General features: G+C 36.0%; 1 long non-coding RNA gene across 1 annotated transcript; it reads left to right on the plus strand.

Moving 5' to 3' along the window:
- The first annotated feature begins 25,012 nt into the window (after nt 1–25,012).
- On the plus strand, nt 25,013–74,134 carry LOC105370213 (uncharacterized). Its single transcript, XR_941975.3, has 3 exons — nt 25,013–32,303; nt 32,699–32,859; nt 73,962–74,134. It is a non-coding gene; the product is annotated as an uncharacterized LOC105370213 (long non-coding RNA).
- The last annotated feature ends 70,045 nt before the right edge of the window (nt 74,135–144,179 follow it).

Below are 144,179 nucleotides of genomic sequence, written 5' to 3' on the forward strand. Positions count from 1 at the left end.
TGACTGAGCATTTACAGAAGCAAAGTGGACAGTGCTGATATCTTTGGGCAATATTAGATTTTGAAAAGATCTTCCCCAGAACAAAGTCAATCGGCTACAGGCACTGAGTATAGATGTTCAATTTTGTTTTTCTTAGAGTAAAGGGCACATTTCTATCTTTCAAACAAATTGGTGCAATTACTGGAACCAGATAGAATTACACTGCTTGCTATTGTATGTGCTCGGTTTCCCAGAATATGGGATATACCTTCAGGGATTTATTAACAACTTTCTACAGTCAGATGATTTTAATGTTATGAATGCCCTGGACACTAAATCCTCAAGTTATAAAAAGTTTTATTTCCAGAAGTTTTTGCATAGCACGCTTATAATTGTGTTAGGAATAATACAAAATTTAACTCATAAATGTTCATTGGTCTCTTTTCCTTTTCTCAAAGCCTCTGTAGAATATGCTGACATTGTCTGATTTGCCTTAGAATCCTTATCCTGGTTTAGCAGGCTAATAATACCTTATGGGAAAGGGGTTGGGGACAAAGTTGTGCTACAGAAGTGGAGATATAGAAGGATTTTATATTTTTATAGGCGGATCATAACTGGTAGGAGAGAGAAAAATAGTGAAGAAAATAGAGTGGTAGAAGTAGAGGGTGAATACAGAGAGAATACAGATGGAGGTGCTGAGTTGGGAGGGGAATTACTAAGAGACTGCATTATCTACACATACTCTAAAGACAGAGTGAATTCATAGGAAAGATGATAAAAATAATAGAACAATGAATGTGTTTCTCTTTTGGGGATTTCAGAATACACATGTCAGCAATGTCAATTGTGTGATTACTGCAAACATTGAAGAATGCATAGTCACCCCCAAATCTTAGAATCTTATGAGATAATCTTATGAAACACACCTTTACCTACCTATCTTCCCTCCTTCCTCCCTTCCCTTCCCTTGCTTTGTTTTCTCCCACTCTCCCTCCTTATTCCTTCCCTCCCTCCCTCCTTCATTCCTTCCTTCTTCCCACTCTTTTGTCTTTCTTTCTTAAATGAATGAACATAATGTTATTAGAACAAGATCTGACATGTAATAAGCATTCAATAAATTGCACACATCATTACATTATTAAGTCTTTAAAATACAATGTAAAGAATCTTTCACTATCCCGATGGAAGCAGAATAAAGAAACACGTCGACAGTTTGATATTTAAAGATCTTTGGTAATGGTCCACACCGTGGTAAGCATCGTGCCAAATGTTAAAATAAACCTAAACCAGTCACCTGAAGAAATTTACTTTTTTAACCTATGTGGTTATAAAATTTAAGAATTTAAATATTCAGAAATGAAATATGTACTATGTATTATGTAATAGGATATGTTATATGAAATATATAATAGAATAGAAATATATACAAATTATTCTAGTTAATACATTTGTGTGCATGCTTATATATGTTAACAAGAAAAATAATTTTTTATCTGTATAAACTATTTAAAAGAAATAACTCATGGATTAAAAAATGGTCAATCTCTGACAAATACAAGTTTTCAAACTGGGGCTTTTGTGGGGGTTCTTTTCTTCTTTAAGTCTGAACTGAACATAACTGGGCTTTCTAAATGGCTAAAATTAACCACTAATCATATGGCTAGTTTATCTTTTCCGTCTGTTTTCTATCTAAATTTGATTCATCATTTTATGATTGGCTAAGGAGAATATTCTTTATGAAGTCCCCTCCTGTAATAAGATGGCTTTCTCTCCTGAAAGCTGATAGCCATTACAGACTGTTCTTCACTTATAATTAAACAAATATTACCTGTATATACACACACATATACCCATACACATGTATACACACATAGAAACATATACAAAAAATAAAATGTTCTTGTCTTCTAAGCAAAGTTATACATTTCTTTAATGGGGCTTTTTCGTTTCTTTACTCACAGCAAATAACCAAGTTCCTAGCATATCACAGGCATTAACTGAAAAATTTAGGACTTATCTAAGACTTACTCCATTTCTCTATTTTCATATTTAATTAGTTTAAGGTGTGTGGTCACTTTTACTTCTCAAACATCTGTCAAAGCAGATTCACCATCTTTATTGCTATTGCCATTGTGTTACATTTTTATGCCATCTCTTTTTACAAGGACTATTTCTACACATCTAATTGGACCCTCGATCTCTTTCTAGTCTGTCATGCAGGCCACAGATAACATTCTAGAATAATAAGGGTATAATTCTAAATTGTAAATCTGCTCATATTTATTCTCTCATATATTAGTAAGAAGATAAAAGATAAAAATTCATTTCTTTTTCCAACAATAGGGAAGATAGGTTTTTCTGCTCCAGGGCAATCTAGCAACTTTGGTCCTAAGTACTTTGCTGTTCACTGTTCATTAGGGTGCCTCTTCATTCATATCACCATGCCTTTATTCCTGACAACAGGAAGACAGAAAAAGAGAATGGAGATTAGGCAGCTCCCTATTAAGACCTGACCTATAATTTGCACACATATCTGCTCCTTACTTTTGATCAGAACTTAATCACACAGCAAAACTCGAATGCTAGCAAAAAGTTAAGGAATACTGTCTCTAGCTGATGGCCATTCCATTTTCATAAGAAAAAATCATGAAAAGATGAGTATCCTTTTTCTCATGCACAAAACATATCCCCCAAAATACTGACACGCTCTAGGAAAATAGCTCAAAATCCTATTCTGTACCCAGCTCAAAGTCAGTCCCGGATCTCTGAATGAGCGTCTTTCCAGTACATCAAATGTGGCTCCTTGTGTTACAGCAACCTGTACGTAAACACATGGATTTATTTGCTCGCCTATATGCTCAATATATCACAGTAGAGTAGGAGCAGAATAATGACATTATTCATTCAGAAAAAGAGGAATGAAGAATACATAATAATCATTCTTCTATAGTAGTTATCAAATTGTACTTGGCAAAAATCGTGAAGATCATTCTTTGGCAACTCCTAAGTCCATCTGCCACTTTAATTTTTGCATGCTGGACATAACTTTCTCTGCTTTGGATTCATGGTCCTGGGCTCTGCCCTTTGGAAGGATCTCCTCATTTATTATTTTCTATGGCCATTACTAATGTTGGTATTGGAAGGTATGCCCTACTAAGGCCTGCCCAGCTTTGTGCTGGCACAGAATTTATAGTACTAATTTTTCTTTGGGGCTTGAAAGGACATAGACGTTTTCTAGCCAGGATGTGGTTTCTTTGACCACATGCTTCAACTTTGTAGGATTTTTTTTTTATGCTTCCAGTTAGTTTCTTGTACCAGTACCTATAGACAAATACTTCTAGACATGGTTTTTACATGGTTTGCATCTCTATGTTCCAGAATATCCTTCTCCTTCAGGCTATTTGTGATTACCTTAATGTGATCTCTACCAATATATTCTTAAAAATGGAACAACATGAATCTAATACTTGCCACTAGGCTAATTCCCGTTAGCACTAGGTAACAAGGGACATTTAAATGGAAACTCTGAAACAAGCTTGAGGCCTCAATTGTCATGCTGTTGGAGGTTAAGCAGTGGTGGTCATTACAACACTGAAAAACCCCACATAATTTAATCCTTGGTCAGTTTATATTGATATGATCAGAAAGAAGTCTCTACAGTAGGACAATATTCCTTGCTCTTTCTGCTTGAAATTAATTCCTTTCTGAGCTCATATTTATCATGTTACCTTGTTAAGAGCTACAGAATTAAAAGCAACAAACAGAGATATTCTAATATATATTTTTTCCCTTTAAGTGTCAGGATACATGTGCAGAATGTGCAGGTTTGTTACATAGGTATACATGTGCCATGGTGGTTTGCCGCACCTATCAACCTGTCATCTAGGTTTTAAGCTCTGCTTGCATTAGGTATTTGTCCTAATGCTCTCCCTCCCCTTGCCCTCCACCCCCTGGCAGGCCCCAGTGTGTGTTGTTCCTCTCCCTGTGTCCATGTGTTCTCATTGTTAATGCCCACTTATGAGTGAGAACATGAGTGTTTGGTTTTCTGTTCCTGTGTTAGTTTGCTTAGAATGATGGCTTCTAGCTTCATCCATGTCCCTGGAAAGGACATAATCTCATTCTGTTTTATGGCTGCATAATATTCCATGGTGTATATGTGCCACATTTTCTTTATCCAGTCTATCATTGATGGGCATTTGCGTTGGTTCCAGGTCTTTGCTATTGTAAATAGTGCCGCAATAAACATACATGTGCATGTGTCTCTATAGTAGAATGATTTATAATCCTTTGGATATGTACCCAGTAATGGGATTGCTGGGTCAAATGGTATTTCTGGTTCTAGATCCTTGAGAAATCGCCACACTGTCTTCCACAATGGTTGAACTAATTTACACTCTCACCAACAGTGTAAGAGCTTCTGCACAGCAAAAGAAACTATCATTAGAGTGAACAGGTAACCTACAGAATGGGAGAAAAGTTTTGCAATCTACTCATATGACAAAGGTCTAATATCCAGAATCTACAAGGAACTGAAACAAATTTACAAGAAAAAAACAAACAATGCCATCAAAAAGTAGGCAAAGGATATGAACAGACACTTCTCAAAAGAAGACATTTATGTGGCCAACAAACATATGAAAAAAAGCTCATCATCACTGGTCATTAGAGAAATGTAAATCGAAACCACAATGAGATACCATCTCATGCCAGTCAGAATGGGAATTATTAAAAAGTCAGGAAACAATAGATGCTGGTGAGGCTGTGGAAAAATAAGAATGATGGTCTAATATATTTCTAGCCATTTCTAGAGCTACAGATTCTGTATAAATGTGACCTGCATTCCAATTGTCATAGGAGGTTATTTTACTTAATGCTCCCCACAACGTGAACAGGATCAGAAGAGTTCCATTCTGTGCTATTTCTTTTATTGCTTCCCAGTCCCTGGTTATGAAGCCAGTGTCACATAGGTTAGGATTTTATTCCCCATGCATCTTATTGCTAGTTTTGTTTTTTTTTTATGCACAGGGTATGCACTAAGTTTCTGTAACCAATAGCCTACCCCTCCAAATATAGAGGTTTAAGAAAGTAGATATTAATATCTTTCTTACACAACAATTCGGGAGTTGGTGAATAGTCCAGAAAAAGTCAGGCTTTTCCTTCCAGAATTAACCAAGGGACATAAATTCCTTGTCTTCTTGCTCTGCATTCTTCTCAGGAATGGGATTCATATACATGATTATAGTTGATTCACTATGACCAGCATAACATTACAGTCTTTAGGAAGGGGGAAAGGGAGTGGAGGTGAGCAACTGCTTTTTAAGGCCATCGTTTGAAACTTATACATGTCAATTTTTGCTCATATCCCATTGTCACAAATCTAATTTCATAAATATATCTGGGTAAAGAGAGGCAAAGAAGTAGTCTTCTGACTTTTCAGCCAATAACCCACTTTAAAAGGCTAGGGTGTGGGCAGGGGTTTTCTGTTACTGAAGGAAAAAAGAGGGAATAGATATTTCAGAGAAAATTAGTGATATATGAACTCAAATCCTAGTCCTTTCTATTCTATTAGCTCCTGACAAAAATAACAGGATAAAATACAAACTACATAGAATGGTATACCAACATCTCCATAGCCATTATTTTTTTTTAACAATAATGCTAGAAGGGTGAAATAGTTTGTCATATGTGTTATTATATCAAATCATTAATTTGTATTTTTCTTCTGCTATAACAATCAAAAGGCAATAACAATAACAACTTAAGTTTCTCTAAAGTTCACAAACAATTTCTTAGTACAAAGTGGTTTGATGGGTTACAATGGATAATTAAATGGATATTTCTCCAGCTTAGTTTGTAGAAGTAATGGTGGAGGGAAAAAAGTTGCCCAAGGTAAGGTGACTTCTATGACATCTGTTTCTATGAGCCATTTATTAAAGCAATTCACCACCCAAAATTATTCTTTGTCTCTGTCACACACATAAGGAAATAAGCCATTATTATTTGTGGTAGTGTTGTGATATAAGTAGCCCTCACTGTAATCAAAATATTTCACCCTGTGTGGAACCTAAAATCAGCAGTTGGAGGGTTGAAGTGGGAGACAGTTGATTCAACTTGTTCTTTGATAAAAGACATTAATGCAATGGAGGAAGTATAAGTTTCCTTTGGTTTGAATAAATTTGCCTCAAGATATTGCACTTTGTTACATTCCACTTTCAGGCAATGAACCCTGAAATATATGTGGCACAGTCTTTTATAGAATGCTTCTTTGCTGTGAAAAGTGGAATTATTCTGTCTTGTTATTAAGAATATTATAAATGTCCCTCTAGGAGCAGAAGAGCATGTGGCTTAAAATTTACCTTGGTTTAGAAAACATGCATTACTGGTGTTCCTGATTTACACTGCTGTTTACATTTTTAAATTACTAAATTCTCTCCATTATACTCTCCTTTAGATGTGTGTGTATATATATAATTTATATACATACATACATATATATGTGTGTGTATATATAAATATATATAATGACAAGTTTAGAATTTTAACTATGTTGAATTATGTAGAAATGAGATTTTTAAATATAAGCCTGTCTCAAGTTGTCACGGGATCCTTAGGATGTTGCTTTACCAGCTGGAAATGTCTGTCACCAGTGGCCCCTTTGCCCAAGTTTTGCTTGGGCCCGCTGGGCTTGTTCTGCCCACATGGGCTGGCAGACTGTGCTTGGCTTTCACTACCAACCTAGATCCCATGCCTGCCAAAGGTAAGCCAGGCACAGAATGAGGGGGTATGTGAGTAAGCAAGTGTGGGGTCTGGCCACTGTGCACAGCCAGGCACGCTGGCTGTGGTGGGTCAGGCAGCTACAGGCACCAGCACTGGTGCCAGCACCAGGGAATGCAGTGGTGCCCAGAAACTTGGAGATACAAGGAACTGCAGAGCCCCAAAGACAGCGTCACTGCCCTGGCTTAGGGAGCTCCTAAGTCTGGGCTCCCTGAAGGGCTGCAGCTCTTCTCTCCTCCTCTCTTATTTTTCTCATTGCCTGTAATGTGATGAGGCAGGGAGGTGTTTCAGCCCTGTTTGTGTTACAGCTCTTTCAGTCTGGCAGGTCCCAATTTCTTGTCCCACATCCAGGAAGAGTGAGGTACATGAACAATTGGAGGGTGAGCAAGGCAAAGAGGTGCTTTATTAAGCAACAGTACAGCTCTCAGGAGACCCAAAGTAGTTCTCTCTTTCTTCAGGAAGATTGTCCTGATGAGTGCAGCTCTCAGCAGAGAGGAGATTGCATCAAGTGTGTAGCCCTCCCTAGAGAGGAGTCTGAGACTGGATAGCTCCTTTCTGCAGGCAGGTCCTCCTGATGAGTGTACAGCTCTCAGCAGAGAGGAGGCCCACAGTAGGTAGCTCTTCTCCACAGGCAGGATGTTCCATCATCTACCTGAATCTGGCTGAGTCCAGGGTTATTATGGGCTTTAAATGGGAGGAAGTACATGCTGATTTGTCTATGGGAGGCTATGGGTGGGCCCTGAAAAAGCACCATATCTTCTCACTTTGGTTCATGGAACTGGCAGCCTAGCTCCCAGCTCCAGGTCTTCTCAAGCCTGAAGTTGGGGCTTCACCAGTGACCTGTGCTTTTCTGTCCAGGAGCCTGTCTGCCTCCCGCCACCATCAGCCTGCCATCCCCAGTGCCCAGGCCATTCCCCGTGGAGGGGAACCTGCAGGCCTATGCTGAGCTGCCCTCAGGCCACTTCAGCCTCTCTCCCATGCTCATTGCTGCCCAAAATCCAGAGGCAGCCGAGGCAACAGGAGGGTGGTGTGTCAGCACCACCCCAAGTGTGTGCACACCTGGACAGCACCCAAGGTTGGCCACAACTTTGCTCCAGAATCGAAGTGGGTTCTGGGAGCTGGGAGAGGCCAGGCAGTGGGAGCAGGCACTTTCAAGCCTGCAGGGCAGAGGGGCTTCCCAGGCCCCCAAGAGCACAGGGATGCCTGGATCCGCAGCCATGGCTGGGTGGCTGCAACTGTGACTGGGAGCATGGACCCGGCTCCTACCCTGCCAACTCTGAAAGGGGCGGGGCTCCCGCCTGTTCCCAGCTCCCACGGACTCCACAGAACGTACAGCCATGGCCGCGGCTCCCCCCACTGCAGCTGGAATCTTTGCAGCAGCCGCTCCAGACAGTCCACTGCTGCATCAAAGTCATTGAAGTTAATGTTGAAAATGTTAGGTTTTTATGCACAATTAACAGATAAAATTCAAGATTACTTTTGCTATATTCAAAATCCATTCAATATATAGTTTTAAATATTAATTGAATTTACAGTTTTCTCAGGAGTTAATGGAATTCTTATATCAAAAGTAAAATACCTGAGTCAAAGGAATTTTATTAATATATTCAACAAAAGAAGTCGTGTAAGCTTTATTAATCAACAACTACATCACAGAAAACAACATTCTGGAAATTTTAACTTTTACTATTTGTTAACATGCTGCATTTTTTTTTCTTTTTTTAGAAATGGGCTCTTGCTATATTTGGCCTGACTGGTCTTGAACTCCTGGACTCAAGTGGAGCTCCTGCCTCGACCTTCTGAAGTACTGGGACTACAAGCATAAGCCACTGTGCCTAGCTACTTGCTGTGTTTTAAAGGTATGGAGTACTGGGACTGTAATTACTTGCATGGATTTTGAGGTTTTCTTTAGAAACCATCATGTCTTTATATTATTTCTGACTCTTTTGAATACTAAAGGAAAAATGACAAGAATGATTTTATTTGTAATTAATTTTTATTTTTATATTAACAAGTATATATTTTAAATGCAAACTTTTGTTTAAAAGCTTATAACAGAGCATTATTTCGGTTCTCCATTCCCCTCTTTCACACAAGGAAATTGGATTCTGCTTTTCAGTCCACTGCTTTCAACCCTTTTAAAAAATTGTTCAAGAGAGGGGCTGGCTTTTACTTTTCTATTTATTTATAATTTCAATGTTCCTATAGTCAATCATTAATATTATTTTGATATTATCTATTGATTCTTTGTTATTATTACAGTTGTATAGTCCCACATATTATTTTCGAGAACCCCTAGATTTATTTCTATTCATTTAATCTCACTTTTTGTCAAGCCATCTTTTAAGAGTTTTTCAAGAAGGGTACTAGGGAATAAATTTTTGATAATTCATTTTTCTGAAATTAGCTTTATTTCTTTCTTTTCCTAGGTTTAAGGTTTCTGTAGTTTTAAGGTTTTAAGATTAAAATAATTTCACCTCAGACTTATGAAGGCAGCGCTCCAGTCAAACCTGATTCCCATACTGCAGTTTCAGAGTGAGAGAGAAGGAAGAAGGAGGAAGGCAGGAAAGAAGGAAGGGAGGGAGGGAGGGAGGGGGGAGGGATCAAACTTGATTCTCAATGTTGTTGAGGAATTTAACACTGTACTTGATTCTTTTATCATGATCTTGTTTTTACCCTGGAAAATTCTGGAATTGGCTGCTTATTCTTGGATATCTAAACTTTAAAAATTATATTAAATCCTGCATTTGTTTTTATTTTGTAATATTTGAACTTGGAAGCCTTTTTCTATCTTGAGTTTTATGTCCTCGAGTTCCAGTAAATATTTTTGTAATATTTTATTGGAAATTTCCTCTAACTTTGTGAATGCTTCCTTAATTTTCTAAAATTTCTATCTTCTCAACTCTTCACTTTATTATACTCTTTGGGAGATAAACTTCAACTTGCAACCTGTCGCTAATTTTATCAAATTTCAGCTTTCATGATTTTAAGTGCTGATTAATATTTCTTATTTTCTATCATTTCTTTTTGTAGAAGCTCATTCTTTTTCACAATGCAATATATTATATTATCCCTCTGATAATTAAACTTTCTTTGAAATGCTCTCTGCTTAATGTTTCTCACAGTTTGCACTAACTTCTCCCTTTATTTAGAGTCTTTCACTTCAAAATGTCTGATGACTTTTTAAAATTAAGTATCTAGAAAGTTGACAATTTCTTAAGGGTGAGCAAACCAACCCCAAAGGTAGCAGAAGACAAGAAATAATCAAAATCAGAGCCAAACTAAAAAAAAAAAAAGAGACTCAAAAAACCATCCAAAAGATCAAGGAATCCAGGAGTTCGATTTTTGAAAAAATAAATAAGATAGGCCACTAGCTACACTAATAAAGAAGAGAGAATATTGAAATAAAAAATTAGAAATGACAAAGGAGATGTTACCACTGACCCTACAGAAATACAAATAATCCTCAAAGACTACTACAAATACCTCTGTGCACACAAACTAGAAAACCTAGAAGAGATGAATAAATTCTTAGACATATATACCCTCCCAAGACTGAGCCAGGAAAAAATTGATTCCCTGAACATACCAATAATGAGCTTCAAAATTAAATCAGTAAAAAATAGCCTACCAGCCAAAAAAAGCCTGGGACCAGATGAATTTACAGCTGAATTCTACTGGATGTACAAAGAAGAGCTCGTGCCATTCTTATTGAAACTATTTCAAAACATTCAGGTGGAGGGATTCATCCCCAACTCATTCTGTGAGGCCAAAATCATTTGTATACCAAAACCTGACAGAGACACAATAGAAAAAGAAAACTTTGGGCCAATAACTTTGATGAACACTGATGCAAAATATCTTCAACAAAATACTGGCAAACTGAATACAGCAGCACATCAAAAAGCTATCTACCACGATCACTGGGATGCAAGGTTGGTTCAACATATGCAAATCAATAAATGTGATTTATCACATAAACAGACCTAAAGACAAAAACCACGATTATTTCAATAGATGTTGAAAAGGCTTTTGATAACATTCAACATCACTTCATGTTAAAACTCTAAAAAAAAAACCTAGGTATTGAAGGAAAATGCCTAAAAATAATGAGTCTTCTTAGTATGACAAACCCACAGCCAATATCATACTGAATAAGCAAAAGCTAGAAGCATTCCCCTTGAAAACTGGCATAAGATGAGCATGCCCTCTCTCACCACTCCTATTCAACATGGTATTGGAAATCCTGGAAATCCAAATAGGAAAAGAGGATGTCAAACTATCCCTGTTGGTAGATGACATGATTCTATATCAAAAAGACCCCATAGTTTCAGCCCAAAAGATCCTTCTGCTAATAAACAACAACTTCAGCTGCTAATAAATAACTTCAGGATACAAAATCAATGTACAAAATATCACTAACATTCCTATAAACCAACAACTGTCAAGCCAAGGGCCAAATCAGGAGCACAATTCCATTCACAATTTCCACAAAAAAGAATAAAATACCTAGGAATACAGCTAACCAGGGAGGTAAAATATCACTACAATAATTACAAAACATTGCTCTAAGAAATCAGAGATGACATAAACCAATGGAAAAACATTCCATGTTCATAGTTTAGAAGAATCAGTATCATTAAAATGATGATATGGCCCAAAACAGTTTACAGATTCAATATCATTCCTATCAAACTACCATTGACATTCTTCACAGAGTTTAAAAAGTCTATTTTAAAATTTATATGGAACCAAAAAAAGAGCCTGAATATTGAAGGAAATCTGAAGCAAAAAGAACAAAGCTGGAAGCAGCATGTTACCCAACTTCAAACTATACTACAGGGCTACAGCAATGAAAATAGCATGGTACTGCTATAGAACCAGACAGATAAACCAATGGAACAGAATAGAGAGCCCAGAAATAGGGCTGCACACCTACAACAATCTGATTTTTGACAAAGTTGACAAAAACGAGCAATACAGAAAGAACTTCCTACTCAATAAATACTGAAGTAACTGGCTAGCCATATGCAGAAGATTGAAAATGGACCTCTTCCTTACACCATATACAAAAATCAACTCAAGATGAATTAAAGCCTCAAATGTAAAACCCAAAACTATAAATATCTTGAAAGACAACCTAAGCAATACCTTTCTGGACATAGGAACTGGAAAATATTTCATGATGAAGATGCCAAAATTAATCATAAGAAAAGCATAATTGACTAATGGGATCTAATTAAACTAAAGAGCTTCTGCACAGCAAAAGAAAGTTCAACAGAGTAAACAGACAACCACACAGAATGGGAGAAAATATTTGCAAACTATGCATCTGACAAAGGTGTAATATCCAGCATCTATAGCAATTAACACATTTGTAAGACAAAAAAAACAACCTAATTACAATTGGGCAAAGGACATGAACACTTTTCAAAAGAAGACTTACATGTATCCAGCAAGCATATGGAAAAAAGTTTAATATCACTAATCATTAGAAAAATGCAAATCAAAACCACAATGAGATACCATCTCACACCAGTCAGAATGGCTATTATTAAAAAGTCAAATAATAACTAATCCTAGCAAAGCAAGGCAGTGGAGAAAAGAGAATGTTTACACTCTCTTGGTGGAAGTGTAAATTAGTTCAACCATTGTGGAAAGTAGTGCAGTGATTCCTCAAAGAGCTGAAAACAGAACTACCATTTGACCCAGTAATCCCTTTAATGGGTATATACCTAAAGGAAATACATTGTTTTACCATAAAGACACAGCAGGCAAATGTTCATTGCAACACTATTCACAATAGCCAAGACATGAAATCAACCTAAATGCCCATCAAAGACAGATTGGGTAAAGAAAATGTGGTACATACACACCATGGAATACTATGCAGCCATAAAAAAGAATGAGATCTTATTCTTTGCAAGAACATGGATGGAGGCCATCAAACTTAGCAAACTAATGCAGGAACAGCAAATCAAATGCCACATATTCTCATCTATGAGTAGGAGCTAAATGATGAAGTCACGGACACAAAGAGGGAAACAGTAGACACTGGGGCCTACCTGAGGGAGAAGGGCATGAGAAGGGAGAGGATCAGAAAAAATAATTACTGGGTACTGGGATTAGCACATGGGTGATGAAATAATCTGTACAACAAACTGTGACACAAATTTATCTATGTAACAAACCTGCACATGTTCCCCTGAACCTAAAATAAAAGTTTAAAAGATAATAATAATAATAAATTTTTTTAATTACTAAAAAAGTTTTTTAAAAAGGAGAAACATTTCTTAAGGGTGGATGGACCTGGTTTGTCAAGTGGCAAGATAATTTGTACTTTCTGTTTTGTAGTTGGTGCTCTTCTTCACAAATTGTTAGTTTCTGGCAGTTATTCTCTAAACCCATTCTATTACCACAACAGGAAATCCCCTCCTCTATTGTGAGAAGACAGAAAGAGTGGAAAAAATTGGGAGTAAGAACAGCAGGAAATAATCTCACCCACCTTGTGGGTCTTTAGTGAGGGAACCTGACTCTTTCCACACAATGTATTCTGTTGAGTTTTATTCATTCTTATTATATATTGCCCCATTCTTTATCTCTACTCCCCTATGAAGCCTCCAAGGTTCATCTTCGTAAACACAGTTGCCTAGGAAAGTTGGTGGTGAGGGGACAGGTGTTGTCGGGGATCTGGCCCCAATTGTAATCCATTAAAGGCATTCAAAAACAATCCCTTCTTTTCTGAACCTCTCTCCATCACAACCGTGTATTCCACAGAAGTTTTTACCTCTAATTTCTGAAATTTTCTTAATTTTTGTAACGTGAAACAATTTTATTCTTTGTGTGATCATGGGCAACTTCATTTATCCACTTTTGTTCTTCACATAAAGGTAACAAATATAGTCCAGATTTGTTGAATTTGAACGCCATGCTATTTTACTGTTTCTGGCTTGCTTTATTACTTGTAAATGATTTTGGAGCCCAGGAATTATTTAATATCAACAAAGACAGCTGAGTTTTTTTTTAAGTATAATCAATAAAGTGTTATTTTTGTGGCTTCTTCACTCCTGTAGTTTGGCAAGTGGGAGAGAGCGTTACCACTCTTGCAGTTTGTTGAGTTCCGAGTTCTTGTTTCATGACCAAGAGAAATGAGGTACGCAGACACTGGAGAATAAGTCAGAGCTGAATTTTATTGAGCAACATAAAGAAAGCTCATAGCATCAAGTGGGTACTCAAAAGAGGGTTGCTGGCTGCAAGGCTGAGTCCAAGGTTTTTATGATCTTAGAATGGGGAAATGTGTGCTGATGGGTAGGCTTGGGGAAAAAACACCATTCAGAAAGAGGTACAACAGTGTAAAGAACTAATCAAGGGCTGAAGTGAAGTCTTGGCCCAGGACCTTCGTCCAGGACCAATCAGCACACCAAACAGGAATGGAAGTTCTCACTCCAGTTTACAGACTCTATCCAGAACTGGTAGTTTGGTGTTCAGACTTCAGACTGTCTTTGGCTTGAAGGTCAGGTTTCTCTGGGGACCCATGCTTGTCTGCCTAGGAATTTATCTGCCTCCCATTGCTATCAATATTTAGCTGCTTTTACATTGTTTTGTAGAAGTAACAATAAAAATAAAAAATACATTCCATTTAAAAGTTTTCTTGTCCCTCCAAAATAAGTAAACCAAAAGCCCCTTCATGAGTTCATTCATTCAATGGCTATTTTTTTACTAATGTGCCAGGCATTATGCTGTTGACTTGAGAGTCAAGGGTGAATAAAATTTTTTACTGTGTGGTAAGAGGTGCAGATAATTAAACAGACAATTACACAGTAGTGTAAACAGTGTTTTGTGGGAGCTTTTAAGAACAACATCTGTTTCAGAATTATGGGGTCAAGCAAGGGTTAGCACCTAGTGCAGAAAATGATGTCTAAGATGACATCTGAATGTAGCCAGGTTAATTTGAGAAGGGAAGAATGTCACAGCAGAAGCATGGGAAGACTTGAGGCAGAGAGAAAGCACAGTGCATACAAAGAAATAAAGTAAGTTTAGTATACGGCTTATGGGAACTGGGATTCAGATACAAGTTAGGTGAGAAGCATGAAGAGGTAAGCAGAGGTCAGACACTCAGTGCCTTAAAATTAATGTGAAGGTACTTTAATAGTTATTATGGGAAGTGGGGCATTCCTCTAAGCTGAAGTGCATTGGGGTCAGGTGGAAAAAGTCATTAATAAAGGTAAGAGATATTAGAAGGTAATGATGTAATCTAGGCTAAATATTTTGGAGGCACCTAATAGAATTGTAGCACTGAGGACAGAAAAAATTAGACCTATCAGCACTATCATTTTAATAATGCATAATTAGACAATTGGGTAAAATAAGGATACTTTCTATTGTTTCCCATTTTCACTTATCTTCATGCTTAAAATCAAATCAACTTTCTATCTCTTACATATTGCCAGCAGCAATTGAAGAATAAGTTTATCTGATTACTAAAATTCTCAGTGATTCATAGTTTAATCTGTTTAGTCTCTTAATCTGATTGTTGGAAGAACAACTTTGAATGAATCATGATAGGATGTCAAGAACACTTTCTGGTGGTCACAATTTTCTTAGCGTGTTTCTAGGTGATGATGCTTCAGTCATTAAGCATAGATCTACAATGTAAGCAGCAGTAAAGAATCTACAATTGCCACAGGTTGTGAAACTACAAATTAACAATTTTAATGACTTTACTTGTCAAAATTACCTCATTCTCTAAACTGTCATATGCAACTTCAAAACTTCATGAAAATGTCATTTCTCTTAAAAATGATACGGCAGGGTGTGGTGGCTCACACTTGTAATCCCAACACGTTGGGAGGACTGCTTGAGGCCAGGAATTTAAGATCAACCTGGCCAATGTAGTGAGACTCCATCTCTATAAAAAAGTTGAAAAAATAATAATAGTTGATTTAAAAATGTAGAAAGTAGAAATGTTTCTGACAATAAACAATTCAAAAATATTGTATCACTTAAAATATAATCTTGATAAGGAAAATATGAATTAAGATGAATATAGTAAATAGATTTAGTTAATAGTCTACTATGTAATTGAACAAATTAATAGAGAAACTTACATTTTTAGTAGGTCCTAAAGCTCTGTATAACCATCATGTCCATCTATCATGCCATCCCCATAATGAGGAGTTATAGAGCAATTGATAAATTAGTAGTAAAAAGACTTACCTTTATTTAACATCTACTATATGTTCATACATAAACAATAGTTTTTGAGAGAGAAATTTAAAGTACCTTAATGTTATCAAATTCCCATTGGAGAAAAATGAGATCTATGCTAGTCTACACATCATACCAATGAGAGAATTGACAACACCAAAGAATTAATAATTACCCTAGTATCACAAAATCAGCAAGTGGCAGAGCCAGTGTTTGGAGTGAGGTCTGATAACCTTCATTATTCGTGTGTTTTCCACTGTTCCCTGCACCTCATGTTCTTTAACATAATACCTCAATAAGGCAAATGTTGGAAAAACAGTATTAATTGGACTTTTGGCTTTTTGTTAACTTTTCTATTTTTTGTGTATTTACCTCCGCATTATTTGCATATTTACTATCCAGGTATTCATTCCTTCATCAAAAGTATTTATTGAATGAATTGGTATTATTCACTGCTCCTGCCTCAAGAAAACTGACTTGTAAAGCTAATTAACACTGTGAGACAAGAATAAAGTGCTATCACAAGAAAGTATATTATTAACAACTATGACATTGTACACATAGGAATGCTTTTGAAAAGGAAAGAGCAAGATAACTGCCTATTCAGGCATTAGAAAATAATTTTAAAAGCAGAAATTTTACAATAATAAATATTCGCCGCCCTTTCCAGGGATACTCTTGTAGAATTAGTGTGCTTAATAATTCTGAAAGACTTTTCCCTTTCATAATGTATCTGTCTTTGGAATTTAATTCATATTGCCTGTGCTACAAGTTGGATTCTGACATTGCTGGCATCATTGAAAAGGCACCACAAACTAACTGATATCTCAAAATGTTGATACTTCAGTTATTCTCATTTTAACATGTCCACTTCCACAAATTCACCAAGACCTCTAGTACAAGTTTGCTGAATCATATGCTTCCATAAGACACAGCCTTTCCTACACGATTAGACAACGTAAAACAAAATGGAATGCACCAGAACAGAACAGCATAAGAGATTACACATTCTTTTGCTGTTGTTATGGTTGTTGTTAGACGGGATCTTACTCTGTCGCCCAGTTTGGAGTTCAGGCATGATCTTGGCTTACTGCAACCTCTGCCTCCCAAGCTGAAGAAATCCTCCTGCTTCAGCCTCCTGAAGAGCTGGGACCACAGGCATGCACCACCATGCCTGGCTAATTTTTAGTATTTTTTGATATAGTCAGTCAGGGTTTTACTATGTTTCCCAGGCTGGTCTCAAACTCCTGAACTCAGGCAATCCACCCGCCTCAGCCTCCCAAAGTGCTGGGATTACAGGCATGTGCTACCGTGCCTAGCCACATTCTTCTATAGACACATTATAAAGCAAATCATGTACATGAAAGCCCAGTTTGTCCAAGACATTTGCATTCATTTCGCTCAAATTTTATGATGTCATCGTGAACCACTAATCCTTTCTTTTGCTAATCTATAACTTGCAAAGCTAATTCAGTATAAATGCTGAATTTTTCAAATCAGATTTTACAAACACACATAAAAAGTATTGAGCAAGTAAGATTTCCATGAAATAAACCATAACATGGTTAGGAAGAGCCAACTACTTCAAATAAGATAATAACAGAAGAGTGACCAAGATGACTTCTGGATGAGAATTTTTATTTCTATCCTCCCAATTTTTGTTTGACAGACTTTCTGTTTTATAGGTTTCCTCATATTAAACAACAGTGTTTCAGAAAAGATAAGTGGTAAAACCAGCGTGAAGAGACAGACAAAAAAATAGGTTTTTAAACTTCGAAAAGTTGCAAAAAGTTGCAATAAGAAGTTTGTTTAAGACTAAAGATAGACTTCATAAAACATATCAAGAGATTTTGGTGGGGCTTGGCTGCAGGCATGGAAGTTGAGCTCATTAGGAAAAAAAAAATGCTCCTTGTTGGGATATATAGAAGAGGGACTGAAGAAGCTTTAAGATTATATTGGAGTGAAGTTGGTGTTTTGCTTTCAGAAAATGATGATGATTATAATTTGCATTTTGAATAATTACTCCATATAGGCAGAACTCCTGTGCCAGGAAAGGCAGTCTTATGTATCTTTTCATCCCCAATCGGCCATAGAAGAATGGGTCTTGGTCCTGGTACACTTCATTATCAAGTGATACATAGTCTGTGATGAACTTATCACCTTGAGCAGGAATGTCTTTCCCTGTTTCAAGCTCAATGTGCACTCCCTTGTTCTGCTTAAGCACGTGCCTCAGGGCTTCTGACTTACCCCTAGCTTTCAGTATTTTATATTCCACAGAGTGGGAGAGATTTCTTCCACTGCAGCACTAGAGGTGTGCTTGTAAGCAAATCGCCCTGCTTGGGCTCCCAGGGAACCCACTAGCCCTGATGGACCAGTGCAGACTATTGGAGCAGATGTTGTTCTGCCTCTACATGTAAGTAAAGCCTTGGTCCAACCAGTGATTAATCATGTAGTGTTTTCCTTGGGAACTCTGATACCAAGAGTCCGTTCCTGGAACTGACAACTGAGTCCACAGTGGACTGCTCAACAACTAGATTGTTATATTTGCTATATAATTTAATGCAGTCTTCAAAATACCCCTATTGTTAGGCATCTTATCAACATTTTAGAAACAGGAAAACATGTTTCGAAGAAACGAAGTAACTTTGCAAACTTTATTACAGAGTAAATGATAAAATTGTAATCAGCTCTGTCTTAACACAAATCATGGATTTTCTTTACTATGCTGTCAAGGTTAATCATCATTAGAATGTTGGCCCAGGCTTTCTTTTCTAGTCCATAGAAATTCCTCATATAATATTAAGACATAAACATATTTTAAAAATATATAATACTGGTTTTCCCCTGGGTCAAATTGTGTCTGGAATTGTGTCTGGTTCTTGGTCTTGCTGACTTCAAGAATGAAGCCGCAGACCCTCACGGTGTTACAGTTCTTAAAGATGGTGTGTCTGGAGTTTGTTCCTTCAGATGTGTCCAGAGTTTTTTCCTTCTGGTGGGTTCCTGGTCTCGCTGACTTCAGGAGTGAAGCTGCAGACCTTCACGGTGGGTGTTACAGCTCTTAAAGGCGACGCATCTGGAGTTGTTCCTTCCTTCTGGTGGGTTCGTGGTCTCGCTGACCTCAGGAGCGAAGCTGCAGACCTTCGTGGTGAGTGTTACAGTTCATAAAGGTGGCGCGTCCGGAGTTGTTTGTTTCTCCTGTCCGGAGTTGTTCGTCCCTCCCGGTGGGTTTGGGGTCTCGCTGGCTTCAGGAGTGAAGCTGCAGACCTTCACAGTGAGTGTTACAGTTCATAAAGGTGGTGTGGACCCAAACAGTGAGCAGCAGCAAGATTTATTGCAAAGAGTGAAAGAACAAAGCTTCCACACTGTGGAAGGTGACCCAAGCAGGTTGCCGCTGCTGTCCCAGGTGGCCTGCTTTTATTCTCTTATCTGGCCCCTCCCACATCCTGCTGATTGTTCCATTTTACAGAGAGCTGATTGTTCCATTTTACAGAGAGCTGATTGGTCCGTTTCACAGAGAGCTGATTGGTCCATTTTGACAGAGTGCTGATTGGTGCATTTACAATCTTTTAGCAAGACACAGAGTGCTGATTGGTACGTTTACAATCCTTTAGCCAGACACAAAAGTTCTCCAAGTCCCTACCAGATTAGCTAGACACAGAGCACTGATTGGTGCACTTACAAACCTTTAGCTACACACAGAGTGCTGATTGGTGCGTTTACAATCCTTTAGCTAGACACAAAAGTTCTCCAAGTCCCCACCAGATTAGCTAGACACAGAGTGCTGATTGGTGTGTTTACAATCCTTTAGCTAGACACAGAGTGCTGATTGGTGCATTTACAATGCATTAACTAGACAGAAAAGTTATCCAAGTCCCCACCTGACCCAGAAGCCCAGCCGGCTTCACCTCTCGATGGCACTTGCCATGGGACTTTGTGGCACCTAGCCCAGGCACTCCAGCAGCCCAGAGGGAGCTCATCCCCCAGTCAAGCCCAGCAGGCACCAGCTGGCCATGCTGAGTGCGGGGTCCGCCAAGCCCGTGCCCACCTGGCACCTGCACCGGCCCACGAGCGCCATGCACAGCCCCAACTCCTGCCTGCACCTCTCCCTCCACACCTCCCGGTGAGCAGAGGAAGCTGGCTATGGCCTCGGCCAACCCCAGAGAGGGGCCCCCACAGCTCAGCTGAGGCTGAGCCGCCAAGAGTGAGCGAGGGCTGCTAGCACATTGTCATCTCTCAAAATTAACAACTTTTAGTAGATATATTTTTGGATTTTTCTTTTGGAAATACATGTTATTACTCATTTTGATTCTTCACTTAAAAATCAGATAGAACATTGTAGAAATAGCACAACTCTGAAATTTTTTATTTTTCTATTAAGCTTATATTTTTAATTGTTCTATATTTCAAGGAGATGTTTTTAAGGAAACATGTATTTTGCTGATTAAAGGTCTCTTGTATTAATGGCAAAATAAATTACATTGGTTCATAGTTCTATATTGGGTGAACTCATAAGCCCTTTCTTACTTGACCCAAATTAATGAATTTCTATAATTAAAATTTTATTGTTAATTATTTCTTTTCATTCTCACTTTGCTTTTGCTGAAGAGATGTTGGCACTTTGGCATAAGCTTAACTACCTCAGGCATGAATATTATTTGTTTCCATTAATTTGAATTTATGCCAGAGACTTGGTTGAAATTGTTATTACTATGCTAAACATCTCCAGTTCCTGGTTTACTCACAACCTCTTCAGTCAGCATAAGGATTAATTATAACTCAAAATAGATTGCCAATTATCCTCATTTACTATAACCTGCTATCTCATCTACTTATGATTGGAAAACCTCATTGATATCAGGGGGTTTACTGGATTGCAAAACATTCACCCACTAGAACTTAGAAATTACTGAGATTACTGAGCAACTGCTGACAACTATTCCCCAAACTAACATATTAATCAAAGCTGTTTTTTGTAATGTATTAAAAACTAGCATCTTCATTTGTCCATGTTCTATACTTTATGTAAATAGCTAGAGCTTTTTTTCACTCTCTTCTACTTCAATAGAGTATCTTTTAAATTCTATACTAATTTGTTGTTTCCATTGTTTTTCACTTGGCATCCTTCTTTGCCTTCTTGTTGTATTTTTACCCTTTAATTTGCTTCCCTTTCTTTTACAAAATCTCTTTTCCCACATTTCCTATGACAAATCCATGTATCCATGAATAACTTATTATGAAATCTTTAAGATCAAGGTAATACAATTTTTCTTCTTTTTTTAGACATTTTTCATGGATATATTAATCATTTATAAGTGTAAGCTGTACCTGCTCTTGGCCTTATTTTTCTGGCAAGAACATGTTAACGAAACACCAGGGGCTTGGTGTAGGTCCTGCTGCTCACCACACAGAAAGCCAATCCCTGAGATGACACGTATTGCCAAGGAAGAAGGCTTTCTTTAATCAGGTGCTGCAGCTGAGGAGACGGCCGCTCAGTCTCAAATCCATCTTCCTAACTGACTAAAACTAGGAGTTTATACAGCAGGGAAGTAATGTAACCATGTTTAAGAAAACAACAATTAGGGAGGGGCAAAGAGGCATCTGGTGCCGCAACCTGGTGAGTTTCAGTTGTTTGACACTTTTTTTGAGAGGCCTGAAGGTCCTTTCCTGAGGAAGGAACACAGGTAAAACAAATGCAAGTTTCAAGCTTTAACAGCAGAAGGGTCATTTTCTATGTTTATCAAAAAGAACAGCCTATGGGATTATTGGGCCAGTTTCAGTCCCTCGTTTCTATTTATCAGTTCCTCAATCATTAGGAATCCAGTTGTGGCTCATTCTGGCTGCTTCACACTGAGGAGGGGTGTTGTTGGCAGCTCCATACCATGAATGACCATGTGGCCACTGAGGAATCAAAGGTTAATCTAATAAAAAGTTTTCTTCTGAAACACATTTCTCCCTATGGTCTCCCACTTGCACCAAAGACAAATCACACCATCACCAAATTACCTGCAAAATAAGCTTCAGTCCCATATACTTGGCCTGATTACTCACATAAAGTGCAGTAAGAATCATTGTCCACAAAAGCTCTCCTAAATTGGACTTGATGAACCTCTCACAAGGCTATTCCAGTCAAAGCCCTGGGAAAATAACCAGTTCTTCCAACTGTGCCCCTATTACAAAAGAAAACAGGTTCTTATTAAATGTATGTAAGAGAAAACAACTATCAGAATTTTACTCTATACATTCAATAATTTTCAATGTACGTTGCACATATGTGTATACTCTACATATTGTAGTTTATAATCTGTTTTATAGAATAAAAATAAAACCTATTGGCTTTTTTTCTTGTTAGTATCTCTACAAATAATTTATAAGCTTTTCTTTCAATAGCTCTCTTATATATTATTTAACTACTCCCATGTTTAACCAATCCCATATTGGTTTAGTTTTATTTTTAACCTTTCCAGTTTTTTGAATAGTGTATTGCTTAGTGTCATGTAACACAAGCTTTGACCACACCCTTATTTTCTTGTAATAAATAGCTCTAAATATATTGTTGGATAATTTAAAATATTTAATTGTTAAATATATAAACATGCTATCAAATTTTTAAATTTCAAACAGTAGTTATGAGTATGTCTCTTGCTTCATGACTTTTCCTACCATAATACCCTCAATCCACAGAACCAATGTATGGAGTCTGCCGTATGGAGTATACTCGTTTCTGAGTATACATATTCCAATTATACATTATAGAACTGGAAAAATAACCATATAATGGGTTTGGGGATCCACTAGACCACTATGGGATGGATCTGAGCTAAAACTCCATTAATCATCTGACTTGCATACGCCTCTTTTCAGAATAATAGACCACAGTGTCATTTGGATCTCCTAAAATTAATGTCAATGACCAAAGTCTTAGTCCATTTATTTTTCTATAAAGGAATACCTGAGGCTGGGTAATTTATAACAAAAATAGGATTATATGGCTCATGTTTCTGCAGGATGTACAAGAAGCATGACACCAACATCTATTTCTGGCGAGGGCTTCAAGTTTCTTCCACTTATAGCGGAAGTTGAAGGGGAGCAACTTGTAGAGATCACATGGTGAGAAGAAGAAATAGAGGGGAGGGAGGTGCCTGATTCTTTTTAACAATCAGGCCTTGCAGAAACTAATATAATGGGAACTCACTCATTACCACAAGGATGGTATCAAGCCATTCATGAGGAATCTGCTCCCATGCACAACTACCTCCCTTTAGGTCCCTCCTCCAGCATTAGGGATCAAATTTCAACATGAGGTTTAGAGGGGTCAAACAAACCAAACTACAGCATTCTGCCCCTAGCCAATGCCACCACCCAAATCTCATGTCCTTCTCACATACAAAATACAATGATTCTATCTCAGTAGTTCCTAAGAGTCTTAACTTGTTCAGGCATCAACTTACTACTTTGAAATCCAATGTTTCATCTGAGACTCAAGGCAAGTTCCCTCCAGCTATAAGCCTATAAAATCAAAAACAAGTTATTTATTTCCAAGATACAATGGTGGTACAGGCATTGGGTAAACATTCCCATTCCAAAAGGAAGAAATCTGCCAAACGAAAGGGCTAGCAGGCCCCACACAAATCTGAAACCCAGCAGAGCAGACATTAAATCTTAAAGCTCCCCACTGACTCCATGTCCTGCATCCTGGGGACACTGGTGCAAGGGGTAGACTCTCAGGGCTTCAGGCAGTCCCATTCCCATGTCTTTACTTCTCTCATGGGTTGAAGTCCAATGCCTGCAGCTTGTCCAGGTTTCAAGCTGCTGGTGGCTCTATAATTCTAGGATCAGGAGGCTTTGGCCCTGTTTCCACAGTTCCACTGGGCAGTCCCCTAGTAGGGACCCTATGCAGGGGCTCCAACTCCACATTTCTGCTTGGCATTGCCTTAGTAGACTCTGCAAGAGCTCTCTGCCCCTGAGGCAGGATTCTGCCTGGGTACCCAGGCTTTCCCATCCATCCTCTCAAATCTAGGTAAAAGCCCCTAAGCCTTCACCACTCTTGTATTTTGGGTGCCTGCAGACTTAACACCATGTGTTCCATGTTTCAGACAACCAATCAAACTGTTAGAGCTTTTTTAACCCTTCAATCTACAAAATAGAATGCTCTTGCTCAGTTGACCCATAGCAATAAATTCATCTTGATCCAACTTTATGTTCCACCATTATCCTTCACTCTTAATATGTATTCTCACACATATTCCCCAGATTTCTGTCTCTATACACTGGAAAAAAATCATGCAGTTCTTTTAGTGTACAGTATGCTCATGTTTTGCTTCAACCAAAGAGAGGTCTCACTTTATGCTTCACCCAAAGAGAGATGCTGAGAATAATCAGCAGTGCCTTGAAAGGCAACAACCTCAAGGGAGGCTATTACAATTTCTCCAGGCAAAGCAGGGTTAATCTTTTCAGGCAGGAGTGATGGAAAGGCTTCTACTACTGAAAAGGAAAATTCAGCAGAATCTAGGGAGCTGATGTCTCCAGCTTTACCAGAATCTGACTATATTTCCTCAGTGCAATTTTCAGGATCCCATTCCTTTCCTATCAGTGGCCTCAGTTTAACAGAAGACATCCTGTTGAGATGGTTGAGAATTCAATTTGTTTTGTGATCCATCCACTCTCAGGATGAGACTCTGTGTTTATATTTCAGAATCTCCATCCTGCAGCTGCAGGAAATAGGGTTTCTTTCAGGGAAGATACAGAAGATTTTAGGTCATTTAATCAGAGCTTGTGCTGAGATTCTGATGTGCTGTCTTTTTTACCCTCAATTTCTCCCCTAGAGCAACCAGCTAATCGCATTGTGCTCATTACTTTAAATAAAAATATTCTAAGGTAGGAAAAAAAATGGTAATCCAAAATTTTATATATACATACACACACACACACAATATATATATATATATTTGTATATATAGATTTTTATATACAAACATTTTATATGTAAATATATAGATATATAAATATATATATTTGGTTAGAATAATTTAATGGTGATATCCTGTATATTTCTATTGTAATATCTTACCTTGGGCTACTAGTTTCCTCTTTATCACTGGAAATAGGGACATTTAATCAGTTTTAAGACCAAATTCCAGAAAACCCAGTACAAAATAAGAAAATTTATCTTTAATATTGTATTCCTCTAGAACAATGTTTGGTATTGAAATATTTACTCTTTTCCTGTAGCAGCTGTAACAAATTAGCACCAAAAAGGTCACTTAAGAGACATTTATTATCTCACAGTTCTGGAGGGCCAGAGATCTGAAACCAAGGTGCTGGCAGAGGCACTCTCCCTCTGGAAGCTCTAGGGGATTCTATATTTCTCGCCTTTTACAGCTTCTTGTTGCTGTTGATTTCCTTCACTCTTGGCCACATGGCTTGCTCCTCCTCTTCATATTGTTTTCTCCTCTGTGAGTCTGTGCATAAAATTTCACTCTGCCTTGCTCTCACTTGTGATGGCATGGAGAGCCTACCCTGATAATCTAGCATCTAAAACACAACTTTTGCCATGTAAGATAATATTAACTATTTTACCCTATGAGGTAATATTTACAGGTCCAGGGATTTGGACATGACATGTATTTGGGGGCGGGTCACCATTCAGTCCACTAAACTCCTAAGATTCTGCACTACTCAACATCACTCTGCTGTGTTTGGAGCATGGCATTGCAGTTTTCTTTAGTATTTGGTAAGAAAAACCACTCATCTTTACTATCTATTTTTGTGATGTTATGAATAATAATATTTTATTTTCTGTTATACTTTTTAGTGACCATTGATAGTAAACACAGATGTCTTTGTAGGTTAATCTTGCATACAATAAATCTACTAATTTTTTCCATAATTCTATAAATGTCTTTTGATTTATTATTTCCTTATGCAGATAATCATATCTTCAAATAACAGCACTTTGCTTTTTCCCTACCAATCCTCATAGCTAATATAGCTTGTCTTTTAATAATCTTGTTGGCTATGAATTTCTATCCTGTGCTTATCAGTAATTACAATAGTGAAGACGCTTATCATGTTTCATATTCTAAATAAAGTATTTCTAACAGTTTTCCACTGAGAATCATGTTAGGTATTAATTTTTAATGTGCAGATAGGTCAAAATAAGAAAATTTCATTCTTTTACTTATTTTCTGGTTTTAAGCATATTAATCACATTATTCTAATTATATATATATACACACACACACATATATATATATTTCTTTTATATTATGTGTTTGGCATATCTTTGGGAGAGGTACATTTAAAATGTCCAGCTACAATAGTTTATTTGGTCTTTTCCCCTAATTTTTTAGTTCTTCTTTACAAAATTAAGGGCTATATAAAATTGGGGGTTTTAAATTTTTATAACTTTTTTTATCTATTCTCTATTTATAAGTATTTAAATTGTTACTACTCATGATAATTTTGGCTTATGTTATATATTATTTTACATTAAAATTTTTATATTGAATTATTTTCAGGTTCACATTGCCTGTAATATCTGGCTTTAACAATTTAGTTTCAGAGTTTTATATGCTTTTTAGTTCAGTGAATTTCTTATAGACAAGATATTCTTTGATTATTAAGATATGCTTGGATTATTCTTGGATTCTTGTCTTTTCTGATTGATGTGATTATTCCATATTGTAAAGGGTGGCCCCCAAAAAGACATGCTGCTTTCCTAATCCCCAGAATCTGTGTGCCTTATATGGCAAAAGATTGAATATTACTTTGTGTGGCCAAAGATGTGATTAAACTAAAGCTCTTGAAAGGAGGAGCTTATACTGAATTATCCGGGTGGGCCCCAAATGCAACCATATGTACCCTAATAAGAGAGAGCCTCAGGAACTCCAGAGACAGATACATAGATGAGAAGACATGTATAAAAGAGACAATTGGAGTGATATGGCCATGAGTCAAAGAATGCCTGAATCTACGGGAACCTAGGAGAGGAAAGAAAGGAATTCTCTCCTACACCCTTTGGAGGGAGCACCACCCTGTTGACACCTTGATTTCAGACTTTGAGCTTCCAGAATTGTGAGGGAATACATTTCTGTTGTTTTGCTAAGGTTGTGGCACTTTGTCATGGCAGTCCTAAGAAACTAATACACCTCATGGACTTATATTGTAATTACTCTTGTACTAATATTAACTTTTGCTTTCTTGTTGGATATTTTCTGCTTAAAACTTTTTTAAAAAACTATCTTTTATTGTTCAATTGAATAAATGCACTTTATCTACTGGGTTGAGATTTAAAATTCACTGAACTTCTCTGTGCCTCAGTTTTCCCAAATCCTAAATAGTAAAATGAATGCATGGCTTGTTTTCTGCATAGCTTACTTGTGAGGATTAAATGGGTTGCTGGGCCCCAAGTCATTCGGTTTTTACTGCTACATGGCTATGCTCTCTAACTAAATTTTAAAACTTAGGCTAAGACCATGGATAACATAGGCTTGCTTGCATATTAGATATAGAGATGCTAAATAATAATCATAAGTACTTTTTATTCCTGAGATTAAACTTTATACACATTCTGTTCAGTAACATAAGTAACCAGGGTAAATATGGAATGCACATATGAGTACAAAACTTAAAAATTGGTATGAAAGCATAAAATACAGCACATAGTAATTTTAGTAAACTAATATTAATTGAATGTTAAACAGTATCCATTACAATTATTTATCGTATCATATTTCATTGAATAAAACATTTATCATAAACACAAAAAGTATCCATAAACCTCAGAAACCAACACTGAGTGAAAACATTAATAATTAGTAACATTATATTCTAAATACTGCCACCAATTTTAGAAATGCCTTAAAATTATTGTCACCCTTTTAGAATTTTTTCAAAATAAACAAAATTATTATATGACATTTAAATGAAGAATGAGGAAAAATTAAAGAGTATATGATTTAATCATTGGGAAGTGATAAAAAATTAGTTTATTCTTACTATTTTTTTCCAGTAATATAGCACAATATAATTAAGCAACCAGAAATAAAAAGTATATTTTATGGTGTTTTAAAATGTGGCTTTTGGAATTTGACAATAAGTAAACATATGTAGAGTACATGTTTTAACTCTAAATAGATAAAAGCTTCATGAAAATATAAGAGCTAAATTAATTGCAAACTGCTAGATTTAAATTAAAAGTGCTTAATATGTTATGAGAAGACAGGAACAGACGCCCACATTTATACTAGTCAGTATAATTCATATAATTAGACCTTAAAATGGCACACACTTAAAACAACTTGGTAAGTATTCATTGATTTTTCAGAAACGTACATAGGAGTTTCTAATTCATCTATAAACAGGTAAAACTAACTAAAGATAATATTACTAGGATGTGTTTACAATAAATAAAACTATGAATATTAAGAGAACGCTTTATGCTGTTGGCAATTTCAGTCTAAGGAATATGTAGTTTCACAGCTATCTGTGTATACTAAACATTCACATTTTTGACATTTGCCAACATTTATTTGTCACTTAAAATAGGCCATGACTGTCCTAACTGATTTTTTCTTATTAATATAATACTCACCTATAAGGTATGTATTATCATCATCCTTATTTACAACAGAATAAACCATGGCAGAAAGCATTTAAACAGAAAAACCAAATTCACATGACTAGTAATGGCTGTAGCCCAGATTCAAACCTTGGTATCTAGATTTGAGTTTGGTTCCAGTACTCAACAAGCTTCACCATTTTGTGAGCCTGCTCCTGAAGGGTTATAACAATTACAATCAGTTCTCCAGTACAATTCATATAGAAACAGTGTTTGTCCTCTAAACACTCAGCATTTTTATCATATCTCTCTCTTCCCAAAACTCTAAGTAGCTCTGAGGTTGCTGCTTTTCCTAATAACTCCCTGGATGATAAATAGTAAGAGAATACATCACCTATCTGCTACATTTATATTTTAACAGTTATACTAGAGATATACCCGTAGAACCAAAGAGACAGCTCTCAAATTGTTAAATTTGATAATGTGTAAGGCAATAGTAGTGATGGAGGCAGGGGGTTGGCAGGGGCAAAATTGTAAGCAGGAGACCCTATTTAGTTCACCTTATGCTGCACAGTAGTGATATTTAATGTTTTCATCTATTTGTGCTATTTGGCTATCCTTAAAAATATAATATTCTTGCCTGGTTTAATAGCCATTTAAATGTATAATTTAATTAATCATCTGGTATTTTTGGAATAAATAAATTGTATTCAACCGATGTTTAAAATGACAATGCCCCCGAAGTGGAACCCTACTGAGATGTTACTTGAAATGACCAAATGCCATTTTGTAATTGTCCATAAAATAATGTTTCTTAAGATTCTTGTCCAAATTCAGCATTTGAATGTGCCACCCTTACCTTTGAAATATGCTGTGCTCTAACAGATGGAGACACAGCAGCAATCACAGAAAGGCTTTTCAAATGAGGCGCATGTACCCTGAAATCCAAAACAGCTCCAGTGTGGACAACCGGAGGCTTGTGACCTTTGCTATAGGAGAAAAGTGTCTATTGACTCTTGGACTCATTATTTCACATACTGAGCTGTTAACAGTTGGATTAAACTTTCTTAGAATGGAAATTCCAGTTTCCAGCACAAAGCGACTTTATTTTAAATAGCAAAAGTGCTATTTCTTCTTTTTCTTTGATAGCCATTATACTTCTGTGTAATAAACTTCAAAGCCACGATATACATTGAGGAAAAGGAATGGAAGACACAAGTAATCAAATCATATTTTTCTGTAACTTCCAGATCAGGCAGAAATGAGGGAAATAAGCACCTCTGTAATAATAATTTCACTTCACTCATTCTAAAATCTAAGGTAGCTATAAAAATACTATGACTTTCTTTTCAAATATATGTGTTTATATGTATATTTATCTTGAATCTCTTTTTGAATATATATTTTACTCTGTTTTGTTTTCAAATTGCATACTTATATTTAGCTTCCCACATAAATATTATAAATTTGTTTATTTGTGAGACCTAAGATTTCCTTCTCCTGTGGATTCCATTTTATGAAACATTTGAGTGGAAATGTTTAATCATAGCTTACACCAGGGTATAAGAGAACATGTAAGTCAAAAACTGAAGATAAAGAGACATATTTTCTGGTTGTAGAGACTCCCCTCATTTCCTTCTGCATGCAGATTTTGCTTAAGTGGCAAAAGTCATATATAAAAAAAATCCTAATGTGTGGCGGATGTTATTTCTAAAATAGTAGCAGCTTAAACAGAGATATCCAGTTCTCTGTTTCTAGATCAGCACTGAAATATCAAAAGCAATTTCCGCAGCAAGCAAGAACATTCCCATTTGCCATAGAAATAGAAGAAAAGTGTCACCTCATATCCCTAAATTTGTAGAGTAGAAATGGAAATGATAGCAGGTTAAAAGAAAGCACTGAGAGAGGGCTCACATCTTCCCTCCCAAGTGTCACTGAGGAATCATGGGAAATGAACAAAGAAAAGAGTAAATTTTTGTACAACACTACTATTACCACTCATCTTAGTAGACTTCTACACATTCCTGATTTGGAAGGTAAAGCCCAGGGAAATGACGGGATGGAAACAGATCTCTCAGAATCCTAGTATGCAAGAAAAGCTATTCTGGAGACTACGCTTTGCGTGGTGACTATATTGTAGGCAAAGCTGGCAGAGGTTGTCCAGATGTAGTGCAACCTTGCTGTTTTAGAGAATAAAATCAGGAAGAAGCCTGGGCATAATCGTAATTGAAGAGGTGAGCACAAAAGATGGTAGAATATCTGTCTCTTGGCTCTTTCCCTTCATCTAGCAGAAAAAAAGATGTATTTTTTCCCCCAGTTTGGAGAGCTCACAGTCCTAAGTCATTCTACTTGATGTTTAATTTACCACAAATAAATCATGTAGCTTAAAGTCTGTGTATTTCTGAGAGTAAACAGGTAGAAAAAGCGAGAAACAGCAGAAAATGCACTCCCCATATTTAGGAGTTATAATCATGTATGTAAAGTGTGTTCTCTGTTTAAATAACAAAACAAATTTGTTAAAATTTGTACTTATTTGTAAGTACAAATAAGGGAAGTGGGACCAGTAAACTCGAGACTATATTGTCAAGAAAACTTAAAAAAGAAGTGTTTCAAGAGTAAAACTCTTTCCAAAATAAGCTGTCAATCCATTGAAATGTGTCCCCAATTGGTGGGTTCTTGGTCTCACTGACTTCATAAATGAAGCTGCGGACCCTCACGGTGAGTGTTACCGTTCTTAAAAGCAGCGTGTCTGGAGTTTGTTCCTTCTGATGTTCAGACGTGTTCGGAGTTTCTTCCTTCTGGTGGGGTTCGTGGTCTTGCTGGCTCAGGAGTGAAGTTGCGGACCTTCGCGGTGAGTGTTACAGCTCATAAAGGCAGTGTGGACCCATAGAGTGAGCAACAGCAGGATTTATTGCAAAGAGTGAAAGAACAAAGTTTCCACGTGCAGAAGGGGACCCCAGCGGGTTGCCACTGCTGGCTGGGGCAGCCTGCTTTTATTCTCTTATGTGGCCCCACCGACATCCTGCTGGTTGGTAGAGCCGAGTGGTCTGTTTTGACAGGGCGCTGATTGGTGCGTTTACAAACCTTGAGCTAGATACAGAGTGCCAATTGGTGTATTTACAATCCCTTAGCTAGACATAAAGGTTCTCCAAGTCCCTACCAGACTCAGGAGCCCAGCTGGCTTCACCCAGTGGATCCCCCACAGGGCTGCAGGTGGAGCTGCCTGCCAGTTCCCGGCCGTGTGCCCGCACTCCTCAGCGCTTGGGTGTCGATGGGACTGGGCCCATGGAGTAGGGGGCGGCGCTCGTCTGGGAGGCTCGGGCCACACAGGAGCCCACGGAGGTTGGGGGAGGCTCAGGCATGGCGGGCTGCAGGTCCCGAGCCCTGCCGTGCAGGAAGGCAGTTAAGGCCCCGCGAGAAATTGAGCACAGCAGCTGCTGGCTGAGGTGCTAAGCCCCTCACTGCCTGAGGCCAGTGGGGCCGGCCAGCTGCTCCGAGTGCGGGGTCCGCCGAGCCCACGCCCATCCGGAACTCGCGCTGGCCTGCAAGCACCGCGCGCAGCCCTGGTTCCCGCCCGCGCCTCTCCCTCCACACCTCCCTGTAAGCTGAAGGAGCCCGCTCCGGCCTTGGCCAGCACAGAAAGGGGCTCCCACAGTGCAGCCTCGAGCTGAAGGGCTCATCAAGTGCCGCCAAAGTGGGAGCCCAGGCAGGGGAGGCGCCGAGAGCCAGTGAGGACTGCCAGCACCGCTGTCACCTCTCAGAAATGCTGGGAAGAATATGAGAGGTAAAAACTTTATCTTTTGGACTTAAGAGATTTAGATCCACAGTGAATTTATTCAGGGTGATTTTAGTGGAATGATGGTGACAGAAACTAAGAAGGCTGAAGAGCTAGTGGGAGGTATGTAGTGGCCTGAATAATGTCTCTCACCAAAGATGTCCAAGCCCTAATCTCAGGAATCGGTGAATGTGTTATGTTACACAATGTAAATACTTAGAAGATGTGATTAAGTCGGGGATCATGATACAGTAGAATTATCCTGGATGATCCTGGTGTGTGGGCCCAATGTAATCATATGGTTTTTTATAAAAGTAAGGTTTATAGGGGTCAGAGTCAGAGAAGGAGATGTAATGAAGCAAGCAAGGAGATGTAATAAAGATACTTTGTTCCTGATTTTGAAGATCCGGAAGGGAACAGAAGACAAGGAATGTGGGCACCCTCTAGAAGTTGCAGAAGCCAGAGAAACAGACTCTCCCCTGGAATGTTCAGAAAGTGTACAATCCTGCCAAGACCTCGGTCATAGCTCAGTGAAACCCATTTTGAAATTCGGACCACCAGAACTGTAAGTAATAAACTTGTGTAGTTTTAAACCATTAACTATATTGTGGTAACTTGTTACAACAGCAATAGAAAACTAATGCAAGGTAGAAAAAGAAAGTATAAATTATTGCACTGAAAAATATGGCATTGATGCAAGAGGGTGATATTTGTTTAATGAATAGGTTTTATATTTTAATAGGTTAGGCTTGATTGTAAGTAATCATGTATTGGTTTGAGAGGGTCTTGTTGATAATATAGGACACAAAACATGTAAGCAGTAGTATACAATTATTGAGAAGGCATAAAGGGGTACTATTTATAGGGAGGACTAGCTTTTAATGAGAGATGCCTTCTTTCCTCTTGCACCGTGGAAGTAGAGCTGCTTCCAATGCTTAAACCCTCTTCAGGTGCACACATAACCAGGTGAAGTGAAGAATGCAACATCTAAAACAGAGTCGATCAAACCCTCCTTTATTTTCTAATAAACATTGAACATTCATTCATCTACATATGATGATTGTAAGCAACCAAGCATCATGTTCATGTTTAAGGAAAGAAGGAGAAAAAAATAATGCTTTCTGCTCACAGGTATTTGTGTTTCTAATGGAATTTTTTTAAAGCCCCATCATTCTTCCTTGACATTTCATTGGTTTGAGTGATGTCATGCAACTTAGTGTAGAGAAGTCACTGGCAGAAAAGAATGAGTTATGGACAACTGCCCCAGAAAAACAGAAGACGTATAGCTTCCCTGAGAGTAGAGATTCCTACCAGACAGAAGTGTGATGTTAAATTATCAGGGAAAAAAGGACATATCTGTTGGCCGTACTATGTATGTGTATGTATGTGAATAAATACATTTATACATATAATTATATATGAAAAAATATATGTATTACAAATCAATTTAAAATATTAAGATGGAAGTTACTTTTGTGGATGCATTGTAGTAAAAAAAATTTTCACCTATGTTTTAGAATAACAACTAACAATAAACATAAGCAATATGTCCAGATAGATATATAGTCATGAATATAAAACTAAAACTACCAAACCCTTCTTCTTATCTCGCATAGCGTTAGGCTTTCTGTTAGTGGTAAATCTGCCATATGCTTATTTCCTTCGTTTGAGCTTAACTCCTATTGTGTCAAATTTATACAAATAAATTTAATTTTAAATTTACAGACCATATGTTGAGTTAAACTTGGAATCTCCCAGGAGTCCTACAATAAGATAAATATTCAAATTGGTAAAGTAAATTTTCACAACATAACCCCTACTTCTCCGTATTGCATATCCAACCATTTTTGTCCAAGCTGCAGTACATAAAATACACATTGTATTATCCTAGCCCTGCCAATCACAGTACTCTAATTAATATAGGAAAATCTAATGTGAATTGAACCTCCACTAAAACTGTCACTCTACAAAGAGTTTCTCAAAGTATTTTATGAAGATTCTGCGGTATAGAACTTCACAATATAAAATAAAATACTAAAATAAAGTCACTTCCTGGAGAAGTAGTGCTTTCAGCCTCATTTGATGTATCATCCCTCTTTGAAAAAGGAGAGCAAAAGAAGTAATTATCTTGAATGAGTGAGCAGACTTCTATTTCAGGAGTGATATTGGTGACCTCAGCTTGCCTACGTTTTGCGCAAAAATGAGCTAAGTGCTTCCTTGTGGGAAGGAGCTGGGAAAATAATAAGAAAAGGGCAAATGAGGGTTGGGGTAGGGAGGAATAGGGGTGGAAGTGAAGAAAAAAGCCATCTTTGGGGCTTGCTCAAGAAAATCTCCTTTAAAAAATCGGAACACTCTTTCTGATGAAAATAATATAGTTCCTTGAATATGGAAGCTGTTGCAGTTGCCAAGAGAATACACTTTTTATATTGTTGTTGAGAAAGTATCTGTATAAGATCTTTTTATAGCAAGTCCAAGCTGCAGGCAAACTGGCTTGCTATTGGGTTTTATGGTACTGGAAGTTTCTGGGAGATATGGATATTCTGGGAACCTCTGACAAATCTCAATATGGTAATCATAGTGTGGACCCCTAGGGCTTTGGAATAAGGCATGTCTTTTTCAGGAGATAACTATTCTGTGTTTGAAAAACGTCTCCATGCTTCCTATTGGGCCCTAACAAAAACCGAATGCTTGACCGTGAGCATTAAGGGACTATGAGATCCAAACTGCCCATCATGAGCCTGGCATTATCTGATACTGCAAATCTAACAACAAACAAATAAGCAAACAAACAAAAACAAGACTAAGAGAGCACCAACATGTTCCTGCTAAAGGATAATCTACGTTTTCTATTAAGTATTTCCATTTCCCTTTATCCTGCCTGTCTGTGTGTGTTTTTCCCTTTTGATCATATAAGAATAATGATGTTGGCTAGTGCTTCAGTGTAGGCTTTGGGTAGGGCTGTAATTACATTGACATCAGCTAATTATAATTTGATAACTGATGGACAGGAAGAACAGTGAGAAACAAGAGGGATGAGCTGTGCTAGGTATTTTTATTTTCTATCTCAGATCCAGTCCCCAGTGTTTCCCACTACTTCTTTCCTCCTAAAAGTCATCCTCTATTTAAAGCTTCAAATCAGTTTCCTTGGCTTTTAATTACTGAATGGGTTCAGAGCTCAGCAATAGCTGCATTCTCTGGGTTTAGAGCTGGAGTGGTAACAGATTTGCATGGCTGCTACATCCTGAATGTTTCAGCATCCCATGTCACTTCTCTTAACCCTGCCTACGTATATGGAAAAGCCTCTTCCTTTAACTTTTTAAATAACCTTTTGAGAGTACCATCTGTTTTCTGATCATCTCTAACAGATACAGCTGTTCTGATGCAGCTGTAACAAAATTGTTTGCTAAATAATTTTTAAAAGTTCAAGAAGCTGTTCTTATGAATTACATCACATGTGCACTATACATCTCTGAACTTCATAATGTCTCCAAATCATGTCCTATTTCTTTCCCCTTGCTTCCCTCTCTAACCCTTGGCCAGCATTTCTCCACACTATACTCAAAAGATTCTCTCCACACCTTTGATCCCAGTGCTGCTGGAGTCAAGGATGTGGTGAATTTGTAGCTCAGGAGTGGAGTGAGGATGTTTCTTAGGTATATGACATGACAATTTTAAAAAAGTAAAAACTTAATTTTTCAAGGTCTGAACAAAGGGATCCCAACATCAATTGTGTCTGCGTCAAAGTGGCCACATCCAAATGTCATGTACTATACTTACAAGTATTTCAGTATATTAATATCCAGGACCATGAATAGCTAGGCTAACTTCTATTATACATACTATAAAATCAACAAAAGGAAGGTTGCAGCCTTCAATTTTAGAATGTAAGTTTCTCACGGAGAGTGGAATGGCGAGAGGGTTTTTTCTGATGAGAATACATTTTCTTCATGGATTCTCTGCCGGTGTGCAAATCCATCATATCACCTTTTTAGTCCTAGAAATGCCTTTATTTACTTTTCAATGCTTATTTGATCTGAACAGCTTGAAATTCACAAGCATTTGGTCAAGTATACACAAGGAAGAACAAATTTAGAATCAGTGAATAAAAACAGCGAATATAAACTTTTATAAAGCTGCAGATATGGGTTGAATCTGGATCAATTCTGTTTTGTAAAAGTTTATAACTATTTGTCACTGACTTTAAAACAAATATAAGTAAACATTTATTTTCCATATTTATTATCAAACTCTACATCTGTATCTTTCAGGTGAACTTATAAGTTTTGTCTCTAAAATGTGTGATCTATAGAAACATGACACAAATGTGTGCTTTGTAAGCTGGCAGCTGACTGGCTTAAAGTTAGGGCTCGATGATATAGAATTTTTGCGCCAGAGTTCTAAGTCCTAGCTTGACTTTTCTTTCTTCAAATATTTTCCATCTTTTAATATACAAGTCCAGCTTTGAGGCACAGAGTGATGATAACAACATTATAGGCATAACGACTTCATTGGAATCTTTTCGTTACAGTGTTTGAGGCAAAGTTTTTTTTTCATAGATGCCATTAAAATCAATTCATGTTTCTGTGTAACGTTAAAGTGGCCTTTGAATTGACTCCAAATAACACTGAAATGGAAAGCTGATCTCGATCCATCTTTTTAAACATAACATTTTTTGTGCTGTCTTTGATCTCTTTTTTATCTTTTTTTTTTTTTAGAGTTCTGCATTTGTAAACCATTTTCCTTGGTGCTTGATTTGACACTTTCATAAAACCTAAAAAAAACTGCTACAATAGAGAAATAACTGCCAGAAACTTTTTTTTTCTTCAATGTTGCCATGTTTCCCCCCCTCAATAATCCAAACTCACCCTTGTTCATAACATCTCTCTCTCTCTCTCTCTCTCTCTGTCTCTCTCTCTTTCTTTCTCTATCTTAGTCGCTCTTGTTCTCACTCCGTCACTTCAGTAGAATTTGACTTCTATGGGGAACAAAGTAAAAATGTCATAATGATTGATTCTTATGGAAAAATGAGAAACATATTTATTATCTAGATTAATCCCCTCTTGGTAGTGTTCCAGTTAAATTTAGAGCAAATGAGTAAACCAATATTCATTAAAATTCAATACATGCATGAGATAGGTTGACTAAGAACTATTAATAAACATTTCTTTCTATTACAATTGTTTGAGTTTGAGGGCTAGTACTGTAGTATTAATTGTTAATTTTTCTTAGGATTCATGCTGACATTTGGAGGAATTTTCACCTGATTGGTACTTTTGCAAATGTTGACACAGCATATAGGAATCCTTCAATAAAATTATATATTGATGTATGCAATTATATTGTAGCTATATTAATCATAACATCATGTATGCATAATAATGTATTCATTTTATATAAATGAGTTGTCAATCACACACATGATTTTATCTCTTATGATTTCACAAAATTTTGTTTATTTTTTAATAATATTAATCACATGAAATATGGTAATCATAGTGCGGTGGTTATCAGTGTGAGTTTTAACAGCTGGTAATTTTCTTAACTCAATAGGGCCTTATTTCTCTTATTTATCAAAAGGGAATAATGATTCTGGCTGTATGGGTTTATGATTACATTTAAATATTAGGTTGGTGCAAAATAAATTGCAGTTTTTGTCCTTAAAAGTAATGTCAAAAACCGCAATTACTTTTGCACCAAGCTAATACATGATATATGTAGTCAATTTATGCAAAATTCCTTACACATACTAAGCGCAAACCAAATGGTAGCAGTCATGATGGTGGTGGCAGGAGCAGCATTTGTTTAATTTGTTCTTTTTGTCTTTTCAGCTGTTCCCAAGTGTCATTTAGACATGAAGGAGGCCTACAATAAAATAGTATGCTGAATGTTCTGAAATATGTTTCTTATTGCTGCTCTAACAAATCACCACAAACTTAGTGGCTTAAAACTACAACACTTTAGCATCTTAGATCTCTGGGTGTTAGCTGTTCAAAAAATCTGACTGGACTCAAATCAAGGTGTTGCCTGGATTGTGTTCCTTTTTAGGATGCCTAAGCGGGAATCTGCTTCCTTGCCTTTTCCAGCTTCTAAAGGCTGCCTACACACCCTGGCTCCTGTGGCCTTCCTCCATTTTCAAAGCCAAAAGACTTGTAACTCTCTGTGCTTTTTTTTATAGTCATATCTTCCTCTGACGCTCCCTTCTGCTTACCTCTACCACTTTCAAGGGCTCTTGTGATTTTATTGAGGCCACCCTCAATGATCCAGAAGAATCTCCTGATCTCAGGATCTGTAACTTAGTCACGTCTGAAAATTTACTTTGCTTTGTGACATATTCATGGGTTTTGGGAATTAAGACATGGGCATTGTTGAGGGATAATTAAGCCTAGCTCAAGAGACATCCGTCTTTCAAAATAGACCTTATACTGTCTTCTGGTTAATAAGATAGCTCTCTTCTCTAATGAACTTTGTAAATTAAAAATATGTAAATGACAGGCATATATAATTTAAAGAATTATAACAAAAGGAAAACACCTACCACTCAGGTTAAGAAACACAACATTGTAAGTATATTTAAAGCCTACTGTATAGTCCTAACTAATCCAATTTTGCTTTGTTACTTAGACCTAGAAGCAATTAGTATGCTAAATTTGGCAATATAAACATTATTTTTATTTTTTCTAGTATACACACACAGAAATACATAAAAGATATATTTTATTTGTTTTTTCCTATCTTCGAGCTTATATAAATTTGTTTTTGAGTAATATGATTTTCAACATTCATCTATATTGATACACATAGCTGTATTTTATTTAATGGTAGCATAATATTTTTGTAGAATACATTGTAATTTATTTATCTTTTCTAATATTGATGAGCATTTGGGTTTTTTTTATTCCCTTGTTATGATCTACAATATCACTTCAAACTTACTTATGAACAGCTCCTGGTATTCATGAGTGAATGTTCCTCAGAGAAGATGTCTAGTATTAGAATTGGTTAATGGAAATAATGGCATTGCTTAGCATCCTTTCCAACATTTGGTTTTGTCAGACATCTTAACTTTTGAAATGTACTGGATATTAATCTGCACTGGGATTTTAATTGTACTTATTTTTATATAATGATATGGTACACTGCATGCTTTTTGCTTCTGTGGTTTTTCTTTCCTTTGAAATATCTGTTTATGGATTTTGCCTGTTGTACATACTTTGCTTATTTATTCAAAAAATTATTTATAAATTCTGGATACTAATATTTTATCAGTTACCAGCGTTTTAAATACATATTCTTAGTCTGAAACTCATCTTTTTATTCTCTTCCCTAATAAAAGATCATAAAGTCATTTCCTTGTATTTTAAGCTTCTGCTTTTAAAATTTAATCTTTGCTTATTGCTGGAAGCTCACAAAGGCAGGATAGACACTACAAAATATCTTATTATTCTTACCCACCAGAGAAACCTTAGGATTTCAAGGCTTGCCTATTAATTTGATTTGTGGGAGATAAAAAAATGAAGATTTCTGATTGGAAGTGTATATAGATATTTTGCAGTCATCTTTTCAAAGCTTAATATACAGAATGCCATGCTACAATGTGTTAAGTCAAGTGACGTGAGTTAGTGACAAGCTCTGCAAAATCAGTCAATGGAGTCATCAGCACAAAGATTGTAATGTCCTATGAATGGATCAGTTCACCAATGTAAATTTGTAAGGAGGCTGAGAAGAAACATCCAAAGAGAGACAAAAAGAGAAGAATCAAAAAAGCCTAACACTGAGGAAGTTAAGGGAATTTTTATTTCAAGAAGGAGGTTATAGTTTACAACATCAAATACTCCCTGAAGAATAGAAATATTCTTTTGACATAGCAAAAATAAAAAAAAAATAAGTAAAAGTTTTGCTAAGAGCTCGCTCAGTGGATGAATAAGGAATAGAATTTGTAATGCAACGATCTAAACAGTAAATGGAAAAAGAGGAAGCAGATGCAGGGATTTTGGATGTATGGTTTTTTTTTTTTTTCCAAGAAGCTCAGCAATATTAGGGAATAGAGATAGAGATAAAACTGGAGAGGCTTGAAGTTAAAGAACAGATGGGAGAGGCATGAGGATTTTTCAAAAATGCAAGTAGAAAAAGAGAGAAAGACTAGAAAAAATAAAATAAGGTCTAAGAATTGAAATGAAATTCCTGAAGTAGCATTTATAGGATTCAGAGAACAGGTAGAGGAGTTAGCTTCAATCAGGATGATATATTTGTTATCATAATGAGAGAAAGAAATTAGTTATAATACACTGTCACTTTTGTAGATGGGATGTCAGGAATTTAAAGGAGTTCTTATCTGAGTACTTTATTATTTCTGTGAAGTAGGAGACAAGATTTTCCGCTAAAAATAAATGGAAAGGTAATAGAGTAGGATGGTAGAGATAAGAAATGGTTTGATTAGGTATTATGGAAAATGGAGAAAAATCTTATCAGAACTGAGAAGAATTGAAAAGCAGTGTAAATGGCCCCATTGTGGTCAGAGAACATTACTTTGTGGAGGCAATTTTCTGAGGGTTTTGTGATTTTTCTCCAGTCAGATTCAACTGCCTAGGTATAAGCACAAAGACATCAGTCAGTTGAATTGCTCTAGCTTAGGGTTTGCTAGCTGGGTTCAAATAAGTAGACAATTGAATTGAAAAATTTCGTAAAGACTTAGTTGAAGAAACTGAGAAGCTTTGTAGGCTCAAAAGGAAGAGAGTGAAGCTTAGGTAGAAAGAAGACCTTACATATAGTTGATTATATATCACAGGAGTGAATCCAAGTTAGCCTGATGAAATAACATGCAAACTTTTTGCATGCACTTACCCATCTTTGTCTACTTCAAGGAAGCACTGAAGATTAGGAAGTACTAAGGACACGGATATAACTTTCCTGTCAATTTGTGTGATTTTCTTATCACGCTCTTTCTAAAGTCATTCTGATGGAAGAGTATTTTGTCCACATTTAGAAAAAGCATCAAGAGACAGTTTCTAAACTCTTAGCTTCTTTTCCCTTGGATCACTAATTAATGCGATATTGTTTCCCGAGTTCTTTCTTTTGCAGGTTTCTTATGCGACATTTTTAATCCGGTGTTTTCAAGCTCATATAACCAAGGATAAACATTAAGGGATAATACAGTTTTTTAGAAAATCATTTACCCCTTTGATCCACAAACTCTAGTAAGTTTAAATCAGATGAATGTCACTTTTGACATTTCTTAGTGAGATCAAATATATGCATCACATTTTGGTCATTTATTCTGATCCAGTACATTTTCTGCTTTTCTCTAAAGCCCTTCCCTTGTTGAATTTTAGTTTATTAATATAGTGATTCAGAACTCACTAGAAGACACAGGTAAGTGTTGGAGACTTTACAAAAAATTGTTAAGTTGGCTTGCATAGCACTGCAAAGTTTGTTAAGAGAGAATGCAGGTCATTGCACTGCTGGGAAACTTGGGAAGCAAGAGCAAAGGATTTCACCACTATTGCCCTTCAAAGTCCTTATCTAGGTGATCATAAGTATTCTGCAGGACCATGCTCCTGCTGTTATACATCAAACACCTTCAGATTATGGTCCATTGTTCTGATTGTTGCAATTTTTATTGTATAAGAATGGAAGCAATTCTGGTCTTACTTTTATATTCTTGCCCAGATTCCACTCCATCCATGTAAACACAGACCCGTAATGAAACTGTATAATCACCCTGGGGTTAAAAATACTCTCTCTTGGCCGGGCGCTGTGGCTCACGCCTGTAATCCCAGCACTTTGGGAGGCCGAGGTGGGCGGATCACGAGGTCAGGAGATCGAGACCATCCCGGCTAAAACGGTGAAACCCCGTCTCTACTAAAAATACAAAAAATTAGCCGGGCGTAGTGGCGGGCGCCTGTAGTCCCAGCTACTTGGGAGGCTGAGGCAGGAGAATGGCGTGAACCCGGGAGGCGGAGCTTGCAGTGAGCCGAGATCCCGCCACTGCACTCCAGCCTGGGCGACAGAGCGAGACTCCGTCTCAAAAAAAAAAAAAAAAAAAAAAAATACTCTCTCTTCATCTTTGCTATTGATTGTAAAATATTGAGTACTTTTATCTGGAGACATTCTGTTCTTAGCATACTGGTCACAGAAGGTTATCTTTAAAATCCCCTTTAAATCTCCCAAATTAATGTTCTTTTTAGTGAGCACCTGCCAGCTTTGATGCAGTTATGGGATTAGACATTTTTGAATGATTTTTTGACTCTGAAGGTTGTTCGCATGCTGTTACCAAATCTGGCTGTATTTCAGCTCCAGCATCTTCAATTTCATAAAGGATTTGCTGTGAACCCAATAAATGTTTTCATGTGATTTTATAATTATCATACTTAGAAACTGCCTTTATTAGAGCTTGGCACTTTCTTGCATATAACACTGCTGCTCCTGTAATTGACTTTAACCAAGGCAGTAATAATCCATGATATTTCCTTGAAGGTGAGCTTGGCAGCAGGGAGGCTCTTTATTATAGTTTTTTGTCTTTGATAAACCTGATAAGATAAATAAAAGCTTATTTAACTTATAGATATCAAATTAAATGCCATAATGAGACAAAGTTAATTCAACATCCATATGTTGTAACATGTTATGACAATTCCATTGAAGAGGGAACTAAAGCTGATCAGAGAGAAAACATTAAGAAATAGCCACTAAGTTAATGACAACAATGCCTTGTACATATCTCAAATAATCTGAATATCTTATTTTCATAGAGTTTTTGACAAAGAAGCTCTGGCTCATTTTGTAATATAGAAGAATCATTCACCTGAAGGCAAATGCTCTCAGAATCAATCCATATAATATTTCCCAATAAACACTGAATAAGTTAAAACAAATATATACTTTATGTTATAAGCAAAGAAGCATATATACCTACTTGAAAACTGTTAAACTTAGGTATAAATCAAGAATTCAAATTACAACGTTATTGTTGTTTGAGCATTTTATTTCTTATATAACTAAAAAAAGACTTTTTTTTTTTACTTTAAGTTCTGGCATACATGTACTGAATGTGCAGATTTGTTACATAGGTATACATGTGCCATGGTGGTTTGCTGCACCCATTAACCCGTCATCTAGGTTTTAAGCCCTGCGTGCATTATTTGTCCTAATACTCTCCCTCCCCTTGCACCCCACCCCACGACAGGCCCCAGTGTGTGATTTCCCCTCCCTGTGTCCATGTGTTCTCATTGTTTAACTCTCACTTATGAGTGAGAACGTGCAGTGCTTGGTTTTCTGTTCCTGTGTTAGTTGGCTGAAGATGATGGTTTCCAGCTTCATCCATGTCCCTGCAAAGGACATGAACTCATTCTTTTTTTATGGCTGCATAGTATTCCATGGTGTATATATGCCACATTTTCTTTATGCAACCTATCATTGATGGGCATTTGGGTTAGTTCCAAGTCTTTGCTATTGTAAATAGTGCTGCAATAAACATACATGTGCATGTGTCTTTATAGTAGAATGATTTATAATCCTTTGGGTATATACCCAGTAATGGGATTCCTGGGTCAAATGGTATTTCTGGTTCTAGAACCTGGAGGAATTGCCACACTGTCTTCCACAATGGTTGAATGAATTTACACTCCCACCAACAGTGTAAAAGTGTTTCTATTTCTTCACATCCTCACCAGCATCTGTTGTTTCCAGACTTTTTAATGATCACCATTCTAACTGGCATGAGATGATTTCAAATTGTGGTTTTGATTTGCATTTCTCTAATGACTAGTGATGATGAGCTTTTTTTCATGTTTTTTGGCCACATAAATGTCTTCTTTTGAGAAGTGTCTGTTCATATCCTTTGCCCACTTTTTGATGGGGTTGTTTTTTTTCTTGTAAATTTGTTTAAGTTCCTTATAGATTCTGGATATTAGACCTTTGTCAGATGGATAGATTGCAAAACTTTTCTCCCATTCTGTAGGTTGCCTGTTCATTCTGATGATAGTTTCTTTTGCTGAGCAGAAGCTCTTTAGTTTAGTTAGATCCCATTTGTCAATTTTGATCTCTGTTGCAATTGCTTTTGGTGTTTTTGTCATGAAATCTTTGCCCATGCCTATGTCCTGAATGCTATTGCCTAGGTTTTCTTCTATGGTTTTTATGGTTTTAGGTTTTAGGTTTAAGTCTTTAATCCATCTTGAGTTAATTTTGTATAAGGTATGAGGAAGGGGTCCAGTTTCTGTTTTCTGCACATGGCTAGCCTGTTTTTCCAGCACCACTGATTAAATATGGAATCCTTTCTTCATTGCTTGTTTTTGTCAGGTTTGTCCAAGATCAGATGGTTGTAGATGTGTGGTGTTATTTCTGAGGCCTCTGTTCTTTTCCATTGGTCTACATATCTGTTTTGGTACCAGTACCATGCCAGGAACCTCCCTCCCCCAGCCAAGAGAAATCGTGAGGGACTGTGCTATCCAGCTCAGATACTATGCTTCTCCCATGGTTTTTGCAATCCATAGACCAGGAGATTCCCTTGTGTGCCGACACCATCTATATAAATTTCATACTTCTTTTTCAGAGCAGATGGCAACATCAGAGAGAAGGTGTTAATTGACTATCTCACATTTCTATTGAACTTAGTGGGACTAATTTCCTCCTATTTGCCTTTTGCAAGGTTCCTGTTGCCTTTAACTTATAGAAAAAGGTTTGCTTTTTCAACTATGGATACTGAGTTCTCCTCAAAACTGTCATCTGCAATTGAAATTAATATTTATCCAGCAGTACAATAAGTGATTAGAACTTAAATAATGTCTTTGCCTTAAGTAGGTTATCTTGAAGAAAAATGACTAAGACAAGTAAGTAAACTGGCAATTGTGATGTGGTTGTGATTGAAAAGTATGATTGGGGTGGTGGGAATAAATAATATGATGCTATGAGTGCACAAGGGATATATTTTTAACACAAGGTTAGTAAAGGTCAGGGGAAGTTTACTAAAGATGTGAGGCCTTTACTACATTTTGTAGTAAGAGTCCAGGCAAGTGAGGGCCGTACAGACTAACAAAACATGTAAAAAGATATAAAGGCCAGTAAGATCAGGGCACATTTGTGTAACAGGGTAGTTAGTAGATGGCTGTACCTTTCATTGTGATAGGAATTAATACATTGTATAGTAAATTTATTTAAAATCCATAAGCTTGAAAATACTTAAAATAGAGACTCATTGAGCCTCAAATCCCATAATGCTATGTTCAAACTAGGAAAAAGAATAGCAGAAAAGTTGTACCTATTACCAACATAAGTATTTAAATTAATCACATCTATATGTTTATTACTTTCCAGTCACATTAATTTATTTTCTGTCCTCTATGAAATAGCCATCTCAATCTTATACTCATTTCACTCATGCTGTTTCTTTCCAGCTTCTATCTAGTAAACAATTGCCTCTTCTTTTTGAAAATACATATACAATATATTTTCTAGACTCTATCTCATTTTTTAGCTTTTAACTCTGAGATGAGTGCTTTGTTGATTCTCTTTCTCCATGTCTTTTTTTTCTTACCAAGTATAAAGGACAGGATTTATAATCATGCTGCTGCCCCATAGACATTAAGCTAGGCACTGAGGATACAGAGTAGAATATTTTGAAAAACTTTACTTTTTTACACCTCCAAACATGAGGTGTAAAGCGAGGAATATATTCAAGTCACTGAAGGAGCCTTAATAAATTCTATTTAAAAAATTTCATTCTTATTTTGAGCTTTTAAAAATTCTTATGCTTGGAGTTCCTTGCTTATAAAAGTCTATTAAGCTAATAAGGTGGGAATTTGAAAAAATAATCCAAATTATGTTCATCTACACTCATTTATTTAAGACTGTGCCACACTTTTGGAGCCACAATTTCTGCATTGCACATGTATTTGTGGAGCTATGCTCAAAGGGTCATAAACTTAGATGGTAAATAATAGGTAGAAATGACAATTTGGAGTAAACATTTAAAGGTCACAATCTAACATTTATTTTTGGATTAGCATGTAGTAAGAAGTCACTGGAAGTCTGTGAAGAAAGAGGTAACTTGAATCGCCAATTTAAGTATGTTTGTAAGATATGATAAGCAAAGGGAAGCTGAACCTTTGAAAACTTAAAAGACAGAGACAATGATAACCCTTAACTAGCAAAAAAAATCTATCAATTAAAGAGCTATAGTAGGTGTATGAAAAGAGCATGAGATAACATCTGAATTCCAAAAATATTTCAATTTTAATCCCAGGATTTTCATTTATATGTGGTGTTCCTATGTACAAGTTAGGTTAATACTATGAGCTTGCTTTCTAATATATAAAACGTATTCAGTATATTGCATAGTTAATATTACTGTGAGGTCATGTATATTCAAGAAATGGGGGGAGCTTTATTATTATTTTGTTTTCAGTATTGTTAGTAATAAGAATAATGGGACATACTAAGAACTATGGAAAATATAAAAGTCATGAACTTTGTGCATTTTTTACACTTAAAATCTACTGTAAAGACAACACAAATAAAACATCCAACCCCAATAAAAATATTTTCCAGTCAATGACATTGTAATGATTCCTATTTGCACCTAGGCCATACCTTATACATTGATTTTCTGTATAAACTGTAGCAATCTAAAAAGGGAGCATTTCCTCTGTTCTATAGGGGAGAAAATTGAAGTTTAGGGAGATAAAGTATTGTGCATAAGGCCACACAACTATGCTGGGAGTCTAGGATTTGAAAAGAGACCATCTGCCTTCACAGCCCACCCCTTTCCCTTATAATGCATGCCTAAAACAATGATTTTGTTTAAATATTACTCTTTAATGTCTTCTCTATTCTCACCTAAGTTAAAGTCCTATTTCCTTTTACACTTGCTATAGCAAAACACTTTTAAATGATTCCACACCTTTAATTTTCTCTTCATTGAGTTCTTGCTGTACCTATTTGAGTAACTATTAAATGCCTGGCACTGTTATAGGCACTGGAAATACATAAATTAATTTGTTCCAGCAGTCTTATAATAGAGGAGTCATTTGACTATTAGTGACAGAGGGAAAAATATTTGGATATGAGAGGGTGATAAGTTTGATAAATAAAAATTTAACAAGTTAAGGGGATTGAAAGTTATAAAAAAGTCATAATGGGTTGTGTAGTTATACTAAAGTTTGGTAGTAATAGAGTAGTGTGGCTAAAGCAGTATTTTAGAGAGAGAGACAGGCGATAATGATGGAGAGATAGTAGAGACTAGACAGAAGGCCTTAAAAGACCAGAATGAGAATCATGGCTTTTTCTGTAAGTGAGACAAGAAACCAGTGCAAAGTAATAATTAGAAAAGCGACAAAATCTGGCCTCTGTTTTAGCAAAGTCACCCTGTCTCTTCTGTTCTCATTCAAAAACATAGCTGATTACATTTACAAGGCAGAGCGCCATTCAGGCTACTTGCTCACTCTTAAGCCCATAACGTCTCATCCTTACATTCCAATGGCTTTAGTTTCTATTTAGAAATAGCAATGGTGGTGTTGGTAGTAGTCGTAGTAGTAATATTCATAATTGTAATAACAGTCTCTACTTCATGAGTACTAACCCTATGGATCTCTTGATTTATAGGATACTCATTCTTTCACAAATTTTATTCTTCTAAAGAATCTTTATTTCTAATGGAATATCCATTTACATCTCAACAGGTACTGATGTTCCAGAAAATAGTTTTGAAAATTATATTCTACAGAATTAATATAAAATTCTTTAGTGTACAAGTCATTTTTAAAATTTATTCATGCCACATTTTTTTCTATTTGTGGATGGTCTTTTTTTTAATTCAGTTTCCATAACTAAATTATATCTGTTCTTCAAGACTTGTTCAAATCCTACTCTCTCTAGGAAGTCTTTCTTGATTTTACTTCATGAAAAGAATCACTTTCTCTTGTGATCTTCTATTGATGTTGATTCATATCTTTCTTAACAGCACTTATCATTTACTATATTCTATTCTACTCTATGTATGCATTAACCTTTCTTATTTCTAGTGCAAGGATCTGTGAGGGAAGTCTCTTTGCCTAATTCATCTTTATGTCTAACATAGTGTCTTAAACACAGTAGAAAATAAAGGGCTATGTCAACAGTCAGTTTATTTTTAATTTGGTCATATCTATTCCAATTACATGTATCATTTATTTCCATAATTCAGTTGTAACATCTTTTAAGTAACAACACATTTTTATCCCTTTAATGTGACCCCCCATGTGTCTTAGGTAGACCTCTGTAACATTTTCCTTCAGGTCTTCAAAAGTTGATTGACTGAATGGTTGATTAACCCTGCAGGTTGGAGGAATTTGCCATTGGGTTAAAAGATTTAAATCATCCCTAGAACTCAATTCTGAAAAAAAGATTTCTTAGTTTCATAGTGTTTGTGAAACACCATGTACACTGACTAGAGAAAGAGAGATAGTGAGGCCAGGCTCAAGGCCATTCTCCAGTGGCTAAGAAGCTGAGAATCCACAACTGGGGTCAGAAACTTTAATATCTGCTATCATGGTTTTTATTGCTATGGCATGTTTTGATACACTCCAGAGGGAACTGTCATCTTATCTTGCTTATTCCACAGGCTGGGAAATAGGCTTGTAGAGGATGTTGAAATAAGATGAAGAGATGAAATACAATCTCCATTTCATTTAGTCTTAGAAGATTTTGTGAAGTATGAAGGTGTAATATCCTGGTAAACCAATTATGAAAATATAAGTGAGTTGAAAAAATTCAATTAATTATAGCATATAAACATATTTTAGCTTTGATATTTTTAAATGTTACTTATCTTATACAAATTAATACTGTGTACCAAACAAGCTAGATAAAAATCTAAAATCAAAGTAATATGTTTTCATAAAACTCTACATCTAATAATTGTAAAAATACCCTACATTTCAATAATGAAGATTCTACCAAGTTGCAAATAAACATTAGATAAATGACATGGAAAATGCCAATGCATGGTTTAGGCAGACCAAGGACAAATCATTTTAAGTTCAAATATTATCTTGCTTTTTAAATTGTATATTTTTATAATAGTACTATTTGCTCATCAATTGCTATACATCTATGCTTGGCACTTTAATACTTGTCTGCTGCCTGAAACTCTAAGACTTGAGATTCAGCCACATAAACACTAAATAATTCACTGTCAGGCTTCCTGCAGCTTGGAAGGAGTGAAAAACTAGAACAAGAGACTAACAGACATAAATTAAGGAGAAAATGAGAAATTCAAGATTCACTCTAGAGCACAGATATAAGAGCACAGATAAAATAAGAAATCGTATTCAAAGCTATATAGAACAAGGGGAGAAGGATGAAATTTTTGTTCATGTAGTAAAATAATAACATATTTTAATAATGTTAGTCTGCAAAAATATTGTAAGTAGTGATATGTTTTTCCTTAAAATCACTTGTGCTTGCAAGTCCAGTAAGAGGAAAGTAAGAGTTTTGTGCAATGTAAGAACCATAACTCAGTTAGTTATTTCAAAATCTAATGCAAATGTCTTAATGATCTTTGAATCAGGAAGAAAAGATAGAAGGTATTTAATTTGACAGAAGTAAGATTAGCAAGAAGCAGTTTTGCTAGTGTTACACTGGGAAGTGACTGGCTGGGACATAAGCCAGAAAGTAACTGGAATCTTGAAACACCTTTTCTTTCTGTTTTTTTTTGTTTTTTTTTGTTTGTTTGTTTTGTTTTGTTTTTTTTTTTGAGTTGAAGGCAAGCTTGTAAGTCTCTTTGAATAATGAACTTTGGGCTTGTTTATCTGATCTATGATGATGCTTCATCTTGAACTTATTTATCCTAGTCACATAAAGTCTTTTTCATTTAGTTTTCTGATATCTTACTATTTGTAATTCATTAAACTATTGCTTTATAAATATTAACTAACTTTTTTGAAACCTGTAGAAAATAGGAATAATTCTTCTCTCTTATAATAAAACTCATTGACTGCTGTTTTTATTCTTATTCATACTGATGCCTTTCATTTTTGGAAAAAAGCAAACTAAATAAATATATAAATAAAGTACCAGTGTGTCTCAGGATAAAATTGGAAGAATAAAAGATAACTGAGTGGCCCATCTTTGCTTGTCTCTTGTATGAAATGGAAATTTCTCACATTTATCATTGTAATTTAGGATACTAAATGATACTTTGTTATGTCCAACAGAAACTTTTTATAATATAGCTTTTCTTTTCTTTTTTTTTTTTTTTTGAGACGGAATCTTGCTCTGTCGCCCAAACTGGAGTGCAGTGATGCGATCTCAGCTCACTGCAACCTCCACCTCCCGGGTTCAAGTGATTCTCCTGCCTCAGCCTTCCGAGTAGCTGAGATTATAGGCGTGCACCACCATGCCTAGCTAATCTTTGTATTTTTAGTAGAGACGGGGTTTCATCATGTTGGCCAGTCTGATCTTGAACTCCTGACCTCAGGTAATCCACTCACCTCGGCCTCCCAAAGTGCTGGGATTACAGGCGTGAGCCACGGCGCCCGGCCTAATATAGCTTTTCTTTTAAGTATTATGGTTCAGAATTTTGTATCTGCTTCTAGAAAGATAGAATAATATTCATCTACCCTCCTCTCTTTAAGATTTATACTCCTAATTTAAAAGGAGACAAAAATAAAAATGGAAAAAGGAAATTTTTTTTGTATTTTTCTAACTTTGAAATTATTCAATGTTATTTCTTTTAATTTTGAAACTTATTTTTAAACTAAAATTATAAGTAAGGGATCATGAGGCAGAGCAAGATGGGTAAATAGAAGCATTCACCAATCATTCTTCCAGCAGAACCATAAAATTTAACAACTGCCACACAAAAATGCATCTTCACAAGAATCAAAAATCAGGTGAGCAATCACAATACCTGGTTTTATCTTCATATCACAGAAAGAGGCATTGAAGACATTAGTAAAGGCAGCCTAAAATTGCCAATGCCACCTTTTCCCCATCTCCTGGCAGTGGCCCTGGCCCCATGGTGTGGAGAGAGAATCTGTGTACTTGGTGAAGGAGAATGCAGTGATTGTAAGACTTGACATTGGAACTCAGTGCTGTTCTGTCACAGTGGAAACTAACAGAGGGCAGAATTCAGCCTGTATGCATGCAAGGAGCATTTATACCAGCCCTCACCAGAGGGGAATCACCCACTCCAGCAGTCAAAATCTGAGTTCTGGCAAGCCCTGCTACCACCACAGGCTAAAGTGCTGTGGGGTTCTAAATAAACTTGAAAGGCAGTCTAAGCCAGAAGGACTGCAATCCCTGGGCACATCCTGGTGCTGTGCCGGGCTTGAAGTGGAATTGGGGGCATATGACCGAGTGAGACACCAGCTGGAGCAGCCAAGGGAGTACTTGCCTTACCCCTCACCCAACATCAAGAACCACAGCTTGCAGCTCCAGGCAAAACTCCATCTCTTCACTTGAGAGAAAAGAGGATTTTGTCTTGTGACTTGGATATCAGCTCAGCCACAGTAGGATAGGGTACCACACAGAAGTTCTGAATCCTCCATTCTATGCCCTAGCTCCTTGATGACATCTGTAGACACATCCTGGGCCAGAAGGGAAGTCACTGCCTTGAAGGGAAGGACCCAGTCCTGGCAGGATTTATCATCTCATAACTAAAGAGCCCTTGGGCTTTGAATAATCACCAGCAATACCCAGGCAGTACTCACTGTGAGCCTTGGGTGAAAGTCAGAGATGTGGTGGCTTCAGGTGTGATCCAGCACATTTTCAGCTCGGTGGCTACAGAGAGAGATTTCTTCAGTTTGAGAAAAGGTGAAGGAAGAGTAAAGGAGACTTTGTCTTGGAGCTTAGGTACCAAGTCAATCACCATGATTGACCAGCTGGCCCTTGGGGTCCCTGATTCCAGGCCTTGGCTCTTGGACAGCATTTCTGGACCTACCTCGGCCAGAGGGAAGACCACTGCCTAAAGAGAGAGTCCCAGGCCTCACAGCATTCACCACAAGCTGATTTAAAAGCCCCTTGGGCCTTGAATGAATATCAGCCATAGCTAGGCAGTGTTCACCATGGGCCAAAGGTAGTTGTGGCCTCAGAGAGAGACTCTACTTGTGGAAAGAGGAAGAAAGAATGGGCAAGACTTTGTCTTATGGTTTGGGTGCCAACTTAGCCACAGAATAGAGCACAGATAGATTCTTAAGGTTTCTGACTTCAGGCGCAGGCTCCTGGACAACATATCTGAACCCACTCAGGGACAGCGGGAACTTGCTGTCCTGAAGAGAAGGACAAAAGTCTAGCTGGCTTTGCTATTTGCTCATTGTAGAGCCGTAGAACCATGAGTAATCATAGGTGGTAGGTGGGCAGTGGTTACCGTGGGCCTTGGGCAAGACCCAGTACCATGCTGGTGTCATGTCTGACTCAGCACAGTCCTACTGGTGGTGGTCACAGAGGTACTTGTGTCACCCTTCTGCCAGCTCCAGGAAGCTCAACACAGAGAGTGAGACTCCATTTGTCTGGGAGAAAGAAAAGGAAGAGAACAAGAGTCTGATTGATAATGGAGAGAATTCTTCTGGATCTTATCCAAGACTGCCAAGCTTGTACCTCGATGAATTTGCAAGAGCCAGTGTTACAGGGTTTGGGGTACTCCTTAATGCAGACAGAGGTTCAGTGACCAAAAGCTTAGTTGACAACACCCAAGTTCCTTTGAATAGCTGGAAAGGCTTCCCAAAAAGAATGGGTACAAACAACCTAAGACTGCAAGGATTATAATAGATACCTAACATTTCAATACCCAGACACTGACAAACATTCATAAGCATCAACACCATCCAGAAAAACAGAAACTCACACACACACACAAAAAAACCTAAATAAGTCATTAGGGACTAATCCTAGAGAGATAGATACATGTGACTTTTCAGACAGAAAATTTAAAATAGTTAGTTTGTGGAAATTCAACAAAATTTAACATGACAGAAGGAATTCAAAATCGTATCAGATAAATTTAGCAAAGAGATTAAAATAATTTAAAAGAATGAAGGGGATCTTCCACCATGATTGTGAGGCTTCCCCAACCACGTGGAACTTTTAAGTCCATTAAATCTCGTAATCTCGTTCTTTTGTAAATTGCCCAGTCTCAGCTATGTCTTTATTAGCAGCATGAAAATGGGCTAATACACTGTAGAATAGTATATCCAGCAAAAAGATCCTTCAAACATGAAGGAGAAATAAAGAATTTCCCAGACAAACAAAAGCTGAGAGACTTCATCAACATCAGACCTATCCTACAAAAAATGCTAAAGGGTGTTAATTCCCCAATCTGAAAGAAAAATCACATTAATGAGCAATAAGAAATCATCCCAAGGTACAAAACTCACTGGTAATACTAAGGACACAGAAAAACACAGATTATTATAACATTGTAATTGTGTATAAACTACTTATATATTAAGAGGAAAGACAAAAAGATGAACTGATCAAAAATAATAACAACAACAACAACTTTTCTAGACATAAACCGTATAAGAAGATATAAATACAAACAACAAAAAGTTTAAAAATGGGAACAAAGTTTAAGTGTAAGTTTTTATTAGTTTTCTTTTTGCTTGTTTGTTTATGCAATTAGTCTTAAGTTGTCATCATTTCAAAATAATAGGTTGTATGATTACTTGTGGTGGATCTGGCAAGATGGCTGAATAGGAACAGCTCTGTTGTGCAGCTCCTAGCAAGACCAATGCAGGAGGATGATTTCTGCATTTCCAACTGAGGTACTCAGTTCATCTCATTGAGACTGGTTAGAAAGTGGGTGCAGCCCACATGAGGCTAGCAGAAGCAGAACTTGAAATTCTTGCTGCCAGCACAGCAGTCTGAAGTCAATCTGGGACACTCAGGCTTGGTGTGGGGAGAGGGATCGCCCATTACTGAGGCTCCAGTAGGCGGATTTACCCTCACAGTGTAAACAAAGCTGCCAGGAAGTTGACACTGGGTGGAACCACCACAGCTGCAGCAAAGCCACTGTAGCCAGACTGCCTCTTTAGATTCCTCCTCTCTGGGCAGTGCATCTATGAAAGAAAGGCAGCAGCCCAAGTCAGGAGCTTATAGATAAAACTTCTATCTATAGAAGTCGACACCTCCCAGCAGGGGTCGACAGACACCTCATACAGGAGAGCTCTGGCTGGCATCTGGTGGATGCCCCTCTGGGACAAAGCTTCCAGAGGAAGAAGCAGGCAGCAATCTTTGGATCTGCAGCCTCTGCTGGTGATACCCAGGAAAAAAGGGTCTGGAGTGGATCTCCAGCAAACTCCAGCAGACCTGGAGAAGAGGGCTCTGACTGTTAAAAGGAAAAGTAACAGACAGAAAGCAATAACATCAACATCAACAAAAAGGACACCCTCGCAAAAACCCCATCCAAAGCTCATCAGCATCAAAGATCACAGGTAGTTAAATCCATGAAGATGAGGAAAAACCAGCAGAAAAATGCTGAATATTCCAAAAACCAGAATGCTTCTTCTCCTCCAAAAAATCACAACTCCTTGCTAGAAAGGAAATGAAACTGGACAGTGAATGACTTTGACAAATTGACAGAAGTAGGCTTCAGAAGATAGGTAATAACAAACTCCTCTGAGCTAAAGGAGAATTTTCTAACCCAGTGCAAGGAAGCTAAGAATCTTGTTAAAAGGTTACTGCTAATTAGAATAACCAGCTTAGAGAAGAACATAAATGACCTGATGGAGCTAAAAAACACAGCACAAGAACTTCGTGAACCATATACAAGTATCAATAGCTCTGGAACAAGCAGACCTAATAGATCTACAGAACTCTCCACCCAAAATCAACAGAATATACATCCTTCTGAGCACCACATAGCACTTATTCTAAAATTGACCACATAATTGGAAGTAAAACACTCCTCAGCAAGCACAAGAGAACAGAAACCATAACAAACAGTCTCTCGGACCACAGTGCAATCAAATTAGAACTCAGGATTAAGAAATTCACTCAAAACCACACAAGTAGATGGAAACTGAACAACCTGCCCCTAAATGACTATGGGGTAAATAATGAAATTAAGGCAGATGTAACAAAATTGTTTGAAACTAATGAGAACAAAGACATAATGTACCAGAATCTCTGGGACACAGCTAAAGCAGTGTTTAGAGGGAAATTTATAGCACTAAGTGCCCACATCAGAAAGTGGGAAAGATCTAAAATAGACACCCTAACATCACAATTAAGAGAACTAGAGAAGTAAGAGCAAACAAAATAAAAAGCTCACAGGAGACAAGAGATAACTAAGATCAGAGCAGAAGTGAAGGAGATAGAGACATGAAAAACCCTTCAAAAAATCAGTGACCCCAGGAGCTGATTTTTTGGAAAAATTAACAAAATAGGTAGACTGCTAGCCAGACTAATAAAGAAGAAAAGAGAGAAGAATCAAATGGACACAATGAAATATGGTAAAGGCGATAACACCACTGGTCCCACAGTAATACAAACTACCATCAGAGAATACTATAAACACCTCTATGCAAATAAACTATAAAATCTAGAAGAAGTGGATAAATTCCTGGACACATAAACCCTCCCAAGACTAAACCAGGAAGAAGTCAAATCCCTGAATAGACTAATAACAACTTCTGAAATTGAGGCAGTAAATAATAGCCTACCAACCAAAAAAAGCCCACACCAGATGGATTCATAGCCGAATTCTACCAGAGGCACAAAGAGGAGCTGATACCATTCCTTCTGAAACTATTCCAAACAATAGAAAAGGAGGGACTCCTCCTTATCTCATTTTATGAGGCCAGCATCATCCTGATACCAAACCCTTCCAGAGACACAACAAAAAAAGAAAATTTCAGGTCAGTATCCCTGATGAACATCGATGTAAAAATCCTCAATAAAATACTGGCAAACCAAATCCAGCAGCACATCAAAAAGCTTATCCACAACAACCAAGTCAACTTCATTGCTGGGATGCAAGGCTGGTTCAACATACACAAATCAATAATTATGTAATCCATCACATACACAGAACCAATGGCAAAAAACACATGATTATCTCAATAGATGCAGAAAAGGCCTTTGATAAAATTCAACACCACTTCATGCTAAAACACACTCAATAAACTAGGTACTGATGGAACATATCTCAAAATAATAAGAGCTATTCATGAAAAACCCATAGCCAAATCATACTGAATGGGCAAAAGCTGGAAGCATTCCCTTTGAAAACTGGCACAAGAGAAGGATGCCCTCTCTTACCACTCCTCTTCAACATAGTATTGGAAGTTCTGGCCAGGGCAATCAGGCAAAAGAAAAAAATAAAGGGTATTCAAATAGGAAGAGAGGGAGTCAAATTGTCTCTGTTTGCAGATGACATGATTGTATATTTAGAAAACCACATCATCTCAGCCCAAAAACTCCTTAAGCTGATAGGCAACTTCAGCAAAGTCTCAGGATACAAAATCAATGTGCAGAAATCACAAGCATTCCTATACACCAATAATAGACAAACAGAGAGCCAAATCCTGAATGAACTCCCATTCACAACTGCTACAAAGAGAATAAAATACCTAGGAATACAACTTACTAGGGACGTGAAGGAACTCTTCAAGAACTACAAACCACTCCTCAAGAAATAAGAGAGGACACAAAGAAATGAAAAAACATTCCATACTAATGGATAGGAAGAAACAATATCATGAAAATGGCCATACTGCCCAAAGTAATTTATAGATTCAATGCTATTCCCATCAAACTACCATTGACTTTCTTTACAGAATTAGAAAAAACTACAATTAAGTTTCAAATGGAACCAAAAAAGAGCCATATAGCCAAGACAATCCTAAGCGAAAAGAACAAAGCTGGAGGTTTCACGCCACCTGACTTCAAACTATACTACAAGGCTACAGTAACCAAAACAGCATGGTACTGGTACCAAAACAGATATATAAACCAATGGAACAGAATAGAAGTCTCAGAAATAAGGCCACACATCTACAACCATCTCATCTTTGACAAACCTGACAAAAACAAGCAATGGGGAAAGGAGTCCCTGTTTAATAAATGGTGTTGGGAAAACTGTCTAGCCATATACAGAAAACTGGAACTGGACCCCTTCCTTACACCTTGTACAAAAATTAACTCAAGATGGATTAAAGACTTAAATGTGAGACCTAAAGCCGTAAAAACCCTAGAAGAAAATATAGGCAATAACATTCAAAACATAGGCATGAGGAAAGACTTAATGACTCAAACACCAAAAGCCATTGCAACAAAGACCAAAATGGACAAATGGGATCTAATTAAACTAAAGAGCTTCTGCTCAGCAAACAAAACTATCATCAGAGTGTACAGGCAACCTACAGAATGGGAGAAAAGTTCTGCAATCTATCCATATGACAAAGGGCTAATATCCAGAATCTACAAGGAACTTAAAAAATTTACAAGAAAAAAACAACCCCATCAAAAAGTGGACAAAGGATATGAACAGAGGCTTCTCAAAAGAAGACATTTATGTGGCTAACAAACATATGAAAAAAAGCTCATCATCACTGGTCATTACAGAAATGCAAATCAAAACCACAATGAGATACCATCTCACGCCAGTTAAAAATGGAGATCATTAAAAAGTCAGGAAACAACAGATGCTGGAGAAGATGTGGAGAAATAGGCACACTTTTACTCTGTTGGTAGGAGTGTAAATTAGTTCAACCATTGTGGAAAACAGTGTGGTGATTCCTCAAGAATCTGGAACCAGAAATACCATTTTACCCAACAATCCCATTACTGGGTATATACCCAAAGGGTTATAAGTCATTCTGCTATAAAGACACATGCACATGTATGTTTATTGCAGCACTATTTGCAATAGCAAAGACTTGGAACCAACCCAATTCCCCATCAATGATAGACCACATAAAGAAAATATGGCACATATATACCATGGAATACTATGCAGTTATAAAAAAGAATGAGTTCATGTTCTTTGCAGGGACATGGATGAAAGCTGGAAACCATCATCTTCAGCCAACTAACACAGGAACAGAAAATCAAACACTGCATGTTTTCACTCATAAGTGAGAGTTAAACAATAAGAACACATGGACACAGGGATGGGAACATCACACACCGGGGTCTGTTGGGCGTAGGGGAAAGGGCAGGGATAGAATTAGGAGAAATACCTAATGTAGATGACGGGTTGATGGGTGCAGCAAGCCACCATGGCACATGTATACCTATGTAACAAACCTGCACATTTTTCACATATATCCCAGAATTTAAAGTATAATAAAAAAATTATGTACAGAAAAAAAAGATTATTTGCAAGCCTCATGGTAATCTCAAATCAGAAAAAAAAAAAAGATATACCTAAAATAGAAAGCAAGGAAATAAATCATACCATCAGAGTAAATCACCTTCACTAAAAGTAAGACAGGAAAAAAAGAAAAAAGGAAGAAAAGACCACAAAATAAGTGGAAAGCCACAAAATGACAGGACGAAGTTGTTTTTTTATCAGTAATAACATTGAATGTAAATGGACAGAACTCTTCAATCAAAAAACACAGAGTGGCTGAATGTATTACATTACAAAAATAAAAAATCTGTTCCCTACAAGAAACACACTTCACCTGTAAACAAACACACAGACTGAAAATAAAGGGAAAAAAGTGCAGGAGTTGCTATACTTATTTCAGAAACAACATATTTTAAAAGAAAAACAATAGAAAGAGTCAAAAATGCCATTATATAATGATAAAGAGGTTGAATCAGCAGGAGGATATAACAATTTTAAAAATATATGCACCAAAAACCAGGCACCCAGATATAGAAAGCAAATATTATTAGAGAAGAAAAGAAAAATAAGTTTAGCTGAGAACTTCAACACCCTACTTTCAGCATTGGGCAGTCATACAGAAAATCAACAAAGAAAAATCAGACTTAATCCGCACTATAGATCAAATGGACCTAATAGATATTTACAGAACATTTCATCTGGTGGGTACAGAATACACATTCTTCTCCTCAGCACATGGATCATTCCCAAGGATAAACCATATAATGTAGGCCACAAAACAAGTCTTTAAAAATTAAAAAAATTGAAGTTATATCAAGTATCTTCTCTGACTACAATGGAATAAAACTAGAAATCAATAAGAAGAGGCATTTTGGAAACTATATGAACACATGGAAATTAAACAACATGCTACTGAATTACCAGTGGATCAATGAATAAATTAAGAATGAAATTGGAATATTTTTGAAACAAATGATAATAGAAACACAACATGCCAAAACCTATAGAGCAAAAGCAATACTAAGACAACAGTGTTATAGCTATAAGGATCTACATCAAAAAAGAGGAAAAACTTCAAACAAATAACCTAAAGAAGCATCTTCTAGAATTAGAAAAGCAAGACCAAATCAAATCCAAAATTATTAGAGGAAAAGAAATAATAAAGATCAGAGAAGAAATAAATGGAATTGAAATAAAGAAAACAATACAAAAAATTATTAAAATGAAAAGTTTGTTTTTTGAAAAGATAAAATCAATAAACCTTTAGCCAGACTAACTAAAAGAAAAAAGGGAGAAGACTCAAAATTTTAAAAATCTGAGATTAAAAAGGAAACATTACAACTGATACCACAGAAATTCAAAGGATCATTAGAGGCTACTAAGAGCAACTATATGCCAATAAATTGGAAAAACTGAGGAAAATGAATAAATTTATAGACACACACAACCTACCCAGATTAAGCCTTGAAGAAATCCAAAACCTGAACAGACCAATAACAAGTAACAAGATTGAAGTTGGAATAAAAAGCCTTGCATCAAAGAAAAGTCCGAGACCCAATGGCTTTACTGCAGAATTTTACCTAAGATTTAAAGAACTAATACTGATCTTACTCGAACTATTCTGAAAAATAGAGGACAGAATACTTCCAAACTAATTCTACAAGGGTAGTATTACCCTGATACCAAAACCATACGAAGACACATCAAAAAAATAAAACTACAGGCCAGTATTCCTGATGAATATTGATGAAAAATCCTCAACAAATATTAGCAAACTGAATTCAATATCACATTAAAAAGATCATTCATCATGACCAAGTGGTATTTATCTCAGGGATGCAAGGAAAGTTCCGCATATACAAACCAATCAGTGTGATGTTGTGTCTGGAATTGGTGGGTTCTTGGTCTCACTGACTTCAAGAATGAAGCTGCGGACCCTCGAGGTGAGTGTTACAGTTCTTAAAGGTGGCGTGTCCAGAGTTTGCTCCTTCTGATGTTCAGATGTGTTCGGAGTTTCTTCCTTCTGGTGGGTTCGTGGTCTCGCTGGCTCAGGAGTGAAGCTGCAGACCTTTGCAGTGAGTGTTACAGCTCTTAAGGTGGCGCATCTGAAGTTGTTTGCTCCTCCTGGTGGGCTCATGATCTTGCTGGCTTCGGGAGTGAAGCTGCAGACCTTCGTGGTGAGTGTTACAGCTCATAAAGGCAGTGTGGACCCAAAGAGTGAGCAGCAGCAAGATTTATTGCAAAGAGAAAAGAACAAAGTTTGCACAGTGTGGAAGGGGACCCGAGCGGGTTGACACTGCTGGCTTGGACAGCCTGCTTTTATTCTCTTATCTGGCCCCACCCACATCCTGCTGATTGGTAGAGCCGAGTGGTCTGTTTTGACAGGGCGCTGATTGATTCGTTTACAATCCCTGAGCTAGACACAAAGGTTCTCCAAGGCCCCACCAGATTAGCTAGATACAGAGTGTAGACCCAAAGGTTCTCCAAGGCCCCATCAGAGTACCTAGATACAGAGTGTTGATTGGTGCATTCACAAACCCTGAGCTAGACACAGGGTGCTGATTGGTGTATTTACAATCCCTGAGCTAGACACGATGCTGATTGGTGTGTTTACAAACCTTGAGCTAGATACAGAGTACCAACTGTTGTATTTACAATCCCTGGGCTAGACATAAAGGTTCTCCAAGGCCCCGCCAGAGTAGCTAGATACAGAGTGTCAATTGGTGCATTCACAAACCCTGAGCTAGACACAGGGTGCTGATTGGTGTGTTTACAAACCTTGAGCTAGATACAGGGTGCTGATTGGTGTGTTTACAAACCTTGAGCTAGATACAGAGTGCCGATTTGTGTATTTACAATCCCTGAGCTAGACATAAAGATTTTCCACGTCCCCACCAGACTCAGGAGCCCAGCTGGCTTCACCCAGTGGATCCCGCACCGGGGCTGCAGATGGAGCTGCCTGCCAGTCCTGCGCCGTGCACCCGCACTCCTCAGCCCTTGGGTGGTTGATGGGACTGGGCACCATGGAGCAGGGGGTGGCGCTCCTCGAGGAGGCTCCAGCTGCACAGGAGCCCGGGGAGGGGGTGAGAGGCTCAGGCATGGCGGGCTGCAGGTCCCGAGCCCTGCCCCACGGGAAGGCAGCTAAGGCCAGGAGAGGAATTGAGCACAGCACCAGTGGGCTGGCACTGCTGGGGGACCCAGTACACCCTCCACAGCCGCTGGCCCGGGTGCTAAGCCCCTCATTGCCCAGGGCCAGCAGGGCAGGCTGGCTGCTCTGAGTGCAGGGCCCGCCAAGCCCACGCCCACCCGGAACTCCAGCTGGCCTGCAAGCGCCCTGCGCAGCCCCAATTCCCGCTGGCACCTCTCCCTCCACGCCTCCCTGCAAGCTGAGGGAGCGGGCTCCGGCCTTGGTCAGCCCAGAAAGGGGCTCCCACAGTGCCGTGGTGGGCTGAAGGGCTCCTCAAGTGCCGCCAAAGTGGGAGCCCAGGCAGAGGAGGCGCCGAGAGTGAGCGAGGGCTGTGAGGACTGCCAGCATGCTGTCACCTCTCAATACATCATATCAACAGAATGCAGGACAAAAGCCATATAATCATTTCAACTGATGTGTAAAAAGCATTTGAGAAAATTCAACATCTCTTCATGATAGAAATCCTCAAATAGCTGGGTATAGAAGGAACATATCTCAATACAATGAAAGCAATTTATAACAGACTCACAGTTAGTGTTATACTGAAAGAAAAAAAATCTGAAAGTCTTTCCTTTAATATATGAAATATGTCAAGGATGCCCACTTTCACCACTGTTATTCAGTATAGTACCATAAATCCTAGCTAGATCAATCAGAAAAGAGAAAGAAATAACAGGCATCCAAGGAAAGGAAGAAGTCAAATTATCCTTGTTTGTGGGTGATGCACTCTGATGTTTGGACAAGTCTAAAGACTTCACCAAAAAACTATTAAAACTGATAAACAAGTTCAGTAAAGTTGCAGCATACAAAATCAACATTCAAAGGTCAGTAGCATTTCTACATGCCAACAGCAAACAATCTGAGAAAGAAATCAAGAAAGTTTCCCGTTTAAATAGCTGAAAATAAAATAAAATACCTAGGGATTAATTTATTTAAATAAGTGAAAGACATCTACAATAAAAAACTATAAAACATTGATTTAAAAAGTTGAAGAGGACACAAAAAATTTGAAAGTTATTTCACGTTCGTGGTTTAGAAGAATCAATATTGTTAAAATGTCCATACTGCCTAAGGCAATCTACAGATTCAATGTAATTTCTATCAACATACCAATGACATTATTCAGAGAAATAGAAAAAAAATACTAAAACTTATATTAAACCGCAATAGACCCAGAATAGCCAAAGCTATCCTGAGCATAAAGAACAAAACTGGAAGCATCACGTTACTTGACTTCAAATTATGCTACACAGCTATAGTAACCAAAACAGCATCATGTTGGCATAAAAAATAGACACGCTGACCAATAGAACAGAACAGACGAACCAGAAACTAACTCCATACATCTACAGTGAACACATTTTTGACAAAAGTGTCAAGAACATACATAGGGAAAAGATAGTGTCTTCAATTGATGGTGCTGGGATAACTGGATATCTGTATGCAGAAAAATGAAACTAGACCCCTATCTCTTGCCATACACAAAAATCAAATCAAAATGGATAAAAGACTTAAATGTAGAACCTCAAATGATAAACTACTGAAAGAAAATATTGGGAAAAATCTCCAGTACAATAAACTAAGCAAAGATTTCTTGAGTAATGTCCAGCAAACACAGGCAACCAAAGCAAGAATGGACAAAAGAGCCACATTAAATTAAAAAACTTATCCACAGCAAAGGAAACAACCAAGTGAAGAGACAACCCCTTGAATCAGAGGAAATATTTACAAGCTCACCATCTTACAAGGGATTATAAACAGAATATATAAGGAGCTCAAACAACTCTATCGGGAAAAAATCTAATAATCTAATTAAAATGGGCAAAAGATCTGTATGGACATTTCTCAAAAAAATGTAGAAATGGAAAACAGGTATACAAAAACATGCTCAATATTACTGATCATCAGAGAAATGCAAATCAAATATATAATGCGATATCATCTCACGCTAGCAAAAATGGCTTTTGTGCAAAAGACAGGCAATAAGGAATGCTAGTGAAGATGTAGAGAACCGTCAGACACTATTGGTGGGAGTGTAAATTAGTACAACCACTACGGAGAACAGTTTGGAGGTTCCTTAAAAAACTAAAAATAGAGCAACCATATGATCCAGCAATCCCACTGCTAGATATGTACTCACAGGAAAGAAAATCAGTATATTGAAAAAATATATACCCTCGCATGTTTATTGCAGCACTGTTCACAATAATTAAGACTTGGAAGCAACCCGTGCCATTAACAGATGAATGGATAAAGAAAATGTGGTACATATGCACAGTAAAGCACTATTTAGCTATAAATAAAAGAATGAGATCCTGTCATTTGCAACAACATGGATGGAGATGGAAGTCATTATGGTAAGTGAAATAAGCCAGTCACAGAAAGACAAATTTTGCATTTTCTCACTTATTTTTGGGAGCTAAAAATTGAAACAGTTAAACTCATTGAGACAGAGAGGAAGAATGGCCACCAGAGCCTGGGAAGGGTGGCCAACGGGGTGAGGGGATGGAGGGCAGAGATGGAATGGTTAATGTGTACAAAAATAGAGTTTAAAAAATGAATAAGATCTAGTTCTTGATAGCACAACAGAGTGACTACAGTGAACAATAATTTATTGTACTTTTTAAATAACGAAAACAGTATAATTGAATTGTTTGTAACACAAAGGAAGGATAAATGCTTGAGGTGATGGATACCCCAATTACCCGGATATGATTATTGCACATTGTATGCCTGTGTCAAAATATCTCATGTGCCTCATAAATATAAACATGTTCTGTATACCCATAAAAATTAAAAATTAAACATTTCAGAAAAATAAAAAATGTAACAATTTTTTTAATTTTATATATATACAATTTATCAACTAAAAGTTTTAAAAGTAAAATGATATGTTTTGATAAAAATTATTTTGTCAATTAGTAATATAAACATGTTCTTCACACTATAAAATTAAATTAAATGTAGCCTACAGCTGCCTTTATTCTTTGAACTCCTACATAGTATACTTCAACCTAGCTTCGTATATAAACAAACTGCAACCTAACTAAAAGTTTGTTTGTAAACAGTGAAGTTACAGCCAATCACAGGAGTCAGACTTCAGCCAATCATAGGTTGCTAATTGATCAGACCATGCTCATAAAAGGCAAATGCTGAGCTGTAATCAATCATACTGCTTCTGTATGTCATTTCCTATTTCTCTCTATTAATACTACCTGCCCACTCTTGCTGGATGGAGCTGTCCTGGTTCAGGATGCTGCTTCATTCATGAATTGTTCTTTGCTCAGATAAACTCTGCTGAATTTAATTTGTCTAAAGGTTTTCTTTTAAGAAAGCTAAATGAGAACTTCTTTTAAACTATGATGAGTGTCTTTTTGTCTGCAGCAGTAAAAATTCTACTGTCTTGAAATAAATTCATGGAGAGTTACAGTCTGGATAAGCATATCTTCCTAGTTTTGGACTTCAGCATTGCTAGAGAAGCTTAGATTAGAAGTGTTTCTCTAGATGCCTGAGAGCATGGAGTGGGAGGATTGAAGTGTTCATGCATTATGCTGGTTTAACATGAAGGTTTTTTAACCCTCCACTTATGAAACTGTGTATCAATAATTGAAATTTAATAAAACATAAAAGGGTTAGGCCAATTATGAGATTTTGAGTCTATAAAAGGTCAAATAAATGCAGTGGATAAGGTTAAGCAAGTAAATAAACAACTGCTTCTCACTCAAGGATTAAGCTTCTCATTATGCAAAGTGTACGGTAGGATACTGGGAACAACTGTAGAGGCACAGAATGGTCTCCCTTCCCTTAGAAAGTTTTAAAAGTGTTGAGGGAGACATTACCTGTATTTATAAAGCATCAAAATTCAAAACAGTGGGCATAGCAAACATGTATTTAAAAGGCATATAAATAGATTTCTGCATATAGACAACTAAACAATGTAGCATATAATAGCATCTTCTGAAATAAAAGGAATGTCAAATGTAATTCCTCTTTATTTTATTTTATTTTTATTTATTTATTTATTTATTTATTTTTTGAGATGGAGTCTGGCTCTGTTACCCAAGCTGGAGTGCAGTAGCATGATCTCAGCTCACTGCAACCTCCGCCTCCCGGGTTCAAGCGATTCTCCTGCCTCAGCCTCCCGAGTAGCTGGGATTACAGGCATGTGCCACCATGCCCAAATAATTTTTGTATTTTTAGTAGAGACAGGGTTTTGCCAAGTTGACCAGGCTGGTCTCGAACTCCTGACCTCAAGTGATCCACCTGCCTGCCTCAGCCTCCCAAAGTGCTGGGATTACAAGTGTGAGCCACTGCGCCTGGCCCAAATGTAATTCTAAACTATCACTTTAAATTTGTGTGTGTGTGTGTGGGTGGGGGGGTGTATTAAAAAAAGTTTTCTCCCTAATTTTTAACACACTCTATTATTTTTTACTAATATACTTCATTTTCCTCAATTTGTTTTCCTTTCAATTACTAAGGCTTGTCTGGTTTTCTAGTGCCTAAAGCAAAAATGAGTAGATGATTATCTTATTTGAAACACTTCAACAATTACAAGGTAACTAATGGCATGAAATAGTTAATTAATTGTGTTCTCTGATGTGCCTTGTTTTTCCTAAAGTGTTGTTTTGTCTTTAATTACAGTCGTGCATTGATTAACAACAGGGATAAGTTCTGAGAAATGTGTTGTTAGGCAATTTCATTGTGAAAACATCATAGTGTGTACTTAAACAAACCTAGGTGGTATAGCCTTCTACATACGTAGGCTACATGGTATAGTTTATTGCTCCTAGACTGTAAACCTTTGAGCATGTTACTTTACTGAATACTGTAGGCTATTCTAACACATGGTAAGTGTTTGTATATCTAAACAAATCTAAACATAGACGATACAGTAAAAACATAGTGTTATGATCTTAACAACTGCCATTTGTATATGTGGTCTGTTGTTGACCAAATTCTTCCATTGTTGACCAAAACATTGTTATTTGGCACCTGACTGTATTTCTCACTGTGGGATTTCATTCATTTACGAAACAATTTGAGAAGACTCACACTTTAAATTTTTTTAAGCAGACAAGTATTAGAGGCAAAATAATAATACAAGAAAAGTCATGAATAAGCCTAGAAGGAATAATGTAGACAATCAAGAAAGAAGACTTTTCAAAACCTATCATATCATGAAATCTTTTTAAAACCTATCATGTGAAAATTGTATACAGAATTTCCTTCAATTGTATTCACAAATGTGGCCAGACAGAATATAAGCACTGAAATAGAAAAGAATAGGGAAAATAGAAGATATTATATTAATCTCTCTTTCTGTATTCAGTACTATAAGATTTGATTTATCATGTGGTTCAGTTTCGAACAACTTCTAAATGTAGAGAACAGGTTAAAAAATAGCATTTTACTGGAGCATCACATGTGGTTTTAATGCTTTCCTTTGCAGCTTTCAGTGAAAAGTAAATTCTGTTGAAAAACATGAAGAGAGCTACTCTTTGGAAAACAAATGTTTTTGAAAGACATACCACCTTTTTCAATAATGTTATTATATTTCACCCCTAAAATTAGGGATAGAACAGGTGTTACAACAACAATAGATCTGTAATGTGTTCTTTTTCCTTTGCAGCCAAGTCTTTAGTTTTGTTTCACATGCCTAGAATCAGAGAGGCAACACTGGGCAAGAACACCAATTGTCTTTTGCATTTAATGTGAATTTAAAAGGGAGTTAAGAAAGTCAGTCTCCTTAGAGTTACATGTAATTTTAAACTAAAATAATTTTACTCACTTCTACCACCTTGTTAATAAACATGTTGGAATCCAATTAATTTTCAATTTCTTCAACATTTTAAATGTTTATTTGGAAGGTAAAATAGTATTTTATTAATCATGAGGATTCATTTTATTTTGGAGCCAGACTGCTCATCTTCAAATCCTACCTATGCTATCTTATATTCTGTGAGCTTAGGCAATTTTCCTAAGTATCTGTGACTCAACTTTGCGATTTAAAAATGAAGATTGTGATGATAAGAACTATCTTACAATTTCTTGTATGACGGTTAAATGTGTGTGTGTGTGTGTGTGTGTGTGTGTGAAAGAGAAAGAGAGAAAAAGGAAAGGGAGAGAATTTACAGGAATGCTGACACAGTAAGCCATAATCAAATATTATGTGTATTGAAACTCTGTTTTAAGGCACAGTCTTCATTATTGTGAATTAAGTATAGCATAATTGTCATTGGCTACCATTTTCCAAAAAGTCTTATTCCCATATTATTACAAAATAAATAAGATTACTAACTTCTAATAGCATAATTCCTCATTCTATAAATTTGAGGTTTTGTTCTTCACTCCTATCAATATATTACATTATTATATTTATATGGATATACATAAACATGTACTATTTGTTTTACAAAAATAAAATACTTTTTGAAATTAGCCTATATCTTGAATTTTTTTTTCTATTGTTAGATAACAAATTACCACAAATTTAGTGGCTTAAAGCAACACTTATCTATTATCACACAAGGTCTGTGGGTCAAGAAGCCTACACACATCTTAGCTGTTTTCATCTAGGTCCTTTGATCCTTGGTGCTGATGGTGGTTTGAGTCTTACCTGATACTTAGGGTCCTTAAAAGCTCTGGTGATTGTTAGCAGAATTCGTTCCTTGCAGCTGTGGAACTCGTAGTGGCTTTTTTAAAGACCTTCAGGATAGTGTGTGATTTCTTTCTTTAATCCTTGGACGTTCTTTTAATGGCTTCACCTGATTAAGTTAGGCTCACCAAGGATAGTCGTCCTTTTGATTAACTTAAAGTCAACTAATCAAGAGCCTTAATTACATCTGCAAAATACCTTTACCTTTGCCACACAATTTAACATAATCATGACAGTTATAGCTCATCACCTTTGCCATATTCCATTCATCAAAATTAATTTAAAAGCTCTTCCCATACTCAAAGGAGAGGGGATTATACAAAGTCATGGATCACTGGAAGTCATCTTAGAATTCTGCCTACCACAGCTTTTCTGCTATCTGGATTAGTATACCCGAACTTCTTATATTGTTTCACTGGTTATTTGAGTTTGTCACTCTGTATGACTTTTTTTTCTTATTTTGATTTTGTTTTTTGCATACCCACCATTGTGAAATATCAGGTTAGTCTCAGTTATGTGCACTTTACGTGTGGTTGTCAAGGAGTAAAATGTGTTCAATTGCAAGTAAATTCACAACACATTGAGTTGTGATAATTTTATACTAGATAATTTTAACACGTACTTTAAATATTTGGTGCTTCTTGCCTAAATTTTTGGTAAGCAGTGAATTCAGTTGTTGGACATTAGTGCTTCACCTTAGAGGCAAACATTTGTCAGCATCATCTGAAGCTTCTTGACCAGTTTAATTGGAGAGTATACTCTGCTTTCAATGAGAACTAATAAAAATACTATTTGAAACTGCTTAACTGTATGAAACTTGAATTTCTAAAAACTCTGCCATCCAAACAAGATACAGAAATAGATGCTGAGGCTGAAATATCAGCAACAATCATCCACAAACCATATATTGCAAATCTTGTGGTTATTATTCTTTAGTTATATTATTCTTACTCATTTCAAGGATTAAAAATGTAATCTTATACAATAAATATATGGTTAAAATATTCTGCTTTTATTTACAACAAGTGTGATGATTGAGGTTGGTGTTTTGAGTGAGATTTTGCTTGATTAAAGGGTCTATTGCTTTAAAAAGTTTGGAAGCCACAAAAGTTTGAATAATAATCTTGGAAAGGCTTGATCTACAGTTAGTAAGTGAATTTAGAAAATTTAGAAGCCTCATCAAGTAATAGTTAACTTCAACTATTTATTTGAAGGGACTTATAGAGCTATTTTACAGTTTTACCATACTTACCCAATCTGATAATGGGACTGCTAACATCACCTCTTCCAGCTCTTAGTTAGTTGTGATCAGTTAAGACCCCATTCATTCCCCCCTACAATGAAATATAATAACCCTTCTATGTGGCTAAGTTATATATGTGAATAAATACGCTTCTACCACCAAGATCCAATGATATGCATTTCATCAGATCATGTTGGCTATTTCCATCATAAACTGTAATTTTAGTTAACTGCAGGCTACAGATGGTCCATGATATTGTTTTCTAAATAGAGTAGATACCTTAGTAGATTGTACCTAAGTGACAAAGATTCCTCTCTTGGAATTTAGGCCAGGAAAATACCTAAATCTAAACATCCTAAAGTGTTTTGCTTCTTAAGGTTTTTTTGATTTCTAATCTTATTGAAGTATAAAGAGTGCCAACCTCACACACTTAGAGTACAATTTAATCAGTCTTAACATATGTACATACCACAATCAAGATAGTGAACATTTCCATCAGCGGCAAAAATTTCCTTTACCCTTCATAAATCTCCTCTCCCTCCACTACCTTCCCCAGAGAATAATTGATGTACCTTCTTTTATTACAGATTAATTAACATTTCTAGACATTTATATAAATGAATCATATAGTATGTGCTCTTTTTGTCTGGCTTCTTTCACTCAGCTACTGATTTTAAAATTCATTCATGTTGTGGAGAACATCAATAATTCATTCCTCTTTATTGTGTAGTAGCATTTCACTGTATGAATGTAAAATATATCTTGATGTATATTTTGGTAGAATACTGTAGGGATATTTTATGTAAATATCATAAATCTACCTGCTGATTTTATAATGGTTACATGGTATTAAATAGCATAATGATACTATTTAATCATTTAATGCTGCAACAAACCCATTTGTACATGCAATTTTTTGTGCATGTGGATATTTCTGTAGGAGAGATGTCAAGAAGTGGAAAAGCTGCCTCAAATGATATGCCCAATTAAATGTAGGTAGATATTGTATTATGACCTCAAAAATTGCAACAATGTACACTGTAACCAATTTTATATGACATCATATTTCCTACATCCCCTCTAAAACTAGTTTTATCAATAATTTTAATATTTGCTAGTCTGATAATCATATTTTATTTAAAATTCTAATTATGTATTTACTAGTGAATTTGTATGACTTTATACTATACATGACACTTGTACAATTATTTTTAAAATTGAATCTTCATATTTTTATCAATTTTTGTCATATTAGATTATTGTCTTATTTTTATTGATTATTAGAAACTGTATTTTATATTCTTAGACACATCTTTCACTTCTGTTAGGAATCTTCCTTGATTTACATCTGGTATTTAAACATTGTTTACTATGCTATGTTTCTTGCAGAAATCGAATATTATACTATAATCTAGGATTCTGAGATTTATCTTGATGAAAAAATAAATACTATCAATTATGTTTTACTTAAAACATCATTTATTAAAACTTTTATAAATATTGTTTTATTTAGTTCATTATGGTAAGGGAGAATTTAAGTCTTTCTGTTTTATATGAACAACTGAAATGTTAAATACCATCTACTGTTTGCCCTTTCATCAATCATCCGAATAACCAACTTATCACATTTAGAGGTCTTCAGTGTTTCTGCATCTTATTTTAGCATTAGAGTCCTTAAAGTTACGAAGTGGCTTAAATATTTGGAAAGAAACTCAAATACAACTTTTGCAGATGATGTAATTGTATTCATAAAATATGCCAAAAAAAGGTCAAAATATAAATAAAATAAATTAATAACAAGGAGTAGTAAGGCCACTGGATTTTAAAAAACCATATACCAAAGTCAATTGAATTGCATTTATAAACATCGGCAACAATTAGTTAGGAGATATAACTTCAAATGAAATGTAAAACCTTATGGATAATCGTAAAGATATATTGAAACTTAGGATACATTGTGCTTTTTATAGGACAGCAGAAATCATAAATGAGTCAATTCAGTTTTATTTGCTTATAAATAATACAAAATATAAAAGGAGTTAAAGGATAGAATGCAATAATGAAAATCTGTTGTGATTTTATTAAAATCCAAAAAATTAGCCTTTTGAGACCAAAATCTTTATGAGATAAATATCCATGTACATAATAATAATTTTTATAATTCAAAAAGGATTTTTGAAACCTGTACATTTTAGAGCTAGAAAAAAATGAGTCATCTAAAAAAGTAGAATAAGAAGAAGGCATGGCTTTCCAGACATAAATATTTAACATAAATGTGAAGTTATTATTATATATTGGTATTAGTGAAATTATGGACAAATGGGCCAAATAATCTGAAATTGACCCACACATATATGTAAATTTTGTTCCCAAATCTTTGGATATCGCATGTTTATAACAAGAGATAAAATGATGCTGGGACCAGGGGGAGATAAAAGTTTAAGAATTGTAAAAAACTAATTAATTAAAAATAAAAAAACTATCTTTTCGGCAAAACATCACAAAAAGCTGTAAGAATATTACAAAGCTCAAAGATGAAAGCAAATGGAAAAGGTAGGTAAAAGATATTTACTAGAATATTGTTGAAGAAATCAATATACAAAATATCAAATTTTGAAGCAATCTTTCCCACCTCACTAGTAATCATAAAATAAATATTAAGCCATAATAAAATATTATTTTAAACTCATCATACCAAGAAAAATAACCGAAGTTGGGCAGTTTTTAGTTGGTGAGCATGCTAGGCAATCTGACCTTTCATCCACTGCTATGCAGAGTATAAACTAGTATAATCACTTTGAAAGACATTTTGGGATGTATCAGAAAAGTTGCATAGTTGCATTGATCCACAACTCTGCTTTCTAATATATACCCTAGAGAAACTTGTAAAATGCCCCAGGAGGTACATACAAAAATATTAATAGCAGCATAATTTACATAAATAAATATTGGAAATAACCCAAATAGTTATCACAAAGAATATATATAGCTAAATTGTGATGTCTTAATTCAATGGATACCATTCAGCAAAGAAAATTAATAAATGACAACAGTATACCTCAACAAAGCTGATTTAAAAATCAGAATTTTGAATAATGGAAGCTAGTTAGAGAAAAAATTACATATAATTATCTTTATGTATAGTTCAAAAATGAGCTATAGTTAAATATTGTATTGTTTAATAGTGAATATGAAAGAGGTAAGAAGGAGGTAATAATTAATATAGGACATGATGAATGGTTATATCTTTTTTTTTTTTTTTTTTTTTGAGACAGAGTCTCACTCTGTCGCCCAGGCTGGAGTGCAGTGGCGCGATCTCAGCTCACTGCAAGCTCTGCCTCCCGGGTTCATGCCATTCTCCTGCCTCAGCCTCCCAAGTAACTGGGACTACAGGTGCCCGCTACCACACCTGGCTAATTTTTTTTTTTTTTGTATTTTTAGTAGAGACGGGGTTTCCCCGTGTTAGCCAGGATGGTCTCGATCTCCTGACCTCGTGATCCGCCCATCTCGGCCTCCCCAAGTGCTGGGATTACAGGCGTGAGCCACCGCGCCTCGCCGATAAATTATTATATCTATGAAAGGAGGGTTAGGCAAGCTGAGAGAGAAACATAAGATTCTTATGTACTAGCAATATTCTATTTCGTAAATTAGAGTGCAGTACATATATGTATGTTTTATTTTTTAAAGATGTTATGTCTTTGTTGAAATGGTCTTTTCATTAACGTTCTTTATGCATTTGTTTATTTTTTGGACATATTAATCACAGATATTTTGGAGTCTTTTTCTGCTACTTGTAATATTTTGAGTTTACCTGTGTATCTTTTTTCTATTTTTGACTTTTCTTTCTCTTGATTATTGGTTACATGACCCCATAAAATTAAATATCTATTACATTTTAAAATAAATGATAGATATTGTGATTAAAATGATCATAAAGACTCTGGTGATACTACCTTCCTTGGGAAGATCCACCTTTTTCTTTATTAAGTAGGTAGAATGAGGGACTGTTCCCCTGATTCCAGTCAGGATGAGTAATTCAATCAGGAAGCAGCTTAAGGATGAATTTAAGCTTTGATAAGACTTAGTTGACTTCTGGGTCTCTCCTGCTAGGGCTCAGCTTTTCATAGTTTACAAAAGAGAACTGGCATTTCCTTAGCCCAGGCACTCTAAACATTTCCACCCTTCTTTTAGCCTTTTCTTAAACTTGACTCTTTAGCATTCTGCCCAGAGCAGCTCCAGTTATTTCCAAATGTCTTGTGGAGCAGACTGGCTATTGAGTAACTATCTAAACCACTCCTGGTTTTTCTTTGTTCCAGTTTTGCCTTGTGCTTGAGACACACCCAGACCTTTAGCCTCCAGCCTGCAGAAATTGGTAGATTTCTTCTGTGAAAAGCCAGGAGCAAATTTTCAGCTCAATTCTGCAAGTTTCAATCTGCACTGGAATTTTAATCCATCATCTTCTATTTTTATATAACTTTCTTATGTCTTCAAAAATGTGACTTTTATGATTATTTTGTTTTTCTACCTATTTTCAGTGGGAACATTGGGTTGCCATAGAGTACTCAGTTATACCTAGAAGTGAAATATTTATTTTAAAAATATGTACATGCATATTTTCCTGATTAGTGACAATGTTGAGTACATGTTGAAAGATTATTTGGTTATCTTCTTCAGTGAAATGCTTCTTAAAGTCTTTTCTACTGTGCTGCCATCTTTTTTTATTGATTTCCGTTAGTTCATTATAGAATCTCTCATTCTATGGCATTTTATAAATAGGTGTTCTAATTTTAATGTCATCAAATTATTTAACTTTTAATATTAAAGTTGTGTCCTGTTCAATAAATATTTGCCTAACACAAAATTATTAGATATCCTCTTGTTTTCTTGTAAAAGATGTATTCTTTTCTGTTTCATATTTATATCTGCAATCTATTTGGAATTAGTTTTGGTATGTAGTGTGAAGTAGGGATTAAAATTTATTTTGTTCCATGTACACCTTTGTGTTTATAATATCTTTCACATGAGAAGATTCATAAGTTGAAATAAAAACTAGTCAGAAATATTTGAATAAGAATAGACTAGGAATTTTACTATTTAATTTTATTCATTATTATTATTATAAGAAACAGAGTCTCACTCTGTTGTTGCCCAGGCTGAGTGCAATGGTGCAATCATAGCTCACTGCAGCCTGGAGCTTCTGAGCACACACTCCTGGGCTGCCTGCCTCAGCCTCCCAAGTAGCTGGGACTATAGGCGCATGTCACCACTGTGGTCTCACTGCATTGCCCAGGCTGGTTTTCAACTCCTGGCCTCAAAGGATCCTCCAACCTCAGCTTCTCAAAGTGCTGGGATTACAGGCATGAGCCACTGCACCTAACTAACATTTACGTTTTAAAATATAATTATTGAACCTAAAATGCAGTCAATAATTTTAAAAGCTCTAGAGAGAAATCACAATGGAAGCTAGATCTTAAGAAATTGCGTGAATTGGCTGGGCAGGGGGGCTCACGCCTGTAATCCCAGCACTTTGGGAGGCTGAGGCGGGCCAATCACGAGGTCAGGAGTTTGAGACCAGCCTGACCAACATGGTGAAACCCTGTCTCTACTAAAAATACAAAAATTAGCTGGGCATGGTGGTGTGCACCTGTAATCCCAGCTACTCAGGAGGCTGAGGCAGGAGAATCCCTTGAACCCGGGAGACAGGTTCTGGCTCTCTCCTGCTAGGACTGCTGCAGTGAGCAGAGATTGCACCACTGCACTACAGCCTAGGCGACAGAGTGAGATTCCGTCTCAAAAAAAAGAAAAGAAAAAAAGAAATTTCGTGAATACAGCAAAGAAACAACAGCAAAAGACACAAAAGAGTAGTTAAAGACATGGATTACTGAATGAAAAGACCGCCAATGTCTGTCATTTCTAAAGGAATCACAAAGAGGCTAATGAGTGAATTGGGAAGAGGAAATACAAAGTGAGGACAATGTTTCAGATCTGACAAAAATAATCAGATTCAGAAAACAAATTACTGCAAGCAGGATGATTGAAACAAGTCTTCATGCAGAGATAGCCTAGAGAAACACACTACATAAAAAAGACAAAAAATAGATCTTAAGGTAAGCCAGAAAAGAAAAAAAGATGGTAACTTGAAAAAAGAACAGATCTCTCTACAGTAATGATAAAAATCAGAGAAAATGAAACTATAAATTGGAATTATACCCATCATACTATTTATTAGTTATTTTCTAATTTACCTAACCCATCAATATTATATTGATCTTTAATAAGGTATTTTTAAAATATTTAATGACATTGCACACCATTATTACATTATTTAAGTCCCATGTTTTCCCTGTGCTTCTGCAATAAGAGCAAATGGGGAGCTACACTCCTGCTTCTAAAGGGATAACAATCACAATTTTTTTTTTTTTTTTTTGAGACGGAGTCTGGCTCTGTCGCCCAGGCTGGAGTGCAGTGGCATGATCCCGGCTCACTGCAAGCTCCGCCTCCCGGGTTCAAGCCATTCTCTTGCCTCAGCCTCCCCAGTAGCTGGGCTACAGGCGCCTGCCACCACGCCCGGCTAATTTTTTGTATTTTTAGTAGAGACGGGGTTTCACCCTGTTAGCCAGGATGGTCTCGATCTGCTGACCTCGTGATCCGCCCCCCCTTGGCCTCTCAAAGTGCTGGGATTACAGGCGTGAGCCACCGCGCCTGGCCAACAATCACAATTCTAACAGTGACCACATATATCCATGACACACTAGGGCGCAGCACCAAACCACAGTACAAAAGCTGAGACAGAATGGGTATCTTCTTTCTTTAAGAAAAAATAAAATGGAAAGTTTAATGAAATGCAATGGAATTTAGCACCATGATGATTCTATAGTTACTATGTTTATGACAATAAACCTAAAGGACTAAGACGTTCTCACGTATCTTCTAAATATTAAAAGGCATTTGAAAACAATTTAATTATAATATTTAGTGCTTTAAAATATTTAAATGTTTTATCTAGAAATGTTGTCATATAAAATATTTGACTCACAGCATCCTATTTATTCCCTTACCAAGGCTGACAAAAGAGTGGAAAAAGAAAAAGAAAAAAAAATGAGAGAGAATATAAGAGACATCAATTTGACTGTATTTTTCCAAGCTGGCTCTACGCTTCAGGATAATTTGCTGTAATTATTTTTCTATTCTCATGAACCATACTAGTGTTACAACTACATATAGTCAAGTTCATTTAAATTACTTGGTTAGGAAAATTTTTGTTCCATTACTTATTTTTCCACTTGGTAAAATCGTTTTTGAAACATGCTCAAAATTTCTCCCTAAACGTTTTCATTTATACCTTTTACTGTGCAAACACACACACACACACACACACACACGTGTGTGTCTTCAAAGATGATGAGAAAGTACTCTGCTCTGTGGATAGATCTTTTAAGACTTGTATTTTGTTTAGGGTGGCTCAACAGACTTGAACACGTCCCACTCTGCCTTTGACAACAAAATGGCACACTAATTAGAAATACAGAATAAAAAAGACATTCACTCTATATATTGCTCTTTTCTATTGAAACAAGCAAGATGTGCTTTTGCCAGCACACTCTTCAATGTGGCATTTGGATGGTTAAGTAATCAGTGATCTTTGCTTTGTGTTTTTTGACAGCAAAGCATTATATGGAGAGATATACTAAGTTCTAATTCCTTACCCTTTTTCCAAGTTTTATAACTAAATAACCTTTTTAAATAAAATATTGCAACAGTCCTGCATTTGAGGATGAAAGTGCTGTTTTCTAAAAGGTCAATTCAATCTGGGAAATGTTTTCAGTTTAGACAATACATTATAAACTGTAGAAACCCATGGCAATTTTCAGCACCACTAACAACGTGAAGTAAATTTCAGTCACTCACAGTAAGATGGCAATGTGGTGACATTTGAAGCCTGGACGTGAGCTCTTACATTCATTGTAGGTGACTGCTGTGCAGCAGGGGCCTGTTTCCAACTGCCAGATGAATTTCAGATACAAATGAAAAAGATGATCAGAACGCTTTACAAAATGAGTGAGACCCCATCATCTGAGCGACAATATTCTTCTTTTATGGCAGGCAAGGATTAAAATACATCAAATTAATAAATCCCTAGGAAACCAATAATCTCACATTTGCTGAACAATTGTATCTTCTAGTAGTTATTATCTTTGAATTACAGTGAGCCACTATCTTTGTTTCATTTTCCAGATATATGTCCTTGTCCATCAAAAACTATGGCAGTTGCACTACACAGTCAAGCAATAAATTTATAAAACGTCTCTCTGAAGTGTATGCTTGTTTCATAATCCTGATTCCGTATCTTTATTTACTTCAAAATATATGGTACTGTCAGCATGAGGGTCAGAAGATTACGGTACGTTCTTTGTTTCTTTGCTAGTGTTTTTATTTAACTTGAAAAATAAACTGCAGCACCAAGGGAGTGATGAAATAAAAGATATATGGAGTCACAATGGCATAAAAATGGTAAACACGCAACTACAGCTATACCATAAGAAAGACTGTCATATCAAATCATAAAAAAAAGTTTACTTCAGTAACTCACATAGGTAACTCACATACCATCTTTATTAAAACTTCTAAAAAATACAAAAAAAGTGTAAGAGTTTTAAAGCGAACAGAGAAATCTCTGAAATTTTTATGCTATCCTCTGACTTTGACCTTAAGACACTGTTTACTGTGAGTGTGATTCTCTGTTGTTGTTAGTAATGGACTCATTAAGCATTTTTAATCTACTTGTGCTGAAAAACAGTAAACCTCATAGAAGAGCATATCCTGTAGAAGGCTGAAATTTACCTGTAAAAGCTATAAATACATAACCTGACTGTTTTAAATTTAAGAGAAACATCTCATGAAAACCAACAAAAAGAATATACAAGTCGGCATCAGAAATACTTTCTTACTTTAGAATGCTCTGACTTGGAACTACTTACAGTTTTAGAGTTCAAAATATCCTTTAGTTTAATTGAATTTACTAAGATAGCAGTAATTTAAAAAAATTCCTCTCTATATAAACATGAATTAAATATTGAAATTATTTTATATTACATCATTAATTAAATATGTTGAAATTCTTTTAATTACATGTTAAATTTCAAAAGATTATGGAAAATCAACTCTCTATTTCTATGATTAATTTTTATGATTAGGTCCTGTAAAAAGTTTTGGGAAGCATTGGGAGAGAATTGGGGGTATTTGGTATTGTTTGTTATTTGATTTTTAAAATATTTCTGTCATTATTCACATTTTACAAATGTAGAATTATAGCTTCTGATATTTCGTTACGGGTATAAATCACTATAATAGTTTTGCCAGTCTTTTACTGACCTCTACACTTTTTAAAAGATAGCTTTAAAGATTTACCAACGATTTCCATAACAACAATAAATAAATATACTAGGCCCAGTACGGTGGCTCAAGCCTGTAATCCCAGCACTTTGGAAAGCCAAGGCAGGCGGATTGCTTGAATCTATGAGTTTGAGAATAAAAATACAAAAATGTTAGCCAGGTATTGTGGTGCATGCTTGTAGTCCCACCTCCTTAGGAGGCTGAAGTGGGAGGATAACCTGAGTCTGGAAAGTTGAAGTTGTGGTGAGATGTGATCGTGCCACTGAACTCCAGCCTGGATGAGGAGAGTGAGACCATGTCTCAAAAGAAAGAAAAAAAAAGAATAAATATAGTTATATGTTCCTTTGCTAATTTAATCAACATTTCCCTAAGACCCAGGAGACTTATTCAATTTCTTGGAGCCTGGTTCACAACCTTATTATCTGGTTACACAATTTATATTGTGTTTCACATCTTTGGGAATGCTATGTTGTTCATTCAATACATCTAGAGTTGAGGACAATTTTCATTCACAAGCAGAGTACAAATATGAAATGCCTTGAGGCTTTTTGTTCTTCATGCTTAGAACTAAGTAAAATGTTCATAGTCTCATAGGACTTTCAGGTCAAAGCTTCACTGATAATATTTTCTGAGCAAAATTAAATAGGTTTAGGGGCAGCTATCAGCTATCACTGCTCCTAATTAATTACTATCTCTTGCTCCATTTTTATTAACCAGTTATATTGTTCTTCTTAGGTCTACCATTTTAACACTTCCAGTTGGACAACTAGGCATTTGAGACTTAATATGCATAAAAAAGTAATAACTTATTTCCCCTCTACCACTTCCCATCTTCTATCCCCTGTGACCTTTGAATATTTCAGTAAGTGGCATCAGCATTTTCTCATCAGACCATCTTTTATTCTGCTCTTCCCCTCCTACTACATATCCAATGCATCATGCTGTCCTATAAAATTTACTTCCAAAATATACCTTGAATTTTATTCTTATCACTGCCTGACTCAAAACATCACTGTCTCTCTTCTGAATTTCTACCATAGTCGGTTATCTGCTTTCCCTCAGTCCATTCTTGTCCCCAGCTATTCCATCTGCCATTTCTAAACATTAAATCCTGTCATATCACTACACGGTTAAAAACTATTCAGCAGATCCTCCTTATATTAAAAACAAAACCCAAAGCTTTCCTGTAATTTTATATATATATATATATATATATATATATTTGTTTATATAATATGTATAATTATATTTTTCTTTGGAAGTATTTTTTCAGTAGCAGTATTCTCATTTTTAAAATTTGAGTGGGTTTGAAATATATAATTGTTTATATAACACTTTTAGGAGTCTACAGTTTATTATGCTATTGACAATATCAGTTATTTAAATATATATATTGCTACTGAAGGAAGTATTTCCAAAGTAAAAATATAATTATTATATAAAAAAAATTAGATAAAATGTGTTGATGACTTTGTGCCTAAAATCCTTTGGCCTTTCTAATATTATTATAAAACTTCCTTTTTAAATATCACTCTTTTACTCATGCAGTCTGTCTACATGAAATTGTCATGTGAATCTAAAGCTAATCATATTCTGAGGCCTTTATATGACATGTAATATGTGAAAATACTTAATATTTATAACACTATAATGTGTACTCTATGTTTATTGCATGTAAGTGATGTGTCTATCATGTTGATCATTACTATGTAGGTAAATAATATGTATAAAAGCTTACTACATAGAGTAACTAAATGGAAAACATTTTTAAATCTCTACAGTGAAATAAAGCAAGTATTTTAACTTTTAACAAAAGGATACTTTAAATTCCCAAGTGTTATCTAGAGTGAGCCTAAAGCATTTTCAGTAGATAACATGTTGAAGAAAATTTTGTATTCTATGCAAGTGCTTGTTGGTCTTTGTTCATCTAAGAGGAGGTAACGTATATTAGTGGTCGTTATCAAGTTATCGCCATCAACTAAACAATTAAATTCAATAGTATTTTTGTTGTTAAAGATAAATTTCAGCTATACAGCATGTTATTATTTAATAGCCATACAAGAAATAGTAATCATAAGCAATATTGTTTTTCATTTTATCTATATTGTTTTTCCTAACCAACAAAATGTAAACTTTTCCTATAAAGTCATATACAAAATAGAAAAGTTCTTAAATTGTTCAAACCTTGATATGCACTCTGATGTTGGAATGTGAGGCGATGGTGGGCTAGTAGACACAACTCTAACACTCACATAGGCCTTAACCATTCATATTCATCAATATACTAAATCTTGCCATCTGTCTGTTTTCTTCAGAAGCAAAATTCTCAGGGCAGAGGTGTGCCAAGACTTAATTTAGGTGCATGCTGGGAGATCATTTGATGCCATTTACCTTCTTTTGATGTAGTGTCAGAAAGGTGGGGATTGAGGGGCAGAACGGATGGAAAGCTAATTCCTCCACACTCCCCTCTGAAAAAATTTGTTCTGTTTGGCATCCCTAAAATTTTTCTCAAATTGTTGTTCCCATGAAGTTAACATCTGCTTTAACATCTCTGGCTTTTGTTCTTATTCAAAATTCAGTTTTATTTTTCAACTTTTTACAATATATACGTATTTCAAATTCCTACATTTACCTCAAAATATATTAAGTAATATTGATAAGAATTCCTTCCACATCACCTTCCTTTCTATGTTGATTTAGTTCCAGAAGTGCTAGAACTAGTGCAGTTACTACAGGTAAACAATGATGATAGTTACTTGTAGTATGCACAGTAGACATAATTGCTGCCCCCACAAACTAACTATTTTAGCTATCGGTATTTAGCATAGTTTATTCCCCTGAGGAAACACTGTACCACATTTCCAGAGGGTACCTTGGGACAATCTCAGAGGGCAAGTGATTTAAATATAAGCAAATTATATACAATTGATAAATAATTATCTCTATAAGAAATGAATGTACGACTCTTCACATCTCTATATTTCAAGATCCTCTGAAATTTCTTACTTCAAACTTTCTTCTCATGTGGAAACATACTAAGAATAACATATCACTGGAGAATTACCCATCCTCGTGTATAATTTCTATCATTTTGCTCTGCTATTTAAGAAGTTTTGGTTGCTCCTGATTCTTGACGACATCAGATCCACACATTTTTATTTGGATTTTAAGATATTTATGGATCTTATCTCAACCTATCTGTACAACCTGCTTTTCTATTATTCTCCAATATGAATAATATGATCTTGTCTCTAAAATAATATGTTCACTATCTTTGAATGTACTTTATAAATTCTACAATGAGTTTTTATTCAAGGGTATATTAATTATTACAGGTTTCCATGCAGTGATAGAGACCTGAAATATACAAAATATAGATGTTTATTTCTTTTTCATGCTGGATTCATCTGGTGGCTTCATAAGTCATGGTATTTTACCACCATATCTACATTCCTGCCAGCACAAAGGGGAAAAAGAGAAGTAGGGGGCATGCACCTTCTCTTTTTGGGCATAATCCAGCAATAACACACATCACTTGTGCTTGAATCTCATTGGCCAAAGCATAGTAAGATTATAAACATATATGTAATTTTAAAATGAATTTCCAAACATTATTTTTCAACTTTTGGTCTCACCTGGTAGTCCACCTCTCCAAGGTTCTATAGTGCAAAGCACCCAATTAGCATTGAATTTTCTGTCTCCACTCACTCCTCAGATTTGGGGTTCAAATTTTTCCCTCTGCTAGTTATCACCCAACCATTTATTTCTCCAGCTTTTGATATTTTGTAGGAACCTTTAAATCATTTTTTTCATTTCTCATTTTTATAATTATTAAAGGTTTAAAATCTTTTAAATCATTCTAAATTTATTTTGTGGTATTTTGTGAGGGAAAAACCACTTATAGTAATTGGATTATTAACTATATAAGAAATCAAATATTCATTGAGCAGTTACTAGAGGGAAACTATGTTGGCAGATACTTGTAGTATGCACAGTAGATATAATTGCTGCCCACTACAAACGAACTATTTTAGCTATTGGTATTTAGCACAGATTTTTCCCCTGAGGAAAGACTGCACTACACTTCCAGAGGGAATTTTGAGACAATCTCAGAGGTCAAGTGATTTAAATATAAGTAATGTATATACTGTACATTTTTATTTGCAAGTTTTGAGCATTCCAAAATAGAGAAAGAGCCTGCTATTTGGGAAAGTAAATATCTTTTTTCTTATTTTGTAGAGACATCTTAGTCAAAATAATGAAGGGACTATCAAAACATTGGCACAAAAAATAACATAAACAGGAAAAAAACCCAAAACATCAATTGAGTGCATATGTTTTTTTCCTGTATTCCTAGATTCCTTGTCATGAGTGACTCTGAGTGGTTACTATATTTATTTATTTATTTATCTATTTAATCTCTTTAAATAAAGGCAACAAGTGAAGAATATGAAGATGGAGGCAAAGTGTGCATATATTTATTATGCCCTCTGCTTCTCAGTAGTCATGTGAGACAATCTGGTATCACCTTTATTAAATAGGTGTTTTATTCATTTCTTAAAAAAAAAACCAAAACCTAAAACAAAAAACTTTTCTAGATGTTACCTTTACCTTTCAAAAAAAAAGGAATACTGTAGAAACTTAAGGTCATCTTTCAAATGGAACGATTTTGTAGTCCCAGTGGAAAACAAGTCTTCCAGAGAGGCCATTTAAACAAGTAATGGGAAGGACACACTTTCAACTGCATTTCAGAATGGTATTGTTTTTGACCTCTAAGTGATTTCCTTAAGCATTTAACACTTATGAAAAGACATCAAATTGGTAGTTGATTGACAACATAAAAGGGATTAACTGTACCCTAGCCCCTTGGAGTCTGAAGTCAATCAATCAAAAAAAAAAAAAAAAAAAAAAAACCAGAGTGGGAGGTCATAAATGGAGAGTACTCAGAGTGATAAAAATGAGGTTCATTTTTGTCAAGTTCTGTAATGCTGTCCTGGAAACCAGCATAAATGACAACTAAGGTTTTTACTTAGGCAATCCTAAAACTTCATAAAAACTGTGGAAGTTTCTTACATGACTATTAAAAGAATTTACATCTAAAATTTTATCAGTAATATTGCTGGTATTTGCCTTATAAAATATGAATGGGTCTATGCCCTGTTTGGAGCAAAGTATGCTTGATGCTTGTACTTTTTTCTAAAGGTTGACACTATAGAAAATAACTTCGTTCAGTATAACATGTGTTACACTGTATTATGTTGGGCAATTTTTATTTAAGTGGGTTAACCTTCAGATACCCATTATGAGCAAAAATAAATAGAATGTTAAGTCTTCTGTGTTCCTGTATTTTAATAGTTTATATGTATCACTAAAATCTGGAAGTGGTGAGGCTCAAATTGCAGTTGTATATATACATTAAAGGGAAGCAGACATATAGCAAAGAAATCTTTGAAAGATAAATGTGGCTGTCTTTTGGTGTCTTGGCTAGCTTTCCTGGAAAATGCATATTTGGTCCAATGTGCCACAATTATGCCTGATGTATTCTATGGCTGGGGTTGCAAATGTTCAACAAGAGTAAGGCCAATCAAAATTGTGGCAGTGTACTTTACCTCATCTAAATAAACAGCATTCACAGAAGCAAGTTTTCCTAAAAATAGATCTAAACAATTCACTTCTGCTTGGATTTTCATGCACCATGCTACCCTTCTGTTATTTTATATCAAACTTCTGCATATTTGTTTTTCAGTTTACCACTCCCTTCATGCCTATGAACAACCAGTAGAAGTGACCGGATTCCACAGATCTTGTTAAATAAAATTTATAAGAGGCCATGTTTCAGACCTCCTGGACTAGATCCCCACATACCAGACTATATTAGAATAAAGTCACTTGTGCTAGATGTTTCATAATCAAACTGAACATAAAAACTGGCCATTTGTCCAAAAAACAGGATATTTACAGCAATCAGTCTAAAGGAGCCCAGTCAACATTAGCTAGCATGGTAGTCCCTTCTGCTTTGAGTCATATGAGGAAGTAACCTGATATTAGCCAATCTGCTCTTTGCACTATGCTGTTTTCTTGTCCCTGCTTAAGCTACCTCACAAAAACTGACAATTCTGCCACACCCATTGGAATTCTTTCTATTTTGTACACTGGATGCTGTCTGGTCTGTGAATTGCCAATAAAATCCAATTCAATGTCTAAAATTCAATTTACTAAAATATTCTTCTTTGACAATGTCAACATGTTTTTGTTTTCAGACATTTCTTCTGTGAATTGGAACCATAAGAATATTATTGCCCCAATAATCTCATTTCTACACTCCATGATGAACTCAAAATCAGTAATTTGTTTTAGAAAAAATTTAATAAACAAATTTCTGCTGGTTATGAACGCATTAGTAAAATTATGATAATGTAAATGAAATAAAGCTGTCAGTGAGGTGAAGTGATATTTATTTTTTATATCTCTTCTATACACATTACTTTTAAGAATCTCAGAACCTGTTCTAATTGAAATGTAAATTAATTTCCTTCCATTTAACAGTTAAGATCTCTTCTCAATATGGCAAAAAGTAAACACTATGAAGATTTTGTTGTTGTTGTTGTTGTTATTTTTTTAGATGGAGTCTCACTCTGTCACCCAGGCTGGATTGCCGTGGCGTGATCTCAGCTCACTGCAACCTCCGCCTCCAGGGTTCAAGCGATTCTCCTACCTAAGCCTCTCATGTAGCTGGGACTACAGGTGCACACCACCACGCTCGGCTAATTTTTGTATTTTTAGTAGAGACATGGTTTCACTGTGTTGGCCAGGCAGGTCTTGAACTCCTGGCCTCAGGTGATCTGCCCGCCTTAGCCTCCCAAAGTGCTGGGATTACAGGTGTGAGCCACTGTTTCTGGTCCAATGAAGAGTTTTAATTTCTTGAAATGGCAGAGTCCAAAGAGCAGTAGATTGTCTCCCCAAAAAACCAAAAATAAAACTGGACAAAATTATCTAAAACAACCATTTTGTATTTCTAGAAATTCAACAAAAGTAAACAGGTTTTGGAATGTTTATTTAAAAAAATTCAAATAAGGATAGCTGTGGTCTATGGATTTCTTTCCTGAGTCTCCTGAAACTCTACCCCTCCCCCACCCCCATCCCCACCCCTGCAATTCTTCAGGTGAATTTGTGAGAACAGCAATTTTTATCACTTCAAAATTGACTGGGAAAACCAGCAACTTTTCAGTCAGAGAAGACAGGCTTGATTTCGGGCAGAGGATAGAAACCTGCTGTCATTGCCATTATAAGTAGTGAACTTGGTAGCAAATGAACAACAAAACCCCTCAGCTCAGAAAACGTATTATTTTGGTCTCAGTTGGGGCAAGCAGTAGACAATGTGAACAATGAATAGGGAGATCGTCAATGTGAGAGAACAGTAGAAGAGGAGGGTAAGCTTCCACATATCCCTGTCACACTGGAAAACTATGCACATATGAGGGGAGACCTGAAAAAGCACAGAGAAAAATCAAAGCTGAGATAGACATGTGATATGGTTTGGTGCTATGTCCCCACCCAAATCTCACCTTGAATTCTCACGTGTTGTAGAAGGGACCCAGGGGGAGGTAATTGAATCATGGGGCAGGTCTTTCCCTTGCTGGTCTTGTGATGGTGAATAAGTCTCACGAGATCTGATGGTCTTGAAAAGAGGAGTTCCCCTGCAGAAGCTCTTTCTTCTCTTGTCTGCCACCATGTGAGACATGCCTTTCACCTTCTGCCATGATTGTGAGGCCTCCCCAGCCACATGAAACAGTAAGACTATTAAATCTCTTTCTTTTGTAAATTGCCCAGTCTTGGGTATGTCTTTATCAGCAGTGAAAGTGGACCAGTACAACATGAGAACTGGCAGAACTCTGAATGTGTTCCCTGAACCACACAAGAGATCAGCAGAGAGTAGAGGCCTACCTGGCCTGAGGCATTTGAGTATATAGTCTGTGCAAATCAAGGGGCGACCACTAAGTCATGCAGAAACTGTGGCAACCCTTAGGACACTAACCTTAAAATAAAAGATAGTTTTAAAAATTTTTTATTAGAAAACAAATTAAAAAATCAGCAGAATAAAACAGCAACTGTACACCATTGAGAGACAAATTTTATATTTTAAATCTAGGTGTGTTACAAAACATGAAACTTCAACTACTGAAAATCTCTAAGTGAAGGAATTAGAATTTGAAGTTGCCATAAAATATTAAAGCCTTACACTTTTTAGAAGATATCAAAAGGCATAAAAATAAAAAAGAATGTGTCAAAGTTACCTTTCACCATGCTTCACCTACCACCTGCAACTCGTCATAATTAACATCAGGCAAAAATCATAGTAATTATGATGCTATTGCAGTTAGACTTAGCACAACCTCACTGACCACCAGCAAGTAAGTCTTTATTGCCATCAGATTAGTGAGCGATCCAGACCCACTCTTGTCCTGTGCTAAGTGGAGTCTCTCATTATAAGTAATAGGCAAACTTAAGAATGGAAGACACAGAATGAAAGCATAATGTGATAAAATATCAGTTTGTTCTTGTACGAAGTTCATCAGAGCCCTTACAAATGTGAAACGTGGACACTTGAGGCAGAAAGGATGCAAAAGAGATGCTTGGCACAGTTACCATTTTGAAAACAATATTATCATAAGTGTATTTAAGGTAACAACTTGAGAGATATTTTATATATTATAACACCAACTGAGTAAAAACACATATAGAATTTTATATACATTTTATACTTATTGAACACATTAATTACTTTTTTGTTTCCACCAAAATTCCACCATAATTGTGGCATCATTACCAGCACCTTTTTGTAGCCTTTTCTATCATTGAATTAGAAGCATTCTATGACTTAAAATATAATGTAAAATAATTTTTACAGACATAGCAGGGTCAATAAGATTTTGAAAACTGAGATTTGCTGAATTGCTTTCGTAAATATTTTGAAATTTAATATAGCTAAAACTTGGAGAAAACCAAACTTAAATTTTATGAAATCAACAGTAATGATGGCAAAGGGATCAATTCAACAAGAAGAGCTAACTATCCTAAATATATATGCACCCAATACAGGCGCACCCAGATTCATAAAGCAAGTCTACAAAGAGACTTAGACTCCCACACAATAATAATGGGAGATTTTAACACCCCACTGTCAACATTAGACGGATCAATGAGACAGAAAGTTAACAAGGATATCCAGGAATTGAACTCAGCTCTGCACCAAGCAGACCTAATAGACATCTACAGAACTCTCCACCCCAAATCAACAGAATATACATTCTTTTCAGCACCACACCACACCTATTCCAAAATTGACCACATAGTTGGAAGTAAAGCACTCCTCAGCAAATGTAAAATAACAGAAATTATAACAAACTGTCTCTCAGACCACAGTGCAATCAAACTAGAACTCAGGATTAAGAAACTCACTCAAAACCACTCAACTACATGGAAACTGAACAACCTGCTCCTGAATGACTACTGGGTACATAACGAAATGAAGGCAAAAATAAAGATGTTCTTTGAAACCAATGAGAACAAAGACACAACATACCAGAATCTCTGGAACACATTCAAAGCAGTGTGTAGAGGGAAATTTATAGCACTAAATGCCCACAAGAGAAAGCAGGAAAGATCTAAAATTGACACCCTAACATCACAATTAAAAGAACTAGAGAAGCAAGAGCAAACACATTCAAAAGCTAGCAGAAGGCAAGAAATAACTAAGATCAGAGTAGAACTGAAGGAAATAGAGACACAAAAAACCCTTCAAAAAATCAATGAATCCAGGAGGATTTTTTGAGAAGATCAACAAAATTGATAGACCGCTAGCAAGACTAATAAAGAAGAAAAGAGAGAAGAATCAAATAGACGCAATAAAAATGATAAAGGGGATATCACCACCAATCCCACAGAAATAGAAATCACCATCAGAGAATACTATAAACACCTCTACGCAAATAAACTAGAAAATCTAGAAGAAATGGATAAATTCCTCGATGCATACACCCTCCCAAGACTAAACCAGGAATAAGTTGAATCTCTGAATAGACCAATAAGAGGCTCTGAAATTGAGGCAATAATTAATAGCTTACCAACCAAAAAAAGTCCAGGACCAGATGGATTCACAGCCGAATTCTACCAGAGGTACAAGGAGGAGCTGGTACCATTCCTTCTGAAACTATTCCAATCAATAGAAAAAGAGGGAATCCTCCCTAACTCATTTTATGGGGCCAGCATCATCCTGATACCAAAGCCTGGCAGAGACACAACAAAAAAATATATTTTTAGACCAATATCCCTGAAGAACATCGACGCAAAAATCCTCATTAAAATACTGGCAAACAGAATCCAGCAGCACATCAAAAAGCTCATCCACCATGATCAAGTGGGCTTCATCCCTGGGATGCAAGGCTGATTCAACATACGCAAATCAGTAAACGTAATCCAGCATATAAACAGAACCAACGACAAAAACCACATGATTATCTCAATAGATGCAGAAAAGGCCTTTGACAAAATTCAACAACCCTTCATGCTAGAAACTCAATAAATTAGGTATTGATGGGACGTATCTCAAAATAATAAGAGCTATCTATGACAAACCCACAGCCAATATCATACTGAATGGACAAAAACTGGAAGCATTCCCTTTGAAAACTGGCACAAGACAGGGATGCCCTCTCTCACCACTCCTATTCAACATGGTGTTGGAAGTTCTGGCCAGGGCAATCAGGCAGGAGAAGGAAGTAAAGGGTATTCATTTAGGAAATGAAGTCAAATTGTCCCTGTTTGCAGATGACATGATTGTATATCTAGAAAACCCGATTGTCTCAGCCCAAAATCTCCTTAAGCTGATAAGCAACTTTAGCAAAGTCTCAGGATACAAAATCAATGTGCAAAAATCACAAGCGTTCTTATACCGCAATAACAGACAAACAGAGAGCCAAATCATGAGTGAACTCCCATTCACAATTGCTTCAAAGAGAATAAAATACCTAGGAATCCAACTTACAAAGGATGTGAAGGACCTCTTCAAGGAGAACTACAAACCACTGCTCAATGAAATAAAAGAGGATACAAAGAAATGGAAGAACATTCCATGCTCATGGGTAGGAATAATCAATATCGTGAAAATGGCCATACTACCCAAGGTAATTTATAGATTCAAACTTGATCAACTCTTCTTGAGCATGGAGAGAAAACTCATGGTAGGATGGAGTGAAATTGTGATATGGTTTGGCTCTGTGTCTCCACCCAAATTTCATATCGAACTGTAATCCCCATGTGTCAAGGGTGGGACCTGGTGGGAGGTGATTGGATCATGGGGACAGTTTCCCCCATGCTGTTCTCATAATTCTGAGTGAATTCTCATGAGGTCTAATGGTTTTATAAGAAGCTCTTCCCCCTTTGGTTTCTTCTCTCTCTGTCCTTCCGCCTTGTGAAGAAGTTGCCTGCTTCTCCTTCGCCTCCAACTTCTGCCATGGTTGTATGTTTCCTGAGGGCTCCCCAGCCATGCAGAACTGTGAGTCAATTAAACCTCTTTCATTTATAAATTACCCAGTCTCAGGTATTGTATTTATAGCAGCGTGAAGATGGACTAATACATCATGAGACTATGCAAAGAAGATATGTAGCTAGAATCATCAACATCATTCCACAAGAAAGATACCTAATCAAAGTGGAAAAGCCAAATTTTTAACTTTTATGATCAAAAAGTAGAATATAGCTGGCTATTGAATCTAGAACTCTAGGGGGCAGAATACCTGAGGATATTGTCTACATGTAGCATGTTCCAGCTAGAGTTAAAAGAGGGCATCAATTTCTAGCAACATCCCCATGTTATCAAAATAAGGCAGAAAATAGTTGACAGAGCTTACTAGGGTACCACTTTGTATGTATCTGGGGCCATCTCATGGAGAGTCCTTTCAACTGGAAGTGAGAAACAATGTATTGTTTTTCCTATTCAATTTAAAATGGCATGAGTCTAGTTGTTCAGAAACTGCAAACTTAAACGAGTCTTTACCATGAAACAAAACCTGAGATGAAAGGACTTAAATCTTATTAATTGCCAAAAGAGGTCATGAACTACTCACCTGTTCCCACCAATGCCAATGTAGACGGCCAGGGAAAGTTATATGCTAGCCTATTGAGAGAGAAGGACCTTAAATTGACTCAGCTTACCCCAAAAGGTCTAAATGTAAGGCTGAAATATCTACCTCAAATCTTCTGTCATCAGGAAGAATAGAAGCTAGAGTTAGAAGTGAAAGTCTATTATAAAGAAACAAAGAAAGCCACAACTATTTCATACTTGAGTTCATATGAATGTAAAATTTATATTCGCTACATTTAGTAAAATGCCAATTATGAAAAATATGCATATTAAGATATAGGATAAATTACAATTAAAATCAAGAAGTTGTATTTATTTTCCAAAATTTCTAATGCAAATGTATTAGTTTCGTTATCAGAAAAAAAGACTTTATAAAGAACTTTCAATGTGATTTTATTATCTTTCTCTGAAATGTTAAAATGCCTGAGGAATTCGAAATGGTTATAGACTTTGTGCTAGTTACTTTGGTGCTCCATAAAATGTCTAACATTTGAGGGCACAAATAAGTTTAACCTTACACAATATCAGAGCATAAAAGTCACGTAAAATTTACTAAGCAAGGCCATGGAAGTCCCCATTAGCATGATGGATTTTATAATGATATAATCCTTAATGAATTATACTTCCATTTAACAAAGTTTTAATAAGCAATTTCTTGTGCCTGCATTGTTATTAATTCTCTCATCTGAATTGCCTTGGGCATGTCTGCCATAAAATTGTTCAACATAATATTTCTTTCTGTGTCAATCTTATAGTACATGCAAATCTCCCAGCCATGACTAAGACAAACTTCATTTTCTTTAAAACACATACCCAGCTTACAGAAAATATTTAGGTTCAAAATTAAGATGTGCTGAAAGAAAGCTATGACTCATGTTTAATGGAATAATAGAGCTCTAACCACAGGTGAGTTATCATGCTGAACCACACAGTCAGTTACACATCCTTAATTACACATGTGTTGTGATTTACTTACACTGTTATCTTTTTTCTAAAGTGTTCTCTTTTTCCTTCTCTGCCCAGCTAACTTCTTGATAACCCAAATGTTCATTCCACAAATACTTTCGTGCTTATTAAGGGTATTCTTCTAGCACCTTTAGTTGCTGTCTTCATCACAGTTATTAAGAAATAAATAGCACCTGGAACCTACAGGGCAGTTGATAAATAATTTCAAATGAATGATCAGAAATACAATAGTAATAAGAGCAATGGGTATCCATGAAGAATTGCTTGGAGAAGTGAACTCTACATTGAGACCTGAGGGTTGAATAGGAATTCATCGGTGGAAAGGAGTGGGACAGACAGGAAAAAATTTCAATGAAAAAGCATGTTTGAAGGCCTAGGAAAAGAAAATAACAACAAATATATGTTCGAGAAATTAAAAGAAGATCAATGAGGCCATAACAAAGGAAGCGGGAGGAACACAGACACCAGATAAATCCAGAGATGTAGCAATGCATCAGCTCACACAAAATTAGTTGTCCGTGAAATATGTCTACTACTTTAACCTAAAAACAATGAAAAGTCATTAAAAGTGTTTAAGCAGGAAAACTTACTTGATCAAGTTTGGTTTTTCAAACAAGTTTTCTGTATTAGAAAAATAAGACTTACAGGCTAACTGTTATAGAGAATTAATAACAATGCAGGTACAAGATATTTCTTATTAAAACTTTAGATAGAATTGAGGATCTATACAAAAGTGTTGGGAGTGGAGGAGTGAGGTAGGCAGAATCAATAGCTGTTTTAAGGAAATAAACAAGTGCTATTTTTAGCCAGGCATGGTGGCAGACATCTGTAATCCTAGCTACTTTGGAGGCTGAGGTTGGAGGATCCCTTGAGACTAGGAGTTTGAGACTATCCAAGGCAACACAGCAAGACCCTGTCCCCACAAAACCAAAAAAGCTATCTTCGCTTGGATGTTGTGAGTGAGAAGAGGGACAAATCAAACCGGTTTTGAGACAGATAAACTATTAATTCAGTTTTGAACATTCTCAGTTTGTAGGAGACATACATTGGATATGTAGAAGAGGAAAGTAGAGTTGCTAGCCTAAAGCTCTGAAGAAAAAAAAAGTGCCTGAGGTACTGATAGAAATTGGAACACATAAGCTCATCCTCAGGAGAAAAAATCTTGCCATAATGATAAAATCAAAGATGGAGCAATAAGTATAGATGGAGGAGAGGAAAGAGGAAAATTCTACCAGTCTTTCAGAACCTCTTTTGTCAATGAAAGGATAATAAGCCTTATAGATAGTATGAGATGTTTTTGTTTTATCCATACAGGATTCGAGTATTGTTTGTACCAATAGAGTTATGGAGAAAGATAATGTTGGGCTAACGTTGAAACTTTGAAAACTCTTTATGTAATTATTATTGAAAATCCCTATATTTATATGTTATTGTAACTTCTGCACATCATACTCAAGAGTTTTAAACTTTATATTGTTATCATTAGCGATGAAGAAGTCAAACAAGAAAGCACTGTGCTACTAGGATCAGATATATGGATATTGAAGTTGTTTATCAAAAGATTGGACTCACACACCATTTACAAAAGGAATCTCTACAATTCCCAAACTTAAATAGGTGTCTTTCCCATGGGCACCATTATTATCCTCTACTGGCTAGTACCATAGTATTAGTTACTCTTTGTTCTAATTAGCCCTTATTGATGTTGAATGCTAGAAAATACTGTGAGGCAAGGGCTTTTTTCTTTGTAAACCTAGCATCCAGCCAAATGCCTGGCACACGGTAAACACTTATTAAACTAATTAATTTTAGCTTGTGATGTCTTGTATATTCTCGATACAAATAGAATCAGGTAGCCATTACCATTCATGTGTCTTAAGATACTCATTTGTTTGTTCTCTGAAGTTTTTTCTTTTCATCTTATATTTAACTTATACCAGTATCACCATTTCCTAAACCTTTAAAGAGAAATTACTTTTCCATGTAATCTTTAGGTTCTTTGATTTCTTAGGCCTGCACTTTTTCTCAGTTAATATAAATCATTCCAGGAAGAAACATAATATATATTAGTACAATGAGGCTAGTGAAATCAAATTTTTGTGATCAAGATGAGGTAGCATCAGAATAAAGAAGAGCAAGTAAGGGGAAGGGAAAACTCCAAGGCAGAAGGGACATCTCTCCTAATCTTAATGGGAGAGTAAAAACACTCAATCTAACAGGATAAGGCAAACTTTTCTGCCTATTTTTCACAGGAGTTCCAATCAGAGGAAGTCCCTATGGAGGGCAGAATGTACCCAAATAACTGCGTTGGTGGTATAAAGCACTAGAGAATAATCACTTGGAAATAATTAAAATATCCAAAGTCAAAATGATCTCAACAGAAGGAAACCAGATAAACCGAATCCCTCTACCCCAGAGAAGGCAGTGGCAGGAGGAGAGGTTTAAAATGTAGGCTCTGTAGTTCAAACCCATCTGTGTTGAACTGTGAGTATCACATCTACCAGACTGTGACATTAGTAAATTACTTAATCTTTCTAAACTTCACTGCTCACTTTTGTAAAATGGTATTGACAACATAAAGCATTGTTATGAGGCATAAATAAGATGATGCATTAAAAAACACCAGGATATACTAAGCGCTCAAGAAATGTTAGCTACTGTTTGCATTATTAATATCATTACTATCATTTACATAATGGCAGCAGAAAGTGTTGTTTTCTACCTTTTATTTCAGCCACCAAGGTGAAAATCATGACAAAATAATTTCAAATTCTATCTGCTAATATGAAGAGAAGTTATTCTACTGAACTACATTCTCATGGAATTTTGCATGGTGAAGGGTCCTTTGCTGGTGCCAGTATAGTTATCAGTAGGGGCTGCCAAAAGGTCAGCATTGACAAAATAACTGAGATTGAAAGGCATTACCTTCACTCTCCTACTCCAAATGCCCTAGTTTTTTGTTTTGCTTTGTTTGTTTGTTTGTTTTTGAGACGGAGTCTCACTCTGTTGCCCAGGCTGGAGTGCAGTGGCACAATCTCAGCTCACTGCAACCTCCACCTCTCAGGTTCAAGCAATTCTTCTGCCTCAGCCTCCCGAGTAACTGGGACTACAGGCATGCACCACCACACCTAGCTAATTTTTATATTTTTAGTAGACACAGGGTTTCACCATATTGGCCAGGCTGATCTTGAACTTCTGACCTCATGATCCACCTGCCTTGGCCTCCCAAAGGGCTGGGACTACAAGTGTGAGCCACTGCACCCAGCCAATGCCCTTGTTAATATGCAAAATGTCTGCACACGAGTTCAAAGCAGCCTCATTACATTAGTGGCAACTTGAAAGAGTTTTTCTGCTATAACGGCACTTGAAACTAATCATATTCCATTTTCAGTTTATTTTATTTGTTTTTATTTCTTCATCACCAAACACTATTTTATCCTGTTTGTTTATGGCTGCTTTTCCAAATTTTTGAAGTATTTTGAATTCTAACATGATACTGTCATCCAAGGTGTTACCCATTTCACCCAACTTGATGTAATCAACACTTTGCAAGCGTATGCTTTTTATGAAAGCTTGTTACATCAAAGAAGGAAGTGAGAAAACTGAAAAAGGTTCCTGAAGCTCAGAAAGATCTATGATTATAAAGTGTACTAAAATTCTGCAACAGTGTCTTGAAGAAATCAGTTTCTTTTAGACCACTGAAACATCAAGCACCCTTGTGGCATTGTGAGATATCTAGTTGTGTCCAAGCAAAACAGCGTATATCATCAAGAAAACACCTGCACTCAGCTGTAAATATTTTAACAATTGGTTCAATGTAATTTTGCAACATTTAAAAGTTCACCTTTTTATACATATGTATACATATACTTTTTATATATAAATGTATAAATATATATACTTAAGCTTTATCCTCTAAGTATCCCCAAAGCCAAAATGTTCCTCTCCTTCGTATCCTCTTCCTATCTCTCTGGATTAGTTTCACTAGACAGAGATAAGAAAATATAATTGAAGACTATACCAACTTTAGAAAAAAAAATACCTATCTTCAGATACTGGCTGTGGCACTTGTTAGCTGAGTGACCTTTATCAAATTACTTAACTTCTTTTATCTTTAGTTTTCTTATCTGCAATGTAGGGATAGTAATACATTCTCATGGGGTTAGCAGAAAAATAATTAGTCTATTCACAGTGCCGGCATATAACAGGTAGTTAGTATATAGAAACTGTAATAATCATTAGAAAAACTAATTTTGGAGAATTTGCATAGGCATGCCATTTGGCAATAATACAATATCATGGTCACAGCATTTACCAATTAAGACAAAAACAATGTCCAATCCTGTCAGCCAATTTCCTGAGATTACACTTTATTCAAAATGAAGAAAATAGAGAAAAAAGTCTAAAATTATAATACAATATTTTTGTTTTATTTTTACCCATAAATAATCATCATTTTGATTATTTACTACATACAGTTGGTGGTTTTCAGGTACAAAATCCTTTCTACCCAATCAGATTTTCTTCTTCTACCTAAAATTTTCTTCCATGGTATCACTGGGATTGAGCATTACCTCAAATGAAAGTTATTATGTGAAATAAATAAAACAGTAGGCTAGGATACACAATAATATTAGCATTGGAATTAGTTTAACAGATTATTTGTAGATGTTTTCTAAGGCAGACAAATCATGGTGGTGGAGAGGTAAAGACTTTTCTTTTCATTGGGAGGAGAGAGATTGTAGAGGGAGAGGCATTGGTATTTGTACTCAATAACCATGCTGGGAGAGGATGGTTGACTATGTTCCAAAATGAAGAATTAGCCATGTGGTTTATAGAAAAGCACCAACGATGCAGATTATATCCTTCATCTCACGTATGTAAAACCTCCAGCTCACCTTGCTAATTATAATGAGATACTGATAAGACGTACAGAGGTTTTCAATTACACCAACAAACTAGGGCCATATATTATGTTGACAGAACAATGGATTAGGTACTTTTAGCCATGTAAATCTTTAAAACAAATGGAGTAAAACATCAGACTTTAAAACATTAAAATAAGATTTATATAAAAGGCAGCAAATCCTATGTAAGATGTAAAAATATTGACCTAATGACCAAGGAACTCAGCCTGAGTAGTTCATGAGTAAATGTCATTGAAATGCACTGTCCTAATAAAAAGTAAATTCGTAGAAAACTTAGATCCTGCAACCTAGATGGATATGATATGGCAGTTTTTTAAGTCTATTAAGATTATTGAATCCCTAGGATAAAGATAAATTAATAAATTATTATTGCATTGTTAGGACAAGCTTGGAAAGACATAATAATTAATATTAGAGTGATAATTAGAACAAGAATAAAAATGTTAAAAGACCTACTTTAAATCCAGGGTGACAGCCCCTTTAAAAATTTATTTTCACATAAATGCAGAAACCAGTATTAAATTAGAACGCTATTATATTTCTGTTGAAAGTACAATTGATTAAAGTTCCAAAATGTTGATTGTTCAGTATTACTTAATATTAACAAATTGTCCATTAACAAAATATTAAAAAATGAGTATTTCTCTTTGTAGCAAAAAGACACTTGGAATTTGTTACAAATAACAATGTGATTTGACAACAGTTTATTTGATTATAACTTTGTCAATAGAAAAGTCTCTATTCTTTGGATTAGTTTCTATTAACAAAAATAGAGTTATTGGTCAAAGATATAATCAATATTGAGGTTCTTGTTTTATACTGCCAAGTAGCTCTCCAAAGATATGATTGATGTATATTCACTGGAAATGAGTTTACTTACCACTTACATTCAACTCATTCTTGACCCTTACAAAGAGCTTGCATTATTTGTTTATTTTGCTTTCTACATTTTTAACATTTTCCCTCTTCTGGCCCCTTTTTCTGTTAATATCCATCCTTGAATTATTTCATCTTAAAAAGAAGCCCTCTTTGAGAACTTCGTGGGTGCTATGGTTTGACAGCCCCCAAAGTTCAAGTGTTGGAATTTAATCCCCACTGCACCTGTGTAGGACCTTTAAAAGGTAATACTTTTTAGTTGAAATGTGATCTCACTTGTGTCTATGATGTCTTTTTTCTTCTAGTTTAATAAGTGATAAGTGAGGCCTATGTTTGTCAAAACTTGGAAAAGTTGTACTTTTAAAAGTTAGTATTCTGAGCTTCGCTTGCAGATAATTAACACCAATTATCTTGTAAATTAAAATATTAAAATATTGAACTGTTTATATATAGGTAATTTGCAGACAATATTTGCTGGAAAGTTGCAGCATCAACGTTCCTCAAACTGTGAGCTGCAGAAACTAATAATCCATGTTATATGCTATATTAAATAATGTTTTATAAAGGTATCTATTATCAAACAAGTTTATGAAATGCTGAGTTTAAAAAAGTATAAGCAGATTTCTTTTTCTTCAGGATTGAGCTATGCCTTTAATATGCAAACATCCAATTTACTATTTGGCCTTTTTCCCCCAAACTAATTTGAAAGTATAGCCCTTATTGCATGAAACTCATTGCAATTATTTAGTTAGTAATGACTAAGGAAACCAAGTTTTGCAAACCTTGATCTAGAATAAAGAAGAAAATGTTTATTATATTTTAATCTAGTCTATTTTTCTGGTTTTGTGATCTTTGGAAATTATGCATAACTGCTTAAAGTTTCAAGTTAGTTATCTCTAAAAGAAAGCTAATAAGGGGTAGCTTAGAAGACTGTTGTGAGGGTTAAATGTGTTAATATAATGAGAAGTGGATACAGTACAAAATATTAGTCTCTTTTCCTCTTTCTCCCATACAGTCTATGAAATGGAAAATATTTTACAATGAAGTTAACATTCGACAAATTTCATAAAGAAATGTCCATTTTTTCCCTTTATTTTTACCTCTTTCTAAGATGCTTCATCTGCTCCTTAAAGGAAGGATAATATGTAGTAATTTATTGGTCAGGATGAATTTTTAATAATATAATAATCATCCCTTTTCTGGGATCATGAACAATTTAATGTTGTTTAATTTATTAAAACATCTCTTTTGTGAAAGATTTTGTATAGACACTTTGATGGACACCAAGATATGTTAAAAAATTAGGAATAAGTGAGCCCCCCACAAGTGTTAGGCATAATCAAATGCATAAATTAAAATATCAATTCTATGGGAAAGAATAATAAATAGTGTTATAGGGTCACAGAGAACATGGGGTTATGATTTCCTGCCTGCTTCAGTAAAGGATGTTGGATCAAGCAGAGGAAGGAGAGAAATGGGGAAATGCATAAATTACCACCATTCTCACATTTATGCCATGCTGGCTATTTTCCTCCTCATTATCAAGGTAATAGTTTTCAAAGCTGCTTTTTAAACTGCATAATTTCTTATTGAAAACAATCTTTTCACTACATGTACAGGCAGTGTTGATCTAATTAAAACAAGGATGGAATTCCTATACAGCTATGCCCTCTTGCCTTCCCAGTTTAAAATACAATGGCCTAAAGAATACAGTTAACACTATAGTATTCAAGGTGCTTGCACAATCTTTCTGCAGTCTATGCATTTAAGTTTATGTCCACACACCAGCCTTTATAGTTTTCCTTTATATAGTTCTCCTTTATAGTTTTTTTTTAAAACAGCTGGCTGGGCACGGTGGCTCACACCCATAATTCCAGCGCTTTGGGAGATTGCGGTGAGAAGATAGCTTGAGTTCAGAAGTTCAAGACCCATCTGGGTCTTGAACCAAAATAGGGAGACCCTGTCTCTACAAAAATAAAAGAAAAATACCCAGGCATGGTAGCATGTGCCTCTAATCCCAGCTACTCTAGAAGCTGAGGTAAGAGGATGACTTGAGCCCAGGAATTCGGAGCAGCAGTAAGGTAGGATCCTGCCAATGCGCTCCAACCTGGGTGACAAAAGGAAACTCTGTCTCAAACAACAACAGCAACAAAAATAAACCAAAAACCAAAAAGACACCCACAGGTGTACTGAAATATAAACAACATCCAGCAAACTACAGGTTTCATGTAAAGAGGGTCTCCAACTTATCATGGTTCAGCTTACAATTTTTCAGCTTTACAATGATACAAAAGGGATACTCATTTAGGAGAAACTGTACTCTGAACTTAGCATTTTGGTCATTTCCCAAGATAACTATATGCAATACCATACTCTCCTGTGATGCTGAGCAGTGGCAGCGAGCCACAACTCCCAGACAGCCATGTGGTCACAAAGGTGATTGCATGTTCAGTCTTTCCACTAGCTTCTAGAAAATGTGAAATAGTTGCAATAAATGAGTTAATGCCCTTGTTACTAATCTTATCATCTATGTCAATTCTGGATTAGTATCGATTGATTTTTGTCTACTCATAGATAACATTTTTCTTCTTTGTATGCCTTCTATTTTTTATTGGATGCAAGTAATTTTGATTTTACCTCATTGTGCACTGGATATTGATATTATTCTGTATATATAGATATTATATATCTATATATACACATACATGCAAAGGTATATGTATATATCTTTTTCTGGTATGTGATCAAATTACTTAGAAACAGTTTGATTATTAAAAGTCTTTCTTTTAAACTTTGACAGTCAGAAGAAGAATTGGCTTTGGTATATGACTGATTTCCTCCACAAATTATACTATATGATCCTGATTATTTTACCCATCACCCCAAGAATTATGAGGCTTCCACTCTGCCTGGAGAGATCAGACACTATTCCCAGTCCTGTGTGAGTGCCAGAGACTGTGACCTTTAAACCTTTCAGGCATTTTTTTTCCCCAGCCTCAGACCATTTTCTCATAGTCATGTGGTGATAAGTGCTATGCTGAATACTTAAAAAGTACTCTATGGGTTTCAGAATTTCTCTAAATATGCAGCTCTATCTTCCATGGTACTCTGCCCTGAGAACTCTATCCTCCTTGGTCTTACCCAACTTTCAGCTCCATTCCTTCTATTCATAGTGTCAGAAGTGTACTGCCTGGGTTCCTCTTTGCTGCAGTGCAGCCTGGCATTATATATTACAAATTGGGGCCATCACAGGTCTCACCACATTTTTATGTTTCTGAGGCATCAGTGTTTGTTGCCTCATTTCTAGTGCTCCCAAAATTTATTTTTCTTTGCATACTTTGTTATCTATGTTTTATCTGGCTATGTCTGTTCTCTATGTTTTATCAGGCTAGAGGATAATTGCTATCTCTGTAAATCCATTTTGTCCAGAAGCCAGGTCTCCCTGAAAACCTAAGATCTAATCTAAAGAAACTGTTTCCCCTGTTTTCAAGTACACCATCAAGTATACCATGTTCTTGTATATACCTGTGTCTCTTGCAGCTCCTGCTGTTTTGTATATGTCCTTCCTCCCTTTTCTACCTGATCAATTCCAACTTCATTTCTTTTTTTTTTTTTTTTTTGAGACGGAGTCTCACTCTGTCGCCCAGACTGGAGTGCAGTGGCACGATCTAGCTCACTGCAACCTCCACCTCCCAGGTTCAAGCAATTCTCCTGTCTCAGCCTCATGAGTAGCTGGGACTACACGTTCGTGCCATCACGCCTGGCTATGTTTTGTTTTGGGGGTTTTTTTGGTATTTTTAGGAGAGATGGAGTTTCACCGTGTTAGCCAGGATGGTCTCAATCTCCTGACCTTGTGATCCGCCCACCTCCTCCTCCCAAAGTGCTTGGATTACACGCCTAAGCCACCGCACCTGGCCTCCAACTTCATTTCTAAACCACATTCTCTGATTAGTTCTTTTAGTGCTCTCAAGCACAGTTGTTCTTTTTGTTGTTATTGTTCTTGTTCACACAGCACTTCAATTATTACTTTATTATAGGCTCCAGAACAGTTTTATAATTATTTAGTGTTTTTTTTAATTCAACTAAATTGTGTCCTACCATCTTGCATATTCAGAATATGGTGCAATCTCTGGCTCATAACAGAAACCCAGTAAAATTTGTTTACTACATAATACATCCAAAGCATTGTCTCTCTCTTCTGTGATCAGGAGCATACACTGCTAGCATAATAAGTGGCAACAGAATTGAGATAGATAGATTTGATATCGTGAATAGCTTTTTTCAAAAACTCTTTTAATTTTCAATTTGTAATAAAGTATTAACTTGATAAATCCTGGTCAAATACATTTGCCTATTGTTTAGAAAAACAATAATTGCTTACTCAGATTTTAAAAAAAAAGCTTTGTCCTATTTGCATAAATTTTCAGGTTTCTGGTATAGAGAAAATTTCCATAAGTTATAGAACTCTGACTATAATATATTCTTATGATTTGTTAAAGCTATCTTAGACTCAAATATAAATGTACTATTAATATCATGCTATATCATACTAGACAACAGAAAATATTTGATTAACAATAAGAAGGGATTAGAGAAATATGTTGGCTGGCAGACAAAAATAAAAGTATTATAGTTTTTAAGAGTATATCTACCATGATAACAAAATAAAGAGGGAGGGGACGTTTGATAGGAAGCACTCATTAAAGACAATCAATGCACCCTGGCCCACTTTTCTACTTTGCTCAATACTGCAACACTGAGCTAATAATGTCACATTATTCAGATTACGATTTATATTTATATATTTAATTCTAAACTATAAACTATCTATAGATTTTTTTACTATCTATCAAACATTTGTTCTGTGATTTACATCTACTTTGCTAGTATTTTCAGATTTCAAAAGTAGAATCCATTTGGTCCTTTCCCACCCTGTCCCTATTCAAATTTAGTAGGTCTACCTTGAGATCCAAGGAACTATTTTCAAAATCATGATGGCAATTCTGATGTAGCCATGCTGGAAATGGGTATAGGGAAACACTGGCTAGGGTTACAAGGTATTTTGTGCCATCAGATACTTTTGTGTGTAAGTAGTATATAAGGACATACAGCAATACTGTGAGGATCTACCCTCCAAAAAAGGTAGAATGGGGTCTTGGTTTCCTTATTAAATCAAATTTAAGCTATTTCTCATTCTGCATGCCTTCTTACCTATGTCTCTGTCACTGTATACTTTGTTCTATGTGGGGTGGATTGACATTTACAGTAATGGAGTAGTTCAGTTCCAGGACTTCTAGATGCAAGGGAGATAACATACATAGGTGAGAAAACATATCTCATGTTTAGAAAGTATATTCCTGTGAATTTTGAATCTAAATTATGGACATAAATGTAAGATTGGCAAAGGAGAATTCATGAAAAATAAAACTTACACAATGTAATCACTGATATCAAGTTGCTACAATTACTTGCTCAAATTTGACTAGACATTGTCATTATAATTCAAGGATAAACCTTAGTGAAGTGATAGGGTGGGCAGCTTTTATGCTGGCAGATGTATGGTTTTACTAGTTTTACTATAGATTTTTTTTCCTCAAAGAAGACTTTATATCTCTCTGCTGAAATAATATTCTGACCTTGAGATGCTTCCTGTCCATGTCTGTCATCTAAAATGGTTTAGATAGCAGGGCAGATTCTGCTACCTTCATCACTCTCAAATCCTCTAATATTAGTCAAGAATGTGGCAACTTGAATTCCCACCATCCCTTCGATAGATTTTGACCACAAGATTTATTTCTGGTGAAGCAGAAATATTGTGTAAGTTTCATATAAATTCCGTGAGGATATAGTGATTGGAGCTCCAGCAGGTATTTTGAACATTGCAGAAAATGATCATGGCAGGAATGGTGGAACTAAATGTTAGAATGAGAAAGATTTCTAATAACTTTGTGAAATTTATAAAAGCTCCGGATTGCTGATCTCTGACCATCTTATGTAACATAATATCTTGTGTGTTTTGGCCACTTCTCACTTGAGTTTACTCTTGCAGATACGATGAGTAACTGATGCCCTAGATTACCACACCAATTTTTTTTGGTCAGTTCTTAGGCCTTTGTAAAGACTATGATGCCAGACTTGGTGGCTCACACCTGTAAGTCCAGCATTTTGGGAGGCTGAGCTGAGAGGATTGCTTGAGTTCAGGAGTTTGAGACAGCGTGGGCAACTAGTGAGTGAGACCTCCACTCTCCAAAAATTAAAAAGTTAACTGGTTGTGGTGGTGCATGCCTGTGGTCCCAGCTACTCAGGATGCTGAGGTGGGAGGATGGCTTGAGTCCAGGAGATTGAGGATGCAGTGAGCTATAATTGCACCGCTGCACTCCAGCCTAGACAACAGAGTAAGACTCTTGTCTTAAAAAAAAAAAAAAAAAAAAGACTATGGTAGTTTAGCATACAAACTTTGGCTATTACAATTACTGTTACTATTAGCACTACTGAGATTGACTTGAGCTACTTTCACAAATGTAATCTAATATGTATTTTCATGTAGAAATTACTATGTACTGTATTTCCAGGCAGAGATGTGCTGGGTAGGGATGAGTCTTTAGATAAGCAAATAAAAGAGGAAGAATATGAGCTCAGCCAAAATATTCTCAGAACACAAGGGCAGGGGGCAGGGGAGGGTAAAGTGTCATTCCCATTTGCTAAGAGAAAATAGAGGCCCCAAATGGGCAATGCAATAGTTCTAGGGCACAACATTTGTCTGATAATTCACCTGACTTCTGATATCTCATCTGTCTTCATAGACTACAAGCTAATTCTAGGCATAAGAGTTGGGATGGAGGCTTCTAACATGTTTTTTTGACAAAGAGGCTAGAGCTGGAAGTAGGTGGGTGGTGTCAAGACTTACAGAAGCTTTGTCTAGAATCTCAAGGCCTTGCACCCTGTAAACTTGCTAGCTGGTCTTACATTTATAACCGGAGTTGCTATAGATGTGGCTAAGGAAACAGCATTCAATACTGCAGCAAGTTGGACTGTGGCTTAAGATACAGATATTGCATGCCAGTGAAGAGGCAAGACCTTGGAGCCCTTGATAGTCTTTGTGCACATGTTGAGCCTGCAGAGATCAGTGGTCATATATAGATGCCCTGACCATAGTTGTGATCTATAGGACAATGTATGACCAATGAAAAGAACTTTTTGCTCTAAAGCAAGATACTATACTCTTGGTTTTCGTTTCGTTTTGTTTTGTTTTTGTCATTACCCCTTGGCTTTAAAATTACTTAACATCTCCAGGCATTGCTTTCTTCATCTGCAGGTTGAATGTCTTACACTAGATTATAACTAAGACCCACGTTCTCTCTAAAACAACATTTCTTATACGGTGAATTTAGATAAGGATTTAGTTTCTGCTTCTGTGTCCACATAGGAAAACATAAGTAGTTAATTCAGTACAAACAGCCAAGACTTTATAGGCAGCTGAAATGTGATGTTCACTCCAGAAATATGTTTTGATGGGGTCGATATGACTGTTCTATATAATAAGACAGTTCAAGGCTTCAAATTAAAGCACTCAGGTTGGAAGATGCAAGTATCAGAAATCACATACATTTTGACCTTATGATAGGAAGATTAAAAATTATACTAAACTAACAGATCAGGAGGCATTACTGAGCCATTTTCTGCGATGGCCATCAAAAATTAGTAGTCAGAGTTCCTGTGGTTCTTAAATACAGTTTGCATCATAATGCCCAGAGATGTAAAATGGAAATTTACCAGTCATTATAAATGAGTAGCAACTATGCCAAAATCATTAATGACATATTTTTCTTAAGCTCTCACTAGGAACAGTCATCAACATTGATTTTATTTGTTTTCAAGTGATTTCTACCTTACTAAATTTTCATTATTAGCTAGTGAACTACTAACAATATAGGTTCAATACTATAGACAACTGGAAGCCATTTGTATCTATTGTATATCTCAATGACAGAGATGTTAACATCCTTGACTGCTTCCCAGTGCCAGTGAAGCAACAGTCTATTGGATTCATTCAAAGGAATTTGGAGATTTTCCCTTTCCTAAGCAACCTAAAAACAACAGGTAGGTCCCATCATCTATTCCCAACCTTCTTTTGCATTTTATCCCCTAACTCAGTTAAGGCCATGGAAAATATGTTAATATAATAGATACTAGAAATTAGGTAAATATTCTTAAAATATAGGTCTTGCTTCCCAGTAGGCTGAAGGTAATATATGGTTGTCATGGACTGGCTATTAGTGTCAAGACTTATGGCATGAGGTTTTAGCTATTAGTTTTAGGATGTACTAAAGGATTTTATATTTCTAGGTAAAAGCTTATTTCTCTAGTGGTATTTGTTTCTCTGTTTGTTTTCTTATGTATTTATTTATTTTAGTTCTGCTTCAAAAATTGCCATGATACAAGATTTTCACTCTGGTTTTCCAAAATGAGAGTAGATTTATTTAGTCTTTCTCATTAGAACATTTTATGTTATCTATACTTAATATTATCATCAAGGTAGAACAGAATCTCTATTTTATTTTATGTTTCTGGTTTTTTAGGGGCTTTTCTTGAGATTTGGTCAGTTTACATCTTGAGAATCCAAAGCAAGATGGTGAAAAATCAAAGCAATAGACATATTTTCTTTCCCCAAGCACTTTGCAACAAATATACATGCATATGTATGTGTGTAAATATGTTTTTTGTCTGTAATACATTATAATAATATCACAAATATGCTGGCAAAAATAGACATATTAATAAAATTTATATTTCAGAATTCTAGTTCCATCATTTAGTAGTTATTTTATTGTGAGATATTTACTCTATTTCTAAATTTCTTCTGTAAAATGGGGATGCTGTCAGGATCTCATGGGATGGTTGGGGAGATTAAATAAAATAGGAGATATGAATATGACACATGTTCTATGTCATTTACAGTTATAATACATAAGTTATATTTCAGATAAGAGGAATATGAGTTAAAAGTGTGACATTAATTAGCTTAGATTAGCCATGGAAGGATTCATGAAGGAAGCATATTCAGATTTTGATTCAAAATATGAAAGATTAGGATAGATACTGTATCAGTTAGTGTAAGTGACAAGAATGAAGAAAGGAAAATAAAAAGCAAAGGGGGCATTATAGAATCACTATACCTTGCATTGAGAATATCCACCTAAGACATATGATATTGTTCTGGGGTCACCACTAAAAAAGAACCGTTGGGTAAGAAGCACACCCCAAACTCTGATCACATCTCCAGAATCACATAGCGTCTCCAGGATCAGTAGGACTCAAACAATTTACTCACAAATTACATCCCTCTAAGCATTAACATGATCCAAATGCGCATTTCTAACTTCCAAGATACCCTCTCTTGGAGGAAGCCTAAACAGACCTTTTCCCACCCTCTCTAGCTTAAGCCAGCTCCTTTTATAAGTGTTTATTATGTGTTTCTGTAGCAACCTGGTCTTTCCTATGTGATAGTGTTTATCATGGTATGCTAAATTTTTCAATGTACATTTTGTTTTTTCCAAAAAACTATAATCTCTTTGAAGTCAAGAATAATATTTTGTCACCATAGGGCAATACTTAGCACATGGTTGATTATATTTGTGTTAAAAAAATAAATGACATGTCTGCTTCCTTGTCATTTAAATCGAGATTATATTACCATGTGAATGCTAAGATCCCTTTGTTTCAACATTCTAATGAGGTATCAGTCACAGAGATAATACACCTTAAAATTAATATAGACATTCTTTTGGTTTTGCTTTTCAAAAATGCTATCACAGCTGAAAATCTGTATCCTCATAACATGGCTTAATATAATGAAAAGTAGGCAAAAAGACAATAGAAGACTTAAGAAGATGAGGACAATTGGAAACTTAAACTGCTTTTGGGCTCAGATTCTAAGAACACATATTTTATTTCTTTAAAAGTTCTGATATTTGAAGCTAATTTCACAGATGTGGATACATGTCATCATTTTCTGTATTACCACTCTAAAACACTAAATGCCTCATAGCATCCAGAAGCAGTGTAAAAGAAATTACACTAATTATCCTAAAGGGTAAGCACTTGCTTCTCATTTGCTGGGTTTGTTTTATCTTAAATATGTTACGTTTGGCATAAAAGTATGGATCTTAACTTGGAGGCATGTCTATGATTTATACAAAAATAAAAGTTCACATTAGCCATTAGAAAGTGTTTAATTGTAACTGTGCACAGAATAAAATCATATCTTGCCTATGTATGTAATAAGCACAGTCTAATATTTTGGAAATACGATGTGCTCAGTCAATTTTAAAGTGTATTTTAACTCAGTGAGCAGTGCTGTCCAACAGAAATATAATGTGGACCACAAATAATTTTAAATTTTCTAGTAGTCACATTTTAAAAAGCAAAAAGATTCAGGTAAAATTAATTTCAGTAATATGTTTTATTACTAAAACCTATATTTCCAATACATTATCAATCTAACGTTCAATCAATAAAAATTGGGATAGTGTACATTCCTTTTATCATACTCACTGGAATCCAGTGTCTAGCTTATTTGTACAGTACCTCTCAATTCAGACATGTCACATGTATGGTTAATACTGAGTGTCAACTTTCTTGGGTTGAAGGATGCAAAGTATTGATCCTGGGGGTGTGTCTGTGAGGGTGTTGCCAAAGGAGATTAACATTTGAGTCAGTGGGCTGGGAAAGGCAGACCCGCCCTTAATCTGGCAGGCACAATCTAATCAGTTGCCAGTGAATATAAAGCAGGCAGAAAAACATGAAAAGGTGAGACTGGCCTAGCCTCCCAGCCTGCATCTTTCTCCGCTGCTGGATGCTTCCTGCCCTCAATCATCGGACTCCAAGTTCTTCAGTTTTGAGACTTGGACTGGCTCTCCTTGTTCCTCGAGCTTGCAGACAGCCAATTGTGGGAACTTGTGATCATGTAAGTTAATAATAAACTCCCCTTCATATATGTATATGTAAGTTAATAAAAGTCCCCTTCATATATATATATATATATATATATATATATATATATATATATATATATATATATGAAGCCTATGTATATACATACATATATAGCCTATTAGTTCTGCCCCTCTAGGGAACCCTGACTACTGCACCACATTTCAAGTGTTCAATAGCTACCAGTGGTGAGTGGCTAGCCTATTGAACCATATAGTTCTAAAGCACACTACTGATATATTTATGTATTAGCAGTATCTATCTTATTCTGTAAATAGTGGAAGCATTAAAAGTGACATCAGAAAACTACACTTTCAAAAGGGAGTGTTATCAATAACATTCAAAATTATAATTATTCTAAATGTATTTTACCTTTACAATATCATACCAATTAAATGACTGCACACTCATTATGTCTTAATACTTATAATGTTTTTGTTGTTGTTTTTAGAAATGGGCTCTCACTGTGTTGCCCAGTCTGGTCTCCAACTCCTGGCCCCAAGCAATCCTTCCACCACAGCCTCCACAGTAGCTGGTATTACAGGCAGGAGCCACCGCACCACATACATACACAATTTATAATTAAGGTCATAAGGTAATAAAATTTATTATGTGAGCCATTTACTAAAACACCATTTTTTAACCAAACAATCAGACACGTCTAGAATTTATGAAATTCTCACTGGATGAGTTTTTAGAAAATGTGGTATCCACATCCAATGATCACATGTCACCACATTGACAGGTGTGGCTGAATTAATTCTTATCTCCTTGGAAAAGTTTTCATTTCCTTCCTCTCTTCTTTGCTCAAGGGAAAATGAACTTGCTTCAGGAGAAAACTTTCCCAGAAAAAAATAGTAGATATTTTTATTTAAGGACATTATGTCAAATGCCAACAAATAATACAATGTGTTTCTTAAAGTATTTAGATATATTAAGAAATTAGGGACAATACTGGCTCCCTGCCAATGACAGTATTTTGCTCAAATGCCATTAAACACGTTGATATAATCTATAAACACTAAAATTATCTTTTAAGTTGTGTCATTGAGCTCTGCTGCTCAGTTCGGTAGCCATTAGATATATATGGGCAATGTGATTGAGAACTGACTTTTTAAATTTAATTTAATTCATGTGAATTTAAATTTTAAAACAAATCCTACATTCAGTTCAGTTGCTGGAAAATTTTTAAATACCTGTAGAGCACCTTCAGTACATAAATCTACTTTTTCAATTGTGAACTTTGTGAAATAGAAGTGCAGATCAAGTATTTCCAATGAAGACATGTTCAAATTGAGATGTGTTGTAAGATACAGAGCAATAAAAAAGAATTTAACAATTTATTAAGAGTTTCTGTTTTAATTGCATATTGAAATGACAATATTTTAGATATATTGGGTTAATTAAAAAGTATTGTTAAAATTAATTTCCTTTGTTTACTTTGTGATGTGGCTTCTAGAATATTTAAAATTACATAATTTTTAATTTTATAATGGCTCACATTTTACTTCTATTGGATAGTATCTGTACAAAGACTTACCATTCTTTTCATATATATTCCTTTTCTCAGCAAACTAGGACCAATTTTATGGGGGAAGGTTGATTTTTCCAAGAGAAAATTATCTCCAAAAGGTGATAATTCAAGGAAATATTATGCGATTAATTTGTCAGTGAAATGGAAATATTGGAGAAACCAATACACATAGTGCCATGTACATAAAGCAATATCATATAATTAAAATGAAGAAAAATCAGATTGCCATTAATGGTTGAAAATTACAACACAGTTAAGCAATAAAATCAGAACACACTGCTTATCATTGAAGCCTGATTAGAAGAGAAAATAGTGCATAACATATCATTGATAAAACTTTTTTTCCATAGATATAATTGTAAAAATGCTGGATGCCTATTTGTCTATTTCCAAGGGGAAAAAAAAACAAAAATTGTACTATTTTAAAGATAACATATAGTTTATAATAGGTAAACATTTAGTATGAAAATAATACTTTGATGCAAAATATAATGTAAGATATATCAATATTGTTAATTTAAAGCTACCAAGATCCTATTATGTACATTGCTTTATACTAGGTACTTTGGAAAATAAAAAAGAAAGGTAGTTGGTTCTTACTCTTAACAAAAACATACTCTATCTGTCAGATAACTTCTATAAATTAAACACATTGTCATAGTTAATATGTGAGATGTATTTAACGCTTTAATCAATCCTTCTTAAAGTGTGCATGGAGGCCCCCAAACACTCTTTCAGGGATCCCTAAGGTCTTCCTTTTCTAAAGTTACATATTTGTGTAAGCCTGATCTTCAATTACCAAACCTCAACTGACATTTCACAACAGATTGCGTGCAAAAGCTGATATGATAATCTAGCTGTCTACAATCAGATGTGACATAAGAAACTTTTTAAAGTAAAACAACATTATTCTTCTGATTATTTTTTAGTCTGGAAAATATTTTTTATAAAAACATTATATTAGTGGAATACATTTATTATTGTTATTTAATAATCAATTAGTAAACCCACTGTTTTTAAACTGAAGTTTTAATTTCTAATGATGCATATTGTTACATACAATCTATGTAAGCAAAAGCTCTTTGAGTTTCTTAATCATTTTATAAGTGTAGAGGGGTCCTGGGACCAAAGTATTTCAGTGTCACTCCTTTAAATAATTCTGTCTTTATTAAATGATTTCCAGAGGAGGCCACAGAGGTGCACTGCTCAGCTCTCCGTTGAAGATAATTCCTTGAGAGTATGGGTAGTAGACAGCCTCTAGCCACTGCACCTTTTGGTCTTTCACAACATTCATGCTAAGGTGAAATTTCTGTGGGCTCAGACAATTAATGTCCAATGAGAGACTCCATTAACAGACATTATTTACTTTGTTTCCTGGTTGAGATTTTTGCAAAATTGAGCAGAAGTCTAAACCCTCAAGCATCCTTCTTTTCCACTCTTTTTTTTTTGAGACGGAGTCTTGCTGTGTTGCCCAGGCTGGAGTGCAGTGGCGCGATCTCGGCTCACTGCAAGCTCCGCCTCCCAGGCTCAAGCCATTCTCCTGCCTCAGCCTCCCGAGTAGCTGGGACTACAGGCGCCCGCCACCACGCCAGCTAATTTTGTATTTTTAGTACAGACGGGGTTTCACGGTGTTAGCCAGGATGGTCTGGATCTCCTGACCTCATGATCCACCTACCTCGGCCTCCCAAAGTGCTGGGATTACGGGCGTGAGCCACCGCACCTGGCTCCACTCTTCTTTAACAGGTATCTGACTGGCATCATGGTCTGAAGGCTCTTTCACCTACTCCTTCCTCCCCTCTAATCTGCTGTCCATAGGCATTTCTCCCAACAAGTCTTTTGCACATTTAATTCCATCTTTGTGTCTGCCTCTTGAAGAACCTGAACTGTCATATAAGGTTAGGAAGGAAAACTATTTTCATCATAATTAATGATATTACTTTTTTTTTTTTTTGAGACAGAATCTTGTTCTGTTGCCTAGGCTGGAGTGCAGTGGCACGATCTCGGCTCATTACAACCTCTGCCTCCTGCGTTCAAGCGATTCTCATGCCTTAGCCTCCCGAGTAGCTGGGATTACAGGCACAAGCCACCAGGCCTGGCTAATTTTTGTATTTTTAGTGGAGACGGTGTTTCAACATGCTGGACAGGCTTGTCTCAAACCTCTGACCTCAAATGATCCACTCGCCTTGGCCTCCCAATGTGCTGAGATTACAGGCATGAGCCATCGTGCTCAGTCGACTTTACAGTATGTTTATGTCCTCCTTTGTGTAATATAAAGCCATTGTCAACCTTTGCCATTTAGGTTGTCATACATATTGATATGGAATATATGTTTGAAAGCAGGAATTATTTAATTTCTGGTAAAATGTATTTACTTTTATATCCAACCTCTGTCCAAGCATTACCTCATCACCTATGCCTTAATGCAGTAATTTTCATGTTGTTTTATTTTTATTTATTTTTTATCTTACATTTAGGGTTTTTTGGCAATGAATCTTCAGGAGTGGTCATTGTAGAATGAATAGACAATGGAAGGGCAAGAGGATCAATAGTTTCCAGACTCCCATTTCTAATTCAACCAATGTTGCTCTTATTTATAGAATTCATACATTTAAATTTGGTGTAAAATTCCATTTGAAGGTGTGCCAGTGCTAAAAAGTCAATTAATAAAACCACTTTCAACTTGATCAGAATTTTGTATATTTAATAAATACCTAATGTTGGTCTTTACTTCCTTAATCAACAATAGCAAGATGTCAAACCTACAAATGTAAAGTTTAATTCCATGTGATTTGATTCATGGAATAATGTATATTTATTTATTGCATATTTATTATTTTATGGCCTGAAAATAAAATGTCCTTATCATTGTGATAAAAATATGCTCTTAAGTGATATATAATGTAAAATCAGAAAAAACCTTTCCTGATGTTTAAAACAAGTGAAATAAATCATTTCAGTGTTGATAAATTTTCAGTCATTTGTTATTTTTGTAGATGGCAGTATCAGTAAAACAATGCCAAAAGTCAAAATTAAAGATATGAAAAAGTGACAATTCATTGAACCAAATTAAAATTAAACATAGGGCCAGGCGCTGTGGCTCACGCCTGTAATCTCAGCACTTTGGGAGGCCAAGGAAGGCTGATCACTTGAGGTCAGGAGTTTGAGACCAACCTGGCCAACATGGTGAAATCCCGTCTCTACTAAAAAATACAAAAATTAGCCAGGCGTGGTGGTGTGTGCCTGTAATCTCAGCTAATAGGGAGGCTGAGGCAGGAGAATCACTTGAACCAGGGAGGCGGAGGTTGCAGTGAGCAGAGATCATGCCACCGCACTCCAGCCTGAGCAACAGAGTGAGACTCCATCTCAAAAAATAATAATAATAATAAAATTCAATATACTAACTAAATTTAGACATGCCTAAAGCAATCGAAGATTTCAATATTTTCTTCATTCTTTTCTCTGCCATCTTTGATGAAGGCATCTAAAACTTACTTTTGGACTTAAAAGTTTTATGGGAAAAAGGTTTTATGGGAATTTTGATCCATTTAGAAACTTGTGCAGTCAATTAACTGGAAACATAATGAGCACAGGACCCCAGAGTAATGACTTTAAACATAGATAAAATGCATGTACAACTTCTAGTTATATTATTATAAAAATATCACCAGTCATATAATAGCACTTGGTATTATGGAGAGTTCAACCAGCAGTGACCATACTAAGTAGAAGAACAACAAAAACTCAAAGACAAAGTGTTAGGGTCACCACAACCAGACTGTTCCCCTTCCCTTCCCATGGGTCTTACAATGCAGTCCTTTGTGACCTCTGCACAGCTTCCCCAGGGCTAAAGACAAACCCCTCTTCACTGACCCCTGTAGTAACTGTCCAGGCAGTTACAGGATGGGGTTAACATGTCTGTTCACCTGGCATAACAAAGCTGGCAAAAAACATCTCCAGGATGCAATCAAGACACCTGCACCCCTGACTCAGCTCCCCCACCCTGACTCAGCCCTCCTGCACACTCAGCTCATCTCCCCCACCCCAACTCAGCCCTCTTGCACACTCAGCTCAGCTCCCCCACCTCGACTCAGCCCTTCTGCACACTCAGCTCAGCTCCCCACCCTGACTCAGTTCCTCACCCCATAAAGCCCTACAGTAGTCTGTAAGCGGGCCTGCCTCCTCTGCTTTTGTCAAGAGGTAGCACAGCAGGACTGACAATAAATCGGCTTGCCTGAACTTGGGTCTATTAGCCTCATTCCTTTCTCGGCTGTCCTTCCAATTATCCCTTACAAAAGGAAAAGTAAAATATTGCATTATGTAGGAAAATAAGACAAAGCCAAGTTAGGAGTGGTTCTTTACTTTGTGGTATATGTGGATCAAGTAGCTAATTCCTTGATGTAAAAACTTTGTTTTTTCATTCAAGACAAAATTTGTCAATCTTTATCTGATCCACTGTTTACTGTTCGAAGTCAATGCTTGATAATATAGCCATTTATTTCTAGTTATCAGCAACAGAAAATCAAACACCATAAAACAAAATAAAACAGAGCAACTGGAATGCTGCAAGTCCCCAGAGTTGGAACATCTGATCATTGCACACCAAGTGAGCAGCAAACATGTGGCCAGGCTGGCTGACATGAAGTGAGTTCTGTCAGGCTCACCAAGTCATGACAAAGTTGGGTGGGTCTGCAGCAATTGTCATTAAAAAGAGTGAGCAAATATGGCATATAAATATAGGAAAAATATTCAGCCATAATACTAATTAAACAAATGCAATTTAAAGGCATGTTGCAATAACATTATATCCTTTCAGATGATTGAAATTCACAATAATAATACCAAGTATTAGCATGGCTATGAACAAGTAGGCAATCTGAATACACTGTTGTTGATTATTTAAATTTGTAATAATTTCTGAAGGATATCTGACAGTTCGTATTAAAATAGAGACAAAACTACAGTTTCACTTCTTGGATTGTACACTAAAGAAATTCTGAAAAGATGGCTCAAATACATAAGTACAAAAATGTTCATTGTGGCACCTATTGAATAGGAAAATGTCATATACAACTTCAAGTTCAAAAAAAGGGTTAGAATTTAGAACGTTTAATTTGTTTCTGCTTTTAGCATAAATATTCTTCCTAAGTGTCCTAAGATTATCTGTATTACTTCAGCAATTGTCTTCTCTTTACTTCCCATTCACCATTCAACCCACTCTAAAATGAGTTCTGGTTTCACAACAATTTCCCCAAAGCAGTCCCACCAATGTCTCCATTGATAACTATTATTTGTCATTTACAGCATTATACCAGCATGACTTATATATTTTCACCCCTACTTTTCTCTCTAGTCTCATCTCAGGCATCATAAAGAGCCTTATTGCAGTCTGACCCTTCTTTCCACTGTCCACTTCAGTTATGTTTTTAAGTCTCTTTTACATCCATGGATGCTTGTGTTTAAATTTGACTTACATGGCTCCAACATTCCTAAAATTTTCCCAGTTTCTCACTGGGCTTTAGATAAAGAACGAGATCCTTAAACTGACTGGCCAGGCGCTACACACTGTGGCCCTTCAGCATCGCCAGTTTCATCCACTTGCTCTCCTTCTCTCTCCCACACTGGCCTTCCTTCATTTCTTGGAAGATGACTTGTGCATCAATATGGGGTTCTGGCTCATGCTAGTTTCTTCTTGAGCAGGTTTATCTTAGTACATCCACTTGTCTAATTAAGTCATACTTGACTTGAGGTAGTAGTTAAATTCTAATATATGTTGGACACCTTCCCTAATCCTCTAAACTGGGTCATTTTTCTCAGTTATATTTTTAGTAGAATCATGTTTCCTACTGCCCTATGCCACATGTTGTGTAGAAAGTAGCTCAGTTGATCATTATACAAGAAGTCATGCCATCATTTGATTAACATCTATCTAAAGTATGTATTTAAATCTTTGTCTAAATTTCATTTTTTTTGTATTATTTGATTAACATCTACATGAACTGTAATCCTCATGAGAGTTGATGTTTTGTTTTATTATTCTTTTTTTGTATTTGTAGATATGGGGTTTTACCATGTTGCCCAGACTGGTCTGGAACTGGAACTCCTAAACAATCTGTCTGCCTTGACCTCACAAAGAGCTGGGATTACTGGCATGAGTCACTGCCTGCCACCAAATGCTTTTTTTTTTTTTCAGTATTTTGTTTCTTGGTGCCACACACATAGTAGGGGCTCCAAAATTATTTTTGATCACCTCTGATATCATTAAGAGGTATGAACTTATTCCCACCGAGCATGAGACCAGCAGAACTTGTTTTCTGGTCACAACTGTGCTGACCAAAACAGTGTCTGGTCCAGAGGATGAAGTAAAGAAATTGGCAGCTACCAGCGGGTGATGTGGAAAGCAATCCCTAGCTCCCCTTATTGCTCATTAGCATAGGACACTCCCAACAACACCATCACAGTTTACAAATGCCATGGCAATGACCCAGAAGTTACCACTCCTTTCCATGGCATTGACCCAGAAGTTACCAACCCTTTCCTAGCAAGCTCTAGATAACCCACCCTTCTATTTGCACTGACGGACTCCTTAATTTGCATGTAATTGAAAGTGGCTTTATGTGAGTAGAAAAGCAATTGCCCAAAGCCCAGTGGTTGACCCACTCCGGGTGCATGGCCTATGAGTTAGCCCTGCTTCTCAAGGGAGCAGTACAGTGCAATAAAAGATTGCTGTCTAATACCAGTGGCTCATCCTTGAATTATTTTTTGGACTAAGCCCCAATTCTCAGGCTCCTCTGTTTTGCGACATCACAAGCTAATTGCAGTTAACTACTCAAAATGCTTTCTTTTGGTAAATTGGAAATATGCTCAATTATAGATATAGGGATTGTTGTAATTTGTTGTCACAATTATAGCTTGTGCATTAGAAAAAAGCCTAAAGACTGATAAAAGTATTGATAATTCTGTGGTTTTCCTCCAATTTTCTAAGTCCTAACCAAACCTAGGTTAGTTATGTTGGAATCTAGTTTCAACTTAAAGCCATTTCTTGACTAAGAAGAAATAAACTTTACCAAACATTGATAGTACTATACCATACCAATGTTATTAAGATTTCCTAAAGGAATAAGAAGCTAATAATTTTAAATATATACTCTAAATGCTCACTAGTGTCAGTGTGTGCATGTGTGTGTAAAAGAGCATGTGCATACATTTTACTTCATCTAATTTCTTTTTGTCTTAACATTGCTCTCTGGAATAAGAACTATTTACAAAAGTCATTCATTTCCTCCTCTTTTTTGCTGTTATTGTTGTTATATTTCACTTCCAAGATACAATTAAGCCATCTATATAAGCAGGAAAAAACATGTCAGGGCTATAAAGAAGTCCTTAAAAAGAGTGATACAAGCAGAAAACTGATTTGTTTTCATGAGTTTTAAATAGTTGAAGGATATGATAAAAGTGCAGACTTGATAATTTAAAAGTATGTTCCCATTAACAGCCTTAGCTTTTATCAGAGCTTTAGTGCTTAGGGCTTGCTTTGATTTTCTGAATTTTAACAAGCATAAATTATATTTCCATTTGATCACTATCATGGACACTAGGTTTTTAAAACAAGTCTTTGTGGACATCATCATTTTCAGAAATTTTGTATCTGCTGTTGTGTAAAACCGATTATGTGATCTACAATCTCCACATGCGATTCTTGATTGTTACTCAACATGTCAGAAATATTTAATGAAACCTTTTAGAAATAGCAAACCACATATGTAAGGAGAATCTGAACATGTTTAGCACTTGTAACATCTGAATGTTTATGGATGTAAAAAAATTATCCCCTAGGAAATACGTTGCTTAGATAGGGAGGTTTTAACTTCAGCAAGTAGACTTTATAAACAGATGGGATCACAGTCATTTCTATTTCAGGACACCATGTCATTCTGTATGTGCCACCATGCTACAGCAGTTTCTTCCCACCAGCCTAGTCACGTCAGTCATTCACCTTCTGGTACTTCAGGGTTTCATTAGCTCATAGCTGCCTGACCTTGTGATGGGTGCAAGTCGACAGGTAGTTCATAACCCTTTGCTGTCAGAATTAGCATTCATGATACTACTTAAACTGTGCTGCCAATTTAGAGTTCGTTATTAAATGGGGCATATGTTACTACACTTATAACTGATTTGATCTATTTATTTTTAGTTTGACCTTTTTTTTATTCATCAAATCAGTTTTGAAATAGACATTGAAGTACCCTTCATTATAAAAATTTCTGTGGCTGATATTTTATATGGAGTTTTCCAGATTCTGAGTTGTTCCATGATAAATGTTAGATTTCAATGTTAGTTTAAACAAAAGTGAAGTAAGCATGGGTCCCCAGGATATTGACGAACGCTTTTTTTCAACCCTGCAACAGCTTTACACTCCAAGTATAACTGAATTTGAAAGCATACACCTTCCTTTCAGTATCAAAAGTGACAAAAGTAGAACTAGGAAAAACAATGTATATTATGAATTATTTTACATCGTTAATTCTTTTCTGACTCTCTCTACCCTTCCCGCATTAATCTAGCATTGAAAAATATCGAACCCAAAAATATAGATAATATTCAATACAAAGTACTATATTTTTTCTTAAAAATAGCTGAAACACATTTTACTATTTCAATTAGAAATTTCAAAAGCACGATTCTTAGAAATATGATTGAAGAAAGAAAACAGTACTGAAAGAACATTGTTTCATAGAGAGTGAAGTCTAAGAACAATAGGAATAAAGGCAAAAGCAGTAGATGCAAATCTTAAAGGGTACTTTTGGTCTTCTCTTACTCAGCAAAATTCATTGCTGGTGCTATGGGGAAGTGTAGAATTTTGTAATGATTCCTTACTTTACAAATTGTATAGATTTATACATGTGAAATGACAGATGATGTGTGATAGAAGTTTCATGCATCTAATTATCTTATTACTTCTTTTCTTCATTTACTATTATTTTACAGCAATTTTAATATAATAATGTGGATACTATGCCATATTCATTAACAAATGAACCCAAGGATGATGTTTGTAGCATAGGGAAATTCAAAATGAAAGGTTTTTTTTTAGATGCTGTAGGTTAATTTTTTAAGAAATAAGCAATAGAGAGTACTTTAAAAGGTAGCTTTTCCTGCAACATCATAATGACCCTATGTCAATGTGGGCTTATTGAAGTCAGATCATAATACAAATGTTACTATATATAAAAGGTCAATGGCATGCCTTTTCTGTTTTCTTTACCTGCAAAGTCGCCAGTCAGTGACATATTGTCTGATTTCAAATGTGCAAGATTTCCTTGAATTTCTGATAATGTATTGGCCATTAGGTTGGCTACATATATAGAAGAAGAATTTATCAATTCCAAGCATGACATTGAAGGGATAACTTGAATTCAGAATTTTACTTTTGCTGATTTTCTCTTTTAACTATTTTTGTGGGCCTGATTAAATCTTTAAAATCTCTATTATTCTTCTAACTGTTTACAAGAAATTGACAATTTTTGGTATTTTGTCACACCAGATCTTGGAGCATCTGTAACACTGGAGTATCTTTAAATGAAGGAATCAATAATTATAATATCAAAACTGCAACTGGATTGGTAACTAGATTCCATAAGTTATCATACATACAGTGAGCTGGTCTTGCCATATATAGCTGTAAGTGTAAAAATTAACTGGATGCTTTAAAACATTAGTCTCCAACCTTTCGGCTTCCCTTGGCCACATTGGAAGAAGAAGACTTGTCCTGGGCCACACATAAAATACACTAACGTAACGATAGCTGATGAGTTAAAAAAAAAAAAGTCCATGCATCATTTTCATGATATCCACCACCACAAATAAGCAAAAAAAGTCCTCAAGTTTAAAGGGCTGGAAACAGCTGCTTTAAAAGTTACTGAGATACGAAAAAGTATCAGCAAAACAATTAAATAGTAATAACTAAGCTGCTCCTTTGAACTTGATTTGAGAGGGTTAAAGGATAATCATATAAATGATTTCAACACTTTCGCTTTTAAGGGCATTTATATTTTTTCCACTGGTCAGTTCTCCGTCCTCTCCTTGCAGGGTTTACTGTCTGATATTTCTTTCTGTATTATTATTCCTCTTCATTTATAATGCAAGCTTCCATAGACTCACAAAAACTAAAATCTAATGGGCACAGGTCCACTCCTCAGAACGCTGCACATTTGCAATTCCTGTATTTACTTACCCTTTTGGGAAGCCTATGTTCACTCCAGGCTCTTAGTTCCTTTCACATCCATCTGAACAACAACTACAAAATGATGTTTTGATATACCACAAGAATTTAAGAGAGTGCCCTGAGAATCGGGCTACCTTTATCTTAGCCCTTTTACTCTAACTTTGGGAGAGATTCAAAAGCAAAGCCTTTGGTTTCACTTAGATACAATGTTGGCAAAAATAGAGTAAATCAAGTACTAAGAAGGGTAAAGTGCATCATATAATTGTCATACTGGAATCTAATGTCATACTTTCAGAGATTATTATTTAAGGAACTAATGTTTTAGTAATTTCACCAGGAGCAGAAATATTTCTAAGCTGTTATTAAACTTACCTGTGCCTTATCTCCACTTCTAGCTCATGATGACATTACAGAAATATGCTTCCTGCATATGTATAAATACAGTAAAAACACTTCATGCCAAAATTACATACATATACACACACACACACACACACACACATATATACACATTTTTTACTCCTCCAAACATTTTTGTTTCTGCCATCAATTAGAAATTTTGTTCTGAATCCCATTATCTTTGATTCTTTCTCTCAGTTCATCCAATTTCAGTCATCAAAATGTTAAATCTAGGAGACTACCTTTTTAAAAATTGTTTTTAACATTGTATTATTATAAAATAAGACAAATTTTAGATATAAAATAAACAAAACTTAAAAGTGGCTAAATTTGCACATGTACAATGATTATTCTAGCTTGCACGACCAAAAGGACAATAATAATTAAATATATAGATATATATTTTAAATAGAGATAGAGTCTTGCTCTGTTGTCCAGGCTGGAGTGCAGTGGCACAATCATAGCTTGCTGCAGCCTTGAAATCCTAAGTTCAAGCAATCCTCCTGCTTCAGCCTCTTAAGCAGTTGGGACTACAGGTGTGCACCGCCACACCAGGCTAATATTTAAAGTTTTTTTGTACAGACTACTATGTTACCCAGGCTGGTCTCAAACTCCCAGTCTGAGGTGACCCTCTCACCTCAGCCTCCCAAAGTGCTGGGATTATGGGGATGAGCCACTGCACCCAGCCAGTAATAATATTAATAAAACTGCTTATGCCTTTCTAATTCCCTTTTTCTCAATGTGTCTTCTTTTGTGTAGAGCAAGTTGATGTCCTTTAAAAAAATGCAGCATAATTAGTCTGTATATTTGTTGTAGAAAATGAATACCTTTAAATAAAAATATAGAAGGGGTTTTGATGAAGGGAACAATGTTGAATGATGTATATTTTAAACCATGGCCAAGTTACAACAGTTATGACTACCTCTCCCAAATTAAAAATGGATAATATTTTAATATTTAACAATAAGTTAATGGGCTTTTATGAGGCTTAAATGAGATAAAAATGCTGCATCCGATATAAAATTTGTGTTTCTCTCTTTTCTTTCCATAAGTGAATATCTAATTTGTAAATGTGAAACTTGGGAAATGGTTGTTTATATAAAATGCATAATAAGTATTGCCTGTTTTCATTTCAGATCATACTGTCTTCGCATAGGTAAAAGATGATAAAAATGATTAGTATTTCACAGGGCACAGTGGCTCATGCCTGTAATCCTAACACTTTGGGAGGCTGAGGCAGTTGAATCACTTGACCCCAGGAGTTTGAGACCAGCCTGGGCAACATGGCAAAACCCCATCTATACAAAAAGTACAAATATTAGCTGGGCATGGTGGCATGCATCCATAATCCCAGCTACTTGAGAGGCCAAGGTGGGAGGATCACTTGAGCCCAGGAGGTCGAGGCTGCAGTTTGCTATGATCACACCACTGCACTCCAGCCCCGGTGACAGAGTAAGACCCTGTTTCCAAAAAAAAAAAAAAAAAGAAAAAAAAATATATAATTTCAACTGTACAAAACACTATATAAAACTACCTCGGTGGAAAATAAAATTTTCACTTCACATATAGGACATTGGGCATTTATTTTGTTTGTTTTCTTATATATTGTTTATGTGTGGTGTTCCATTTGGATTCCCATTTATATGATGTGGTAGTAAATAAATATTTATGAATATCAACACATCATTAATTCTAATATCTGCAAAAGAAAAAACTTCTTAATCAAATTCTCTATGTTAAAAATGGGTCATTACTTAATTTAAAAGGAAATAATCCCAGACTCTGATTCTTAAGATATCCTTTCATTTACACAGATTTTGTTAAGTTCAGGGTTTTATGAGTCAAACGCAAGCTGTACATGAAGTTGTAATTACGTCTATGAATCTGTCTACAATGTCAGTAAGTCTAATAATTATAGTCTCACATTATTATTATATAATTATTGATGTGTTTTAAAATAATAGTAAATATTATTAATAATGCTAAACAACAATATAATGGAGTTGTAATGCAGCCTTTTGCCAATCTGAAACAAACTAAAAAATGCTAAGGATTTTGGAATTTGAAGAGCCTGAATCCCTGAAGGCATAATTAGATGACTAGACTCTTCCACGAATTCCTGCTCCCAAGCTGCTTGTCTTGTCAGCAAACACACAGGCACCTCTGTGATCCCTGTTGCAAACTGTACTTCCCTTTGGTATCTCATGTTCCAAAAGTATTTACTTATACTCTGGTTTCTCTTCAGGTCATATAAATCTTCTGCCTTTTTCCAAACGTATTTACATCTTTCAGTCAAAATTTATTTTTCTGAATTAAAGCTGTATATTATTTAGCTATTGTCAAAAAAGCACCTTAAATTCAATTACTTAAGAAAACACGCACACATATCATTTATTCTTACCCATCTGCAGATTGGTAGGCAGTTGGCTGATCTAGCTTAGCTAGTCTGGGCAGCTCTGCTGATCTCAGCTAAATTCTACTTTTGCCACTGTGGGTTGGCTCATCCAGCTCATCCAGGATGTCCTTAAATGGATTGTCCATGTTCTTTCCATGGAGTTAATACAGACTGAAAAAAGAGCAAGACCAGTTGTACAAGCACAGTTCAAATATCCCCTTGTGTCTACTTAGGTCTATAAGTATACCATTTGTGTCCAAGAAAATCATAAAGCTTAATCCATCATCAAAGAAGTGAAAAAGTTTCATCTCCTATGAAACTGAGGGAAAATTGGACATTTTTAAATAATAATCTAATACTTCTTAGTCTTCACATTAATCTGAGAACTGGGTAAATTTGTAACTTGTATGCATTAGAAAGAACCTTAGAGCGCTATGTATTTCCAATAAGACCTCTGCTGAAAATTCCATAAATCTAAGAGCAATTAGTGCACAAGAACCCTCTGCCACTCACTCTATTTCTCCAGTAGTTCATTGTCTTACTATTATAGTCTGATTGAAACCACAAGGATCAATTTTGTTGTGCCGTTTTTTGGGACAGTCTCCATGGATCTCTTGCATTTCGGCATGTCTTGTGAGTAGAGGCACTGAAAATATTTGTTGTAGACTATCTTTCTGATGCTTCTACAGCAAACGGCCTTGGAAGACAGATACCATATTACCTTCTGAATCAGAGGGCAGACTCATTTATTATCTAGTAAAATGTCTTTTCCAAGTCAAATTCGATGCAGGTTAACTTGTTGCCAAATATAAATGATTTGATTTCCTTAATATTGGTGTTTCTTATTTATGATGCAAACACTGCATGCACAGTTTCTACTTGGATCAAGAGAAACCAATGTGAATATGAAGTGCATGCTGCTTGCTGTACTTTGAGTTAAAAAGTTCTTTATTTCTGATGCAGGAATCTAATGTCTTCTGCCAGCATTCAGAAAACAGTGACAGGCTAACTTGTTTGCTTGGAATAAGAGTAGAATTTCAGAGTCTTCTCAGTTCATGAGACCATTTATTTTGGTTTGTATCAACTACCAAGGTAAAACAGGACTCACAGGTTAATCTGGATCCTCACACTTTTTAAGCTCTGTACATCTATCCCCTTTTCTGATCCATTCCCTCATGCCTTTTCAGTTCTTGAAACACTTCTACCTCAGCCTTTGAAACACTCTTAATCACTAGCAAAATTCATTATATTCTCAATCCCTTCTCTGAATGTTCTTTTTACTTTCTTGCTCTGACTGCTATCTCTACTTTGAGGACACTGAATCTCTCCAGGAGTAAACGATTTTCTTTTTCTTTCTCCCACAGCTTGGAATTAGAAGTACGATAAAGTACCCTTTGCTCATTGTTGCTTCCATACCAGTCTCCTTTCCTTCTCCCTGCCCCACCCCAACCAAAAAAAGTAAAAAATAACAAAAAAAACAAAAAAACAAACAAACAAAAAAAGCACGCAGCCTTGAATCTTATGTTACAAGAAAAAAACCCTCACTTGTTACCCTCCTTTTTAAAACCACCTTAGCTATCATTTTTAAGCAATTTAATTAAGGTATAATTATCTTACTATAAAACTCATCCATTTTAAGTGTATAATTATATAGTTTTGGAAATTATTTAGTAAATTTGATGCATTGTGCAACCAGTAAGATTTCTCATGCTTGTTGACAACTGATCTTCTTTCCCATGCCAGACTCAATCAACCACTAATCTATTTTTTGTCTCTATAAATTTGATTTTATGAACACTTTCTATAAATGGAATGATAAAACACATGATCTTTTCTGTCAGTCTTCTTACAATTAGCATAGTGTTCATCAGGTTTACACATGTCAGAGCATATATCAGTATTTCATTCCTTTTCACAAATGTATAATATTTCACTGTAGTGATGTAGCAACTTTCTTGATCCACTAACCAATTGTTGGTTATTTGGATTTTTTAAATATATTGGTTATTTTGAATAATTTTATTATCTCCACTTGCTTCCAAGACTTTATTTGGACATATGTTTTTATTTCTCTGAAGTATAAACCTAGGAAATTTCTTGATAATTGAGTAAATTTGTTTAATATTTTTAAAAATTGTCAAACTGTTTTGCAATGTGGAAATTGCAAATTTCCCATTTACACAAGCAAGGCATGAGAGTTTCATTTCTTCACATCAACATCAACAGTATTTGTCTTTTTTAATATAGCCATTCTAGTGAGTGTGAAATGATATCTCATAGTGGTTTTAGTTACCTCTCTTTTTGCAGTCAATCTCTGGTCCAGCTCAATTTCTCTCAATGTTTGTAGATTTCATTTCCTTGCATTTTAATTTTCATGCATTTTAATTTTAGTAAAAACTCTTTCTGTCATAATTCTTAGTGTTTGCAAACAACATAGATGCTTTTTTCAATAATGCGGTATCTCAGTAACTAGACCTCACTTCCTTTAACAACTCCACAAATATAATTTCATGAAGCTGAATTTTTAATACTTATCTATTCAGCTTACCCTTAAGTTGCTCAAAACTACTCTCTTGGACTCCATTGAAATACTTCGCCATTTAAGTTCTCCTCATCTTCATAATGTTTTCATTTCCCTCTTTAATTACCTTTGATTCCATAGTTCATATTTTAATCTCTGTTTTGCATTATCAATTCCATTATCACAGCCATGCTTTCTTTTATACTTATCTGCTGGTAGATGCAATTCTTTGCCTATTCCTGAAGTCAATTGTTGCTGCAGAAAGCTAGTCCTGTTTACTGGCTTTATTTTAATATCATGACTATTAGCATCAAGGGGCCCTTAGTCCTGCCAGGGGAACCTTTAACATTTTCCTACCTATTCATTAACCTATTTCTTCCCATCTCATCCTTTAGCTTCACAACTCTGGCTGCTTTCTGCCCATTCTCATTTCCAGCTGCAGATTTCACTCTGGGAACAGAAATAGTCATAAACAAAATTTCCTTAGCATGTTGTTAGCCATATACTCTATATTCTTTCTTATTGTCATGGATGAGAAGTCCATACTATTCTTTAAACAGCTCTTCTACTTGACCACTATATTTCCATCCTTTTCAACAACTTTTTTCTCTCTTCATTGTCATATGTCTCCTCTAGCTCCTCAATCAATCTCATCAGCTCTTAACAACACATGTTAAGTGCTATAAACCCCATCTTAAAAATAAAATAAAGAATTTCTCTTGACACATATTTTGTTCTAGTTACTGCCTTTTTACCTAAACTTTTCTTGAAAGAATTACGTATACTCAATGGCTGGCTTTTCTTTCTTTTCTCTTTTCTTGAATCCACTTCACTGAGGCATTTCCCCTCAATACTCTACTGAAAATGTTCACCTCAAAGTCTCCAGTAACCTACACATTACTAGATCCAACATCACGTCTTAGTCACTGGTGTGCTGGTTAGTGCTTAACAATGCCTCTTAAGGAAAGAAAAAAATCTCTCTCTGGCTCCTAGAGTCTGCTGATTTCCATGCTGTAAATACTCCAACCATGGTGAATTTCAAGTTTTTAACATGATGTCAGTGAACACAGAACATGAAGAAATGCATGCAATTGGCTCTTGCTTGCTGGTGGAGCAGGCCCTAGCACCCAATAAACTGGTCTTAATTTCAGTTGCCTTATCTGCAGTGTTTGATGTAACAAAATTACCTAATACTTCTCAACTCAACACAACATTTCTGGAATACCACTGTCTTCTATTATTACTCATATTGTGGTTTACTCCTTTTCATTGTGTCTTTTCAAACACGTTAATACCCTTGACCTCTAGATGTCAGAGGTCTCTATTGATGTGCCTTTTTTTTCCCTTCCATCTATATTTTCACTTGAACATCTCCTTCAGACCTTTAAATTTAAAAACCCTTTGTATATCCAAATAACCTGTCCAGGTTTTCCTCAAAAGGTTTGAACACCGGAACTCACATTTCAATTTCTCTATTCAGTATCTCCACCTAGATATTTAAAACTGAATTAATGTCCAACAATAAACTCCAGGCATTGTTTTCCCAAGTCTGCTCCAGCTACAGTGATTAGCATTCTTCTAGTTACCTCATCTAAATACCATAAATACCATTCTTCTAGTTACTTCATCCAAGTACCACTTTCTGCAAAGTGTCATTTCTGTCTTCTTTTTAATTCTCACATCCATATTCTGTTACTTCCATGCCCCCATCAGCAAATCCTGTCATCTTTTCTTTAAAAATATATTCAGAATCTACCACATCTCACCATCTCCACTATAAACTTCTTGCTCCAAGTCATTATCATATATTACATAGATTATTTCCACTTGTTTTCTGGTCTCACTGCTTCCACCCTATCCCCTAAACTCTACTATTAAAACAGAAACAAAAACCAAAGTGGATATACTTTTGAATAGTGTATCCCACATTATCACTGTTCTGCTCAAGCTTTTAAATGTCTTTGCAGCTCACTTAAAATTAAATCTTTTCATTGCACTACAAATTTCTATACGGACTCCCTCCCTGAAGTTTGATAACATCGTTTACCGTCACTCTCCTCTTCACTCAGTCAGCCTCACTCACACTGGCACCTTGTTGCTCAAAACATGCTATCAGGAAAAGGCCTGAAATGTTTTTCCTCACATATCTACATGATTCAATCATTCATTTCATTTAAATATTTGTTCAAAGATGAAATCCTCATTGATACATTTCCTCATCACAATTTTAAAATGCTATGCATCACTACCATAGCACTAGCAATTTTCTAATATAGTACACAAACACATATGCATATATGTGTATCTGTATGTGTATATGTGTGTGTATCATATCCATCTGATCCTACTAGAATATATTTTGCTTCTATTGGAATATATTTTGTTTATTGAGGTATTCCAATGTCTAGAAATTATTTGAACATAAGATAGGAATTTAGAGAAACTTTGTTGAAGAAGTAAAAGCAATAATAACTTAGCACTTATTGATCATTACCTATGTTCAAACACTGTGATACATGTTATAATTATGGTATCTCACATGAATTTCGCAAACAAAGAAACTAAGGCACAGGACTGGGATTTAATTTTAGCTCTGCCCACCTATTGGCAAGCATGTAATAAGATGTGGTCCTGGGCCTTTCATAACACTTCATGTTAGCTTATTCCTCAGTCATGTATAAATTTTTTCTTTATGCATATGTGTGTATGACTGTTTTCTTTTCTTGTATATTCTACAAACAGTTCAAATAAATGGTTTTTTTCTCTGGACTTAATCAGCCAGGATACTAAATTAAACTGTCAGGTGGTTTAATCAATTTTATCAAATATTATATGTTTTCAAAAAATTTCCCGGAATAAAGCAAGATTATGCTCTATTTTGGACTTTGTGACCCAGAAAATTTAATATTTCAACACCAAAACATTGTTTGGGATTCACAGATCCAGATTGTGAGAAACGCATTCACCCATTCAAACCCAAACAATGGACTCGGAGTCAAGAAGAACAGCAGAAGCGAGACTTTCTATGACGGTCTTGCAAGATGGGGTGTCTGGTAGGCAGGCACACCCAGTGCCTGTTACAACAGGTAATTTATCCCCAGCAGGCACACCCATGCCTGTTACAGCAGGTAATTTATCCCCTAGCATGCACCTCTCTCCCCCAGGTCCTCATTGGTTGAGTACCATGGGGTTACAATCTTCCAGGACAGCGTCTGAGTTTCATTATCCCCCTTATAAAGTTATATCCCATCCTCGCTTAAGTTTCAATTTCCCAATGATGAAACTTCCTTCCCTTTTATGAGCTGACCCCTCCTCTACATTCTGTTCACTTATCGTGACTTTCTAGGTGCATGGGCCGTGCATTTTGTCACATCCGTAGGCTGGCTGCCAGTACTTAGATTTATCATGCCTTGAAAATGGACCATTTAAAATGTTTTCTCACAAGATTAGGGTGATGTTTGACTAAACTTCCCATCTTCTAATACAGAAGCCTCTTCCAGACATCCTTCAATGCAAAGATCAGAAAGTTCTGTAATTGTCCAAGTCCACCATTGCATGATTTCTTTCTGAGAGGATTATGAGTTAGGAGATAATTTTCATTTTCATTTATTTCTATTTGGTAGATATCTGAGAACTTGATCTTGTTTTCATTAGCTTCGTGGTACATATGGTGGAGGAGGAGCATGTTGAGAGGAGATAATGTTTAAGTTTATAATTCCTACAGCTACACAGAAACAGCATATCTTACAATCTAGCATTGTTTAAAAACTGTGGTTCCTTGAATACAAGGTTAAACAAAGTTTAATGGAAAATATAGATTACTGTTATTTTCATGGCTCAAAAATTATTGTTTTTAATTATAATTATTTCTACTATTGGAGAAAAATATGATTTAATAAAAAGACGTAGTTTTGTTCTGTTTGTTTTTTAACCACACATCTTCTAGGAGCCTATGTTACTCTCTTGAAGCTAAATAGGTCCTTAGAGAAGTGAATTGATTATTTCAGGCTACTAAGATACAACTTTATAACACTGTTGAGCATGCTATTTAACAGGCCAGATGGGGACACTGATATACTGAAACAGGGAAAATAAGTTAATGTGGAGGATAATTTAGACACCGTAGGGGAATGTGTGAATGTAAGAAAAGAAATTGTGAATGATATACAGGACCAAAGAAATGTACTCTTTGCAACATATTTCTTTCTAGCCTACTTTTTGACTCTGTTTTTCTTTTTTTTTTTCTATACATAGATTGTGGCCATAATAGGATGGTACAAAATATGTTTCTAGAGAAACTGGCATTAACTAAACCATACTCTGCAAAACCCAAGCAAAAGATAAGGACAACAACATATGGACTTTTACAACAAATGAGTTCACATGACTTTTTTTTACATTCTTTAGCTATGAATAGATGAAAACAGCAGAATTCATGGACAATGGGGATATAAAAGGTGGCAATACAAAGTGGAATAGATAATAAATGTTGTGACTCGAAGAAAATGGAGTAAATTGAACGTGAGTTCACAGATAACAACACCGAAGAGAAAAGAGTGACTTATCAGAATCTTGCAATTTGTCAAAGATTGTTTAGCCTGTAAGTCAACATTTTGCATAAATTTGAAAATTAAACTAGCTCTTACCTCCTAATGCACCATAATGTAAATTCATTTTAATTATATTTGATTGATTTATTGACTCATCCTCCGTACAAACATTCATTCATTATTAATTAGTTCAAAGCATATTTATTTAAAAAATAAAACCTATCATAAGCCAGGTAGTTTGCTAAGTATGGGGAGGCATCAGCAGACAAGGCAGAATAGATTCTTGTCCTGATTTCAGATAGCCATAAAAGTTGTGATGAAATGAAATTATGTGATAGAGATAAACGGAAGGGGAAGTCGTCGCTGTTAGGTTTCTTTTATGGTCATCTGTCCTACGAATGTTTGTGTCCCATGAAAATTTGTATGTTGAAATCCTAACCCCCAAGTTGATGGTATTGTGTTGGTGCAAAAGTAATTGCGGTTAATTATTTTCAACGGCAAAAACCACAATTACTTTTGTACCAATGTAATATTAGGAGGCAGGGTTTTCAAGAGGTATTAGATTATGAGTGTGGATCCCTCATGGATGGGATGAGCACCTTCATAAAACAGGTTTCAGGGAGCGTGTTTGCTCCTTCCAGCATGTCAGGATGCACAAGGAAATGTGCCTTCACCAGCTTATGTATCTGCTAGCTCCTCTATCTTTCACTTCCCAGCCTCTGGAACTGTGAGTATTAATAAATTTCTGTTGTTATAAGCTACGCAGACTAAGGTGATTTGTTGTAGCAGCCTGAATGGACTAAGACAACCTGCTTAAGCCAGGCCCTGGGATTCCCAGTGTCTTTTTTTCATACTAGTTAGAGTCATCCAACTGAGGAATCTGGATAAATCAGAGTGAAACACAATCCATTATTCTCTAAATGTTGCCATGGTTAGACACAGTAGAAGATAGAGGCATAGGAGGCTGGATAATTGTAGCTTGAGATGGCAGCTACACAGTAGCTATATCTGCCCATAGACCTCACCATAAGTTTGCCTTCCCAGTCCCACTATAACAGTTTCATGTGCTTGGTATTTCAATTTCCTTGCACGCTCTGATTTTTCAGTCATGATCAGCACTTTAGAGAAAGCAATTAGTGACTATTTCTCTGATCCTCTGAGCCCTCCTTCCAGTTTACTTCCTCAGCTGCTTCTACATGTCTGTAAAATACAGCTTTTATAATTAAATTATTTATTACCATATTACCCCATAGTGTTTCCATTTCCAGACTGAGAGACTGTCTCTAAGAAGATGCCATTTAAACTGAACCTGTAGGAAGAAATAAAAATCCAGGTATAAAGACAATTAAATGAAGACAGGGTACATTTAATTTTCAGAGAAATTAAATACTTGTGAAGAAGACTTTTTGAAGGAGGAATGAGGGGAATGGGCTATGAGAGAGATTATTCAACAAAACCCCAAGTATGATAAGAAGAAAATTTGGAGGATATGGTTTTCTTCTTTCTGTAATTGATTTGATTGGAAAGTATTTGGCATTATATCTAAGCACTGTGAAATAAGTAATAAAGTTTAAAACTTTCTTGAACATAATAAACAGACTCAGCAAGCATACTGGACTTTCCACTTTCTCCTTCCTGCTCTGTGCCCCCGATGGCTGACCTGTGTGGACCATATCAGTGGGCTTTCTTGTTCTCTAGCTCCTAGTTGAGTTTGATTAGTAATAAGCAGTGACAATAGCTCTGAGGGGAGGAGGAGAGTGAAGCCTGGTTCCTTCCTTGTAGGATGGCTGTGTTCTGTGACTAAAAGTCACAATTCCTATTAGATGCATCTTACAACACTGACCTCCTGTCACCTTTGAGCGGTACAGGCAACTGGTTGTTACTTGCTTGGGAATTAAATTTTCCTAATGTGGCTTTCCTTTCACCTTTATGTCAAAAGATCTATCTATTAAGCTTTCCTTAAATTACCCAATGTGAGTAGTTGCTGGGATCCTAACTGATAGGGTCAGAGATACTGAATGAATTTTGTAACAGAAGCACAGATGTGTACAGTTTAAATGTTTAAAGTACAAGTAATCTTGGCAATTATTACATGTCTGAATTAATGCACAGAACTTCCTTATTTTTTGAAATCAAATCTCATGTTATATACACAATATGATTTAGCTTCTGTGCTGATAAACTTCAGTATTCATCAATATGAAATTATTTTTGTAAGACCAAAATACACGTGTCAAGAAATTCAAGAACAAAATAAATGTACAATATCTAGTCCCAGTGAACAATTCAATATCCACAACAGTAGAAATACAGATGATAGGTGTAAAATGAGCCAAAAAAGATAAAAATAAGAAAACAAAGTCGATCAATATTAATCCAAATATAACAATTTTTTCATCCACCACTTGAAGTTGGATGGAGAGAATTGACCACCTATATTCAAACTACTGTGACAATTATTAAAAAACAGTTTAGAACAAGGAAAAAGAGATATAATATTACCTTGAATATATTACTTCAATAAATTTTATACAGTATGTATTCACTGTGTAAAATATATATAAGAAAATATATATAAATTATTAAGATTTTATATTGTATCATGTCCATTAATTTCACTTAGAAAAAATGTGGGTCTTTTGTTTTGCTTGGATTCTAATATGTTCATAATACTATATGTTTTTAAGTCCTAGAAATTTCCAAAAGATAAAACTGATAAGGACAAGTATACTTTCTAAAGTGTAAAGGCGTTTAAAAATGACATTAAAAAATTGAGCCAAAGAAGAGACAAAAGAGGGAGGCATCTTTAGATTCATGTTTTAGGTCAATAAGGTAAATCAATTATATAGCAGAGTGATAATTTAAAATCAAGCTTTGGTATCATTTATGATGCAACTCAGGCCTTAGTCAGAATTGAACAATCAGTCTAGCTACCACAATGCACAGTTTCCAAGTCTACCCAGCTTAAAGCATACCAGATGATGATGATGATAATGACGATGATGATGATCATGATGATTACTACTTTAATCTACTTCTTTTAAAACCTACTTAAGAATCACTTTGTTTAAATGTGTTCTTTGAATTAATACTGGGGTCTTGCCTTCCTATTCATAGTTATATTTCCCATTTCAATTCACATACTTGTTATCTATTTGCTCTCTGATTTTAAACTTGCTGAGCCTTTGGATTACTTACGATACTTCTATGTTAAAGCTTTAAGCTATCTCTGTTGTTTGTACCAAACATTTTGTTAACATTTTTGATAGTGTTGATGATGAAAATAAAATTTCACACGTGTGTGCTAAACCATGACCAAGGGAAGAAATAAAAGAGATGCTGTTTATGATTCTAGAGTGTCTGTTGTTGAAATAGGCCATATGTGTTGCTGTGACTCGTTTATTAGGATGTATTCATTAGAATGAGTATGTCTTTTTTGTCATTCATAGAAGTTGAAAGAAAGAGAGAAGAAACTGGTTGCAAGAAGTAGCTTCGACTTGCTACACATGATTCTTTTCTGAATTGGAAAAGATTTGGTAAAAGGTAGAGATGCAGCAATGTATTTTTTCTTCCTATAATATTTTTACATATTTTAATTAAAAACATTTCTGGAACATTTGGATGCATTGTGAGTAATTGGCTATTGCTAGAGATGGGCAACAGATGGTCAGAAGTATCTGTAAGCCAGAGGAGCTGATTTGTAGTGAGATCAAATTTTTACTTAAAAAGGAAGAAATGAATAAAAACTCAAAGTTAAACTTTGGAGAAGAGAGGGATACTAGTGTTAACAGCTAAAATTGGAGAGGAGAGAAATACTAGTGTTAACAGTGAGAGATTCCCAAATAAAACTTTTTACATAAGTGAGATGTGAATTCTTTTGATTTTTGTTAGGGCTACAATAGACAATATTTACTGAGTGAGAGACTGTGACCATCATTTAACATGCATTGTTGTATTTTTGTAACCTTGACATTCCTATGAGATAGACATTATATTGTTCCCATTGTTCAGGTTAGGAAACAAAGGCTGACATAATATGTCTATAGTTCTGCATCTAACGAATGACAAAGCTGGAATTCAAACTTCTACCTTCTCTGGTTTAAAGCTGGTGCTTTTTTTTTTTTTTTTTTTTTTTTGAGATGGAGTCTCGCTTTGTCACCCAGGCTGGAGTGCAGTGGCATGACTTCGGCTCACTGCAAGCTCCGCCTCCCGGGTTCACACCATTCTCCTCCCTCAGCTTCCTGAGTAGCTGGGACTACAGGTGCCCACCACCATGCCCGGCTAATTTTTGTATTTTTAGTAGAGACGGGGTTTCACCGTGTTAGCCAGGTGCTTTTTTTTTAAACAAAGAGAAAATTTACTACACCTAGGAATCCAAGAAATGGTCCAACTACCAATATTCAGGAAGGGCAAGGAAGCTACTGGGTCTTAGAGACTTCTACAACATGGGCTCAAAACCTGGGCTAGTTCACCTCTCATTTCTGCTTCTTTTCATATGCTAACTTTTAAAACATTGTGGGTACATAGTAGGTGTGTATATTTATGTGGTACATGAGATATTTCAGTACCCAGATACCTAGACAAATATTTATAGGTTGCTGGATAACTATACATATTTTTTCTTTCTCCTCTTTCCTCTTCTCTTTTTTCCTCTCATTTTTTCATCTCTTCCTTCATGAGGCTGGTAATGCAGAACCATAATGGACTACATAAATTCCTGGACATTGTTCAAATTATAATAAAAATACTGGCTTTTCTATGATTGGTTTTGTTTTCTGCAGAAGGAGAAAACCAGTGCAAGCAAGACACTGAGGTTATGTTTCATAGGAGGAACACAACTTAAATCAATATTGATAGTTTGTGTAGTGGCATCCGGTGCTTTAAATTCTACTTTCTATATCCTGTCTTTGCAAGTCTAACTTTACTTTTAAGAAATGACTAGATCTAAGGCAGTCCTGTATCCATTTGGAGATAGATCTATACGTATCCCTGAGGGCTGAACTGAGGTCTATAGAAATCACACCTTCAACCCAAGGTATGATACCTTTTGTGACAGGTTCTTTGAAGTCTTCCTTCAATCTTTCTTAAAAGAGAAAAAAAAGTTCAAACACACATTCTTTTTTCTATTCAGAACTGAGATTAAAAGTTTCCCTGATCATAAGATGGGGGGAAGGAAGAAAATTATTTTTTTTTTCTAATGATATTGGTTTGTCTTTGAAGTCCAGCTTCTAGACAAGTCACATCAATATCAAAGAATCTGTAAGCAGATTCAGAAAAGCTCAGATTGGATTCATAGGGATAAGTCAGTATTCTGTCTCTGAGCTTGTAAAACTTTACAAAATCGCAAAGGCACTTAGTATTTTAATTAACAATAGCTTAATCATATTTTTGGTATTATGCTTAAAGAAATATTTTATAGATGAAAATATTTGGCTAAAAAGACAGATCATTACATAAATTAAAGCCTTTGATCCTTGACTTTTTCTACTCTTAATCAAGCCTGATGGTGTGACTCAATATTTTCTACTTCCAGGAAACATGAAATCAACATGCATAAATCAGCATTTCTTTGAGATTGTTCTATCATCCATTAGTATTAATTAGTTTACCGATACTTGAAAAGTCATAAACAAAAGTTCAATTTACTAAAATGTATCATTGAAGATTTGCAAGAATCTTTTAGAACATAATATTAGCCCAACTACACATGAGAAAACCTATGTGTATCAATGATGAAAAAGAACATTTCAAGGTCTTTCAGTGAATACCTGGAATTTACTAAAGAAGGTTTAACTGAAATGGTCATGCTGTTTCTACAATATAATGACTTTCTCAAGTTAGTTTAGTTACCATGGGTATTCTTCCAGTGTTTTCAACCTTACTGGAATTTTCCCCATATTGATAGGATGTAGCAGAAAGTTGGATTTAAAAATAAAAGTTTTATTTTTAAATAAAAATATGGGAAAAATAAAAATTTTCCCCATATTGATATGATATAGCAGAAAGTTGGATTTAAAAATAAAAGTTAAAATATTGGCACTAAGCACTTCAAAGAATGGTAAAATAAGGATCTGTGAATGACTTCACTTCCATTAAAGCAATGGCAACACTCACGAGAAATGCCAAAACTAACTTTTTCAGAACTCAGCTATTAAAGCAAAAGCTTGCAACAATTCATGGAGCACCTATTCAAGAAAAATAGCTATATCTGGGTAAGAAATTGATCTTTTTGTTATTTTTGCTTGCCGTATTCTCATCCTCTTAACATGCTCTGTAGTGGCCTGGAAAACCATCAGCCTAGTAAACGTGGTAGCTGTTAAAACCAGAAGATTAGGCCGGGCGCAGTGGCTCAGGCCTGTAATCCCATCACTTTGGGAGGCCGAGGCAGCGGATCACGAGGTCAGGAGATCCAGACCATCCTGGCTAACATGGTGAAACCCCGTCTCTACTAAAAATACAAAAAATTAGCCGGGTGTGGTGGTGGGCGCCTGTAGTCCCAGCTACTCGGGAGGCTGAGGCAGGAGAATGGTGTGAACCCGGGAGGCGGAGCTTGCAGTGAGCGGAGATGAAGCCACTGCACTCCAGCCTGGGCGACAGAGCGAGACTCCGTCTCAAAAAACCAGAAGTCTAGCAGCCTATGGATGGGACAGAATGTTTTTGGAGCTCTCCACAAAGCCTAATCTCTTGAAATCTGTCACTATTTGATCTGTCTGGCAGTTCCTCAGAAAATACTTTTCTCAGGGATTGTCTCTTTGACATCCTGAGAAAAGTAGAGCTCACCTAGCTCTATCTGTAGGGCATTTGTCAAAAATGATCAGTGGAAGTTGTTTAACATTGCAGTGGCTGAAGCAGCACTGCTTGTTAGAACAAACACAAGCTGGTTAGAAGTCATAAATGGAAAATCTTGAGAATGAGATATCCGTAGGAGGGTTTGAAAAACTTCCAACGCAATCCAAGGACATAGAAGGCAATGCATATGTGTAGGCCTGTGTAACTGCTTAGAAAATACCTGAGAATGCCTTAATCTATTACCTCTGACAAAACTGGGACCTGTGTAGGCAGGAAGTAAAGACTAAGGGTTGTAAATTGCCTGCCTGAGCGTTGAATGTATGACCTAACATATGCACCAAACACTGGCAGACTTACTTGTGCCATACTTTTTTTTTTGAGATGGGAGTCTCCCTCTGTCGCCCAGGCTGGAGTGCAGTGGCACCATCTCGGCTCACTGCAAGCTCCATCTCCCAGATTCACACCATTCTCCTGCCTCAGCCTCCCGAGTAGCTGGGACTACAGGCGCTCACCACCACGCCTGGCTAATTTTTTGTATTTTTAGTAGAGACGGGGTTTCACCATGTTAGCCAGGATGGTCTCGATCTCCGGAGTTGGTGATCCACCCGCCTCGGCCTCCCAAAGTGCTGGGATTACAGCCGTGAGCCACCCCACCTGGCCGGTGCCTTACATTTTTTTAAAATATGTCCAAATTTTTAATGAATCAGTAACCAAGCAGATAATTCACTGGCTACACTCAAAAGATAATACACTTCACAGAATTAGACCCCATAAAACAGTAAACAAACTAATAATTGACAAAAACAACAAATAGAAAAAAAAAAGCTAGCCCTAGTGTGTGCTAAAATGTGATTTCCTGAATTGTCAAATTATAATATTTAAAATGTCTAATTTTCAACAAAAAATTATGAGAACTTTTAAAAAGGGAGGGTTAATTAAGACTTTTCCAGATAAATAAAGAAACAAAGAATTTATCATTAGCAGACCTGCCCTACAAAAATAACAAAGAAAATCCCTAAGAATGAATGGAACGAACACAAATCAATAGTTCAAATCCACATGAAGAAACAAAAATTATGGGTAAGGGTACAATATAGGCAACTATAAAATAAACTTATTTTTGTTTACAATGCTTGTCTTCTTCCATTTGATTTAAATGAGATATGTATAAAGCAATATTTATAAAACTGTTTTGATGGGCTTGTAATATATAAAGATGTAATTAGCATGTCAATCACAGCAAAAAGAGAAGAAAACCAACAAATAGGAGCAAACTTTTTGTATACTATTGAAATTAAGTTACTGGCCAGGTGTGGTGGCTCATGCCTGTAATTCTAGCACTTTGAAAGGCCAAGGAAGGAAGATGCCTTGAGCTCAGGAGTTTGAGACCAGCCTGTGCAACAAAGTGAGAACTCGTCTCTAAGAAAAGTTAAAAAAAATTAGCCAGTAGTGTCATGCACCTGTAGTCCCAGCTACTTGAGAGGCTGAGGTGGAAGGACCATTCACACCCAGCAGGTCAAGGCTATGGTGAGCCATGATCATTTCACTGTACTCCAGCCTGGGCAACAGAGTGAGACCCTGCCTCAAATAATAATAATAACAATAATAATAGTAAAGTTAGTATTACTCTAAGTGGATTGTCATAAGGCATGATGTTGTTTGTAATCGCAAGGGCAACTACTAAGTAAAAAAACAAAACCAAAAAACCTCCAAATAATAAATTAAGATACACATCAAAGGTCCTAAAAGGATACACTGGAAAATATCTATTTAACACAAAACAGGGTGGTAATAGAGGAAAAGAACAACAAGAAAAGATATATTTTTTAAAACATAGCAAGATGATAGACTTTTTACCTATCAACAATTATATTAAAGACAAAAGGGTTAAAATTTCAATCAAAAAGCAGAGATGGGCAGAAAGATTAAAAAAAAGTGTTCCAACTGTATATCTACAAAAGGCACACTTTACATTCAAATAGACAAATAGGTTGAAAGTGAAAGGATGGAGAAATGTTAACCATGCAAGTAGTAATAAAAAGAGAGCATGGGCTGGGCACGGTGGCTCATGCCTGTAATCCCAGCATTTTGGGAGGCCGAGGCGGGTAGATCACCTGAGGTCAGGAGTTCAAGACCAGCCTTAGCAACACAGTGAAACCCTACCTCTACTAAAAATACAAAATTAGCTGGGCATGGTGGCACATCCCTGTAATCCCAGCTGCTTGGTAGGAGGTAGGAGAATCGCTTGAGCTCAGGAGGCGGAGGTTGCAGTGAGCCGAGATTGTGCTATTGCACTCCAGCCTGTGTGACAGATGAGACTCTGTCTCCAAAAAAAAAAAAGCATGAGTCACTGTGCCAATATCAGAAAAAAACAGACTTTAATAGAAAAATTTTTACTAAAGATAAAGGACATTTTATAATAACAAAAATGCAATCCATCATGAAGATTTAATAATTGTAAACATATTCACCAATCAACACAGTACCAAGTTTAGGAAGCAAAACTTGACAGAATTGAAAAGAGAAATAGACAACTAGAAGCAGTAGTAGTTGGAGAATTCAATACATCTATTTCAATAATGAATACAATAACTAGACAGAAGATCAGTAAGAAAATACAAGACTTAAATGACATTATCTACCAATTTGACATAATAAATGTCTATGATACTACAACCAACAACAAAATACGCATTTATCTGAAATGCACATGAAACATTCTTTAGGCAAGAATTTATGTTAGGCTATAAAACAAACTTTCTTAAATGTGCAAATATTGAAATTATAGAAAGTATGTTCTCTAACAAAAATATAATTAAATGTGAAATGCATGACAGAAAAATTTAGAAAACTTAAAAATATGTTGAAATTTCTTAACACAATTCTAAGTAAAAAAAAGGTCAATGAAGAAATCAAGGGATATCAGAAAATACTTTGAGATGAATGAAAATCAAGAAACAACATACCAAAACTTATGTAATGCAAGTAACACAGTCTTTGTGGAAATTTATAGTTGTAAACAACTATAGTAAAAAACAAGAAAGATCTCAAATCACTAAACTAAACTCACACTTTAAGAAAGTACAGTCTGGGTGTGGTGGCTCACACCTGTAATCCCAGAACTTTGGGATGCTGAGGCAGGCAGATCACTTGAGCTTAGGAGTTTGAGACCAGCCTGGGCAACATAGTGAAACTCTGCCTCTACCAAAAGTACAAAAAAAAAAAAAAGAGCCATGCATGGTGGTGTGTGCCTGCAGTCTCAGCTACTCAGGAGGCTGATGTGGGAGCATCACTTGAGCCCAAATGGCAGAGGTTGCAGTGAGCCGAGATCACATCACTGCACTCCAGTTTGGGTGACAGGGTGAGAACCCCTCTCAAAAAAAAAAAGAAAAAGAGAGTACAAACTACAAACTACAAAATGAAGTGAAAACTCTGTTAAAAGCAAGCAAAGGAAAGGAAATAATAAATACTAGGCAAGATATAAATGAAATCAAGTATAGAATACAACAGAGAAAATCAATAGAATCAAATGTTTCTTTGAAGTGATCAATAAAAATGAAACACATTTAGTTATACTAACCAAGAACAAAGGACAGTAGCTCAAATTATCTAAGTCTGTAATTAAAGAGGAAACTCACTATGAACCTTACAAAAAAATTGTAAGGAAATATGCATAACTGTTTATAAATGACTTAAGTAACTTAGATATAATGGACAAATTTCAGGAAAGACAAAAATGATCACAAGTAACTCAAGAATAAATAGAATATCTGTACAGACCTATAACAAGTTAAAAAAAATGACTAACAATTTAAAAACAAAACCAAAAATCTTACACAAGGAAAAATACAAGTTTAGATGGTTTCATTGGTAAATTCTACCAAACTTTTTTTTTTTGGAAGAAGTTTCGCTCTTGTTGCCCAGACTGGAGTGCAATAGCACGATCTTGACTCACTGCAACCTCTGCCTCCCGGATTCAAGCGATTCTCCTGCCTCAGCCTCCTGAGTAGCTGGGATTACAGGTGCCCACCACCACGCCTGGCTAATTTTTGTATATTTAATAGAGACGAGGTTTCACCATGTTGACCAGGCTGGTTTTGAACTTCTAACCTCAGGTGATCCTCCTGCCTCAGCCTCCCAAAGTGCTGGGATTACAGGTGTGAGCCACGAAGCTCAGCCAATTCTATCAAACTTTTAAAGAAGAATTAGCACTAATCCTTAACAAACTTCCCATGAAATACAAGAGGAGAATATAAATTTTCAGGCCAATGTTTGAGGACAGTTTTATATTGCCTAGAACGCTATTAAATAACACCACATGCAAAAAATAAAATTAAAGACCAATATGTCTAAGAAAACAGAACAAAGTTTTTCTACATATAAAATACTAGAAAATCAATCAGAAACTTATAACAAGAGTCATATACTACTACTAAATGAGATTTATTGCAGAATTACAAGGTTAAACATCCAAAAATCAATGAGTAAACAATATTAATAGAATATAGGATAAAAACTATATGATCATCTTTGGAGAATAGAAAAATATTTGATATAATCCAACGTTTCATCATAAAATTGTCAAAACAGAAATAAAAGAGATGTCATAGAACTGATAAATGCAATATATGAAAACATCTGTAGCTCAAATCATATTTAATGGTAAAAGATAACTGTCATTATAAACTCACGAACAAGGATGTATGCTCTTACCACTTCTATTCAATATTGTACTATAGATTTTAGTCAAGAAAGTCAAGAAAAAGAAAGAAAAGCATACAGATTGGGAAATAAAAGTAAAACTATGTCTTTTCATAGATGACATGATCTTATATATAGAAAGTCATAAGGCATCCACTTAAAAACTAGTATAAATAATAAATAAGTTCAACATGGTTTCAATTGACATGCTCAGTATACAAACATAGACCAGGCATGGTGGCTCATGCATGTATTCCCAGCACTTCGGGAGACCAAGGCAGGAGGATCATTTGAGACCAGGAGTTGGAGGTCAACTTGGGCAACAAAGCAAGACTTTGTCTCTACAAAAATTAAAAGTATTAGCTGGGTGTTGTGGCATAGGTCTATAGTCCTAGCTACTTAGGCAGCAGGGGGATTACGAAAGTCTGGGATTTTGAGGTTACCATAAACTGATCACACTGCTGTACTCCAGCATGGGTTACAGAGGGACACTGTCTCAAAACGAAAAACAAACATGAATTTTATCTCTATACATTAACAATGAGCAATCCAAAAATAAAATTTAAAAAATTCAATTTACAATTCAATAAACAAAAAAATCTTACTACTGGAGAATAAATTTCACAAAAGATGGCAAGACACATAACTTAAAACTACAACGTATTGTTGAAAAAAATTAAAGAATACCTAAATAAATGGAAAGATATCCTTTGTTTAAGGATCAAAAAACTTTATATTTTTAAGAGGGTGATGCTACCCAATTGACCAACAGATTCAACAAAATCTTTTTCAACATTCAATCTGCCTTTTTGCGGAAACTGACAAAATGATTCTAAAGTCTATATGGAAATGCAAAAGATTCAGAATAGCCAAAACAATTCTGAAAAATCATATGGATTTGAAGGACTCACAACTCCTTATTTTAAAACTTAGTGCAGGGCTGTATTAATCAAGACAGTTTTTGTTTGTTTGTCTGTTTGTTTCCTACAGTGGTGGATTAGAGGCTTTCATCCTGACTCAGCAACCCAGAAATAGCAAGATAAGTTCATAAAGATCAGCTCTGTGAGCTTTAATTCTAGAAAGAACAAGGGAATTTACCAGAATTTTGAAGGACATCCCAGATCCTGGAGAGGAGGATGATAGCAAGCAGCCCCCATGATGGAATCTAGCTGATAAAAATGAGTGAAGACTCAGTAGCTGAAAGAGGCAGAGAGCTTCTCTCTATGATTCACCTTTCCACTGAGCATCTGAACAACCCAGGCCAAGGGAGAGGATTTTGCTTCTCCCAATCCCTGGAGTTAACTTGGGTAGAGGCTTGGAGACCCTGTGAGGAAAAATAAAAAACATTGGGAAAAGCTGCAGACATTTTCCTAGACCCAGTACTGAGAAGAGGATGCCATTTTTAATCTGAGCATATACAAAATCTGCCATTCTTTGGTGTTCTGGCAACATGGCTGTGAAAGCGTTTCATCTTGGGCCAGAGATTGGAGTACCTTCTCTGGAGTGGGGTAGGGACCTCCATAGCCAGAACTATGGAAAGTGCCTGAGCAGTGGGCACTGAAATTGTGATCTACCCTCTTGCTTGCCTGAGGCAGGAGGAGAGCTGCTATAGTGGCAGTTTTCCCTGTGTGGCAAGACTTGCAGCCAGGAGTGGCTTCGCAACCTGGAACTGATTGGCATGTGTCATTGGTGCACCAGCCGGCTCCTCTGAGATTGTAGTGCATCAAGGCCCTCTCTGTTCCATCCCTGGAGAGAAATCCAGATATTTGGAGCACCTACTTTCCTGGATCAGTAGCCTGAACACCATTCCTAGACATATTTTGTCATGCAGCGAGGCTCTCTTTGCTCCAAGCCCACACAGATGTCCAACATTTGGAGCACCTGTTCACCTGGTTCAGCAGCCTGAGCCACCTCCTCCTTTCTGCGCAGAGATCCTGGTATAGGGGGGACCCTCCCTGCTACATACCTAGGAAAATCTCCAAGCATTCAGAGCACCTGCTGGCTTGGTCCAGTAGCCTGAGTTACCCCATCTCTGCTTCACAGAGATTTTGGCGGAAGGGACCTCTCTGCTCCACTCCCAGACAGATATCCAGGCATCTGGAATACCCATTCTCCTGGATCAGAAG

This window comes from Homo sapiens, chromosome 13 (assembly GCF_000001405.40).
Source record: "Homo sapiens chromosome 13, GRCh38.p14 Primary Assembly".
NCBI classification, from domain to species: Eukaryota; Metazoa; Chordata; class Mammalia; order Primates; family Hominidae; genus Homo; species Homo sapiens.